Source organism: Thunnus thynnus, chromosome 24 (assembly GCF_963924715.1).
Source record: "Thunnus thynnus chromosome 24, fThuThy2.1, whole genome shotgun sequence".
NCBI classification, from domain to species: domain Eukaryota; kingdom Metazoa; phylum Chordata; class Actinopteri; order Scombriformes; family Scombridae; genus Thunnus; species Thunnus thynnus.
The window spans coordinates 6,968,109-7,112,287 of record NC_089540.1 but is presented as its reverse complement, the minus strand read 5'-3'; the positions used below and the strand labels follow the sequence as shown (position 1 = coordinate 7,112,287).

Below are 144,179 nucleotides of genomic sequence, written 5' to 3'. Positions count from 1 at the left end.
TCTAAATAAATAAAAACAACACACAATAAAATAGCTTGTATCTAATACTAGTGTGCTCACCAGAAAGTTCTTAAGCCTTTTATCATTTACAATCTAGGCCTACCGAGACATCTGAAATGATGCTGTGTGTGTCTCATTAATAAAAAAAAAAAAAGCAGACATAAGAGGGCTGAGCATGCCATAGACAGCTGGGACAATTATTGCACACACATCACTCTGACAATTAGAGGTTATTTGGAGATTTGGTGGGGGATCACTTCCACTGTGGACTATCCACTCTGCAGGATGTCACAGCGCGTCGTTTGCAGCAGCTGTCACGCTGTGATGGGAAACCATTACATTTGTGTTTGGGATCTCTTTAGCCGTGGCGAAGTGTTCAGTGTACACTCTAGCAAAAAAAAAAAAATTGAGGAGTTTCTATTAAAGCGGTTTTGAACCCTAAGAGGCTTTTTTTTTTTTTCGCACAAATGTGTGGATGAGGGAGAGGACAGAGAGTGTCTAAACACCATTATGGGAGAGTCAGCACCTCTAGTGCTTTAGAGGCTTGATACTTTGTAGTGGAATCTCAGCTTTGACACATTCGACCCGACACAGGGTCCTCGCTATACACTTAATATGTGCAATCATCCATCTATCCATCTTTACCTCTCTCATCTGCAAGTTTTCCACCTATCCTTCATCACCTCGCTCTCACCTCTCATCCCCACCTGACTTCTCTTTATCATCCATCCATCCATCCATCCCTCCATACATGGCAGGCTTAGAAAAGTAGGACACACACTTTAAACCGCCAACACTTTACCACCACTGCTTAATAAAGTGGAAAACATGCACCATTGCCTGCTTATCCCAAAATTAATTAGCAGAAAAATACCTGTCATGCGTATTATAATTACCGGTCACTCACTCTGGCAGACACGGCCTCCGGCACGCACCGCTGACTACAATACAAGCTGACTGGAGGATGCCATGAAGTAGAGGGACATGTTGCTTTAGTGACGCATAGTTTCAGTTTTCTTCCTCATGCTTTTTTTTTCTTTCAAAAAGGGAAAACACATAGAATAATTTGTGTTAACAAGGAGGTTGCCATCCTCTTCGCCCTGCATCCTAGCAGGCTTTCCTGTCTTGGGATCTCACCAGAAATCCATTATTCACAGACTTGATGACATTGTGTTACTACAGGATATCTCACTAAACACAGGCCTCTGGAAAGAACTCAAAGACGCTGCGACGCTCGACTCTAATATTGATATATTTACCGTAACATAATGTAGAAACACAGCGATCTGTCGCTACAGAAGTCGAGTCGTTTGCGAGAAAAGATAACACGTCGAGAGAGTTTCATGATCCTAAGTGCAATTCAAACTCATAATTGGCACTATGAATGTCCTCCTGAATAAAACATCGTATCATTATGGATTTAGCTCCCAAAAAACACAGGTTTTTCATCACATTGTGAGGTTTTAGCAGCAATTTGTGGTGTAAATACAGTATGTCACCATGAAATTTCCGCACAGCCCTATAATTATAAGCGCTGGTGAATCTGATCTAAGATGCTATTCATCTTATCACCTTTAATCAACAGATATATGATGTGTTTATCAGTTCAGCCCTGTAACTCGCATACATCCATTCCACATAAGTGTACAAACACACACGCCCCCCCCTACGACAGCACACACACACACACAAACACACGGAAGCTTTTTAATCTCCACTGTTCTCCCAAACACATTCTTCTGGTGAGCAGGGGCCGCTTAAATAGTGTGACACTGATCTGGAATGATTAAAACAGAAGATCGGAGACCCCGTCCTCCCCTCCCTCCATCCTTCTCTTCCTCCCGCCCATCCTTCTCATCTCATCTATGCTCCAGCAGTCACATATTCTTTGAAGGAGAGATTTAATTGGATCTCCTCAGAAGGTGCTGTCGGATTAACCAAGCAGAAAAACAGAGTTTGGCTGGTCATGCTTCTATCTGGGGGCCTTAGATTGCTTCCGACAGACAGTGATCCCAATAATCCCACTGCAACATGATAAAGGGGCAGAGATATTGGATCAAAAGCATATATGCATTTTGACTGGGCTTTGAAGGCACGCATGACGAGGCGATCACAAGATAAGTTTGCGGTAATTATATGTGGCCTTGACATGAAACATGAAATTGAATAGGATGTGGTGGTTAGAGACTTTCCTCTTATTCTTCTACAGTATGTTTGTGTTGTATGGAAATTGCGACAATGCTGAGAGAGAAATCTTCACCACTCAACTATAAATATGGTTTCACAGAAAACACACAGCAGGGATGAACAACAAGTATAGGTTGACGGGAAGCACATGGGTAAAATTTGTATTCATTCTGGGTAAATACATCCCTCTTTGCTTTCTTAGATTGTCTTCCTGGTCTCTAAGAGGTTATCTTCTTTACAGTTACCATTTGATTTCTCAATTTTCTTTATGTATATCCCCTGAAAAATGGCCTGTTGCCATAGGGACAGTGCGGAGGCATTGTATACCCAACAGAAAACTGAGCAATCTTAGCGCCACCATCCATATGAGCCCCAGTTTGGCATTCCCTGTTGAAACAATGCCACTCCGCTAACAGCTTGTTTGCAAATTGAGTTTTTTGGATTGAAGACAATCATTTTCCTCTTGAATTGAGTAGTTGAATTATTATTAGGACAAAAAAATAAATAAATGTGGCAGCTAAGCTGAATTAATCCAAATTGTAAACAGTGAAGAGCTGTTTTTTAGAAGTGGGATGTGAGAAAAAAAAAAAAATCATTCCACTTGTACGGTTTCTAAGTATGTGTAAATGCCAAAAAGGAGACTCAATTGAATGGTTTGTTCAAAGTCCTGCTGGCCTCATTTTTCTGTATTTCTTTTTCTATTTTTGGTCTCAAAGACACCGCCTTTATCAAACTCCTGCACTCAATGATAGCCAACTCTGCTCTGCTCTTATTATAACTGCACACACTGTACTGAATGCTATCATGTGACTGCATCAATAATGCTACAATAGAATCTACAGAGTGCATTCTCTTTAGTCCCATCCCAGCTCTAAATAAAAAATGACCGAGACTGACAATCACCAACCACGTTCTTTTTCCCAATCCAGGCCATCAGTTCTGTTAAAACTTATCGACCCCCCTTGAAAACCCAGAGGTGTTAATTACACGGCTCTCAAGTTTATTACCACAGCCGCCGAGAACAATGAGCAACATTTTAGGCTTTTAAATATCAAAATGGCTTTGATAAAATGCCAGATCACTCACTTACAAAACCCCACTGATCTTATCTTTTTTTTTTTTTTTTTTTTTTCAACATAGATACTGGCAGTTGATTAAGCTTGGGTCCAGAAATTGCATTCTTTCAGCTTTCTTAAACCTCGTGCACATAGCAGAGAAGTCCCTTCTAAATCTGAGGGTGTATTCCTAACAGCGTTTTCTGGTTTCTTTCATTGTACTTATGAAACTTTAGCTTCTCTAAGCTGTCAAACATATAGATTGTTTTTAAAGAAGGGGTTTTTTTTGAAGCTCAAGGATATCTGCAGAACATACAATAACTGTAATGTGTGTGTGTGCTATCCTATTTTTGACATTCTTTTATCTCATGTCTGAAGTTAAAACAACCAGTACTTGTCAACTCCACATGTCATGAATAAAACACATCCCCTGAATTAATTCTGAGATTCAATATTCAAAATAACAAACAGTATAGATGTGATGAGCAGAGAAGGAAGTGCCTGCATAAAAAAAACCCCTGTGATTGCCTGTACTATCATTGAACCGAAGCTTTTCAGCTGTCCCCTCAACTAAATTGAAAACTAAGGGAGATGGATTATTTGGCTCCCATTCATATCAACAACTGAACATGAAGGTAGGATTTATTATATGGCTGTTGATATAGACCGCATGTAGGTGTTCATAATAAGCTGGAGCGTATATCACAATATGTCCTCTTGTCAAACAATATCATTACCCATCTCATTATCATCCAACACTTTGGTTTTCAGTGTATTACAGAGCCTCATAGGGCTTCTTATATGCCTATAGATTTATAGTTTGTTTTTCTTTGTTTTGTTTTTTCCTGGACTTTGCCTTTTTCCTTCCAAGGGTGGATTAATTAAAAAAAAGGCTGTTGTTGGTAGCAGTGAGGGGCCCCATTAACACTTCCCCCTTAGGGTGCCCTTAAGGGCAGGGTCAGCGCTTCATAGTGCAGTAAACACGGGGCGCTGTTCATGCTATTTTGCATCATGACCTCTAGTCAATGCAGCCTTAAATGATCATGACAGCTCTGCCAGGGGCTGCAGAATATCAGTGCACAGGTTGCGGTGGGCTAAGTCTAAATCAAACTCCAGGTCTTTTATTATTTGTCCAGTCCATCCCTGCGTAACGATGATATGATTGTTTCAGCACAATTGTGTTTTTCACGTACAGTTTCAAAACTGTACCTGCGTGTGTGCTTGTTCACACATGATTCTATTAAATGCTTAAGGGTTGTTTGATATGAATAATGCATGGCAGTGATTTCCCCTCAGGATGTTATGGAAATTTTAATCAGGGAAACGTATGAGTAGCATGAAAAAAATATTTGTATCCCCCCTTGTCTCCACTTGTTGTATATGTGGGTTATAATGTGATCATGATTGGGAACGAGGCTATAGATTACCAACGTAGTAGACAAATGTCTGTTGACAGTGATATCTCACCCCACTGCTGTGATTAAGCAGTCCCCTTCTGGCAGAGATTACAAATTGCCTACATAATTGAGATTCAAACAATTATGTATAGTTTACGGCCTGCTTTTCTAAACTGCGGATTGGGACCAACAATAGAATGGAGGGCTGCTTCTGCAGGATACCCACGTATTCTGGATATCAATACTGAAGGAATGGGTTCATCGCATAGAGTCTGTCACAGCGATTAATCAAACCGGCCCTGACTAAACCAAAACAATTGATTGTGTTTGTTAGCTGGCACACCATGCGGCGAGGAATTACATTCTTTAAAGCTGAAACTTTTGCTCGTCGGTGCTTCCAAATGGCAGCGAGAGGTCACAGTTTGAAAAAAAAAGCGACAGATTATGCTACGTGACTATCAGATTGCTGCGCACAGCACTCACATGTTTACCAACCCAGCTGGTCCTTGTTCCCTCAGGACCAAAAGGACACCAAAGAGCCAAAAGATCTAACATTGGTGAGCCCAGATTTCTCCAGATGGATGGCAAGGAAAATATTTTGAACAGCCAGCACTGAGTTGTCTTTAGTGTCAGTTTCCTTTCCGCATAATATCTGATCTCATCCCTATTCATAGTACAATGTAAGAGATATGAACTGGGTAATAAGATACTTTGGGGACAAGGTTTTAGATATGTACAGCTGAAATTGGAATATTAACAGGAAAACTGAAGGCTATCATAAAATCTTGGTTTTTTCTGTAATTAAACCAATGTGGATCACATGAAACATAGCAAAAACAATCTTTGCTTGGGTTTGGGGCATTGGTCACCAATTGGCTATTAGCAATGCTTTTTGGCGCTGATAGATATAGTACAGTATCTACACCTTTTGTATGCTAATGCTTTTATGTAGGGCTGGCTGACAGAAATGCATTACATCACACAAACCTCCTCACATGTATAATACAAAACTTTAGGAGCTTAGTTAAATTTAATTACAATTCAGCTGGAACCATTCATCATGTAAGACAATAACATAATCATGTAATCCCAATATGAGATGATACACAATAATATTAAATTATTGCCCTTAACTTTCCCAAACGGTGAGTAAATGCAATTGAAACTCTAAGGGTGCATAGCTGTTAATATGAACAATTTAAAGGTGCTGGTAGTAGCAAAATGCAATAAAGTAAAAGGAAAACAACTTATTTAAATCAGGTTAATAAGGGTTAATAGTGACAGCTGAGTTTCATTGTTACATTTTGGTGGTTTAGTTCAGCACAAGTTTTATAAAAAAGGTCTAATAAAAAAACAACAACATTCTTTTACACTTGCAGCCCTTTAGCCCTGTAACCTCATGTTTTATTTTATTTATTTTTCTATATTTTATAAGTCAGTAAAGTAGTTCACAAACTGTATGAAAAAGCTGCACAACTTGTTTCACATATGCGTGTGAGTGAGTTTACGTACAATGTGGACATTGTGTCAATAAATATGCTATATCTTTTCACTTACCTTTTCATTTAACCAGCCAAGCACAGCCTTGGTCTCTTTGACTTCAGCTTACACTACACCACATACTGTTCACGTGAATGAATAATGGGCTGAATGGAAGAATGTGTCCCATTATGTGTGTGATGACATAATGGGAGCTGCACACAAGCTGGATACTAATGGAGTATGTGTGTTTCCTGCTCCGGCAGATGTAGTGACAGCGAGGTGGTGTTGTTATTTCATCCTCTAACATCCTACATATGGCAGTGAACATGAGAAGCACTGTCTATTTTTGTGATCGACCCTCTGAGTGAAACCAAAACAGCACGTCATGCAAAAAGACAAAAAAATAGAAGAAAGACATGAGAAGGGAAATGAGTGCTCTCTGATTTTTAGAGTCTAATTAAGGACTGATTTGAGTAATTTTAATATTCATCTTAATATTTGCTCCTTAACATGACACACTTCCAAATGTTGTTATTTGTTGTTAGGTTGTTTCTTTGTTCAGCACTGGCAAAATGGTTTTCTGCCTGGATTGTAACTACATTCTGCATGAGTAAAAACCTAATAATCCAGCATAGAGAATCTTAAATATAGCTTTGTTTCATGTCTGGCCCTTGGTGCTCCTTGTTCTTTTATAGGATGTGATACAGTGAATAGATATGCAATTGCTGAGCTGTACTGTGTTTCAATTTAACTGTAAATCCATTGTTGAACGGATACAGAACAGTAGAAAAATACAAAAAAATACAATGCCATTAATACAAACAAACTAAATGGCGGTTGCGGCATACTGCAGCAAAAACAAATCTTGAGTAAAAGCCATTACATTATTTATCATAGCTTTCAATCACCCACATAATAGCGTACTAATTAACCTTTTCACTGTTGAAGATGTACGGCCAATTACCCCACCGGATTGGCACAGACCGTTGATCACCAAAGATGTAAAAATGGGTTAAAGTGTTAACCACGGCTGGCTGTACTCAAGGGTTTGATGCCGCCCTACACTTATCGTCAACATTAGCCCTCACTCTCCGTGCTTTATATGTTGCAATCTGATCAGACTCTGAGAAATACCATAGACACCAGTGTTAACCAGTGGTCTATTTTGCATGGGGCCCTTGTGGAGTATGATAAACCCCCTCCAATTTTCTGCTGGCTGCTGGTGTAGCACTTCACTGTCACTGTCCAGCTGTCGGTAGGTGGGTTGTTAAAAGGACACAGAGCGAACCTGTAATTGCACCAACATTCATTTATATGCTTTTAAACATATCAAAACCATCCTAAACGCAGTTCTCTTTTTGACAAAGAATACATTAAGTAAAATCATTTTACTGGCAGCTATGCGCTAAATTATTGTAGCAAAAAATGTATCGTTGAACCGGTCATTCCAAAACCATGTGCATTAATCTGCTGCCATAACAGCCTCCACTCTTCTGGGAAAGCTTTCCTTCTTTCCAAGCCAATAGAACATGGCTGCAGGGATTTGCTACCATTCAGCCAAAGGAGCACCGGTGAGGTCGGGCACTGATGTTGGGTGATAAGGCCTGGCTCACAGTCGGCGTTCCAGTTCATCCCAAAGGTGTTGGATGGGGTTGAGGTCAGGGATCTGTGCAGGCTAGACAAGTTTTTCCACACCAAACTCTGAAAACCATTTTTTTTTATGGGCTTGGCTTTGTACACGGGAGGGAATTGTCATGTTGAAACAGGAAAAGACTTTCCCCAAACATCATTTTGTACTTCTGTATCATTAAGATTTAATTGGCAGTGAGACACCTAGCCACATAGGTGTGTGTCTAAATAGTGTAAAAGAATGTTTAAATATTTTAATGTTGAATGTTAAGATTCATGTTTTGCCACAATGCATAACATGTACAATAAATTATATTGCTATAGCACTACTTCAAAGTCATGGAGCCATATCATGTGAAAAATTGGAACCTAATAATGACTTCAAAAAATATTGATCTTACTATAAAGACCCCCCTCTGCTGTCAGTGTCTAGATAACAGTCCAAGCCTCCCTCTGCCTCTGTATTAACCATTCTGGAGTATGGAAGCAGGCCAACATTCAATTCCACGCATACATCTCCTCCCTGTGGACCGGCTGACACTCGGTACTTTGATCTTTGCGGCCATTCCTCATGTCTACAAGGAGCGAGAAATGCACCAGAAGGGTTGACTATCCTTCTGTCATTTGAAAGGAGGGAAAAGCAGACGTGTCCTTTAATGCTACGCAGCGGGTGAGGGCGATTCATTTCTGCCTGTGTCTTGTTTTCTAATCAGCTCATGAAGTCGCAGTGCAACGCGCTATTTGTGAATGGCGGTGACAACAGAGGCTACTTGGCCGACGGTTAACTCCATCTGCTGCGATCGACACCGCCAGATTGGAGACGCTTCCTGGGTCTTCTCCACATGTCCATGCTCTCTCTAGGTGACTGGGTCCACCCCAAATTACTTGTCACTTTGATATCAGAGCAAACATTAGTTCTCTTTTATATTTTACAAGCATTAGAAGATCTTGTGGAAGTTGTACAAATCTGCATTTTGAGACACGTTCTGCATTCTGGATCATATTCCATAAGTGTGATTAAGTCCATGTTCCCTCAGCTTTTTAATCACACTTATGTCTCATCACTAAGCAGGTATCACATAGAAATTCTGAGTGTGATTTATAACACTGTGTCCAAGAACAAAGAAATGCTGCACTATAATTGTCTTCTGTTTTATCGGAGCTGAATGTAAGCTTTGAAGTTCTCACACTATGTAAATAGTACTTGTTAGAAGTACACAGTGATACAGAAATAATTTTGAGTCAACATTGTTTACATTATATTGCAGAGTAAGTGACTTTAAGAGGTTGGAGGAATGTGTGTAATGACATAAATTTCAAACAATCAAACAAGTTTTAAAGAGAATAAACACTATATAGAAAGGGATTTTCTGCAGTAAGATACTGAGGTGGGTGAGTTTTGTCAAAAAAAAATAGATATAGCTTTGAAATCTAGGGCTGTCCTTGATCTCCATTGCTACTTGAACATTTTAGAAAAGTGGAGAGGGGCAGTGAGACATTGGGTTTGGGCACTTTTCTACATAGCTTTCATCAAATGAAATGACTTTGCAGGCTGGGAGTCAAAAATATACAAAGTTAAAATTGTCAAGTCTGTTTTAGCCATGACTGTAATGGAATCTGACTGGCTGGAAAATATAAAAGTCGAGGTAAGAGGGGCAGTAACATTTGGTTTTGAGCTATATTCCATGTGGAATTGAAAGAGATAGCTTTGAATGCAAGGATCATAGTTCTGGGACTTAAAGCTTAGATGTGTTGCATAATGGACATAACCTAAGCAAATATCACTGTAACCTTGAGAATATTTGATTTTTTTTGTAACACAAACTCACTGCTAATATTTTGCATTTTAATAAAACATAATTGATTAACAGGTCCAGAGTTGGATTTCTTCTAAGGGCAAGTTTTCTCTGAAACTTTTACCAACTCTGTGACCTGATTCTACATTATAGATCAATAAGGAACTGGCAGGGTGCATTTACACCTAGCCTGCATGGTTCAGTTAATCTGATCCCTAGAGAATTTAGTGCTCTCTGAGAATGATTCCTTACAATCTAGGAGGTACACACTAAACAACTGCACCAAGACTTGTTTTTGGTGTTTATAAAGCATGAACCCAGCTTCAGGATGTGTGTTATAATGAAAACACATCTGATGTCGGACGGTGTCAGTGGTCCTCCATGCTTGGGTAACATGAGCATGAACACAGCATTAAAGGGGCACTCCACCAATTTTAATAATGACTTTATTTTTATAGCACTTAAAAAAAAAACAGAGTTACAAGGTGCTGTACGTACATTATATAAAGTAAAGCAATGAAACCTTACACAGCAACTCTGGGCTTCAAACAAGCTCCAATGCAAACCAATGGGTGACATCACACCTCACTACATCTATCTTTATACACAGTCTATGGTTAGACTGAAGACTTCAAATGTTTGACAGACAGACAAAGTTACAAAGTTGGGGCAGGGTTAGTATAACAAAAGACGTTACTAAAATGCATTATGGGAAATGTAAGATCCAGGGTTTGGGGGGTGTGGTTAAAAGGAACTGAAAGTCTGTTTTTATTGGTTTCTCAAAAGCCTGTTCAATTTTGTGAATGTGCGATACTAAATCACTAGAATACCTCTTTTTCTATTTTCCTAGCACTTCTGTTATGATGAAATTATTTTTTTTAGTTTTTTTTAGTTTTGTTTTGTTTTATTTTTTCTCCCCTGAAGTGGTGTTTGGAAACTTTGACACTGGGAGGGATATGACTCAGCAACAGAGACAGATTTTCAACAACCAGAGCAACAGATTTTCAAGACTGACATTCACTGAAAAATGAACTGTGTTACTTCTAGTTAAAGTTACACATCAGCGTACTGACTTTAAAAACATCGGGTTAGTTTGGTCTGAAACTATTCTGCCGGTGGGAACGTGTGTTCTGTAACAAATAAAGCTGCTCTGCAGTGCACAGTGCTAAATTAACCTCACCACAAGGTGATTTTGGGAATGAGGAGGAATGAAAACAAACTCGTCTGAACTCTTTGTCAGATTCCCCCTCACTGATGGTAGATCATATTGATTGAGAACACAAGGCTGAAGTTGAACAGCGATTGACACTGTAGCTCGCCTTTGTTCTTGTGACTGTTTTTGTAACACTAGGATATCCAGGCATGAGTAACTGCAGGTAATTAGACGTCAACAACTAATACATCTTCAACACTTTTATTCCTTTCATCCATTTCAGAGCTGGTTCCTGTAGTTGTTTGGATTTTGGTTTCTCTTAATGAACTGCACCCCAGTTTACTTGAAAGAGAACCAAGACTTAGGCAGTCTCAGTGGGACTGTTTGGTGTGCGCCCAAATTTGAATGGCTTTGTTTAACCTAGTGAACCAAACGAAAGAAGCAAAAACACAATCTGAATAAACTGCTGCAGATACGCTTGGAATAATGCACCCTAAGGCAGACTCCAGCGATGCTGACAGCTGTTAGTAGCTCAGTTCCCTGTAAATTACCTTTATTTGTGATAACCTGACAGATACCTGCAGAGTTAATAGGTAATTCACATCTTGGTTAATGAGTTTACCATATGTTGGAGGTAGGGTGATGACACATAAAAAAACGAGATATTTCATCTTCTTATGAACAACAGTTTTCTGGAAAGCAAGCAGGAAGATAAGGCATGATTTAAAATATTTAAACATGAAATCACCCAGGGAGTTAATTGGAATTATAGTCAAAGGTAATTATTGTTGATGCTTGTTGATACTTGATAACTTTCACATTATTCAGCGCATTCAAAGATGCCTTACTTTGATGTTCAGTTGAATGGATACCTTTAAAAACAAGTGTTCCCACCCAAAATGAGGTAATTTAAGATGACACTTATGACCAATCTCTGCAAAATCTGATTGTGATTATAGACTTTTCATATCTACATGCACATTTGAGAACATTGAGAACAACAATATAAATGAGACAGCAGAAGTGGATACAATGTATACCCACCTCTTGTTAATGGGATTTACCAAGTGCATACCCTAAAAATAGCAAGAAATACACATCAGGTGTACCGCCCTAAAATGAGGGCTGTCTACCGGGTAATATAATACAATTGCGAGGCAAACAATAGAATTACCCCTTTCACATTATGAAGTTACCTATCCAGAATGTGAGGTTGCATCGTGATGTAGCAAAAGTTGAGCCAGGTTCAGCTATTTTTGCAGCCAACCCTGAGGCGGTCCTGCTATGCCAGTGCAGAGATTTCATTGAAATGAATGGAGGGGCAGCATTTTTCACATAGTTTTAACACCTGACTGAACAACGCCTTGAGGATAAACTCAGGGAATGAAAGTCGCTTGCCTTCCTGTCATTCCATAACCCATGTCCTTCGTTCCGGGGTGTGAGAAAGAGGAGTAAAGTTGAAATACTAGTAGCCAGCTAATCATGCACAAATACACAACAAAGCCACAGTATGCACCCCAATAAAAACCAATATTGAAACCAAAATGAAGACATGTCCACCCTGAACATCCATAGAATGAAATACATAGATATTGCAGTATGATACAGTATGTAGTATGCATGGTGCTGGTTTCAAAGTATTTCATTTGAAAAACAACACAACCTGGGTCTAATAAATAATATGCAGTATAACAACCTACAGCAAGATCACGAACAGTAAGAGCAACATACGCTTCAATTATAATAAAGGCACCACTCTTTTAAATCAATGTTTGGGACTTCTGTATAATAATGAAAGCAGAATTCAATAATTAGAACATTAACATGTATGACACACAATGTATCATGAGTATACTCCAGGCTTTAGCTGAATTCATAAATCAAAGCTCTCTATGTATGTAAACAAAGACATGTTTCATTACTTTTATGGAAACCACAGCATGCACGCATACTGTATTAGAGATAAGTCCTTGTTTTAAATGACTCAAGACATGCATATTTCAACAGTGAGCAGATTTAAAAGAGTCACTCTCTAAACACAATTGGCTAATTATGGAAATGAGCTTGTCTGATCCAAATTTAACTCATTCGGATTCATTTCATCAGATTTGCATTGTTTTTGCCTCCACAGCAATGAGCTCCAGTTCCTCATTTGTGTTTACCAACGTGGGCAAATGTTGAATATTCTGCAAATAATCATTTACTGGCAGAGAATTGGTTTAATGTTAATCAAGACATACAGTACATTTAGAATAAAACATTATGAAGACATTCATCCGAGGGGACTTGAAATAGACTGTCAAGAACGTTACACTCATTAGGTTTATGAAAAACAAAAGCAAATCCACCCCTCGGCGACTGCCATCTATTCACTAAATGAGCCAGTGTTCGCAGGTCATTCAAGGACTTATCAAAGTGCTCATGACTCAAACAGCTAAATGCAACATTCCCAAAAGCTTAAATTGACACCCCGAATGTCAGTCAGTTATTGGCTCACACCCCTCAGCAAGAATCAAAAAGGCAACGACGGGGATGTGCTACCATCAAGAAACAACGTTTATTTGAGGTGAACAGTGTGCTGCAAGTCAGAGTCAATGTCAACAGAGAAAAAGACCTGGGTTCACAAGTATTACTGGAACAGTTCTGATGTAAAAGGACAGAAAAGGTGGACACAGGAGTTTAAAAATTAATGGGTGAGTAATATTTTTCTATGATACATTTACTTCTGCCTTGAGGAGGTTTAGAAAGTGTTATCATTGGTTTTCACGACTTTTGTCTAAACCCGGTTCAGCCCCATTTAAATCACATGGTCCCAGAAACAGGTGACTTAAATTAACTCTTAATTAAGCACTGATTTTAGAAATGAAGACAGACAGATCATCTAAAGACATAATATGCATTTAATTGCATCATCTCTGTGTAAAACAACAAACTACATAACATTCAACAGACAGTCTTCACAGCGGACATTTTGACATGTCAAAGCAGGAAAAGCACAGGTGCAATGAAGAACATTAACGATGACTTTCTTGGACACTTCAGTGGAAGTGAGCCATCATTAATGTCATCACTTCCACCTGTGCTTTTGTCTGCACGATGTCTGCTGTGAAAAAGGTCTCTTAAATGTACTTAAAGATGACAAAAAATCATCACTTCACATCAATAACAAGACAAGACATATCACAAATGCATGGCTTATACATTTCTTATGCAGAATTGTGTGAGTATGTGACTTGAAAACACACACACAGAAAAAGTCACACATCTAAAAGTATCAATACATGTATCAAATACATGACTTACACTTTTGTTGATATGCTCGGCACGTAAAAGTTGCCCTAAAAGGCCTACAGTAATAACATTTCCACAAACAGCCACAGGCTCATACACAGGCTCATTCACAAATCACACAACAGGTGACAGAACAACCAATAAATCAAAACTGGAGCAATTCCAAATTATTCAAAGCCTCTGCTGGCTCTGTTCCTGCAGACTATGCAGACAGCAGCAATAATACGACAGCTTCAATCTCCAGGCAAACAAGGGACAGAAAAGAATAAGACCAACAAACCCTCCAGAAGAACACAGCGAGAAGTTAAATTCAGACAGAAAGGCAGGGAGAGACATTTAACCATCAGGAAAATAAAGCAGCAAAGCAAAGAGATACAGAGACAGACAGAGAGTGTATCTGACTCACACAATTTGATGTTCAAGTCCATTCTCTTTTCTTCCATGAATGATGATTAAGTATCCAAGTCATATAATGTCCCACTGCACTTGTTGCTGTCATGGTCATCTTATTTGTTGACAGAGCTTGTCTTCTCTCTTCAATGCTGTTATCTAACTCTCAGCTTGTTTTTCTCGGCTAGACTTTCACAGTTCACTTAAGAGTTTCTTTTCTAAAGTCCCTCAGAGTTTCATAATATGATACAACAGTGACTGCAAGTAGTTGCTGACTCTTCTTCAGTACACTCGACGCGGTTGCCTTGATAGTAAAACTGCACCAGCACTTACCTACATTGACCAAATTGACTGACATTTACCAGCTGTTTCACTAATGTCAGGAGATTTCTTGACAGCTGGGGGAGAGTGGGCCAGTATGTTGAAAATGAAACCTTGGTTTAATTGTATTTAAATGACAGTATGCCTATAGCTACTTTGGATAGTAAGGGGAATCTTTCCTTGGTTCCCAAGAGAAAAATCAACTGCATTTTAGGGGGACCATGAGAGGGCTTATGTCAAATTAGAATGCTAATTAATTACCAGTAGCTATTGTTATCTAGCATTAGCTTTCGATAGTCAACACCTCATAAAACAACTACTGAGGCGATTAAAGATTAGGAAAGTGCCATTAAAAATCTGGAATGCACCCAAGTTTGAAGGTGGATTATAAGTAGGTATGTCAATTTAGTGGATATACCTGAACTGGAAAAGTAACCTTGCACGTTACACTATATGTTTGTTGTCGGGCAACCCATCACACAAGTGTCTGATGTAGAGATGCTGCGAGTATGTAATGCTTTAAAAAGGAATAGGTTCATGAAGACACTTGAATAATACATAAGGTCACAAATGATTGAACCCATTCTGAATGCTGCAAAAGTAGTGGGTAAGCAAATTAAAAATGTTCAAATCATATGGAGGGTGGGGGGGGAATTCATAGAATATACCTGGGCACTTGTTTGAACTGTTGTCACGGTAAAGCTGCTGTTAGGGGTCAAATTCAAATCTTAACCCAATCGGAGAGAATGGATTGGTTATTTAGGGTATTGTAATAGTTGAATTTTATCAAGATCACCTTGCTCACACTTTTTTTTTTTTAACTTTCTTAATTTGCATTTATCACTACGTGTCATAAAGCACATTATTCACCTCATCGCAAACAGTTCATTTATGTGTGCTACCAAAGATGCAGCCTTCCTTACTTTCATTTGATTTTTACACCTGGACAAGATAAGAAAGTGTTTAATCAGCACTCAGATTAAGTGCAGCTACACTGCAAAGGCCAGCACTGTAATAAAAATACTGAAGTAACTGTGTAATAAAAGCTTTAAGTAGCCTCATGTCCCTGTCAAAAATTTTAGTTTTTGGTACAGTGGTTAAGTCAGTTGCTCTGCTGCAGCTGCAGACGGGGAAATGGACCCAGACACGCCTGACATATGACAATGGCACTTATTTGTTCAGCTTCTCTTTCAGTCTTTCACATTCACTCTTTTCTCCATCATTCTGCCAAGAGATTCAACACTTTCCTCTGATAAACAGCTCAATTTAGAGTTGAATGAGAATAGGCAGAGCACTTCCTTTATTCACTTTCCCTTTGAACTTTTGAGGTTCTGATTAAGTTGAAGCTGACCAGCTGGTTATCAGAGTTTCCATGCATCCACACATATCCGGAAAACCTGTATCCTATCAGTTCAATTCTATTAAATATCTTTTTTTGGAGTCTAAGAGAAGTCTGTTTGTCCGTTTCACAGCCTGTCACTCATTTTAGTTTGTCTGGCTTTCTGTCAGTAAATCACTTTGATTTTTCTGTCTCCGTTTCTCCATTTCTTTGATTTCTGTCACTATGTCTGTCTGTCTGTCTGTTAGTCAGTCAATAAGCTTGTTTCTCTTAGTTTGTTGGTCACTCTCTTCCTGTTTGTAGCGGTGTACATGTTTGTGTAACAAAAACCATGATAAAAATCACAATATATTCTAGTCAAACCTCATGCAAGTTTGCATGCATACAAAATGTACAATAAGGAAGCAGGTGTGAGTTTCCTAAGCCTCGGATATAACAGTCGTCAGTTGTACTATCCAGGGATATGTGCTCTCCCCACTGCTCTTTTCCTTGTGCACAAACCGTTGCGCTCCTTAAAACCAATCTATTTGTAGTTCAGGACACCAGTGACTCTTGCTGTGTCCCAGTTCAGGGACTGGATACTCCAAGGTCTCCATTTCAAGACCAAATACATCATAACTCTCAAGAAGTCTGTCCCAATTCGTATGCTGCAAGAAATGTAGCCTCCTTTTTTTTCAAAATTTGGAGGACATATGCAGTAAATCATCTGCAGCCCTCTGTATCCCATAATTCAATGAGCGCTGGCCAATTAATTAACAAAATGATCAGGCAAGCCTCCTCAACTTGTAAAGTTGGGAAATATCACATGAACGTATTCTATTTACCAGGTATCTGCACTCAGGTGGTCACTGATCACTGGTTTTATATTGTTTGAACCATACCAATGAAAGAAGCCACAGTGAGGTGTAAATAATGAAAGCAATAAACTCTACAGTTTTGTTCTTGTTAGCTGCCAGGATATGCTGTTAATCATGGGGCATTAGAGGAAAAGAAATTATGGATATGTTTACCAGTCCATTATGTGTTTAAGTGTAATAACATAATGTACATTTTGTACTTTAAAGTCAGGCATCATGCCCTAGTTTCCCAACGGCACTTACACACTTTCTGCTATTTGACCATAAACTTTTACATATTTGACATTATGTGTTTATGAGTGCTGCTGGAATGCATCATTAATTTTAGTCTGTCAGGATAGACAGTGTCAGTCTCCAGGGGGTCAGTCTGGCCTTCAGGACTTATGAAGGACCTACCTCTGTGGGCCACGTCCTTCGGAAGATCCAGCCAATGAATCAAAACAGCTTGTACAGCTTCTGTGTACAGATTGGAAATTGAATGGCTGGGTCTATGGTGTGAACGCATTCAAAGCAGTGGAGGAGGAACCCTCACTACCTCCAGTAGCACTGTGAAAAAACTGTCTTGCAATCACATGGAGGGCTTTGGGCCGTAGGCTGCAGTAGCTAGGAACAGTTGATTGCATTTTATAAATGGCATACATGGCCATTACATAAATCAGTAGATGTAAAATGTATGAGGCGCTGTATTAATGACAGGTAACTAATATGGCCACAGTTAGCTAGAAAATAATTAGCTCAGCAAAGTAATGTGTTTAACATTTTTATTTTGAGACATTCTCATTTAACAAAAGTCCACAGCAAGCTCATATTTTTCATTCATTGAAAAATGGGTAAATCTCAATTTGAGCCATATTCCCATGTTTTTGGCATCATGACTATTGATTATTTTATTATTTACTTCTGTGTTTATATATCAACAGAAACAGTGCTTGCTGCTCTCTAGAATACTAAATCTCCAAATCTCAGACATCATTCAGGAGATCAGATCAGCACACGTAGCACAATGTAATGCATCAACATTAAATACCCTCTCCGATGCACTTCCATGATTATTTTGTCAGGGTCATTTGTGATCATGTAATTACACAGCGTCCTGTGCATCAACTTTTTAAGAATGATTTACAGTGCAGGGATCATGTGGCCACATTAATCATTCTCATGTTAATAGGTTCCAGTGTTGCTTGTCTCTTCCAGGGCCCAGGGTGAACAGAGGAAGATACCAAAGAGCTCTAAATTAATGTTGAACCATTGCATGCCATTACTCATTGAAGACTGTTATTGTCAATGTGAATGTTGATTGTGAGCAGAATGGAAATGGGTATTAGTGATGGAAAGGTTGTCATAGTGTTTGCAGAATTTATATGCAGTGCGCTAACCACAAATGGCCAAAATAATACAAATACCAGCATTAAGATTCTGTTCAGCTTTGAAATGTCTGTTGGTTTTATCTAGTGTTGTTTTGGCTGGCTCAGTCATTTAGTAAAGGAAAAGGTCGCTGCAATTTATTACTAACATACAGTAATGACTGTGACTGCATAAGCCCAGTCCATTTTATTATACCGGAAAGCTGTGTATCAATGTGTTTTCACAATCCTGTATGTTGTGATACAATTTTTACAAAAAAGGGTTCTTGCAAAAACGTCTCTGAACTATACTTGATTTATATTACAGGTTTTAAAATCATTGTCATAGGCCTCAAGGTAATGCATTTTTCCAAGCACCATGATGGACCATGTTCATTTCAGTTCTATTAAAAAATCATGAAACATACGGAAGATTTTTTTTTTTTTTGTCCCACAACTCCAATGTTTGATCCCCCATTGCATTACCGAGCTATTCAAATATGGCAGCATGTATTAGATATGAGGGTCAATCAGTTCTGGTTTACAGTTAAATCCCCAGATTTGGAGATTGCTTTACTTAATGAACACAACTGAGAGCCAGATAGACAAATTCCTACATTTCTCTTTTATGAATCTTATGATATCCCAGTGGCTAGGAGGACTAATCCTTGGTTGAATAAACGATGCAGTCTTTTTTCTTTAAATACCAGTTTCAAAGCTGGGATTTTTTTTGTGTGTGTGTATAAATGAAGACAGAAGAGCATGTCATCTCTACTTAATGAGACCCCATAGATTTTCCGTATTTGCTGAAATGAACTTCTGTTAGAAAGTGTATTTACATTGTCTACCCATGGGGAGTTATTAATTAGCAATTAAAACTTAACTCACTGCTGTTTAGGACAGTTTGTGTTTGAGTACTCTGTCATTCAGTACCCATAATAAACTAGACTCATGTTTACTATGTCTGTCCAAAAGCAGTGACAATCTCTTTTATTCTCAGATACTGTCTGCACATAAAATGAATTTGTCTGGAGTTGCTGACAATGTATCTGCTTTCTTACAAGGGTATGGATGACAGGGTGTGGGAGGGGGACAGATCTTAGTTCATTAGAGAGACAGCTTTGAGGAAGAAGCTGTTCATGTGTCTGTTGGTCCTGGTGTTGACAGTTCTGTAAGCACTTCCCATATCCTGGTGCTCTACAGGTCCTGGAGGGAGGGCAAGTTGCAGCCAATGATTTTCTTCACTGACTAGATGATATGATGCCATCTGGTTCTGTCACACTGGGTAGATGTCTTAGACGGACACAATGATTGCAGAGTAGGAATGCTGGGCTGATGCAACTTCATTCCAGATCTTGAAGGAACTGTGACTCCCAGGAGCTTGAATTAAGGCCACAGTGCTCATTGTAGAGCCCATCACATCCTCATAATTAAACGAACACATAGGTCGTTTGTACCATGCACTCCAGAATGACCCATAGGAGTCTTTTCTAATATGTCGCCTCTATCAGTGCTTTTTAAAATTGTTACAAATCACTGTTAAAAATATGTTCTATGGTGTGACAAGACTGTGGTTAAGGTCTGGTTAGGTTTAGGCACAAAAAACAATTGGTTAGGGTTAGGGACAGCTCATGGTTTGGGTTGAAATGATCACTTGAAACATGGTGTGGGTTTAATTTACTACTTCCTTTAAAGTTAGGCAACCTTCATCATCATGGCAAGAGTAAACACCACAACAGTAGTTACAGTTTTAAAAAAAACAAAACATCATGACTCGCGGTTTGAAGCATGACACTTACGGTTGGAAACGGGAAGCAAACAGTGGTCTCCTGCAGCTAAGCTAAGTCCACTTTTTGCCATCTATCTATCTATCTAGCCATCCACCCAACCTGCCACCTCTGCTTATGGAAATTTGTCGCCTTATATTGATGTCATCTGAACTGCGTCACTTCTCCAGGTCATAATTATGCAAGATGGCGTCTGTCGCTTAAACATAACTATAGGTCATTTTTTGCCTGCTGGATTTTCGACCTGTACTGTTGTTTTCTTTTGAGGACGGGCTGGTAGAACCACTAACGCTGATGGGAAGCACAGAATGGGGGTGGCTCCTCCTGAAGCCTACCCTCATCTTTACAGTTTTTGCAGCATTTAGCCCCAGGTTGTTTTGGATGAACCAGACAGCCAGCTGTTCCACCTCATGTCTGTGCACTGACTCGTCACCATCATGAATAAGGCAATTTGAACAGTTGAACAGTTTTGCTGTCAGCAAACTTTAGGAGCTTCAAAGAGAGGTCTTTGGAGGTGCAGCCACTGATGTAGAATGAGAATAGCACAGGAGAAAGCATACACCCATGTGGCTGACCACTGCTGGGGTTGAGTGTGTCCAACATTTGCTTTTCAAGCTTGACTTGTGTCTTACCAGTTGGGAACGCTGGTGATCCACCAACAGATGGGATTGGGCACAGTCAGCTGGGAGAGCTTGGTTTGTAGCAGCTCTGGGATGACGACATTAAACGCAGAGCTGAAGTCCGCAAACAGTATTCTGGCAGTGATTCGCTTGCTGTCAAGCTGCCATAAGATACAGTGCAGGCCAATGTTAACAACGTCCTCCACTGACGTGTTGGCTGTGTAGGCAAGCTGCAATGAATCCAACAGGGGTCAGTGATGGATATGAGATAAGCAGCACAAGTCTCTAGAAACCCATCATGACCACAGAGGGCAGAGCAACAGGTTCCTCTGCTTCTTGGAAGCAGGGATATGGTGGACTTTTTGAAGTAGACTGTTCTGATGACTTTTGCTCAGTGGGAGACAGAGCTTCAACCACAGTCTTTCTGGTCGCTAATCATCAATTTGAATTTGCTGTATGTGAAGGCTGAGAGTATATATGAAAAACTAAAATGTATATTCATTCAGTGAATAATAAATTTAGCTTTTGCTACATCAACATTTTGCAGTTGACAGGTTTAATTTTTACAACAATTTTTACAAGCCAGAAAAATACTCCATTAGTACTATGCATTTTTACAGCACATGGTTAACCCTAACACCTATAAAAAGCAAATACAGTATGTTACCAGTGCCATATGCCTCTTTCATCATTTAAATTTAATAAGATCCTTTCTTATTCATTTCAACACCTGACATATATAATACATAATTATACACCTTGCCCATTCTAATACATTTCTTAAAAGAGGGATGATTGGGTTAAGCCAGTTCTAGATGTTTCCCAGTGTTAAAGCTGAAGCAATAATGTTGAAAGTAATGGAGCTATCAAAAATAAATCATTATTTTCATCATTCCGTCAGCCTGTAGACACAGGAGCACAGTCTGAATATGTAGTAGTCTATAACAGCAGAGGGATAGATAAGGGTGTTGGGTGGATGTAACTGGAGCCCCATTCAGTTCCAGTATGGGGAAACTGGACATTGATCAATGGTTTTGAAGATCGCACTCTTTTCCCGTTTATGTCCATGGAAGCCCATTGCTTGGTATTGGGAACTGTTGCAATAATGTAATCAGTAACGCCAATGTAGAGCCAGTCTCTCTACAGGCTACTCAAAACACAGTCTATTGAGGTTAATGTGCAGCTGCTTGACAGTTGGCACATACCTGGACACAGATGGAAAAGGTTGCAGTCTGACCTGTAGAGAGTTGAATCAGTGGAGCTTTATGCACCCTTACCATTGGCATATAGCTAGTCCAGTGCGGCACACATCATATAATGGGAAAAGATAATGAGAATGGTGGAATATGAGCCATGGTGGAAATCAAGGGAGATTTCAGTGAGAGTGCAGGGATATTGTATTCGTAATCTTGCAGGATATCAGTGGGTGATGTTGTGCAATGCTAACAGCAACAGCCATGGCAGATAAAAGAAGGTAATATCAGCTCCTGAGACTCACAATATATAGGATCCCTTGAATTATACCATCAAGAAAGAATAAAAATGGCAAGGCCACATCCCCTCTTCTTAGCCCTTTGTTTTCCTCAGTTGACTCACATGGAAAGCTCCCTGTAGAGTCCAGTGCAGGGAGCTCATCCATCTTGTTAGCCAGCACTTCCACATTCCTTATGACAACAGATGGAAGTCAGGACTTTCTTTTTTTTTTCCCCAGGTCTTTATTGTCTTTATCTCTCACCTCCACCCCAACCATCCCTTTGGTAACCCAGCAGCTCAGTCAGTAGATTCATTGTGCTGCAGGTGTCTGATGGCCTCAGAGTTCAACTCCAGAGCACGTCCCGAGTGTATCTCAGTTACAATATATTACAGTTGTGCTGCTAGAATGTGGTACAAATGCAGTTAAAACACATATAGATGCAGCAGTTCTCCTAAGCATGCTTGAGGGCTAATTAGAAAATAAGGAATTGAAAAATAGCAGAATAATTAAAATAAATAGAGAGCCACTGCAGTGGTCTTCAATTAGTTTGGCACCATCCTGGAAGAAATACATGAAATGTTGAGTGTTTGTTAAAGTGATTAGTTTCTAGCTTATGTAAGCAGAATGGGGAGTGACTGTTTTTCTAAAAGACGATGCTCCAAATTTCATTATTTGCGAGTCATGAGGGTGGAAAGCAAGGCTTTGTGGGATTATGTCCAGCTTTACGCATAGTAGGCAGAGCTAAGAAGCACTTGGTATTATAAGGGAAAGGGGAGGTGTGGAGGGCTAGGTGATGGTCTGGAGGCGTTCCCTAGGCCCACAACAGCTTGAATGTTGGTCAAGAGGGCAAAGCTGTTTGTAAGGAGTGGTTGACATTGGGAAATGTGAAAGCCTTGAAGAGCACAGGTAGCAAAAGTAGTTTTGACTTCCGAGCCCCTCCTGGGCTGGAGAGTTGTAGACAGGAGATAATTAGAGATCAGACAAGGAGATCTGTGTCCCAGGTGAGCAAATATTCCACCAGTGTTTTAAGAGCACAAATCTGCAGGAGGGTTTTATGGCTGACTTGAGGGCCCCTTATGACAATTTGCTGCCAGGGATCACACCAGGATGCTTAGTGGTCTGGGCAGGATTCACAATGCCGTTGTCACTGGTGATGAGCTTAAAGCGGCGGGCCAACTTCATATGTCAACTAGTCAAACAGAGATGCAGACCTGTGTGACTGAGGGGGAAAGCTTGATGAAAAAAAGAGACTTTAGTCATTATTGTAAAGATAAGAGAGTATGTGGAATATGTGAGAGAAAAAAGATGTTTTCTGTTGCAGATGGAGAAGAGAAAAGGCACAAGAAGAAACTCAGGGGAATATCAGAGTAGAGACTCAGATGTTCAGAGGTCAGCAAGGGCAGCAACAAGTGTCTGCTGTTCCACTGTTTTGAAGGTGGACTACTAAGTTCTAAAAGGCCAGAATGGAAAGCAGCTGATGCAGTGCAGAGTGCCTCATTGACAGCATACAATGCAGTCTGAGAATGGGCAGCCTAGGGTCTAGAGTCTTTGAAGTGCAACCATTTCAGTGAAGGAGCAGATGCTACATCTGTAGCACAATGTTAATGCTACACAAAGCAACATTGCACATTAGCAGCATAAAAATAACATGAAAGAGCAGCATGTGGTGACTGATTTTCTTGTGTCTGACTTGAAATGTGCCGCAGTCATGCAATTACATGAGCAATATGAGGTCATCAAAGTAAACACAGCACTCTCACAGGTGCTAGCATTATTGAGGAAGTACTTAAAAGTTTTGATTTCATATTTCCTGTTAGAGAACAGGCAAATCCAAGGGATCACAGTTAGGGATATATTTTATACCGCAGGTACACTTTACATTTGATTGGATTAATCATATATTTCAGACTGAATTTTTTTCTCTCCTTTCTTTTCTGCTGAAATTATTCATGCCTACACCATATAACATCTCCATATATTATAAACTGTGATTAATGAGATTGACAGAGAAATGACAGACAAGGTTGTAAGGTATTTGCAACTTTAAAGGCACAGTTCAGTTTAATAATTTGCACCCTCAATTGAAATTTGAATAATAAATGCCACGTGCATTGTGATAGTTCTTATGCACACAGACTGTGTGGGCGTCTCCATGCACACCTACTATTTTGGTTCATGTATGTGCAGCAGTGTAAAGTGCAAAAGGGCTGAGTGAAGGTGAATATAGATTAGTGGGTGTGGTGATTATTAAATAGTCACTCAGTCAGTCACATCACTGCTCTCATAGCTCTGAAACAGCTGAGCCAATCACAGTTACGGGAGATAATGACAGCTCAAGAAACGGAAAGTTTTTCTTCAGGAAATGTCTGGACGGTTCAGAGCATCACGACATAAACACACATCACCACAAATCTGCAGCCAAAGACAGAGAGAGTATTTTTCATCAGTTAGTTACTATAATAATAATAGCAATAAGAATAATGATAATAGAAATACAAAATAAAGAAACTGATTTGGTGAAACCGTTTTAATGATTTTATCAGACCAACCTTATTTCAGCAATAATATCATGTATCTCACCTTGTACACGGTCACATAATTTAGTAATTAACAGCATTTGCATCACAATGTGTTTCAAGGATAAAACAAGAGACGCTACTTTTGCTAAAAAGAAAGTTGGAAAAGAAGCTGATGAGTCCTGCTAGCCCGTCTCCTTCATAAAAAGCAGAATTTTAAGAAAGTTTTAACCGACCAGTCTGATGTGTGTGTGTGTGGTTATTCTTTAGCAGCCTGGTGTGTTTTCAGGTGGTTTAATGACGGTAAACACAGTGAACGGCCATGTGTAATGGCACTGCGCTCTGGTGCAGCACTTCTCAGAGGCTGCTGATTTATCAACATATCAGTCCTGCTGCCTTCAGATGCTGCAGGGATTTAATGAAGTGAAGGAGAAGCTTCTCATACAGTATAAACAGCTTTGAACAAGAGATACTGTAAGAATCACCCACATTCATTTATATATCATTACAGATTGATTTACTGACTTTACTGCTTTAAGCACATTAAACCTTATGTTCTGTGCTGATTTTGGGCGGAGAGCGTTTAATTGAAGTAAATGAATTATATTTTAAGCATTAATCCGATGCAACACGTCTACAGCAAGTGTTTAGTTTGAAACATAGGCACCTGATACTTTATCAGTAGCCTGTGTGAAGCTCATGAAAACAGGGATTTTATGAGGATTAGATATGACTGCAGTGTTCTACTATAGTTATACATCACTGTTTGTCAAAAAAAAAACTGTTTTAGCCAAAAAATATTTGGCAAACAGTGTGGTTAATCAACATTTTCAGGAAATGACTCACAAAAATATGAAATATCTTAAAAATGCCAAAATACACTGGAGGGGGGGTTTAACATATGTACTTTGATAGTGGTTGTATTATGTTCTACACAACATGGCCCTTACATAATGATTAGAAATAACATTTATAGCCAAAGGCAAACTAAGTAGCAGATGATGCACAAAGAAATGATGGGAATGACTTATATTGTGCCTGAACTGTCTGAAGACTTTTGGATCATAGCTGACAAACCATGTACATCTAAAAAACTGCATGAAAATACATCCTTAATGGTATGTGTCATGCTTTACTTATATATTGCTGTAATGTAACAATGTCTTCAATGTAAACAGCATCATTTAATGACAGGACACTGTTACCATATCACTATCACTATAGCTGAATTGTACTATATGGATAGTTTTGCTGGACAGACATGTGTAAGATATACATACATAGACTTATATGTAAAACAGTCATCTATTTAAATCTACAATATGTTCATAAATATCCCTAGAAAGTAGTTAGAATCAATAATTTTGTAAATCTTTTAGTTTTCTTAGCTTTCTTAGTGTACGTCTCAAGTATTTTGTTACATAAAATTGCTGAAAGTCCAAGCTCAGCAAGGAGCCATCAAAGCTGAACCATTACATTCTTTCTAATTACCTTCGGCTGGAGTGGACTGCAAACTGATTATGCCGGCACCATGTTTAAAACACTCTGGAAAGGAGAAGGCCACGGAACAAGCAAGCACTTTTGTTTCCCATAAAAATCAAGGCCAAGGCTGAGAGCTGGTGATTAGGTGTGCAGGTTGATTTTGTGGATGATTGTTAAGTTTCAAGGTTGTCTCAATGAGAATGCGGACTTCTATAGGTTTATTTTTTTTTTACTCTGAGAGAAATGCAAATAAAAGTAATCTATAGTAGTATTGCATCATATATGTCCATTTATAGGTTTTTAAAAAAGCAAAGCTGCATTTATATATATAAAAAAAATCTCCTTTAAATTTAAAACAATCAGTTTAATTCCTCTATTTCAAGTAAGTCAAGGCCAAACTTGTGCACTTGTAAACTCGATTTCCCTGTGATGAATTGAAGCTACAGTAAGTGTTGGAAATGTGTTTTGTTAATGGATTTATACTGACAGAGCCTACAGAGGGAAAAAGAAAAATCTCACACCAAGGCCAAATAATAAGCATATGAAGGAGAAACTTTTTTCTTATTTTCTTTCTCGCTCTGGTTTTCTAACCTCTGTGACACAAATTACACAAATTAGCAAAGACGATAACCCTTCTATAAATGCTTCAAAGATTCTACCTGTACCTGTCACGCTTACATTACATTGTACTTTAGAAATGTCAGATCAAGTCACATCCCCTTATATAAGAGGAGAAGACTTACAGCTGTCAAATATAGCAGCCGTAATTGATCAACTGAACTGCTGCTGGGCATGGCAGCAGTTATCTTCCCTCCCTCTCTCTGGCTTTTACTTGTTTTCTCTCTCTCTCTCTCTTTTTCTCTGCTATTCAGTCTTTGGTCTCTCACTCCTTTTTTTTTTTTTTTTTTTTTTTTTTTTTAAATTGAATTGGGGATGTTTGTCAGGATCCTGTGAATCCAGGCTACACTCTCCACTCACGCTGCTCCGAGGCTGACTATGGAAATAATCGAAAACCATGTCACCAGAGCCGGAAAGGTTAATCTTCGCAGACAGAGAGTGGGCAGTGCAGCTGAAGAGATAGACTTTGGAGTTTACTGCCCTGCTATTTGTCATACTAAGCCTTTGCTTTAGACAAGGCAACTGGACACCTTGATCCGCTTAAATTAACTGTCAACATAAATGCAGCGCTGGGGAAAAAAATAAATAGGAATAAACCCCCACCTTCTACACCCACGACGTCCCATAACAGAAGTGCACTTGGATGGAAAGGTCGAAACTGTGTCGACCGCAGGAGTTAAGACAGCTCACAGAGATAAGTTTGAGATCCATAACAAGCCCTTAAGGGCTAGAAACCTACAGAACTTGACCTGAGCCCCCACAGACTTTCCTCCACTGTATGAGGAACATAATTGGAAGAAAACACATCTATGCCTGCCAGCACACCAACGGAGAGTGGTTAATTCCAAAACAAGAATAGGAATAGGCTTATGAGTGCAGGTTGCTTATGAACATATAAAGCATATGAGAACTTATTGCTGGTGATCCATATTTTCATTAAGAGAGATACAGTCTTATGGACATGAATGTTACAACGTGCCACAGTGTTTGCATCTGTCATTTTAAAGAGGCAATTAAGTGAGCCAAAAACAACTTCTGTGGAGGTAAAAATGTTTTTACAACCAAAAACAAACCACACAAACGAAAGGGGGAAAAAAGATTGTAAACAATATGAAAATATGCAGAATATATTATGTCAAGAAGAGCAAACACCCAATGCTGCTTACTTATATAAAATGCATTTGATAATGTAACATTAAAAGGTAAGCTGTCTCATATTGAAACATTTTTTGCTGCCACTGTCATCCCAATGGACTTCATGATATAATTTCCAATATCACTTTCACAAATCAAACCTTCACAAATCTTTGAGAAACACAATCCAAATAGGTCATTGTGTTTTTTTTTACATGCTGTAACTTCTGCATTCTCAGCCACATATACAGCATCTTTGTTACACTGGAAAAAATCCCTACAGGCCATGCATCATTTTCAGCTTCTGTAGCTGTATTATACAGTGCATATTTTCCTTTCTAAATTTTTCAAAAAGAATGTTTTTTGAGAAATGACAGTGCCAACATACCAGGCAGTTAAGGGTCCAACAACAGCAAGTCATACCTTTCCCCTTTTTGTTTCTCAACCCTCTCTGTCTGGTAATCAAGGATGAAAAACAAAAACATTCAAAACATACTCAACTGTCCTCAGACCTTTGAGTGTGCACTTCTCTTCCACCTAAATGCATCTCCTAGACGATACCTCGGTTCTGATATGTAGATTTTTGGGCTTCTGTTCAGTTCCCTTAAGGCGTTTTGTGCAAGCCTCCTGAACTTCCATGCTGTCAAGAGATTTGAACTCCAGCAGAGACTCTTCTCCATCTGCCTGGCGCTCTCCAGGTGGACTGTTCTGACATTTTGTTCAGTCACTGGCATATAACAGCAGGCAGGCAGACGAAAAAAATGTGTGGACATGTTTTACGGTATCACATAATGTATCTATTTTATGTAACTGTTGCCTTATGTTAACTCTACCTTGTGTTTTGCCTTACATTGCAATAATTCCTGGAGTTTTTACTCCAGTCCAGTCTAGACTTACAACTGCACTGCACATTCAGTAGTCTAAAACAAATACAGTATGCTTTGGAATATGTTCAGTAGTATATGTAAAAAAAAAAATCACAACTCCCAAAGGTCCACTTTCTAGATTCCAATTGCATCTCATGGTCTCAGAAGCTCATAAAAGCTAGTAAGATAACCTATGAGTGCACATAGTGTATACCGTACAACAAATTTCATTTCCAGTGCAGAAAATTGCATCACACTACAACATAATCTTAGCCATACCTTAACCTAGTTGCCATGTGTAGATATAATCAACTGAAAATGTTTGCAAATATGCAGATTTGTGCAACATGGCCATTTTAATGTCAAAATGTTAAAAGTATACAACACTTTTTCAATTCCATAAATTTGGGGCAAGAATAATCTATATTGGTTCAGCAGAGGCTGATAGTCCCTGACTTTCAGTATCTAATATGGGTCAAGGTCCAAAATCCCTGGTTCTTACACTTCCCATAATGCAACTCAATATTGGTAATTTGACTCTCCTTTCCTGCAAAATGCCCACATCTTTCAAACACCACACCTCCAGTTTGTAACAAAGGCTTTCTGTTGTACATTGTGAGTCTCCAAACCCAAGCCAAAAATGAGTGGAGTGCCACTTTTAACAATAACAAACAAACAAACAAAACAAGAAAAAAAACAAAACAAACACATTTAAAAAAAATAAAATAAAACACTCATTCATATAAATGTATTTTGAAGAAGAAATAGTTGATTTTGAAATGACATTGAAAAAAAAAGATACTGTGACTAGGGAAAATGGATGACTTTCACTTAATTATTATTGCATACTTCTGTGAACTGGTGCAGGCACATTGCCATTTCATACATTTCATGTGATTTATCTCTTCAATTAAATTTGTGTAGCAACCTATCAAGAATGGAACAAGTGCAGTAAGGAATCTGCGTGAAAGAAGTTTTTGCTCACAGTGATTTCTCCATTTAAGTCTCTAAAGTTAAACTTAAAACAAGCCCAGCCAGACTGGGCTGACGAAACAGAACACATCTGGAAAACAAACAAACAACTAATTTAGAGTCTTTAGCAACACTTCCTGCTTTGTACTCTTTCACATTGCAATATTATCTGTCAGGATAGTCCAGACTCTAACCTGATTACCTGTGTCTTACAGAAACTTGGTTAACCCCTACAACTCCTTTATCTTTATTTAAAGTCCCAGGTTACAAGGTGTACAGACAAGACAGAAGTAAAGGGAAGGGTGGCGGAGTTTTGATATATGTTAAAGAGAGCAAACTGATATCGATGTAAACACCCTGGAGTGTGCTGGGGTCATCGTTACACTATCCCCCCAGAAATGTATTTGTTGTATTTGCAGTTTATCAACCACATACAAATGTAACACATGTTTTCTTTGACTTTTTTTTACCTGCAATTTGTAAATGATGCACTGGTTAAGAAGTTTTTCTTATAGGAGACTTCAATTTAAACTGGCTAGACAGAGCACTCCAAAAGAGGCTTAAGGATATCAATAAATGTTTCAGATGACACAAATGGTAAAATCTACAAGACTAACATAATCTTCCCAAACTCTACTGGATTTGATTTTCACAAATAAAGCAAATAGGACACCAAAAACATATAACTTGATCCCTGGTTTTTCAGATCATATTCTGATATTAGTTGCTAGAAAGTTGACAAAGACACAGTACAGGTATCAAAAGGAAATGGAAAATAATTCCAATATTTCTCATTCCAAAGAAAGATCTAGAGCTATTTGAGAATGAAATAAAACAAACTAGATGGAATGACATTATTGCTGATAAACCTTGTGAACAGACATTGAACATGAAGGTTCAATGTCAGCTATCAAACAGATTTTATTAAAATATACCCAAACAGTGGCCGGGAAGCCTAATGCAAAACAGAGTTTGTCTTGGTTTAATATCAATCTATGGGAACTAATGAGAAAAAGAGATGCCCCTTTGAAAAATTCTCTAGAATCAGGACTGAATGCTGATCGATTAATTTATAAAAGTTTGAGAAATAAAGTCATGATGCATCTTGGAAAGACTAAAACTTTTTTTTTCTTTCTTTCTTGAAATCATTAGAGAAGCAAAGGGGAACAGTAAAATACTATTGAAAAGCACTGACAAATTAACTGGAAAGGAAAAACCCGAGTGTGGTGGCATACAGCTCAAAATAAATGGTACTATTCAAAACGATAGCTTTGCTGTTACAAATTTTAATCCTGGAACTGGGTCAGAACCTTACAAATACTCGCCTTCCCCAAGTTTCACTTCATGACAGATCTGCTTTAATTCTGACACCAACAAATGAGGCAAAGATCAACAAAATCCTCTCAACCCTATCAAACAGTATAACAAAGGATATATACGGTCTTGATAACACATTTCTAAAAAAACAAAGAAATTATAACTTCCCCTATTACTCAAATATTAAACAAATCTATTAATGAGAGCACTTTCCCCAGTGCCACGAAACCGGCTATCATAACCCCTGCACACAAATCCGGAGACAAACAGGAGGTAAGCAATTATAGATCCATCAGCATACTCCCTGCCATCTCAAAGGTCATTGAAAAGCCTGTAGCAGAACAACTGATTGCACACCTTGATTCCAAGGCCCTTTTACACTCTGTGCAATTTGGTTTCAGATGAAACAGTCAACTGAAACGGCATGCTGCTACTTCCTTTAAGTCATTAAAGCAAACCTAGATAAAGGAGGGGTGGTGGGAGCAGTCTTCCTCGACCTGCATAAGGTTTTTGATACAGTAAACCATCAAACACTACTCAACAAACTGGCTAACTACAACCTTTCCATAACTACACAAAACTGGATTAAACCATACCTAAATGACCAGTGTGTGTAGATAAACAATAAACTGTCACCCCTAAAAGCCTGCATCATTAGAGTGCCATAAGGCTCGATTTTAGGACCACTGCTCTTCAGCATATTCATCAATGATTTCCCATCTGTTTGCAATGATGCTGGAATTGTGATGTATGCAGATGACACTGGGCTGTCTCTTCAACCAAATCATAAACCTGTAAACAAAGATAAACCAAACATATCAACCACTGTATTCAATTATTAAAAAACCCTTTCTGGCAAATTAATGCGAACACTGACTAACAACACTAGGTCAAAACCTTGTATATGGCTGGACCGTGAATGGAACGCTAGAGGGCCATCAGACATGAACATCGCAGCATTTTTAAGATGCTCGTTTTTATGTAAGTTTATTTATTTATTTGTATAGCACTTTTCATAGAGTAGTTGTAACTATGGAAGAAAAACATTAAAAATACATTGCACCAGATTTTGTGTGAAGACTATATGGTGCTGTTGTAAGAAGGATTGAGTTAAGGTTGAGGCTATTTTTCATATTTTATGTATTATTTTACTTGTCCACAACCCACAAAATAGTTTTAATGCAGTAACTATCAAGTTAATCATTAATGCTAAGTGTAAGTGTAAACCCCAATGCAGTGTGTTTTGTGTGTGTAAAGTTTGCATTCATAAATGTATTTGCTTTTTATTTACCATGAACAGGGAAGTGCTTTATTTTGAAAAGACACTAGATGCATGTAACATGCAGAGATTGGCAGTAAGTCACATTGGTGACGGCAAACAGATCCTCTCTTCTCACATAAATGTCACATGACAGTCTCCTTCGGTAGGTAATTGTGGCACTATTCTCACCTGAAAAAAATATTATAACTTAATAAAGTGACATTAACAGTCCTACAGCAAAAATTACAACAGCTTAATCTCTGCCATTGCCGCTTGCTGTCAACTGGTCCGGAATATATTCTGGGATACTTGGTTTTGGTGGCCCTCAGCTGACCAGTGGTGTAACTTCAGTCACCCAGTTAGTCAGTGAGTGACTCAGTGACGGACAGACACGTGTGTAGGGCTGGCCCCGCTGTTGCAGTTCAGCCAAAAATACGGATGATTTAACACACAAAACCATGATGATGTTGGGGAACAGGGCCTAGTGAAAAGGGAGAGGAGTTCTTAAAAAAAGAACTATATGCTGAATAGTTGTTGCTGTCATATTGCAATGCTTTCCCCAATAGACATCTGGGAATTGGAAAGAAGAAGTGTTGATTCCTTCCTTCTACACTGTTAAAGAATATAAAAAAAAGATAGTGAGGGATATAAATCCCTCAGTATCTGCAGGATGAACAAAGAAGTTCTGCATGTGTGTAACTATTTGGAAGAACTGTTGACTTAAGGCTTTGTGTTTGCTTGTATTTTCAAGGAGACAACAATGTCTCGCCTTGCAAATATAAGCAATTATGCATGCTAACCATTAGATCCAGTGTTGGGAAGAACTGGCTAATGAACTGAAAAATCTCACCAAGTCAACTCCTAACAACTAAAGAGGCAAACAAGCAAGTACAAGGGAGCTTGCCTGCTATTAAGATAGTCTTGTTTACACCTCTAGAGAAGAGCAACACAGACACACACACACACACACACACACACACACACATAGACTCATGTGAACAGGTTTGAGGCAGTCCAGAGGAACCCAGACACAAAAGCTCCAGCTTCAAAACCCAAAAGTGTGCATTGTGTTTGTTCTTGTTTTTTTATCTCTTTGTTTTTGAGACAAAGGTTTTGTTAAAAGTGTTTTTTGCATAGTTTGATTCGACTGGATTTGAAGATATCGAGCTGCTCCTCTCAGTTGGTGATTCTTTCTTAAGGCATTCTGGGAGAAAGCTTTTCCATCACTTCACCCAGCTGGTCTGGTGATATTCCAGTCAGAAGTGTACTTTTTTAACCATAAAGCTTCTGCTGATTTTGTTGATTTGCAATAATGTTTGACTTCAAAAAGAAGCGGCCTGGATATGCCACAGTATCACACTCATTCGAAAGAAAATCATTCGCAGGCACTTCTTTATCTTTCCCTCGGGGTTACCATCACGCTCTCTGTATTTATCTATGGATAAAACCACCCTTGTTGATTAAAGCTTTATTCCCGACATCAAACTCAATAATCCAAGAGGTGATTTACTGTATGTCAACAGTTAGCGTTGTTCACATTTGATCATTTATTTATCATGTTTGAGGGCTTTTGGGAAAAGCAGCAGAAAAGGGAACAGATCACAAAACTTGGTGTTGATTGTCAGGAGTGAGAAACAAAAAGGACGAGGACTGCGTTGACAGTGTTCCTTTTTGGGAAAGAAGACGAGGGAGGATGTGCGCTTTCAGATACTGCAAAGAAAATAAATCAAAATCTCACTGGACTAAACTGAGAAACTCAAACTTGTGTCCTATTTTGCAGCTTGACAGTAATGCATTGGTAATGCAAAGAGGGGGGAAAAAATGCATACTGGAATAAGTTTGATATTTGCTTGGAGTGAGTTTGAGTGAAGTCCCAGCATGCATATAGGCAAAGTGATTTTATTCAGCAAGGGTAAGTAGTAAAATAGACCACACAGGTTGAGGAGGTCTCAAATTGTTTGCGGCAACCTCATAAAAGATGGGAAATTGTGTTAGTTTTCCAGCCGATATATAGAGCCAAGGTGAAGGACATGGTTTGGTTGGAGCCACCACACACACACACACACACACACACACACACACTCACACTCACACTCACACTCACAACACTGCCAGAAGCAACTGCCTTTATCATGCTATTGATCTTTCCTACGGCGCTTGCCTTGTGAATTACCATATGTAAAAACAAGGTTATTTTAACAAAACATGTGATTAAAATTCATAGGCTCTTTTTGAACACACTGTACAATATGGATCATAAACTCATATATGCGTATTTAGAGTCTGTCTACCTACATTCCCTCGGCTGTGAGAAATGATTTAAATTGAGCTGAATGCTGCATTAAAATTAATTTGAACGAATGCAGATGTATTTTCTCAGCCATGGAACAAGTTATCATCTTGATTAATTTAGCAACTAAATCACACTGTTTTTCTGTTATAAAACAAAAGAATAATGGAAAGCTACTTATTGATTTATGCTGGATTTGCTCTGGCCGTTGGCTTCCAATCCAAGCAGACAGCAGTGCCAGATAAAGCCATTTTTTACGATAGAATCAGCCCCATGGAAACATAAAACACAACACATAAAAACCACACTGGCAAAGAAATCCCGAAGAGAGCAGCGGACAGTGGCAATAAGTTCAACAGAAAATGTTCAATGGACTATTGAATAGTGTCATTAGGAGTGGATTGCACCATTTGCAGTGCTTCAAAGCCTGAGACTGGCTTTTAGGGTCACAGGATGAGTGTGACAGGGCTCAGAAGTGTTTGGAGGAGAGGAGGAGTGGTGCTATTTAAGCATTATGCTGAGTTATTTTACTGTGAGGAAGGTACTGCATGTGTGTTTCCTTTATTTGAACCCTTTCCCAGCAGGAGAGTTGGAACCACGCTGTGTTGGCATAGTTGTGTTATCGCTCTGGTCACGTTGTCTTGTCTCATCTTTTTTTTTTCCTCTCTCTTTTTATTGTTTCCTATCTTCTCCTGTTTTATATATGTACCCTTCCTTACACTTCCTCCCCCTCCTCCTCTTCTCATTCTCTCTGCTTGCATGAAAAGGGAGAAATTCACAAATGGCGTGACATCATGATTAAACTTGGTCACATAGTATCTGAGGAATACAGTCCGGTCCAATCCGATTGTGATTAAAAATGAGAAAAGACAGACGGATGATAAACAAGCTCCCCAGAGTTCAACTGGAGACGTCAGAGTTGGTGATGTCCATATTGTTTTCCATTTGGCTTAATCAAATGTCAGCGGCAAAGCTCAGGGATTTGTCAAACGTGGCCTCGCTCTTCTGACCTCCAATAGTGAAAGAGTCTAAAGTATAATCCGCTCGAGTCTTGTTTATTATTCAAAAACACCCTCAACTAAGGATTTAGGAAATACTTGATTAACAGACACTTTCTGCTTCCACAACAATCCCCCTTGCACTGAAAAGGACTGTACACAGACAGAAAGCCATTGTTTTAGCAGAGTAATTTTCTTCGTATGTATCTTTTGAAATCTGGATTAAAAAAGATTATTGATAATGTTTTTTTTGTTGTTTTTTTTTTTATCCTTTATATACAAAAAAACCTGAAACCCTTTAAAAGACATCAAATACTCTAAACCCAGTTCCTAGCTTTGTGTTAATGATTTTTAGTAATCAGCTTTGAAACATACCCAATGGAAATTGTAGTTTGCTTCAAACAAAACAAAAAATAATTTCAAACCTTACTTTGTGAGTCCTCCAAAGAAAACCAGAATCATTTTAGCAAGTGGCCCCAAATGACATGTCTAGCAGCCATATAAATGATGTCTTTGTTGGTTCCTTTTAACCATGACCACGATTGTCCCTGAACCTTAACCACGTGATTGTTATTCTCACCAGGACGACAAAAAAGTCTCCTAACCTTAAACCTACATAACTGATTTTTTTGACCCCTTTAGGGCAATGGAAACAAGTTGTATCACTGTCAAGCTATGTTGAACTTGTTAGCAAACAGTTTCTTCTTTACACATCCAGCAGTCACGGAGCAACATTATCATTCATTCGGAGACGTGTTTTTGTCCGCCCGATGAATGTAAATCCAAGCAGCAGATAGTGTACGGTGGGTTTTTAGAGCTTTTTCTCTGAAAACAGCTGCCTGCTGTGGCCAAAAATGACACTATGAGATTGGTGAGAGTGAACCAAAACAGTAACGCTGCAGGCCAGACATGTAAACAATGAGCTCAAAGTAACACCTACATTACACATTGTCATTTAATACATTGATATAAAAAATATAGATTGTAGCCGCTTTAATGGAGTAGTAATTTTAATACAAACCATGGTGTTTCCCTAACCTTCATACCTCAGTGATTTGTAACAGTCTGGGAAGGTACAAACAAATGACGTCTCCCTGCTGAGAGGGGTGTCAGATCAGAAAGAGCTTGTATGTGATGTTCTGGAGTGCGTGAACCAACAATGTATTTGTCAATTAATGTAGAGGACTTGTAGCTTCAGAGAGCCTAATACATAACAAGAAAGCTGATTTTCCATGTGCATTACCATACCACTCAACATCTCCACAGGAAACAAACAGACAGTACACTTTGTTTAGCTGCCAGTTGTTTGGCAGTTGTCCACATAATGCACATCACATTAACTGATTTCCAAATTGTTTGCTATTAGGCTTATAAAATGTCAGCAGCAATGTTTCAGGATTTGGTGAACGTGCCCCGTGTGTGAGGACCTCTAACCGCAGAATAGCTTTATAGTATAATCCGCTGAAGTCTTGTTTACTATACAAAGCAAGCACCCTCCTCTGAGGGCTTTAGAGAATGCTAAGGATAGAATGGAAGCAACGCCTGTGAATATGGCTCTTCACTTGTCACCATAACAGCCTCTCCAGAGAATTGCACAGTTGCAAAGTATGTAATTAGAATAATTGGCGGCAAACAGCAGGGTAAATGTTTGACAATATACATACACTGTTGGGATGTACATTATTTTATCAGCTTGCCTACATGTTGAGGGAAAGGGTGAAGCATGGACTTGCAGATGCCACAACAAACAAGAAAAAGGTCAGGAGACTTGCCAGCACTCTTTACAAGAATCGTGTTTTCTAATGCACCATATGTAATAAACATAAAAGAAATAAAACAAGATAATGGGGACACATAACTTATAAACTTACAGCAGTGTTGTCAGTGTAGAAAAAGATCAATCTTCATCCTCAAATGTCTTTCCTGAATCGGTGAATACTGAATCCTTTGTAGCCCAGTTTAAAATATGCATAAATAGTTGTCGGTGATAAATGGATAGATAAATAAATATATAAATAAATGAATAGGGTTTGTTAAAAGAATATGGTTAAAATACATATTTTTCACTGCGTGGTAAAATGTCAAGTTCATAGAATGTTAATGCATGTATGCATTTTATTTTATTTCTTTTGAGAGTGGTAGCTGTCTTCCTAAGGACGTGTATCTAGTCACATAGGCTTTTGCTTGTTAATTGGCTGACGTGTGTACATGCAGACAGGGCATGAGTGAGACAGGAAGAGAGGTGAGACTGGAGAGGGTTAACGAGTTAACCCTTTTTGCTATTTTCAGACTAGGCTATTTTCACAGTAATTTCATTACCTTTACTTTTAAGCTCTTATCTTGGTCATTATAAGGGCTAGCCATACATGTTGTATGTTGGTTTTTTTCTTCTTCTTCTTTCACAAGTTCTGCTGTTTATTTTGATATGCAGTACATTGTGAAGTGATAGGGACTTTGTAACTTATTCAACCGAGAACGCCTATGCTTATGGACAGAGGTCCATGGACTTGTAGCCTTCTCTGGAGGACCACATAAGAAGTTAGACGGGCTACACTTTATTTGGTCGTTGCCCTCAAAGTAATCCAATTTTGATATACCCAGTATAGAAATACTATTATCAGCCTATTACAATACAGTTATTAAATATAGAGTGCACACTCCCCCAGTCGCCAAAACCCACAAAAATTTAAGACGTGACCTCAGTGTCCTCAATTGTAGCTACAGCCTTGAATAGACAAATTGAATCTTTATTTTACTTAACTGCAGTTGGAGAGGACACATAATTACACTGACAAATAACTCTCAATGTACATATGGCATGTGAGTAATGTTTTAAGATAGACTTGAAAAAGATTCAGGCTTATCCTTTAAGCACATTAATGGCCTGTAATCTGTAAATTGACCAAAAATTGTAACCGGCAAAGAAGACTCAGCCAGGGTAGCAACAAGTGGTAAATGCACTTGTTGCTACCCTGTTCCAATGCAGTTCCAATGTGTAAAACAGCTTTCACTAAAGGTCTCACAAAAATGATCGGCTTTACCACCTGAATTAAAAACCTGATCTGAATTGAAAGGTTTTCATTACACAAATTAATGGCTGAAAAAACAGCAAAGTTATGGATATTGAATGAGTATTGAATGGATCAACTGGACCTATACACTCTGTTAAAGTTATAAAGTGTCATCATGGTAATTAATTTACTGTTAATATTGGTCCCATAAGAAGCGTTATCTGTAATATTTGGTATATCACAAACAACTGGGAAGAAGTTGTTGCCTGCAATGGGTACAAGTTCTCTATTCTTTTCCCTGTCAGTCTGAGATATGCTGCAGTAAGTCGGAGGACCCTTGATGGAGTACAGCTCTTGTGTTCACTTGTGGTAGACTCCATTACTTCTCCATATATAGATGGCAGTGGGGAGAGGATCTCCAGCAAATTTGATCAGCGAGATTACAAACCCCCGCATACTAGATCATTTAAACCTCATCTCTGTTGCCTGCAAGGACCACAATACATTACTCCCTCCGTGCAGTGCATCTATCAGTCCCTTTCGCCTTGCCGCTGCAGGTCTCCCAAGATCAGATGAACGAAGAGGAAAGAATGCACTGACCAAACGGGGGTCCTGACCCGATGGGGTCAAGAGAATGAGAAGCATGGCCAACGGTGTTCAAATGGAGCTTTGAATGGGTGCAGATTCATCACACGGGAATGGCAGTGGGCAGGGAGAGGTGGCCTCGATGGAAGCTATCTGAAATGATAGACGGCCGTCCGAGTGTCTCAGAGCCCTCCGAGAGTGCTCTGCACATTGCAGAAGGACACATAATCTGTTGCTGTAATTGGACGCCAGCAAAGGGGAAATCAACTGTGGATTTGTGGATTGGACCAACCGTACCGTACTGGGAGATATATCACAACTGGCATTGTTTTCTGGAATTATATTGAATCAGTTACATGCGGTAGTTTTGCGTTTGTTACATGCTTTGTAGATATCATGTTAACATTTTTAGAAAAATCTGGCAAGGCAAGAGGGCCCCCTGTGGTCATGGATTGTCACTTAACTCAGCCCTTTTGAAGGACCATATTGATGTCTTTATATGAGTCAACCCATTCATTATACGACATTACTGATCTTCCTGAGCATTCCTAAAGTAGCTTTTTTGCATCAATGCAATCTAATAATGATAATTACGCTTTACAAATGAAGTTACAGTGAATGAACATAAGCGGAGCCAATCATGAACCTCACATACAGTGTGCCAAGAAGAGGGTCCATGCCAGGTGGGAGGACCAGGGCATTGGAGGCACCGCCAGGCAATGTCTTGTGTGCTCAATGTCATCCATGACCGGTCTTCTCATCTGGGTAAGTTCTGAACAGAACTATGTCTGGAAGTGCTAAACTTCAGTGGATGCAGTGATTAGTGATTGCCCTCTTTATGGGGCTCATATTGGCGGGTTCATCTTAGTTTGGCTGGCTAAGCACATATTATGCAAAGTTCTGAGTGTGGACACTAGGATGAGAGGTTAAACCAACTGTAAACATGTGGGAGCCTGTCTGAAATAGAATAAAGAGCGCTACAGTACTGTAAGGTTTGAAAAATATCAAAAGGGAAAGCTTGTAGGTTTTTCCTAATATGCCAAAAAAACACCATTTAAGAGTGCTCTCAAAAATCAAAAGGTCCTCTCAACACACAAGCTTTACTTGCCTTTGTTTCACACCCTGACATTGTCACACATCTACCACCCATTGCCAGGCGCTCATCTCATTTGCATGTTGGCCCTGTTTCAGTTTTAATGCTGCAAAAATGTCCAGGGGACCTAAACAAGGGGGGAATTGGATAACTGCCCTCAATTATTCATTTATTTGCTCAGATGCGTGTCCAGTTTTGTAACCACTTGATCAGCTTGACCTCTCTGTGGAAACACCTGTACTAACAATTTGCCTAAGTGTTAATATTATCCCCCTCTTAAACTCCAACTCTTGACTTGTGTTGTTTTTAATTTAAAAAAGGGAACAACCTTGGCTTATATGGCAGCATTAAAAAAAAAAGAACAAGTCAGCTTTGCTACCCTTAGCCCATCCTCTGGAGAAACAATTATCATTCTTTACTGTGACTTTTAAGAGCTGCTTGAAGGCCAAGCAAAAACAATGACAAGGACGTCTCTCTGTTTATGGAATTGCATGAACATTATATTTGCACCCTGCTGAGATGTTGGACTATCAGTACTGATTTGCCTGCTACACTCAGCTTCTCTATGCCAGCCTTTTGTTCCCTGCATCTCCAAACATTTTCTTTGCAGCTGTTTGAGTTAATGCTGTCATTAGACTATTGGATCCTGTAGCCAAATTATAATGTGATCTCCTGCATCATCTATTCTCCTCTTCCCTCTGAGCTGATGAATAGCTTAAGGTCAGACTATCAAATTAGTGGCTCCCATTACTCCCCAGACACTAATGGCATCTTTATGAAAGGAAAGATATGTAATCTCTCCAAAAGCCTTTTGGAGACCAAACAGTTTGTCTGTAGATGAAATGTGAGTGCAGTACTTGGTGAATTGTAAATGAATAGGGAGGGGGTATGGTGCATGCCTGTAAGTGCCAAACCCAGTTTCACTCTCTTCCACCCCCCGTATTTGTCTGTTAATCTGTGTGTGTCACTGCACTCTCAATTATGGGATATCTCATTCCATAACTAAAAAAAATAAAAATAAAGTCAAATTTGGTGCACAGAAAAACAAATCAACCACAAATTGTGATCAATAAAATGAGTTGGGTCATCCAACCTCCCTCTCAAATGACCACATAATTAATGGTAATTTATTGTCTTGAAATGTAAACTGGCTGTTATTTTGGGGAAAAAATTGCATGTGACAGGCCTGGAGACCAGACAATTATTCAGAAATCCAGATTCATGGATCTGTTGCCAAAAATGCTAACAAGAGCACCAAACCTGTATTAATCTGCAGCTGAAAATAGTCCAACAAATTGTTGGCAGAACATTTTCTAAAAACTACAATGCGCAATTCCTCCAGGAAATTAGTGACCCTTTAAGAGATTTACCTCCTCAGTAGTAACGCAGTGCTACAGGGTAGAGAAGAATGAAAAGGAAGAATGTATTGACTTACACCTTTTTGGTTTTGGTCCTTTCAACAATAAGGAAGACATAACATAATGCCATCACTATCCTCTAAATTGTGCTTGTTTTGTATGTTTGAAGCAGACCTGTCTAAATTAGCTAAAAAAACACAAGATCAAGAACAGAGATTCAACTTGTGTTTTCAATAGTTTTTTTGCAACGTTTTAAACAGCCAATGTCCCAAAATTGAGCTGTCATGTAGGAAGTCCAGACTTTCTTGTAGCATTTGGAATTTGACATCCTGCATTACCCCGATTTTATTTGAATTCCCTGCCACCCGACAGGCCAACATGGGGTGACTTGATCTCGACCAAGACTGAAATCAAACAGCTTGGCTTCAGCAAGAGACCCGCCGGACAGCCGCAATGAAAGTCCATCACTGGGTCACAGCCTCAATCCGTCACTGTCTGCTGCCACTATCAAGAGCAGGTCCAAAGAGAAGACAGGAATGACTCAGGACTGCAGCGCTCCACTTCACAGTTCGGGTCAGACACTTCCAAAGATAATAGATTTGTTGTATTTATTAAATATGTACTATTTTGCTTATTCTTCTCATCAAATCTACACACACATTGTCAGATGTAGTCAGAAACAGCAGATGAGTTGCTTTAAGGCAATCTGGAGTACAACACAACTTCATAACATTTTCTAAAATTTGTATACTGATGTTACTTCTCCTGCAAATATATTGGCCATTGCTGCCCAGGAGGCTGTTAGGAAAAGACTGAAATCAAACAGCTTAGTTCACTTAAAGATCCCTCCTCCCACTTCCACCAGCTGCAGTGGAGGTCCAGGTTATAACCTCAATCCCTCACTCTGAGGTTGGAGATAGACTGTATTCACTTTCCATTCAGCCAGCTGTAATGCGCTATGAATTTAAAACTGAAATTGCATACCAGAAAACTTGATATTTTAGTTAATCCTGACTGAATGTACACCTTAAAATATATTCTTCACCTGACATTTGCTTGATGCTGCTTTTTTACTTATTTATGTATTTTTTTGGGCAGGGTTTTTGAACTTTTTATAAGTTATACATCAATGTTCTGTTTTAACCACCCACCACTGTACACTATTAAGGCTCTCAAATCACAGTGCTGCACTATATTTCACTTTTGGCCATGTCCACTTGTTATTTTGGCTCTTTAATGATACTGTCAGCTCAGGGGATAGGATTAGCTGTGACAGGGGTGAATCCAGTTACTTCCACAGGGGCTGAAAGGCTCCTTTTGGATTTAGCAGCAGACTTTGGTGCGCCCACGGGTTGACTGCCTTTCTCTTGGGCCCAAGTGCCAATTCTGACCTTACATGAGGTGAAAGCCTCACAATGGGATTGTCAGGTATCCTTTTTTATTCCTTATTCTGACAGAATTTACAATCCTGGCTATATTGAATCTCAAGGGCTGCTGTGGAGGGCTCAAAACTGGACATGAGTCTCCTAATAAGTTAGCTTACCTATGCTGCCATGGCTATTTGTTCTCTTTCTCCTCTGCCCTTTGACATAAAAATATGTTCCGCTGCCACTCTTGTTTTTTTCCCAAAGTGACAGAGGAAAGACAACAAGCAGCAGCAACAGTAAAAAAACAAAAAAAACAACAAGAACAGGATCAACAGCAAAATGCTGGTAATAATATTCTCAGCAAATCCTGTAGGCTTGGAACTAGTGACTGTTATTAAATGATAACAGCCAGTTGTAAATACTCAGGGCATCAAATTCTCTGGGAGGCAATAACTTTCTAAAGGCTGTTGGAAGCCTAAATTTAATTTCACACTTTTTTTTCTTCTTCTTTTTTTACCCCCTCCTCTTGTCTTCTTGCCCTGATGTCGTTAAGGTATGATGATCTTTGCCAAAGGGGGGAAAAAAAAATCATTCCAGGCACAGTTGTCTCCCTCAGATCTTCTTTGACGTGAGTAGAGATAGTGGAATGGAAGAAGAGAAAAACACAGGGTTATGATTCACACTGAACGGCATCTGAAAGCAGAACACTTCAGATGTTTGTAATATTAAAAGATAAGTATTTTTGTATCCTTCCCCGTCTCAAAAGTTTCCTCGCCTTTAGATATTATCATTGGCTTGGCTAAGGACACTGCCCTCAAATGTGTGCACCAGTGATATGATAAACATTGCACTTATCCTGGATCCTCAGAGCTGGACGGTTTGCTATTATGAAACTATTTGGAGTTTGTGTTCAAGACCAAATATATGCTTTTGTGATTTAATCAGGGGACTGCAATCGAGGAGGCAGGTCAGCGTTGAGATGGCATGCTCATAACTCACCGCTCCTGTTGCCCCTTGGTCTCCAGTCCCCAAGACAAAGTTCACATCATCATCCTGTGTTATAGAGTTACAGAATCCCCTTTGCAACCACCATCTTGGCTCCATCTATCTGTACCTCATCTGAAATAGGTCACACAGTCTATTCCTGTATTTTCCAGACTGGTTATAGCTGTGCCTGATTGAATTTTACCCCACTGCCACTTCAACCCTAAATAAAAGACCTACAGGATTTCTGATGATCCCAAACGGATTCCAGTAACCTTTATAAGTTAAAAGACTCAATTAGGAAAAGTCTTCTAGTCTGTCATTTTTAATTATGTGAATCTCCAGAGGGACTCATTTACCACATGCTGAGTTAGTACTGGAAGTCCAAAGGCAACAGACGTGTCATATTCCAACAAAAAAACTCTTAATAATTGGCTTAAAATACAGTCAGAAAGATAATTCTTTGGTTTGAAACCTCAGAATATGGTGTCAGTTCCAACATGATTGATTTCTTTGCAATTCTTAAAGGATTTGCCGTCTTTTAAGCTTTCAAACCAGCAAAGTCTGCTAATACTCATTATAGAGACCCCATGTGAGCGGCAAAGCCAGACTGATATCTGCCACTGGAACTTTTTGGGTTTAGTTTAGTATTTTTTTTTTGTGTGTATGAGTTAGTTTTGTATGCAGTGTGAAGGCAGACTCGTAATGCAGCTCCAATTATATGGTTCGCCTAAAGGGGAGAGCAACGAGGCTTACTTGAGCATCTGTTACTTTTTGATGCAGTTGCTGACCTCACACTGTCTCCCCTTCTGGGCAATTATTTATCATTCAAATATACAACAAAATGAATAAAAAAAAGTCCAACTCCATCACAAACACAATGAGAAAATTGTGTCTGTGTTGGACAAGTTACATAACATTACATCATAACATGTATGATGTAATGAAATTAGTTATTTCACTTACTCATTTAGTTATTCAGCGAATCATTTGGGCAAAGCTAAATAAAAATATTAACCATGAAATGATTTGTATCCAAAATATGAGTCTCAGTTTCACTTGGAAACATTGATTTGGAAAATACTGTGTAAAGTACTGTAGTCATGTGACTTGGTGCCAACACTCTACAACTATATAGTTTTTAATTCAATGTCCTGTAAAAAAAAATGCCACTAATCCTAATAATAATCCACTAATATTACTTCAAGACTAAGTTTTTATGTAGATGTGAAAGAATTCTAAATTACATTTACATTCTGGCAATTGACTTGAAATGTCCGTGTCCCCAGGGTATGGTACCCAAATAGGGATAAGGATTCTCAGTATCATTTGAGGCCTTTACAGCCAGATAACCAATAGAAGCTGAAATTGAATTCCAGTTTCACTTCTTTAGTTTAACTGTAAAATCAGTTGAAAATGATGAACCAGTAAGTAATTCATGCTTGAATCTTTTCAAGGAGTCTTTTACATCTTCTATAGTACGAGGACAAGGAATGGGCAAAAAATTGTTTTGTCTACCATGTACCAATGGCTCATTAGAATCAGATGAGGGATCAAGTGAGGAAGAGGGAAAGGGATGAGTATACGTTTTGGATCAGTGTGCAGAACACACACACACATGTTTCATATCCAGTATACATATTTCATTGAGTCTGGCTTGGATATTCTGTGGTTGTGGCCACACCCATAGGAAGGGATTAGGACTATTTATTCAATGATGCACACCTTGAGTCAGTTTGATGCCTCTGTGCTTGATAAAAGCCAATTTGTGCCTGGAAAGTTGTACTTTTTCTAAATGCAATGAGGAAAAATATATTTTAAAAAGAGAGCACTCTACAGTGTTGCGAGTCCTTGGGAAGCATAAAGTATTTACACATTTGGCCACAGTGAGGACAGTATCCATAGCAGCACTCAAGCCACTACTAACTCATGATGAGGCAGAGGATGGAGCTCACCAAAGGGGATATACGGTATAAGATGGGTATATTGGTAGGAAGGATATATATAAAGTTATTGTGAACAAAATGCTAATTGTTATTTTGAGGATAAAATATCTGAAATAGGCTGCACATGTCTAGTATCTACTCTATATGCTTCAATAGAAAGACATCCATCATGCGTAAACAAAGTTCTTAAGTTATGGGTTATTTTAACTTTACTTATTTCTAGATTAATGTTTAAATGATAGTTAAACTAAATGTATTTACTTTGTGCAAACACTTCATAATTTCTTTAAAAAATAGAAAAGCTCTCATTCACAATGGTGCTCTGTAAATACAAAACCAAAAAAGCCATGACAAAAAAAATGTAAAAATTGTAAAATCAACAATCTCAAAACACAATACAAATGCACAAAACACAAAAAAGAAAGAAAAAGAACACAGAAAAGACAGTAATACAAGTGTATTACACAGTGATAGACCAGACACATTAGGAAAAGCAGGAGCATTCATTATATAAAATATTGTTGTTTGTTTAACTTAGTTTAACTTAGAGTTAAAAATGTGTCAAACCTAATGGAGTCCTGAAGCTTATTCACCTATGAGGAGCATAATAGGTGAATGCAGTTTTTCTTAGTTCTGTATTCATATATGGGATATCCAAATAATGCATTATTGTGAATGACTACATTATCCCATATTCCTAAGTCTTAAAAGAGACAATAAGTAAAATGGTAGCTTATTTAGGATGGCTTTATAAATTTAAAAAAAAAGTGTCGTTCCATTCAAGTGGTAAGTGATATCCACCTTACTTTCTCGTAGAGGATACAATGAAGGGTTCTAATACTGTCACCAGTAATAAATCTAAGAGAACTGTGAAACACAGCATCAAGGGGCTTGAGGGTAAGGGCAGCAACATGCATATAAATTACATCTGCACAGTCAAGCACTAATAAAAATGTTACCTTTACAATCTGCAACCTACTGCTAAAAGAGAGGCATTGCTTGTTTCTAAAAAAGAGACCTAATTTAAATGTAAGCTTCTTTGTCAGTTCTTCAACATGGGTTTTAATACCCAGGTACTTATAACATCGGGACGTTTTAAAATTTGAGCCCCAGATATTGTACTAATAATAATAGTATTTGAAGGAAATCATTAGATTGGGTTAATTAACTTTCAAAAAATTAATTTTCTTAACTATTCCTACGTTCTTACCTGTTGAGGGGTAAAAGGGTTAGTTTAACAAAATTACACAAACATTTTTTCACTCACTGCAAATGATATCAAACCATGTTGCTGCTTTCAATTTTATGTTCCATTAAAGTTTGGCGATATCAGCCTCTGAATTTTATTTTCTTCTCCTTCAGTTTTGTGATCTGCCTCTTCTAGCCAAGTGAATACCACTTTGCTAAAAGAGTCCCAAGGTGGGCATTATTTCTGCTATGAGACGAATGCAACTGCTAACAAATGTTAACTTAACTGTCGGTGTAATTGGTATTTATAGGTGGCTCACCAATATTTAATATGTTTCAAACCAGTGATGATTAGTGCACAAATTAATCTCTAAAAATCATTGATTTAAACTAGGATAAGAGGGGCCTACACCTTAAGAGGGAGGAAATTCTCCCATCATCACTTAAACTAGAGTTAAATCAGCGTTTTCTCAATACCCCAAGCTGTCCACCCAACCTTTATGATAAAAAAAAAATGGATGAATGGAGAAGAAAGGAAACTTTCAAGTCACAGTTTCACTTTGTCATTGAATTGTGGACCAAGATAATGATCAGTGAAGTTGGAGAATTTCTCAGTCTCAGTCTGACTGTGTCACGAAAAAGTCAAGGCAGGTATTTCCATGGAATTCACTCAAAAAGAGACACTTGATCCTAGGATGTCAGTGAAGCCATCATATTGCTGAAGATAGCTGAAATTCTTTAATTCTACAGCTGAAATGTGTTAGGTTTCCAACTTTTATTACTTTGTGTGATATCCTCAAGAATGGGTGTCCCAACTGTCTGAAACATTCACAAGTATTCTGACTTGCAACATTCCCAAATCTCATTATTTAAATAGCGCACATGACATGTACAATCCAAATGATGTGGGCTGACAGTAAGCACAATGGTGAATTTTTTTTATTTTTTTTTATGATTCTCGTCTGAATGCTTGAGCTTTAAGAAACAGCACCATGCATGCCTGACCTTATTTCCACTCAGTATACATTATGCAATCAAATCTAGGTTTGCGGACAATGTTAATGAATCCAACTGCATTCCAGCGAGGGTCTCCCACTTGGGCAAACAAACATCTGCTAGTCAGCTAAAAGGGAAAATAGGGGAGCCAAGGAAGATATTCAGGCTTTTCATGTCTCAGGCCTGAATGCTTTTCTTCAGCGCTGTCCTCCTGCTGAATGCATCGTGACTCTGAATCACAAAATAAATCAGTCTTGTATCCAGAGTGGTTATGAGTGTAGATTATTAATGGGTTTGAGACATGCATTGAGGGGAGGGAACTCCATTACAGTGGCTGCAGGGTACGCATTATTCCTTCTGACCTAAATGACCCCATTTACTTAATAGCATATAACATACAGAACAACCTAATTATATACTGCAGCACACACACACACACACACACACACACACCTCGTGTTTCTTTTTTAGTGCAATCTCCAGCCCTAGCTGAATTGGTGATTCTTATGGCCAGAAAGGTAGCACTGATGGTTTAAAAAATGAACAAGATGTTCCTTGGCCATCCTGGAGGCTGCTACTTTGGCACAGCAGTGCTTTGAGCTGAAAGCTAATGCCAGCCATTCTTGCAATGACAATGCTAACATGTTGATGTTTAGCATATATATATATATATATATATATATATACTGCCAAGACTGGCCACTATTTAAGATTGTGAAGAAGCAGCAGCCGTGGAGTGGATAATATGAAAACAAGATATAAATGAATGTACTGTATGGATTGTAAGGTTTATTTTACCAACAGTTTTGGTGTCTTCTTCTGGTTACAAATGGACAGAGGAAATTCAGTATTCAGATTGGTAAAATCACCTTCACTAAATAGCCTGTAGGGGGACAGCTTGGTCTGTCCCTTAGTCATTAGTACACCGAATTGAGAGTCAGACAGTCACTGTTTCGTTTTTCACTTCACTCTTGTGACTCCCCCTAATAAGGAGGATATGGCTGTGGCATCTGTAAGTTATTCAATAGTGGGATTCCTCTGCCCACACCGGCTCATAGGAGGAAGGAAGACATTGCTAATGGAGGATGAGGAACACATGAGAACACAGAGGAAGAGGCACCTCGCTGAAAAAGAGAGGCTCACCCAAATTAACGGCAAAGAAAGTTGACCAAAAGACTGAATACATCTCCCACCTACACCACCCTCAAAGGACTTCAGAGTCAAGAGAAAAAAAAAAACATACGTTGAGGTGGGCCATTAAACGGAGGCAAATACAATAGGGATCGAGTCAATCATAGCAGTGGTTTTCAAAGTGGGGTCCGGGGACCCGGTGGGGTCGTTGAGGGGTCCCAGCAAAAAAGGGAATAGTTTTTCATTATAATTTCATAATAAGTAACACAATGACAGAATGTATGACTATTTTGGTCATCAGTTTCATATACTTTCTGTGTGAAAAATATAAAACCAAAAATATTATCAGATGGGGGACCCTGGGACAAAATCTTATCAAAATCTTATCTGTGGTCTAATTTATGTCAGTTCAGGGGTCCTTGACGTAAAAAAGTTTGAGAACTACTGGCTTTAAGTATTTGGATTTTTGTTTGAACCTACTTGACCCTTGTATATATATTTTCATTTTATTTTATGTTTTGTTTTGTTTGTTTTGTTTGAACATGCAACAATCTTTTTTTTCTCATCTTGAGATTGAAAATTGACCTTGGAAATTGAATCTGGCAAAACAATGTCACCATAAGGCAGTTCAGATCAGCACTGAATGGACATTGTGATAAAGAAGAACAGTTTCAATTGTGTAACTATTTATATTAATAAAACACTTTAATTTATGAAAAACAAGTATAACTTTTTACCTTGTTCCCCATCTTGGTTTAGTGTGTTAGCATGCTAAGTACAACTGAGGCTAATGGGAAAGTCATTAGTTTTGCAGATATTTGGTCATAAACTAAAGTATTGGATAAGGCTAAATGAAAAGTGAAGCAATCACAAAGTAATTACTATTTATCCTGAGGGGGATGTGAATGTGTGCAACATTTTATGTCTGGCAATCCATCCAATAGTTGATGAGATATTTCAGTCTGTACCAAAGTAGTGGACCAATAAACCAACCAACATTGCCTTCCCTAGAGCCACAAGTATAGTACGGCTAAAAACTATGCAGAGAGAGCTGTCTCTTTATTTGTAGATGCTGAAACATTTTAATAGCTTTCTGTGAGATTGCAAGGCCTAGCAGACCCAGGTGGTCTGGGAAAATTGTCCTCTGGTCTTCTGGGTTATTTTTCCCCCTATTTTTATTTTCTTTGATTTAATGTAATTTGGTTTTTCTTTCAAATCAAAAAGGACATCCATTTTGTTTTCTCCCTGAAACATCTTCATCTCTGAAGTAGTTGTGATTACTGCTAGATCAGTTTGAAGAGTTCCTCATTAAATATGTATATAAATCCAACAGCAGCTTCTCAGATTGGAGGGAATGAAATGTCTCTATGACATCAAGCAGGGGATTATGGAAAATACCATCAATTGAATGACACTACAGTGCAGCATGGCTGTTTAGGTGTACTTCCTGTCTTTCCTTTTGTACTGCACATTCATAGGATTTCATTAGTTAAGACTATGTGTGATCAGTGTCGGTTTATTCACAGAATGCTGAGAATTATCCTTTAGCTTCACTGACACTAAAGTAGGATGTCTGAAAGATTAAAGCCGAGTGTACTGTAACTGACAGCAAACATATTCCATATCCTTTTGAGACATCTTTCTTTCTCATCTCACCCAAGAGTGGGTAACCTTGGTTAGCTTATAGCTCAACAACATGCAGGACTTTCAGATATTGCCAAAATAAATAACCTTGCACATCTGCTGGCTCAGTGAAAAGAGCCAAAGACTGCAGTCTGATTAAATCAGTTTTTTTTCTTTCACAGTGTTCTTTGAGGTCTGTACATGAAAGTTCTCCCAGTACTTTATTTTAACATCTTGCTGGCCTCACTGGTGGAAGGAACTTGTGAAGAGAAGGTCGAACTCAAAGCAAAAGATCAACCCAGTGTGGTATTGATTTCAGTGCACTGGTGGCTTTCTCAAAAGTGCTTAAATATTAGAATTAACTTGAGTTGGAGCAAGGTTTTCTGCAACAACTCCGCCTGTGTGTCTAACTCTTTCTTCCTCTCTCTATATAAAAAAGGATAAAAGATAAATAGCAGCACAGAATCAGAACAGAAAGTAAAAACTTTTGATCAAGGAAACAGAATACCCAGTCCACATGCTACAGATCTGCAAACACTGTTTTGACACTGATTGGTTCTGCTGTTATGTAAAATAAATGCACTCACTTAAAAAAAAAAGATGGTGGAAAGTAATTGGGACTGTTATTTCTTCAGATGACTTCACTACTTTTGGAATCTCTTCTCATTTGAAATTTGCATCAGTAATCCCAGTGCCACAATGAAGAAAGGATTAACGTCAGCAAAATAATTGAAGAAATGGATTTTGGGATTGATGTTGCTTAGCAACCCCTTAATTTGAGTTTCTAATGGTAGCTTTAATTTCAGTCAATTAAGTCACTCCAAATATCATAAGCACGGAAGGCACAATATTCTTCCCATCTTGCTGAAGTTAAATTTTTATGAGTCAGGGGTAATAAACACTTGATGTAACAGTTTAAATATCGAATGAATAATTCATACTGTCAACTGATGCACGTGGGCCAATTGCGTTCTTGTGAGCTAATCGCTCTAAACGGTACCAGACTGCTTTTGTATCTGTTAGCATCAAAAAGTTATTAAATTGTAATCATCGTTAACCTGGGCCTTATTTCTCCAATTTTTGCAGACAGATTCATCTGATTTTTATAATTGCTCCACACTTTCACAGCAGAAGACCAGCAGGCAACAGAGTAAAAGGTGGATAAGCACTGACATGATAATGTAGCTGTTTAAGGACACATTTCTGCTGTGTTGCCATTGTGGTGGAGGAGCATGATTTAGTCAGGGGTTTTGGTTTCAAGTGGGAAAACTGTCCTGATGGAGGAACAATAGAAAATCCTCTGCTTAACAGTTGACAAAAGCTACATTGTGATGTGGGAAGTACCCCACCTCCTAAAAACATTCATTTGCAACTAATCTGCATGAGCAATACGTTGTGTTAAATCTATTTGAAATATAAAAAGTATAAGGTTAGGGAAATATTGTTTTTGGTTAAATATAAAATAGCCAATCTTGATGGACGAGACAGGACATGTTGACCTAACATCATGCTAGACACAAGACGCAAACCCAGGTTTTTGGGCTCAGAATTCCAGGTCTATATTTTTAGTCTAGGATTCTACTTGAATATGATTGCATGATTTACAGTTTAAAAAGACTCCTTATTTATCTTATACCGGCCCTTTTTGCAGCCCCTCAGTGCAGCCTCTGTCTGAAACAAGCCGTTTTAGCTCCTGTTTCTTTAAGGCCCCCCTCCCGATGACCCCACTCTGTTAACGTTAACGTTAACAAACAGTAGTAGTAGGATTTCACTTCTTTTTCCTTATTCTTTACTCAAAATGTCAACTTTTCAAATACAGCTGTAAATGTTCGCACTGAAATCCAACCTGAAATATGCAAGTGGAAAATGTGAAAACCTTTGCAACAAGATCTGATGTCAGTTCAATGGGGAACTAGAAGTAACATTGCAAAATTATGTAAATTTCAACCCCATCCCCAAAAAAGAATGTTAAAAGCTGGACAATTCTACAAAATCCTGAATCTACTACATTGGTGCATGGCAACTGCGATATAGTTTGAAAGATAGTAATGGGAAATAAAGTATGGTTGAGGTATGGGGCAACAAAAGTACCTTTATCAATGTTAGGTGAAAACGGTCCAGGTTTCTGATGAGTAGGTGAACTCTGATTTAGACTACACTTAGCCATGCTAAATAAAGAGCACTATACTGCCTGGGTTTGAACTGAATGTTGGCATCGGATGTAAATCGTAAAAAAGGTAGAGATCTTGTTTTATTCCTAGGGATACAGGGCTGGTAAATTTGTCGACTGCTGAATTGATGATCCTTTGGAATCTATGGGCCCAAAAGCCACAACTGTACATGCATTAGAAAAGCAAAAATCAACAGATCACCATTTTGATCTCTATTAACAATGTGTGAAAGTGTACGCATACACCCAAAGTACAGGATTGTACAGAACCATGTGGTTGTCCACATCTGTTTGAATATATCAGGGATCTAAAGCTGTCACACTGCCAGGATTGGGAAAAAAAGCACAGCTTATGAACATTATACAAGCAGCAATTGCTTCTTTCAAGGCAAGTTATATTGTATATATGAACATACAATATTTTTTTAGGAGACTGTATTGACATTGAAACCTGTGAGGACCAAGTCTGTGTTGATATAAGTGTTGTTCAATTTACTTCCCCCTCTGCATCACAGTCTCTAGGCCTATATTATGTTATTGCCAGTACATCACATCCCTCATATTTTAAATTTTTTGATTTGATGGCATGAGAGGCAAATACAAAATTCAAAGCAAAACATTTTCAACGTGGGCGCGCATGTGTGTCCTCCTTTACGGTTAACCAACACTGATATCGGACTTGTTGTTTGCACAGCTTGAGTGATGTGGCACCAAAGTGACCTACAAAACAGCCGTGGTGGGGCCATAAATCACATTGGGTCTGGAATTAATCACTGTGTAGAGGACATCTTCTGCCACCGCTGTCCTCTCACAATCACTCTCTGCAAAACGCTTGCCCCCCCACCTCCCCCTCCTTCCATCCATCCATCCTTCTTTTCCTCCATCGCTCCATCAGCCACCAAAGCGACCACCGATTGGTCTCGAGTGTAAGAAAGAAAGAGAGATGTCCTTTCCACCACTCATTTAAAATGCAGGTGAAAGTTTATAGAGTTGCCTGCGTGCCAGCCATCTGAAATGCTTTTCAGCACAGAGAACAACAGAAGACAATGAGGACCTTGTTTTTGAGATTAACCTCAAGACACTTTATTTCACAGCTCTCACCCCACCATTATGATAACTGCCAGTTTTATTTCAGGATGTTGACTATAGGGACCAGGGTGAGAGCAAGAAAGGGTGAGCAGGAGAGGGGTGCGCTTGATTTATTAGACGACAGACGCAGTGGGGATCCAATCAACGTTACATTGGATGCCAACACCAAGTCGGCGTGAGGCTTAAGGCACTTCACTTCAAGGGCAGCTGTTGTCAGTTCAAAGACAAGCCAACACAGTGGCCATTGTCTTCTCTGTGAAGCTCAATCTGCTACTCTGGAATTCTGTTTCAACACTGGAACCCTGGAAAATTACAGCGCTTACAATAGATGCCATTTTATTTTGGCAGTCTGTCATAATTTGAATAGTTTAATAGTGAAACGCCAACAGATTTTAAAATGCAAACTGTGATACAGTCTCGGTGCTTAGCAACACTTGTGCGACAGCAGTGGAAAAAAAGAAGGCCTTGACATAGTGTATGAATACCACTTGGGATTCAACTTTTTTTTTTCCTTTTCTAAAAGCTGTAATTACACTGGTGAATTTGGATTGGAGTTTATAGAAATTAGAAACCCGTATTTTGTCCTGTTCATGCCAAAAAAAAAAAAAAAAAATCAAAAATATTTCTGTCAAGTTTGGAGCAGGAGTATAACAATAGAATGGATAATTTGTAGAAAAAAGTGATTTTTCTCATGACTAATGAGAGGGCTTTTAATTCCCTGCAGTCACAACACCTCACCAAATTGAAAGCTGGAAGACATTTGATCCACAGGTTATTTCACAGCTGTCTGTATTGGTATACCGTTGCACATGTGAGGCATCACAAGAGAGCGCTGCTGCCTTTTGACTGCATCTGTTTCTTTTTTTTTCCCTCTGCATATTACCCTCAGTCACTTCACTGATGTCAGTGACACTGAACTCCCATGCATCCAAATTACTTCAAAACTAGTACAAAAATGGTTCAAAATGGAGAAAAAAGGACACTGATGATCTTTTTTTCTCACTAGTCTTTTTCCAGCTCCACTTAGTATCAGGTTGGTGACTTCTTGAATGGAGTCTGGTCATCATCCATCACCTGCCAAGTAAGCTGTCCTTGTTCTCTCAGTTTTTCTGTTTCTCTATTGCAAAATCTCACTTCAGTTTTGAAATCTAGTTATGTTTTATGTGACAGGGTTGCTCAACCTTTCATCATTTCTGGTTCAGAGAATTTTGCTTTTGGGTCTGTTTTTCCTACCTCCAGTCGTTTGTCCCCCAGGTGGACTAATGGATCACAGTCTCACACTACAGCAGACTGGACGGGTTCAGGGTGTAAAAGTGGTCCGTTGTATGTCAAGCCAAATTTGCGACTGCGGCTGCGGGGCTGAGAGGCATCACTCACCTTTCACCCCGGTGGGTTGAGGGAGATTTGATAGCTGATGATTATAGCTGACAGCTGTCCAACATATTTTTCAGAGGTCAGTCAAAGGCCTCTATGTGTGAATAATGTCCAATTTTCCCTGAACCAGCCGTTATTTTGGAATCATACTACTTCATATAGTCACTCAGCTAGGCAGTCTGCCAGAAAAAAGTGGGGCCACTAGTGCGGGTCAGAAGTGGATTTCCCAATTTCCCAAAAGATTATAATAGGATTCCTGATATATGAACACTTGGGGAATACACTCATCCAAGACGAATGTGTTGGTGGCAACTCAATCACAGGACAACAAGGTATCATCACCTCATGTCCATGTTCTCTGACCTTGAACACAGTGTTCCTTAACACAACCCTCCCACACCCACACTCACACACCCTACTTCACTGCATAAACAGTCCAAAAGCAATGTGACAATAAATTGAACTGAAATGTCTTTCACCAAACATACTGCAGCTGGATGATTGCATCAATTTTTGACCCTCTGTCAGATATCTGGTCTTTTACTGCTGAATGGATTCATATTTTGCGAAAGTGGCTAACTTAAGTGGCTGCTGTGAGCAATGTGTGTTTCAAAAGCAACCACTACCGACCCTGTTGGTACACAAGTGGCTCCAGACTCCTAACTAAATGAAACATCACTGTGCAAGACTAGCACAAACAAGTCTGGATGAAAAGCAGTACTGAAGCATACTTGATTAAAGAAGTGGCATCAGGTGTGAAGTTTGCAAACTTTGTTAACTAATATAGGTCAACTCAGACTTCGGTCCATTGCACAGAAATGCTTGATTTTAGAGCCAATCAAGGTTCTGGTGAATTTTCATCTTGATTTATGTGTAGTATAGGTTGATTCCCAAGAACACTAGAATTTTACTCAAAATATTGTGTTTGTCAGCACAACAATCACAAGGAAGCAAACTTCGACTTTCAATGTTTTTATTACTTTACAGGCACTTTTTTTTTTTACTAAAATGAGTAAACATTTAAAGACAGTAGAAAATGGGAAGAGCTGACTGCTACTCACATTTTTAAATCTATTTTGGCTGAGGCAATGTCATTTCAAAGAGAGAAAAGGCTTAAACAAGAGAGCCAGTGCCCCAGCACTATGGCAATATTGTGATACTGTTTGGATCTTAATCAGGGCAAACAGGTGTGCTGCATTAAGCCCTCCTCATAAGGGCGTTAAGTAGACCTCCAAGCCAACCAGCACAGGTGAAAACAATTAAGATGTTCACATTTACTGACATTGTGCATTTTCAAATACAAATAGAAAATGAATCATTATCAGCTATATGATAGAGCATATAACCATGCCCACTGAGTCTATAATTTAGACTTTAGATGAAAACAGAAAATAAATCATTCTTTCTTACGCTATTCACCATACAAAATCTGTATTTTAGATGTGTTAATCCTAGTCAAGGACTTTTTTAAATATCTGCTCAAAACTCATGTATATGGAAGCCTCTTCATATTTTATCCTTCCTTTCTTTTATTCAGTCTTTATTCTAACCTTGTTAATTTTTTAATAACATCTTGTTTATATGCCCTCGTGTTTTATCATATCATGGCCTTTTGTGCATTGTGGAGCAACTAACTAAAAAGTAAACTGAAAAAAATAATAATCAAATGAAAAAGAATCATGTATTTTTTTTTTTAGCATGAAATGAGATATAAATAAAGCATGCCAATGTTCTATTTTTTATATTCCTTCAGAAGCGATTCATTTGAAAAAAAAATATTGTGTTCTGTTTTTTTGATGTATAGTTGTGGTTAGGGTTGTTTTTTTCTCATGATGTAAATATGTGATAGTGACTAATCATGTGACAACTGAATGCCTATATATGGATGAGGAAATGCAGCATATCTGTTTGATCTAACTAACATCTAAACAGAATCACAAAGCTATGTCAAAGAAGTGCTTTTTTGTGTGGGTTTCTCTCTTTATACTGGCATTATTTTAACAGGAAACAAAATCATAATGCTGTTGCATGAAAATTGTGGGAGTGAAAAAAAAAAAAAAAAAAGCACTCACCAGGGATCAGATGCATCTTATCGACTACTGTTTTCTTACTGATTTGCCCCAGTCAATCAATCCCCCCCACACAAAAAAACAGTTTCCCTGTTGTCAGAGCAATTAATCGGAAACAGCTAATCAAGATCTATGAAGAAGAATCCTCACCAGGACACAGGAACTGTCCTCTGATTGGTGGCTGACGAGTAGCAAATGGCTGTTAGAAAATCAATACTTTCCAATTAAGTGACATTTGCTCCGTAGGGACAGTGATGTCCCATGGTATGCCTCATCATTTGTTGTTTTTAGTTGCACTTATTAAATGCATGGCTTGCTTGACTTTCTTTTTATTATCCCACAGTTCTCACATTCAATTTCTATCAAGCTAAAGAAGCAAAGACATGCAAATAAAGAGGCATTTGGAGACGTGCACACTACTGTAGAAAGCTTGCTAAAAGCCAACATTTCCAAGGTCATTATCCTCAGTTGTAATGGGAAACAGCAGAAGTGAGTCAGCCCACAAAAGCCAATATGCAAAACTCAGAGGAGTGCGATGAATTTGAGGCAAATGAAAACAACCTCTGAAATAATGCACAACAACCTGCCAAAAATGCTGTCAGCTACATTATGAGCTCTGCAAAACAACGATGCTATGAGGACAAAATCTGTTTCAAGGGCTTGGTTCAATTGGAGTTGACAGTGTTGGTATTTCATCCAGTCAGCTGCATACACACACAACCATGAGCAGCCACCCACCAACCCCCACCACCATCTCCACCTCCAAGGAAATTGCTAGCGGCTAGCTGCACTCCCTGAAGCCCAGTACGCAGAGTCAATTACGTTATTGGGTTAGCAGCCATAATGGCCTCAGACGGGCAATAGAAATTAGGCGCTGCACTTACACCGAGGTGGGCTGGGGCGATCGGTAAATGATTGCAGCATTAGCTTACCCGCCGCTTTCCTCCACCTTTTGGTGCAGACTAATAAAACACACAGAAAAATGCAATCCAATGAATCAGACTCCACTATTGTTCAGTAAATGAATGAATGAACTGTGCTTGGTGTCTATTAATGTCAAACCATGACATACATGTCTGAGGCTGGCCTATATAGCCTGCCCTACAAAAGGCCTTTGTAGCATTAAGTGGATAGTGCAATATTTATGAACAGGAGAATTTTTTGAACACCCATAGATCATTGGTAACAGAATTTAATGATGCATTTTTTATCAACTAACCTACTAAATCACTATCATCGCTGGTGCTTTGTTATGCAGCAATCAACTGAAAAGTACATGCTAGTAAAATGCATTTCTATTTTCAAAAGAACCAAATCGAAACTGATTCTGAGTTACAGAGAAGAAAAGCATTAAATCAGAGATTGAAGGGGAAGCTTCCTGCAGAGTGCATGACAATGTTTGATATCTGAACGTCTTCAATTTGTCATCTTTGTGAAAACAGTGATTGTGCTCATCTCTGCCTTCAACTCTTCAGCTCAGTAATTCAGAGACAGTCGGATGTATGTGAGTATGCTGATTTATTTTTAGTTTGTTCATTTCATCAGGGATATAAAATAAAACAAAAAGAAAAGTGCCTGTCCGGTGTGCCTGAGGACGTTTGACAATTCGTAAAAGCTACATCCATCTTCAAGACAAAGTATTGGACCTCGATGTTAGGGGAAATCAGCAAACACATTTATTTCTGTCAAGCAAAACCACTGTGGACAGGATAGGTACATTGTTTCTATTTGCCAATGATCCATTTTTGATGAGAGCAAAGAGATCAGGGTTTTTTTGATGGAAACAAAACTGAATCTTTTTAGAACTCAATAGTGCTGCGTGTTGGGAAATAGTTTATGCACGTATGGTATCAAAGTCAAGTACATACTTTAGTACTCGCTTATTTTTTATTCTGGTTGCTGTGCACTGCAAAATGGGAACATTTGAGTTATGTAGTTAGATAACAAGCCTCAATTTTTAAAGATATGTTAAACCATTTCTGCTCTGTCTGAAGGGCATGCAGCAGACAGTGACAGGAAAGCAAGAAGAGTCAGTTTTTATGGAAGCCCATTGGGGACTTTATTAAAATGATAACGTAAACTTGAAAATGAAATTTAATTCCACAATAGTATTATAATTTCCCACATATGTATGTTATTTGAGGAAAAAGTAAAATGAAAATGCAATAATCCAATTTGCTTTTTCATTTTCACATACTCGTATGGGTGTTCTATGACTATATTAAAATGAAAATGGAAAAGCCATTTGACATTTAATTTCAGTGTCGTACCCCGCTGTACAGTGGACAGTTGCAATTTTCTAACAATTTGAAAATGAAAATGAAAACGGCATTTAACATTTAATTTTCGCAGACTTAACCTGCTTTACATTGGACAATATTTAAATGCAATAAGCGAAACAGTGCTCCCAATCTATTGCATTTACATTTACATGTCACTATGCTCTTTGGGGTCAAATTGAAAATGAAAACTCAATTTTTTAACAATTTGAAAATGAAAATGGCATTTAACATTTCATTTTCAAAGACTTAACCTGCTTTACAGTGGACAATATTTAAATGGAATAAGTGAAACAGAACCCCTCAGTCTGTTGCATTTACATTTACATGTCACCACACTCTTTTGCAGTCACAATGAAAATGAAAATGCAATCTGTCCTCTCATCAAGGTGGGTCTTCAGTTTGGACATCAGTCATTCTCTGTGGGTGGGACACCATCCTGCTTCTCCAAACGGCGTGCAGCCCTGGGGAAGGGTCCAAATGCAGTCAACTGCATAAACTTTCACTTATTGCACCTTAGCAGTCCACCAAAATCTGTTTCTGGACAAATCTGAGGTAAGAAATAAGTAAACACTCATATTGGATATACAAGTCCTAATTTAAATGTTTGTTCCGACTTTCGTAAGGCAAGAGCACTACTGTCAAGCTGCACAGAGCAGATCAAGCTGGAGGGTCAGACACAGGAACATTTTCATTTTCAAATTGTTGGGAAATTGCATTTTAATTTTAACTGTGACTTAAATATTGCTTGCATGAATGGAAAATGAGGTTACATTGTTTGATATTACATTTTAATTTTCAAATTTGAATTAACATTTGAATATTGTCCACTGTACAGTGGGGTATGACTTTGAAAACTGTCAAACAGCTTTTCCATTTTCATTTTAATATAGTCCTAGAATGCCCATACGAGTATGTGAAAATGAAAATGCAAATTGGATTATTGCATTTTCATTTTAATTTTTACTAATATAACACATATATATGTGGAAAATGATAATGCTATTGTGGAATTACATTTTCATTTTCAAGTTTGCATTATCATTTTAATAAAGTCCCATATGGGCTTCCACAGATTTAGGACTCAAATTAAAAATGAATACAGGGCATGAGCCTGCAGAGTCCTCAGATGTCCCTTTAACTTCCTGACTCTTCAAAAGAGCTCCAATGTGAGCAAGGGCACTACTGTCATTTACATCTTGCTCATTTTGATTGATTATACATTTCCATTAATACAGTAGAGTTTCTTTGTGTTAAGGTCAGGCAGTCAGTTTTATGAAGCTCAGTAGAGTAGGACTACTGCTTTATCACTGCTTTCTCCTTTCAAGATTTTTTATGAGATCATGACCAAGTGTTCTGACTAGATTAGCACCAAGGCTTTAAGCATCATACAGGTACTAATTGTCCTTTGACAACAATTGTGCATTTGCATAAGAGTCACCCTCTGGGGTTGGCACCACAGTGCACAACAGCCCAGCGTCATCTAATGCACTCGTTGCTTTGAAAAGACTAAAGGCTCTGTTTTCATGCTGGTGGAGATCAAGCATACTGACCTCGTGCTGGTGAAGTGGTAATTTCATTGCGCGCAAGTGAATTCTTTCTCACCTTTCACAGCTTGCCATGACATCACTCAAGTCAAAATCAGAGTGGAGCACACTAGAATGGAGTGACAATATTAAGTCAGGGGTGAGGTGCAATTTTTGTGCAAACAAGTTCTGAGCATTGATGCACGTGTTCAGGGCTGTATTTTGGAGGAGCAATCAAATAGACCCTATGAAATCATTTTATGCTACCTATATTTTACCATTGTATTCTTATATAATCCCATTTCAAGTGAACAATACCAGTTCTCAGTCTTTTAATACCGTCTTCTTCTGTCATTCGCTTTTCTGAATTTCTCAATTGATTACACTCTCTACATGCAGCCATTTAAAAGACAGGACATATGTTCCATTTGAGATACAGTTTGTGGAGTGTGGTGCATATTGTTAAAGTGCTGAGCAACTACAGAACAATACTATGTTTTTCATCTCATTCCATATATTTTCATTAACCAATGAATGGATTACAGTGCTTTCTGGTTTTGTAGACGTCACATTGGTCCCCCAAACTAAGAAGCCATAAGTGCATTAAGGTTCATGTCCATTATGTGTCCCAAATGGAGTAAAGAAAGGTCCGGGACTGTGATTAAAAGACCACAGTCACGGCTGTTTTGTTTTAGGAAATGTTCTGGAAAACAGAAATAAGGACTTTTGTGACATTAACAGAATTAAGAATTAAGATGTTCTGCCATTCCTATCACACCCTCCAGTTCAATGTATTTACATGTGGATAAGAAGGGGTTAGCCCATTGAGCTCATAGGACTTGGTTTTACAATCCCATATTGTAATCAGCAATCATTCCTTGAGTGGGGGTAGGAGGTAGATCAGATGGGCACCCTCTTTCCTTGATATTTTGTTGATAGGCCCACACAGGCCTTACAGGATTTACAGTCCTGTTTATGCAGACTGTAAATCATTAACCAGCAGCAACAGAACTTCAGGAGGATCCATCAAGTCCAGGTTTCTTCTGCCAATGATTCAATCCTGTTTATGTGGACTGTAAATCATAACCAGCAGCAACAGAACTTCAGGAGGATCAGTCGAGTCCAGGTTTCTTCTACCAATGATTCAGTCCTTTTTATACAGACAATATATCATAACCAGCATTGGAGATAGGAGTAGAAGCTTCACTGGGGTTATCAGATGGGCACCCTCCTTCCTTGGTGTTTTGTTGATAGGCCCAGACACCTCCAGAGGGCTCAAGAGTGACACTTGGTGTCTCAGGTGTACCCCCCTCCGCCTCTACCCCTCCTGCTGGCTGATGGTCATTTTGCCGCCCAGTTCTAGTCCTCTCTTATTAGCCAGAGCCAGTTGCTGCTTTTTTTTCGGCAGCCTCTGCCAGTGACATGATAGCCTGTTGAAGGGCCTTTCCTCAGATTCCTATCCCTTTCAGCAGCCTGGTGGTTGACATGGCCTGCAACTGAGTTCCACAGGGAGCACTTGTATTCTCCAGCCCTTTTGTTCTGCTTCAGTTGCTAAATCAGAGTACTTCAACTTTGTGTTTGTGCTTTTCACCACCTGCATGCTCCCATCAGATGTAGGATGAACAAGGCCTTTTGTGAAGCTGACCACAGGATCAGATATAGCCTGAGACTGATTGCAGTGAAATCCAGTGGGAAGGTGAGCTTCTGGTCTAGATCAACTTTCATTTTCCAATCCCAAGCTGTATCCAGTAGGCTTGATTCTTTTCCTGGTTCTTGGGACTGGGAAGAACATTGTAGATGACTCTGATGATACACTAAATCTGCCTCCCTCCATTTCCCAAAGATCTCTTCAGGCAAGCTTCCAGCATTCAATGATTTACCATCTTGTCCATTGGCCCTGTTTTGCCTGTGAGACAGCCTTTGCATTTTGCTCTGCCTCCTCCTGCCATTGTATCTCTTTTACCACTATCCCTCTCTTCTGGGAAGGTGTTGCTCTGTGCCATGTGAGTCTATTTGTATTTGCCCAAAACCAGCTCTTCCATGCTGCACTTGGCCCACAATATCTCCAAGCCTTAGAGCAAATTTCACCTACTGCGCTGCTTCGCCACTCTGGGCGCTGCTGCCCATATCGTGGCTTCCTGAGTTTCTGTCAGGGTCATGTCCAGCCTTACTTTGAAGCATTTGTATTCTTCTGTAAGGCTAATGATTGGCAGTTCCAGAGCCCCATTCCCATACAAGCCGATATTGCTGAGGCACTGTGGGAGTACGAGCCATTTCTTGATGTATGTACAACTGACTGTTCTCTCCACCTTCTCAACTTTGGTGATGGGAACCTCATAGATCGTCAGAGGCCACATCATACAAGGGAGCAATCCAAACTACAGGCACCAAAGTTTCAACTTACCTGGGGGTAGGGTCTTGTCTATGTTAGCAAGGCCTTTGATGGTTTGTTCCTTCAGTTGCTTACTCTGGTCTGACTCCTCAAGGTTTGCATTGTACCACAGCCCTAAGCTCTTGACTGGCATTTCTGATACCATTGGTATGGGTGTTCCATCAGTGTGGAATCTCTGGTCTTTGAGCTTTCCTTTGATAATGGAGATGGTCCTGGACTTGCTGGGCTTAAACTTCATCCATGTCCATTATGTTGGAATGAAGCTTTTCCTGGAGTTGCTTTGTACATGCGATCGTTATGGTCATGTCATCCATATAAGCGCTGAGGGGAGGTAGTCATTGTCTGGACTGCAGGTGCTCTCCCACCACCCATTTTGATTCTCTGACGATCAGTTCCATGGCCATGGTAAAGGCTAGTGGGGAGATGGTGCGTCCTGGCACTGTTCCTATTTCCAGGGATTGCCAAGACATGGTGTAATCTGATGTTGTGAAAAACTGAGTTTACACTACAGCAGATGGGTTGGTAAGGCTGAAATATTTGACCCAACACTAGTCAGGGCTGTTGTCTCTGACACAAAACTTTCTGATCATCATGGCATGAATTGTACAGCCTTTTGAGATGAAAGCAGTTAATCTGATTGGCTTAAATCAATGTCAGGCCTTGCAACACCTGCTGATAATGTTTTCCACCTAATCAAAACCCTTTCACAACTGTGCCGCTGGTGCACCCCTGCATGGCCCAGTGCCTCTGGTCAAAATTACCCAAAAATTTGTTGGTCACACTCAAATGAGCTTTCAACACCTGTGTCTGCCTGTGTGCCTTGTTTCATGAAAAGAAGGGCATTGCATAGGTTTGCATGGGAGCATCAAATGACAATGTGAAATGTGTAATACAGTGGAAACCACTTATAGTGTTACAATGATCAACCGCTTATATGAGTCAAAAAGCTTGGGACAGAATCATTCCTATACAAATGCTGTTTAAATAATTTGCTTATATTAATCAATTAGTCCACTTACAGTGTTCATTTTGGGTCTTTTCGTACATTAAAACATATGGAAAAAACATTTTAAACTACGGTAATTCTATTGTCTTTTTACCTTACTAATAGTACAAGTATGATGTGTATTTAGTGGCTGTGGTACCATTATCAGGTGTTGCAGTGCACCTCTGCAGGGTTGTGTGGAGGTGTGGGGTGTGGCTGTGGACATGTTTATTTGTAACCGCCGTGAAACAATCAGAAAATAACATTTTCTTCCTCTCATACACTGGCTTTCTCGCTACCACCGCTCGCTCTCCTCATCCACTTTCTAGCTTGCTCAACCACTGCCTCTCTCTCTCTCTCTCTGTCTCGTCTTTATTAAAATGAGTCGGGAAGCCGTCAGCAAAGCCTAACTTTACTTTTGACGTTATCAAATAAAGAGAAATGTCCTCACCTCTTCCTAGTAATGTTTTTATCTTCCCTCATGGCAGGATTGTACAAAATTACAGGTTGCGTTTCTCCAAAAGTTGATTCTGGTTCAACTTTCTCACTGCGGCCCCTACCCCCGCAGCCCAAACGCACAACCTGTCTGCCGCCAACTGGTGACCTGAGGCTACTGCTGCGTGCACATTGAAATCACGACGGGAAAAAGAAAAGGAGAAAGTAATTTTCTCTTAATGAAAAACATAGTCTCCTTGAAGCTTATGACAAACTGCAGAAAACAAGCCAACAAAATGCAGCAGCGAAACAAGTGTTTGAATCAGCTGTACTGTATTTTGAAACAGTCAATAAAATTCAGTAAATAGCGAAGCTGTCTGTTTCATTACTTTATATTCATGTAATAATTATATAAATGTCAATTAGATGATAATTTGTATGAGAAATTAAGAAAAAGAAGAAAAAAATCGGTTATAATAATCATTGGCTTATAGCGATCAATTTGACCTGGACGGAACTGATCACTATAAGCGGTTTCCACTGTATTTAGAAAGTAGAACTGATTAGATCCTGAGCAATGTACTCTTGTTTGTGAGTAAGGCTAAATTTCAATCACATTTCATATTGACTTACACTCTTGCCAGAAATCATTTTGGTGTTACATTTGACTGCTGAAGTGAGGCAGTGATCTACAGTCACAGAGGAGAGGCCCCCCTTACCAATCTAAACTATCAGTATCCCACAGAGAAAAACTAAGTATTTCAGCACTGCCATTTTAAAACAAATATCACCTCTGACACAAAATCATCACTGGTACAGCAGAGAATGCTTTTATCAACACACAAACACTCATTTTTCACAGAGGAGAATATTGGACGTTTTTGAAATCTGTTATTTGTGTTTGTGTATATGAGCATATCTATATACGTAAAATAATATGTTCCTAGTTCTGCAGTATTTGCAGCTCTGTGAATATGACCAAGACTAACAAATGTCTGGTCACACAAACATAAAACCCATGCTTGGCCGGTTTGTTTTCGAAAGGATTGATCCCTTAGGAACCATGCAAGCAAACAGTCTCTCTCTTACACACGCACATGCACACAAATTACTGTGGACACATGCTCATGATTGATATTCCCATGGAGATTTCGAAAGCAGCTGATCCGGAAACACACATGGGCAGGTTAATGACACGACCCCACTGTGACCTCATCCTCTGGGGTGTTTATGCGTACCATCAGCACAGTCAAAAGTAGCTGAGTCAGGCTGTGTGTGTGTGTGTGCAAAATTCCATTTGGCATTTTTGCATGTGCATTTATGTTTTTCTGGCATGTTTATGTGTATGCATGTACTAGGGATGTTCTGGATGACACATTCAGCAAGGCAGAAATGATGCATTTTGAACCGCTTGTTTGCAGTGGGGATATGACAGTTTGTTTCATTATTAATTCAGAAAAAATCAGGCCAGTTTTTTGTCTTTTTGTTGCTTTAGTAGGATTGACTTATAGTGGATGAAGATGAAAACAAATTGGATAAAATACAAAAAGAACTGCTATTCCTCTCAGAGATGCTTCTGGTTCATTTTGATTTATACATGAATATGAACATTAAACAAAATGCAAAAACTGTAAAATGCGTGTGAATGTGTGTTTATTATAAAGTCACTGAGCTTTGGCAGAAGGCCTGATGCGCCATTCCGCTCCTCCTTGTTGGACAGGGGAGTGTGTAACATTTGCATGCACTCTTGGTCACTAGAGGCCTAAGCACTGAGCATTGCATGCCGTCGGTATTACCAGCTGAATTTAAATGTCCATTTTCATTTCAGCTGTCCACAGTCATGGAGAATGTCCAGACAATAAACTATATTGATTTCTTCAAGTCTTCTTGTTGTTCGCGCTCCCTCCAAGTGTCACTTTGTATCATTTCAGACAACCGTACCATCTCCTCAATTACCACCTCCTTTTTTTCCAGCACTTTGATTTTGCATTGAATTAGATGGTAACTTCCTCTCCTTAGCTATCAGGTTTATCAATTTTACTTTGATTGACGCAATTGTAACCTGAAGTAGGCATGAAATGGCAGTATGACAGAAAGCAACACAAAGTAGATAAGAGAGGAAAGGCAACACTCAATTTGTCCTTTGATATTATGAACTTGAAGGTACAAAATGCATCCATGCACTTAAACTCACCCTTTAAAATCACTTTCACTGGGCCATTTAGCAACCCAGCAAGCTGAGGTTTATCCCATCCATTCATGCACTTGAACCATCAGTGAAATCTTATTTCTTAAGAACTGATTCACATTCCCGCTGTGCTCTTTTTTTGGTAGAAACCCTCCAGAGTGTTTCCCTACTGGCCACACCCCTAACAGAGCAGGTATTTTGCCTTTGACTACTTACAATATTACAGAATTGTAACTATAGACACATTGAGGCCAGTACTCTGATCTTTGATTTGGTTAGATTTCATTATCTCTTTCCAGTCATTCACTTTTGTATTCAAATAAATAATGAAAAAAGAGAAAGAAAAATACAACTTTTTAACCTGTATGAAGTGAAAATGATAATGGAGATTGTTCCTTCAGTGACACACAGTTTCAAATTTGGTTACACTCAGAGCTGCTTACTGTTGGCCACTGAGCAGCTCCAGTGGAGTAATTTAGGACTGAGAGTTTTGCCCAAGGGCATCCCAATTGGAGTTGTTGATGGAAGGCAAGGCAGTATTAGTGTCTTTCCCTAACATCCCCAACTACTGTGGGGATTCACTGAAATTGATTGCAGCCTTTGGGTGGCAGTAGTAGTAGTAGTATACAAAAATGAAAAATACAAGGTGAATATAGGTGAATTTCTGTTCTTTTAAGGTTTAAGGTCTAGAGTATCAGAAAACACAATAGACTTTCTCTTACTTGGAGGTAAAACAAATCAATTTCAGAGTGATACCACGTTCCAATCTTGTGATTTGAATTTTTGCTACCCTTCTGTTTACTGTTGAATTATGCCTTTTCAGTGTTCATCAATAAAACTGTCTGTCTGGTTTAGTAAATTTTCAAAGCAGGCCTACATATCCCAGAACTACATTTGCGATGAAACCTGTATTGTCAACTTTCAGAGACAGCAGTGTTCCCTACATCGTTCTAGTCCTTTAAAAATGCATTAGAGGGAAGAGTAGGTACCTGCACCCACAAACCACAGTTTCTGTGGTTCAGCCAGCGGCAACTCTACTCTTTCTTTTTTCTGACTTAAAAATATGCCACAGCTGTTGCTCTGAGATGACCTATGTTGCTGTTGTTCCAATGGGGAGCTGTAATTGAACCATATTTCAGGATAGGAGGGCACAAGCATTCTCAAACAACAGAGCACTAAATATTTCATCTACCACTAGATTATCTGCAACAAATCATTTGATGCAGTGTTGTTTGAAACTCTCGTTACTGAGCTAAGACAAACCCAGGTGTTGAAGAAGCCAACTTAAATGATCTAAATAAATGTCTGTCTATCATAATGAATGCCTTTTTTTTTCTTAAACTAATCTAACGGCATGGCTCTAGTGATGGGACAGTTGGTCGGTCCACCACTTTGATCCAGACTGACATCACAGCAACACTGGGTGGATTTATGGTCCCTTGCAGATGAATCCTCCTGACTTTTCTCACCAACACCACCATGAGGCTGAGTGAAATGTCTCAACCACTATTGGATGGATTGCCATGCAATTTACTACAGACATTCAAGATGAATATTAGTAACTCTGATGATACTTAACTTTTCTTCTAGCGCCATTGTATGGTTAACATTTGATTGATTTGTTGAGTTCTATATGACAAAATACCTTTTCAAACTTATGCCTTTCCCATCACCCTAAGATGTAATTTGCAGTTAGTGCTAAATATGAAATGTTAGCATGGTAAAATGTTAAACTAAAGATGGTAATCATGGTTGACATAATACCATAATCAGCATGTTAGCATTGTCACTGTGCATTTTAACATTACAGCCATAGGGGCACTAGTGTGGCTGTAGACTTAGTTTTGTTAACATATGGTCATCTGTCCTCTCTGAAGGAGAAAACTCTTGTGGAGTCAAGCATGCATAGACATGTGACATTAATAATACATTAATACAATTCAACATTAAAAGCATACAGAATAAATGCAAACCTCTTACATAAAACAAGTTACTGCACTAATCTTTTAAAAAGTACACTGAAGCAGCAACTCTACTTAAGTTCAGAGTCCAGTACGGCTATGTCATATTCATCTGTTTTTGAGAGCAGACAAATGTGACTTTGCCTGAATCTGACACTAAAAGCCACAATGCATGTGCAGAGTGTCTAAACACATACTTACGCGTTGTCTATATCTGTCCCCAACACACTCATGCACCATGTCTCTTGCATTTTCTCCACAGAAGACCACTCTCTGCTCTGATTGGTGTGCTGCAGCAGAAGCTCGAAGCAGGCTGTCAGGTACTACGAGCTCTTCATTAGACACAGCACTTTCACAGCCATAGCCAGCGCCATGTAATAGAATTTATAGAGTGGTAGTTGAATTACGCTTTCCCCACCAAGAGACCCAGCTAAATGAGTGGGGAGAGATACTGGGACCTCCAAAGCCATCGACTGCGTGCTCTAAATTGATTTTAGGCTTTTCGAATTAGCAGACGGGGAGGTGCTGATATTTGGTTTGGAATCTTAAGTTGGAAAACTCATTGAGATTGTCATACACTATTAGCGAATAGCTTGGTGAGTGAACTGAAACCATTCTTGACAGGTAGCTCCTGGGCTGACATTGATTAACTTTGCATACTGTTTTGTACTTTATGTTCTTGTCAATGGGACTGGGCCAGAAATAGACCTATTTTTAGCTTGTTTACCCAATGGGCAACAAGATTGGAGTTAAAGGAAATCTGTCTTGGTGAAAGTGCTGCTCTATGGGCAGAAACAGTATCATTGGTTGAGTAAATGCGTGGACCTGTGACTAATAAAAATTTTAGATTGGTCCAATTAAATTTTAGACAATTCCATTTTTGGCATTCAAGTTTGCAAGTTTGCTAAGTCATACCCAGAAAAATTGGCCATTTTGCTCTGTCGAGATTTAACTCAAAGAATAAGATTATTTTCTTCATTAGTCCTCCTGAGGACTCTCAGTCTTACTTTTTTGTACATTACATATAAACATGTAATATGTTATATAATATGGCAGCACAAGCTATATTATATGTCTTTAAATGGCTATCTTTGTAATTCTAACAGATGTAACCTTTCAAGTGAAGTACTTTAACAACAGACACTCTTATTCATAGTCCGTGAATTTTACATGAGGTCAGGGGTCGAAGTTGTTCACAACGTTAGAAAAAAACCTTCATACATTCTACAGCTTATCATACAATTGAACCACAACTACAGAAGTTCAACAAGACAGCATGTTGGCTTGACTCACAAGTGGAGAAATGGTGCAGTTTGCCTGTAACTAGTTCTTTGAACTTGGAGTCAAAAGGTATCATTGTGAGATTAGAGGCTCTTATTCCAGATGATCAATGGTCAAGTAGTTGTGGTGTGGGCATTCAAGTTTAGTTGTGGACTGCGGGAGAATGAATGCATATTTCTGCATTCCTTTGTGAATTATTTTCCTTTCATCAACTTTCCTTCTCTTTGAAAACTTTGAGAACAAAATTTGCCGCTAGCGTTAGCGATAATGTTGGTACTTGTTATAGTAAATGCTTAAACCTGAGAAACTCAAAGGATTATTTCACAAGTATTAATCACACAGCAGGCAATGGAGAAAAAGGGCACCTTTTCCAAATCATAAACCTATTCTTCTACCTACTTGCAGAAACCACTCGGCAAATTTGCTTGAAAGCATAATCTTTAATTGTTAAGGCAAATTGGTGGGTCTCGGATTCAGCACTGGGTGGGGATTAGGAGCAAGTGTTCTGCATATTAGGCAGCCACTCTGTGCCAATCTAAAGTTAACATGACTTTCATTATATGCCCCTTCCTCTGTGAAGGTGGGACATCCCTGCCCGATGAAGATTTATCTCTTCACATCTCTTGGAAATGTAAGAATCTAATAGATATTTATGGTTGGGCTCTTTTTAATCTAAGAGGAGTAGAAACATCTGTGGCAAATTTTGGTTGAATAAGACTTTCAATTTGTCTTACACATGAGCACAGGCAGTAAAAAGATCTATTGCTTGGAATAACTAGGATGTAAAGATATTCTTAAGATATTTGTAAGATTTTGTACTGAGTAGTACAAAACAATAGCGATTGTAAAGTATTTCTCATCACAAATTGGCTTAATTTAATAAAAGAGTGAAAGAAGTTTTGGCTAAGGTTTAACTTGGCTTTTCTAGCCAGCTAGCAGGAGTTAGTTCATTGCCATTGCTGTCATGACATACAGAGTATATACAGCATCATTCAGGCTAAGACATATAATATTACAAAGTGGTCATAAACTTTTTCATGCCATAATCTGAGAAGAAAAGTTTCTGTACAAGGTTGATGACCATTCCCAATAAAGAATCATCTGACTACATTATACTGTAATATGTTAGCCTGTAATAGTTGTAAATAAATGTGAATATGTCTGCACATATGACACAAAAGACACAACACAAATATCCAAAAGGTCTATCTTATATACCCCAGTCTTTACTGAAAACAGTTGTTGCATTAAATTCTACAAGAAGTCACATAAGGTGCAGCCAGACTCTCAAAGAAAGGAAGGCCAAGGTCTATCAGGCCCATTATTAAAATACAGATTGCTTCCTTCCCATAATAGGAATCTTACACATCTTTCACTAGTGAAGCATATAAATGTGTATTAGGCTTGGCACTAGGTCGGGAAGAATTAGTTTCATTTGCATTATTCATCGACCTAGCAGGCAGACACATCTATCAAGGCTTGGGTGACTTGCCGTTGCAGAATTTTAAATATTAACTGTTAAGATATACACAGGGTATTTACTGAGACAATTTGCTCTGAGAGCATTTTGTGGAGTGGTCGCAACAGTATATACTGTATGTATACACCTGGGACCTGGGGCTGCGGACAACAACCTGATGGGCTAATAATTGTTTGATTTCAGAACAGTGTAAAGTTTGTTTGGTGAGGGGGGAAAAGGGCTGAGTCCATTAAAAGAAAGCTTATTGTGCTCTGCTGTAGGACAACAGAATAAACCTCTCGAGTAAGAATGGCACTCTGCCAATGAATGGACTGGTATGCTGTATCAAATGCAGCATAGATGGCTAATCAATTGAGCACAGTTTACTTTCCGATAAGCCCATCAGTTAGGGTTGATTACTGTCATCAGCACTAATTAAGCAAACTGAGTACCTGCATCCATATGCAGTTGGGTTGTGTGTCAACAAACACATACTGTGGTTGGTCATCAATAAGCTCAAGCCACTGTGGGAATGTAGATTGGCATACGTATAATTTACCTTTTACTCACTTCAATACTTTTATTTATTTAACCTTTATTTTTACCATTTTAGTCTCTTGAGATTGAGATCTGCTTTTCAAGAATCCCCTGGCGTAAAATGGCAACACACACACGCACACACACACTAGAGGGAAAATTGAAAACATCCTTCTGAATGAATCTTTAAGCTCAATCCTCACTGAAGTTATACTTTTAAATCTCATATCATATCATATTTCAGATTTATTTTTTCTTGGCAAACAAATGGTGTTATCAGCTGATAGTATAATAATATATAAAATGTATATATGAATGTATATATCATTTACTAACCAAAGAGGTGACTTTAGTGTTAAGTTACTATTTAATTTCAAAAGGTTTATTTATTTGAAGTTTTTTTTTAGAAGTAGATAGAACTGCCAACATCACTGCTCTACGCCAACCCTGAGCACAGATAGGAGCAGGCAGAGCTGAGAGCCTGAGCTGTACTTTGACGATGTTCACATGAATAAATATGAAGCAAGATACTGTATGCTGGAATCTGCTGAAGAGTACTCCTCTAAATCAAAGAGCAGTGTAGAATTTGTCTATGGGTGGTTACACATGGCCTGAAGACATTCTCGTGTAAAACAATGTTGGATGTAAGATTTGCAGAAATCCAGATAATGCAGTGGAGTGGCAGCGGCATTCATGTGCTGTGAAGTACATCTGTCATCTAAAACTAGTGAGGAGGTGGAAGCTACTAACTTTTTTTTTTTTTTTTTTTGTCTCCATCTTCAAATGAGATAAGAGTCTTGTCTCTGGAACAAAAAGTTACATTCTCTCTGTTCAAAGGACAGTCGGAAGTTGAAGATGGTGACTATTTTAATAGAGGTGACATCAACTGGAACATCAGTGAGTTAAATCTGTGAATCTATGTAACTGGTGCATTTTTGCAAGGACTTAGGGAACTTTGAAATGAAAAATCCAACTTTGTCAGAGTTTTAATTGTTCCTTCCTCTAACAAATCTCAACATCTGGAACTTCCTCTTCTTTTATCCTCCTTTGTCAGTTTTCAGCTCGAAACCATACTGCACCTCAAGACAGATTGCATCAGGGCCTCCATATTAGCAGGAAGAACAATAGTGTATAGGGGAAGGTGGGATGGTAATGAGTTCTGGATCACCAACCACATAAACAATACCCTTAACAGATGGGCGCCAACAAGTACCAGCTGCAGAGGCAGTGGAGTGAGGAAGGGACTTGTCGTTGGAGAGGACTAAATAAAACCCACTTCTGTAGGGCTTGGTCTTGCAGGGGACAGCAACAGCGGTGACATCCTTCGAGGGAAGCCAACCTGCGGTCGCTGACGCAGGGCGGCAGGTGGAATGAGGACGACAGCAGACAATGTTGTGCCCCCCTGAGGATGGCAGCTCCACTTTGATCCGATGCATGATTCATCACGGGCTGACTTGACCAAGGACAGCCAAGGAGCTTCCATACAAAAAAGTTTTCATCACAATCTGAGATGGTTTTGTCAACATTATGGACCCTGAATATTGACACCACAGCGTTTAATAGGAACGACACATAATGACAAAGTTGTCGGTTATGGTGGCATCAATTGAATTTAATTCGCTTTTACATTCTCTGTCAGTGGCGGATTCCAAAGATATTGTGTATTTCTGACGTTTTATTGGAGATTAGATGAATAAAAACAAAACATGCACAATGACAGTGCTGGACCCTCACTGCATACCAATTTCTATACAAAGCTGTACAATGTGTCTTATTACACTGCGGCAGTGTATTTATGAGTCACCCTGAGGTTCACAAATAAATGATAGATCTCCTCCTGATTCACTCGTTTGTTCAAAGTAAAAGTTACAATTTTGTGATGTCTTTTCAAATCTATCCAAGTGAAAAACCTGCTCTGTCACACCTTTCCTCACTTTCCTTTCTCTTTGCTTTATTTGGTTGATTGTGTCCCATTATCTCAGTCACGACATAAACAGCCAGCAGCATAAACAGAAAAAAAGTGCCAGACGCACAGATTGCAAAGGTCCCTTTGATTATGGTGGCAGATTAGTCTCAATAAACAATCATTAAAAATAATACCCACTGGCTTTTTAACGCCTCAAAGAAAAAGCCTGTGCAGAAAACACGAACCGCTGGGGCATAGCCTTGTTTTGATATGTTGCCGATTTGTTATCTGTGCCCATGCCCACCTGCGAGATGAAGCATTTGGACAGAGACAAGTATCTTGTGAAACACTTAAAGGTGCAATGTGTTGAATTTGGTGGCATCTAGCAGAAAGGACTTGGCAGAAATGGAATATAATATTCATAAGTATGTTTTAATTAGTGTAGAATCACCTGAAACTAAGAATTATTGTGTTTTTGTCACCTTAGAATGAGCCCTTTATATCCACACAGGAAGTGGGTCATCTCCCACAGAGCCCAGAATGAACAAACTATACACTGGCTCTAGAGAGGGCCTTTTGCAATTTTCCTGAGTTTCACAGTCACTGTAAGTTCTCCTACACGCTTGGAAACAGAGGGGGAAGGGGAGGAGTGTTCAGTTGGTTGCAATCTGCAACCTCACCGACCACTACACACCGGTCCTTTAAGTGTGTTGTGTGCAAGTGTTGTGCCCTTTGTGTCGTGTGTGTATGTGTGTGTGTGTTTGCAGCTCCATAGAGTATTGTTGCTGGGTGTGACTTGGCAGTTTTCAGCCTGTGACCCTCAAGATCTGAAGCAGTTCACTCTCCACAGCACCTGGTGAGAATCCAGCAGGAACAAAGCAAAAAATAATTATTTTAGAGGAATTACTGGATTTTTTTTGCAGATAACAGCACAGTGGTGGATCTTGAAAATTAATTTTACATGGGGTGGCAAAAGGATAGCAAGAGGTTTTGGCAGGGTGACATGGAAGGGCACAGTATGTGGTTATACCCAGATAAAAAAACAACTGTAGGAAAATGGGTTCAACACAAGATCCACAAATACACTGTGTTTTATATCTATTTTTACATTATGTTATTCTTAATGATGGACAACAGGGACAAGACACCAGCATTCATACAAAAAAAACTGCAGCTCTTACTGGTTCTGCACCAACCATCAGGTCATGTTCGACCACAGTTTTTTTTTAAAGACAGCTGAAGGTGACAGTTGTTATGCTGTGCAGCAAAAACGTTTCACAAACATATCTCAAATCAACACTGAACTTTCTTGCTGAAAAAGCTGGAAATATCACCACATTTGCCCTTCCTTTTCATTTTCAGTCTGCACTGCATGACCTACAGTAGTCAAGATGTTTGGTTAAAAGCCATGTATTACATTACACTGTAGGAGTATGTGGTTACTAAATTACCATCAAACAATCAAATCAATCAGGTTTAACACAGAGTGATATTCAGACTAATTAATCCCCTCATGGCTAATATATTCAGCCTGACAGTCAAGAAGGCAGCAGCCTGTTTGTGTGTCGACTCTGTGCTGTACCTTACTATGCTAGAAGGGCAGTTATGTATTTGCTAATCAAACAAAAATAATAGATCTCCTAGTGCTGACGTGCAGTTATTAGCTACAGTCCCAACAACCCACTCCCTTAAACGTGATGTATTCAAACATAATCTAACAGCGTTTGTTTAACACTGCAGCTGTGCACCTGCAGCTTTTAATATCTACTAAAATTGAAGCTCAGGATGATAAAGGCTCTGAAATCATGTCTTGTGATGAATTCTGTTTTAGCAACTTAACCTTTGGCTAATTTTATGATTACAGACATGCTCTCATTATTGAATCAAGTTCAGCATACAGTAATTACATTCATTACTGACTTCACTTTATTCGAGTGAAATTGGTTTGGCTGGTTAAACTTCACATAGTGAACCTCTGACTTGACTTAGACCTCCAGACTCCAGATGCAGCAGCTCTCGGTTGCTCTGTGTGTTGTGTTGTTCTGACTCACTGCGACTGTGTGTCTTTGCACGTTTGGCGAGGTGCCATACTTACAGTTTTCAGGGACCAAAGTGAGCATTATGAATTATGGATTTTCTTTCTATTTCTTGCTTATTTCAGTTCTTTGGACACATTAAGAGCTGAAAAATACATTTTTTTTTACAATTACAGTTTAAGGAGCTGGAAAACCGGGGTGACAGCTGGGGGGCTAATCTTTTCTATAAGATTATGTGTGTTAGATTTTTACTATTAGTGGTAGCACTAGCAGCATTTTGCTGAGAATTATAATACAGCAAATACATCTCACTGAAACAAATTGTTTGATTAAAATGTTTGGTTTTCTGAAATCAATTCAAGTGTTGGGCCAATCCATGTTTCCATAGAAACACATGCACCCATCAAAAAAGACATGTGTATGTTAGGGTTAATACTAAATGTCAGTGTGCCTGACCAAGGCACTGGCAAAAAGAACTGGAGTTGGTCCCTGTGCACTGCACTGCAGCTGCCCACTGCTCCTAGTGTGTGTGTGTGTGTATGTGTGAATAGGATGGGTCAAATGCAGAGGATCAGTTTCAATTCAATGTACGTGGGTGCTGAGAAATGACAATAAAGAAATCTCAATCTAAACATTGAAAAATAAAGAGCTTAGTCTAATTAGCAAAGGCTTTTAGTTGTGTATACAATATCACAATTATTTTCTAAAACTGCACAGAGTGACAGAACTTTTTCTTTTTTTCTTTTTTCTTTCTTTTAAATAGCTGCATATTTTATTCACAGCAAGACAGGAGGGTTGGATACATCACAGTCTCACACCTGGGAGCTACAGAGAACACCTACAACCTTTGGCCACTTACCAGCTCCAATGGAGAAGTTGAGGAGGTGTATTTGTGTGTGTGTGTGTGGGCATGCGAGGGAGTCCTGTTAATGTTTCCAGCATGCATCCAAGCTTGCTTCTCCTACCAGAGAGAGTAGCATAATGTTAATAATTTAAAGTAGAATTTAATTAAAGTCAATTATTTATTCACTTCAATATTTAAGGTGGTATGTGAATCTTTTTTAGTGAAGATAAGTAGATTTATGGGTCACTTTTCCAAATTAAGATATACATAAAATCAACCCTGTTTCTAACAACTAGACCAAAAAGCTGATAATTGCTTATATACATCCAGTTGAGATAATATTACTGCAATATGCTGGCTGCGGCCTTTTTTTCATAAAGCAACAGACTTTCTGCTAAATCTGAACTGACAACACAGTGTGCACTAAAACGCATTGCCAAAGCATTTACCAGGGTAGTCCGTGGCCCCCTCTGTGTATTCCCCCCCCCTGCATCTACCATGCATTACCACTGTAGACAGTTCTAGCATATTATAACATAAACTGTCTGAACAAACTAGTTATACGACTTTCCTTTGTAACTTCTAACAGCTGAGCAATATTTTGATTCTGCTCCAGGGAGTGAAGCCAAGATGCTGCAGTAGTTCAGCAAACAAGCAGTAAAAAGTGGAAATGCCATATCTGTACACACACACACACACACACAAACACACATATTCAAACAGAAATTTACACCTGGGAGTTGATGTGTTGCCATAATGCATTACCACAGAGCTCCAACATACTTGCTAAATGGAATTCAGCCAGCATCCTCTCAATGTCAAACTCTCTCTATAGCTACAGCATGCCCCGAATATTTTAAGATTAGCCATGAATTTTTTTTTTTTCCAAGGTAAAGGTATATGACAATTTTTGCATAGTTCAAAATTTCACCATCTCCTCTCCAATATGAACTCTGTCCAAGGAGCATTTGCACCGGACACAAGTGTGAGTTACGTTTGATTTAGTGGTCAGGGCAGCCTGGTCATTTCACCTGAGCCGGTGTTGTAATCCGGCTTTGGGTGAATTAAGGTACAGGCAGGGGTACAAATTGAGCGACCCGTCCACGCTTGGTGTGTTTGGTGGAGAGTTCCTGCCAATCTCTGTGATGTAGTGTAGTTGGAGTACAACTAATTGGTCAGTGCTGGTTCTGGGTCAGAGGACTGCTGGTATAGAGCCAGAAAACACAATGTTAGCACACATGGGTTTTCTTACTTTTTCCAGAGTAGGAACAAAAGTAGATAAATGTGGTATTAACACAGGTTAATATTATACATATGGGAAGATATAAGACTGAGCAGCAGTGTACTAGTGTGCTGATTTGCAGCCAGATTACCTGTTAGCTTTGCCTCTTGACTCATACTAAATTGCTACAAGCTACAGTTAAAGTATCCATTGTTTCCATATGCAAAACTGATTTTCAAATGCTTTATTTCCAACAGAGAATAATACATTTACTTGAGTTTGTTCACTGTAAACACAAAATACATCTGCTATCCTGTTACTCAGTTGTATATTTAAGCAGTCCCAAACAAATAGGGTAAACCTGACAAGACTTAACAATCATTTCATAAAAAGAATAAAGCACTTATCCTCACAGCTTCCTTTTAAATATGTGTTAAACAAGTGTAACTTCATTTGTGATTGTCTGTATTTTACTAGTGCATATAAACCCCCCCCCAGCCATTCAAAATGCATTATGTTTCCCCACTGTATATTGATTTTTGTTACTGCAGTTATGATGTAGCATGGGATAATATTAGCTTTCTAACAGGGACAAAAAAAAATAGACGTAAAATCATTTGCTCATTTAAAAAAAAAAGAGCAGAGCAGACAAGGGGGAGCGAGAGAAGAATTCAATTCAGAGGAGGGATAAGGAGATAGATGCCAACACACTATATTACATCACTGCAGGCATGGACAGACTGTTCTAATCGTGTTTACTATGCTTCTTTGTTTAGGTTCGTGTGCTTCAAGATGCACCAGACTGATGTAATTTGCTGTTGAAATTTTAAAAAGCCCCATCTCGTAACTTTCTTTCAGCTGAGTTCTAAGGGTCCTAAAACTGAGCAACACCCCTGATACAACCATAAACTCAGTTATCTCAAAGATATCAGTGTATGGGCTCACTGCAGTTACAGCAATTACAAACTTTGTTCCCTCACTCCCATCAGTCGGAGGGGATGTGCAAACATTGCACCGCACCGCAGGCGCCGGGGGTGCAGGGTCATCCACAAGCAGCGTGTCAGTGTTTAGTTTCGGGGCATTTCAACAGTGATGAACTCATTGGTCATCGGAGGCATAAAACCCGTGCTCTCTCTAATTACCAGAGCATACTGCTCAGCTGAAAACACCAGTGTGACCCTCGGTATCACTTCAGCTGTCTATCGTCATCACAACGCGAGCGATAAGGTCAGATAACTTCGCTGTCTCCTTTTAAGGGCAGGACAGGATTCACTTCAGGGACTGATTGTTGCTGCATGAAATTGGAAGTACGCATCACCCAAAACCATTCAGGGATTTTCCGGGACTATTTGATGAATAATAATTTCGACAACATACTGTAGATGATACTACGTCAATGATATGCTTGAATTGTAGCCGTGGGCAATGCCACTTCTTATTTATTTTTCAATTAAAAATGACATTCAGAATGACGTCCCCACTTGTACTCTGATGTATTTTGGCTTGATGACAGATTCAACAAGGTACGGTACCCCTGACGATAACAACAACCTTCCCCCTGTGTCTCCTCAATTCCAGATTTTGGAACGCCGCCAAACTACAACAGCCGCAACCCTGATATAACAGATAATACAGGAGTCACTCCCTTAACTCCTGCCATCAAAAGTGTCTCCGTATCACCTTTACCCATCAACTCATGTTACAATGCATTGCTTACCCGTGCTATCTGATATCTAGTTAAGTCATGAAGGATGCATATCAACTCAATTTGGTATCGATTGCTCTGGTAATTAGGCATAATTTAATTTTGCCCACAACCCCCACCTCCCTTGGTTCCATCTTACTCTTGTTTTTTTCAAGACCCTGAGGAAATCAAGAAGGCATCGCCTGTGGAATATGCAATTTCTCTGAATATGTATTCCCCAGATCAGCTCACTCTGATAGAACACAGCTTCATTTTTTAGGGAGGATTGCTGAGAAGGCATACAGCTTTATAAGTGAGGAGTTGTGATGAGCACATGCTGTGAGCAAGTGTCTGTTGTAAGTTTTGTTGGCTGCAGGCGTCTGTCTGACCTGTAAATGAACTTATGTAGTACAACCGGGCAGTAGAATAACACTATGTGTGATAAGCAAGACTAATTAAAGTTTATAGTGGTTTCATGGGGTAACCCGTATTTTACCTTTTAATGAAAGAGAGAAAAAAAACTTAGTTATAAAACATTTAATTGATTAAAATATTGTCCGGGCCACTGAAAGGTTCTGTTTATGTGCAGACATGCTTGGAACCCATTTTATACAGAACTTCTAGTTTTTCATAAGTATGTCATTAGTCTGTGCCCTCCAGAACGACACACACAAGTGTTTTCTGATTGGATGCTGCTAATTCTCCAAATCCACGATTTTGTTTGACTTTCGATTTTAAGGTCACGATTCGATTTTCAATTTAAATGTTTCTTTTAGTTTAAATGTTTTTTGGCACTGACAGCTATGCCATTGTTAGACTATCCATTCTTGCTTTGTAAAGGTCAGCAGATCATTGGTTTTATGCCCTGACAACTGTCATTTACCTTGTCAAAGTCTTCTTTAAAAAGATAGGCGACATGGTATCAAGTGTGATTTATTTAAAATGTAATAACAATAACTTATTTCACCAGTCAGTTGGGAACAAACTGTTGAAGTACAAGAAGCAGAAGGATTTTCCAGTTCTGTTTCTCCATCATATCCGACTCTGGCAGTTATCATAGTGCCTTGAAAAGTAATGCAGCTGCAGGCTACCAGTAAGCTACACTGTGTCATCTTTGAATTCTTTTTTCTTTCTTTTTTTTCCTTCAGACGGCAAGTAGACTCTAACTGTCTCACAATGGCATAGCCGTCAGTGCTGAAGAAAAAAAAAAAAGTGTAAATCGAAAATCGAATTGAATCGCGACCTTAAAATCAAAAGTCAAATTGAATCAAGTGGAGAATCCTGACACCCCTAGTGTTTACATGCACTTGAGTAACGTGGACACTGTTAGTTTTTCTCCAGGAAGCTGATTTCTTAACTGTCATGTAAAGGAGAAGCCTGCTTTCTGTAATCAGAGTATGGGATCACAAAAACCTGGTTTTCACAGGTAGATTTCACTCCCTGGAGAACACTCCATTTTCTCTGCCATGTAGATGCGTAACCAGGTTTCTAATCAGATTTTTACAAGTAAGCATGTGCACAATAACAGACTGCAGACAGAGAAAGCATGGCAGCATGAAAGGAGAGATCATTACATGGAGCGAAGCATCCTCTCAAATAATAGCATCCAAAGTCTGACTGAAACTAAAACAAAGTAGCCTGTAGATGTCTAAATAACTCCAAAAAAAGACTAATTATGATTGTTTCACTTACCAATTGTTGTCCCTGCTGTAGTTTAGTATAGTCCATTTGCATATTCCACATAGAACAAAACAATCTTAACAGGCTAACAAACTTTGTACATATCATATGACCTTTTCAAAAATTCATCCTCCTCTCCTTCATGATGGCAAACCTGCCAACCACTTTGTCTATGTCACTGTTTATGTCCTGATAAACACACAGCAAAGTGAGGTTGGATAGTCTGGCCTCATCCATGCACAAAGGCAAATAACTATTAATGAGCCTCAGACAGCTGAAACATCGCTCGGCACTGGAGCTGCTGATGAGAATCCTATAGGGAACGGTTAGATGCGGGTATGCTCGATCCATGTCGTTGGCAATTAGGAATGGTAGGACTGCATCAATATTAAGATCCATGGTTGAATCAGAATACAGTGTAAGAAAAGAGTGGAACTTATCCACAACTTCTTTTGGCTTAGAGATGTCTTTTCTGTCTGAGTATAAATGTGCGAACTCTAGCATTTTCTCTTCAGCATCAGGGTGCTCTAAGTGCTTTAGGCTGAGTACTGTGAACAGCTTGGTCATTTCTTTGAAGTCAGAAAAAAAGATTCTCAAACTGAAATAATTTGACCGCTTAGGTGGAAGTACAAAGCAAGAATTCACAGATAAAACAACATTGTCTCTTAACGTTCATCTGGTACCACAACGGAGAAACAGCTGAATAAATGTCAGGAACAAACTTACTGAAAAGATATCTCATATTTTGTCTCAAGTTCTCAGCGAAGTTAGTGGTAAACTTTGAATCGCTGCTTCTGCAGTCTTCACTTCCTGCAGAGTCAACGAGCGGATATACGGACACTCTGCCAGTACAACCCACGTCGTGGTTGGAGGGGGGATTATACATGTAGTGATAAGAACTACCATATAGAACGAATTGAGAAAGTTAAGAGGTTAAGAAGTTCAACTACTTGGGAAAACAGTCTCGTAATGATGCATGTATGTAATTCAGTTTTTAATTTTATCTCATTGATATTAGCCTCACTGTTGACAGTTCATTCTCCTAACGCTGTATCAGAGCTGCATTCAGTTACCGCTAATCCAAACCCAATATTTCCTACTGCTGCTGCTTCACATTAAAAGCGGTCATGTGGTGGAACATGGGGTAGGATTGTGAAGTCCAGTGAACTCAGTGTATTTATTAGCACTGACCAAGATCCTTCATCAAACAACAGCAAATCAGTTTTAAATACAATAAAAAAACTAGTATCTACATTTGCTGCTCTGTTTTTATATGTGTGAAATGACATAAAACTTGGCCCGATTAATCCCTGTAATATTTCCACATAATATTTATCTTTTAATTATAGTATATTTATGTATTATGTTTTCTGGGGCAGTGCTCTGCATGTATTTCCAAATCCTGTCCATTCATGCACATACAGTATGGCTATTCTAAGAGGCCAAGGCCTGCTGAACATTTGTGAAGCATATTGTGAGTGGGAGTATTGGTCTGAGATCAGTGCCTGGTTCCTCCTCACCATATGATATAATTCAGCATGACTATCAATCATCCTGTGAGATTTAAACTTTAGGGTTTCGTCTGTTTATTTCCGAGTCATGCAGATTTTAAAATTACTTCTTAAAACCAGCCACGGTAAAACAAACAACTGAAATCCGAGGATTTACATTTACCACTCTGTGAATCGATCCAAAATGCCTCACAGCTCTGCTTGCTTTGTTAGCTCTTATACATCAGCTCAAAATGATAGCAATGTCTGCATCATCACTGTGTGAGAGAATGATGCAAATAAGGAACAGCATTTGCATACCCTTTCAATCAAATCTTCAAGCACATAATATCAGTCTGGATCTCTGACAGAGACCAAAATGTTGTCAGTATTTGGTGTATTCATGGAGTTCTTAGTGTTTGGGCTTTACGCATTCTCTCGTCTGACTTTCGGGGGCCCAGCACTTGATTTAAGCATAAGTCAAAAACATATTTTCACTATCCCCCTGGTGGCTGTTTCACAAATGATGAGCTTCATAGCGTTATTCCTTTGTTAAGGATAGTTAAGCCTCTTCAAGAGAGAGGTTTTTGTGGTATGAGAGGAGGATAAAAATGCAGACAGTTCCACAAGCATTAATAATAACAAGCATGTGTTGGTGGTCATGTTGTATTCATATTTTTTCTCTGAAACTCAACATGGGAAAATATATACTAATTTGTGCTTCACAAAAAAATGCATCTACCTGTTACATAGGCGATGGTCACACCTGGCATTACAATGTGTCTTAAGTGATCCGATCAAAAGTGGACGCATTGAGACCTGATCACTCAGACCACATTTGGAGGTGGTCTGGACCGCATATGGCCACATTCTTTTAGCAATGTGTACATGAATGTGGCCTGGGCCACTTTGAAGGACCACTTACTCAACTGACGTCCTCTACGTGAGCAGAAGTACGTACTCTTTCACGCGCCAATGGTATCAAGCAACAAGAAGAAGCCACAACAATAGGGCAAGATGGATTCTCATGGATGGAGAGCACGCAAAACATGCTGTCTGATTTCCATTTGGGCCAAAAGAGTTCAGATTCTGCCGCAAGCCAAGGTCTTGCAGACTAGGCACGAGAAGTGCATTGCTACCTCCCGCAAGTTAAAAACAATAATGCATTTGGTCTTTGCAAAACATAAATAATGTACATGTTTATTTGCATATTATTATTTATTTGCAAGACCCAATATGCAAGCTTTTTTTTCTTTTTCTTTTTAATATTCTCCCTTTTTTAAAGTATACTCCACACGTGTTAACATATGTGACATAGACCAAAGCAAGCTGGCAAACAACTCAACCAACAAAAGATACAACCACATTTCGGATCACTTAATTTACCCAATATTAAATTAAAAATTAGTCATGATAGCTGTATAGCAGAGATTTGATATGGAACAAATTAACTGCAGCACCACTTTTCTTTCCTAAAGCACAGCCTGAAGCCAGTTTTCATCCCTACTTCCGTATTCTCGCAGCCATTGTGCTCTACCCCGTTCCTGCCACATCACTGACATTTTTGAATATATGAGTCAAAGAGCCTGTAGTCAGCTCTGGCAGTCAGAAGTCATGGAAGTAATGGCAAGCCTGAATCAGATATAATGTAAGTGAGTCAATCTGGGCTCAGCTTTCCAGGTTGAAGTAGGTGGCACGCTACCAGAACCCATGAATGGCTTTGATCCATTAGATCACTGAAGTAATTGTGTAAAACCTAAAAAAAAAAAAAAAATTCAGAGCGTTGCGACATTCACATTCAAAGCTCAGAGTTTATAAGGGGGGCATGAGCAGTGGCTGCATGAGCCAGTTTTCAACCTTTTTTTCACACCGACTGAATCAGACTGCATGACAATTCCTACTGATATACTGCATGACTGAGGAATAACTAGAGCATAAACCTTCATTGTTGACCTTTTAGTCTCAACTCAAGGTTCACTAAATGGCCTTTTCTGAGCTTTCTGAACTCCACAGTCTTCATCTGCAAATGCATCACTCAACAGGGGCCACCAGGAGCCTCCCAGTGGAAGTCAAGTCAAGTCAAAGTCAGCACTTACCACAACTATTCAACTGTCAATCAAACGTCACGGTCCCTGGACAAGAGGCTGAAGGAGGACCGGAAACAGATGACATCAGCATTAACTTGGATGGTTGTTGCTGACAATATCCAGGATTGATATTGACATTTCAGATAGCAAATGAGAAAGTTACACCACATGCCCACCATTTCACAGATATGGAGGGAATTCTCCTGGGAGAAAGGCTTTTTACACTCAAGGTTAAAAGTAAGCTGTTACATGTGTTACATGTGTGGAAGTGTGGATCATTTGATGTAGATCATTCTTTTTTATTTTTGGAAAATGGCATGACAAATACTAGTACATGAGGTCCCTTGAGTTGTATGGTACTTCTATCTCAATGGTTCTGGATCTGTGTAATTTTTCAGAAGAAATTGAACTAGGAAGTAATATACTATCAATGGCAAGTAAAAAAGGTACTGGGTAAAAATAGCTCCCCTGACACAGGACTAATAGCTAGCTAATTGTTGAAGGAATTGTCCTAAGGAAGAAAAAAAAAAAACCCAAACACACACACACACACACAAAACCAACCAAAAAGAAAAAAACACAAAAAACAAAACTGACATATATCTTGAGAGGTAAAACTGGAACAAAAATGGACTCACCATTGGGGGGGAGCTACAATACATCCACCAAAATGACTGCATGGATGATGGAAATATTGGGAATGTATGTAGCCATGCTAACAGCATGGCTCTAGGGATGGCAGTATTGATCTGTCAGTCCTACTGTAGAGGATGTATCCTACTGATTTTACTGATTTTCCTCCAGCACCATTAGCAGGTTGCCATTTGTGGTTTTTAGTGAAACACCATGCAACACTACCATTACCATGTTCATGGTAAACATTACACCTGGCTGGCATCAGGTGCTCAAATTACTACTGGGCCTGAGTACAGCCTCACAGAGCTGACTGTTTTGTAAACAGGAATTTGCACCTTTAATTTGAGTTCACCATTCATAATGGCCACAAGGCCATTTGAAGCACAGTGAGTTGCATCTTACCAGTGAATGAGTGTATGTCAATACAATGCACTCAGGAAACATATTTGACAAACCTGATTATCAGAATATAATGATCATGTACACTGATCTGGAATGAAAGGCTCCATATGAACAGGCTTTCAGCACCTCTAGAGAAAATATTTGTGCGACTGAAATCCCATTCTGTAGCATATTCAGCAGCCAGTATGTGTGTGCTGTGAAGCAGTGTGACAGTCAGTGACCTCCTGTCGTCGTCGTCCCCCTCCCCCCCTCCCTTTCCTTGATAGTGTGGCCATGTTTCCTGCAGTAGTACAACTCGTAGAGATGATTGCCTTGGCATCACCAGCCCCTCACTGCCACTTTAGCCCATAAGCCTTCAAAGAGCAGCTAGCCATGGAGAGGGCCTTCTAAGTGTAAAAAGCACTCTAAGCCCTGCTTTTCCTTAGCACTTAACCGCATCGTTATTAGCATGGCTGTATCTGTGAGACCCACTCTCTCCATCCCAGACTTCCATAAAGGGAGCAGGGAGCAGTGGCAGTGATGTGTGACCTGCCTCGTGGAGAATGGCATGAATAAGGAAGCAGAGAAAATAAAAGTTCATGATTATCTTCTCTTTAGTCTGTCCATAATTAACTTCTGGGCCACTAATGTACATTGCATGTTGAATCGTAGCTCATGCATACTAGATGCATCCTTTGCATTCTGCAATGCACAAGGGCAAGCACCTACTTTCAGTCACAAACACACATCCTGTTCATCAGACCCCTCATGGAATATTTGCAAATACACAACTTTAAATACAGCCGTATTAGTTGTGTGTAGGTTTTCATTTAAAAGAAGGGGTGTATATGAAGGAACATGTTCCTCTGATGTGAAGAACAGAGCAAAAACACAGCATGTTAGTGATTAGGATATACTGATATGTTCAAAGATTTTCATCTCTCTGAACTCCTCAGCAACGGTGTGGCTAAATTATACAGCAAGTTTGACGTGACAGGGCTTTTTTTTTTTCCTTCCTTCTTTCAGCTTTGATGTTGATGGCAGTTAATTACTGTGACATCTCGGGAAAAGAAGTTATTACACAAGAAGCTACTGATTTGCTTTTGTTGTTGTTGTTTTGGTTTTTTTTTTCTCCCCAGATTTTGCTCCTATTTCCACTCTCACACTCCTTTCTATATCTCTCACTCCTTTACAGCGGGCATTTTGTTTTTGTCCACATCGTGAGATATGGATCTCGTTAATTCTTGCCTCGCAGCATCTTTTGAGACATGCAGTCGTTTGTGTTTATATAATTTTTTTTTTTTTTTTTTTTGTCCCTTTGCTTTCGTGGTTCATTATTTTTTATTTAGAAGGCAGCAACAAAAATGAAGGGAGCCAAAAATACCAGGCGAGAAAAACAGAGTCCATAAGTATACCAATTAATCTCCAAAGTACTACTACTGATAATATTACCATTCTGGTAGTAAAAATTACATTAGATTTGTTGTTTTTCAACAAACAATTGCATTTCATGAACATGTGATCATGGTCAAAATTACAATTGTAGATCTCATTATTTTTACTTTATTATTTTTAAAGAAAAATATTACTTTTATTAATGTACACTGGAGAAAAGGTGGTGTTCATCCCTCCAGAAGAGTTCCAGAGACTTGTAGAATCAATGCCAAGACTGAGGAACATCATTCTTCAAAAAGATATTCCTTCATTTGATGTTTTGATGAAGGCGGTGTAGAGCGCTGTCTAACACGTCAGTCCAAAATCTCCCATAGGTGTTCAGCTGGGTTGAGATCTGGTGACTGTGAAGGCCATAGCATATGATTCACATCATTTTCATACTCATCAAACCATCCAGTGACCCCTTGTGCCCGGTGAATTGAAGCGTTGTCATCCTGGAAGAGACCACTCCCATCAGGATAGAAATGTTTCATCATAGGATAAAGGTGATGACTCAGAACAACTTTGTATTGATTTGCAGTGAGCCTTCCCTCTAAGGGACAACATAACAGAGCCACCAGATCCCCTCACTGTAGGGGTCAAGCATTCAGACCTGTACAAGTTTTTCCTTTAATAATGTATATACATCCATCCATCCATCCATCCATCCATCCATACATACATACATACATATGTGTGTGTGTATATATATATATATATATATATGTGTATATATATATATATATATATATATATGGAAAATGCAGTTCACAATATTAGTTTCCATGTCCAAATACATCGGTTGAGTTTGCGTAGCTTCCTATAACAAAACCTGGGGGATAATTCAAATAGAATGCAATCAGGAAATCAAATGACAAGGGAGGAAACATTGCACATATTCTATAATACTGTCATGGACTCATGTTTCCAGCATACATGAAACTGTATGCATGTATGTATGCATGTACATGTAAACTGTAATAGAACTGGGTTCTATTTTGAGTATTGTGTTTTTTGGGTTTGGGTTTTCTGTTTGCGGTTTCCCTCCTGTGTTCCTGCACTCCTCCCCAGCCTGTTTTTCCCTCCACACCTGCCCTGCATCATGTTCGTTAGCCCTGCCCTGGTCTCAGTGTTCTTCCCAGCCTATCAGCTCCCAGCTTGCCCCCTGTGTCTTGCCACCTCTTCCTTGTTGTCTGATTAGTTTAGTTTGTATTTAAGTCCTGGTTTTCAGTTCAGTCTTGTTGGATCATTTGTTCAGTTTAGTTGCCTGCCTGCACTTCTGTGTCCTGTTGAGTGCCTGCTGAGTCTCTGCATTTCATGACAAATACAAGTGCAGTACCTACAACCACCAAAACACATAATTAAACTGCAACTACAGCACGCTGATCATATCAAAAATCCTCCAAATCAAAATCCAAGTGATTCTTTTAGGTACAGTACAATAAATTAATGTACAGTAGACCTGTTTTGTTTTTTTAAAATTCAAGTTAGCTATTACTTAATTTTCACTCTGTAAAAACAAAAACAATCAGAAAGGTCTTTGCTCTCTACAGTCAGTGTAAATAACAATAAATAACTCAAGTGTGCGTGGCAAATGGAAGACTTTTTCCATGCTGATGTGTTCAGAGGAAGCGTGCCATAGATCATGTTTCTGCATATTCCACTCTCATAAACAATATGGATGCATTTGCTGGCCTGCCACATGTCCAATCTCCCACATCAGTGTATCAACACTAATCCAGTTACCACTGCTCATTATCCCCGTCTACCAATACACGTTGATTGAAATATGATAGTCATCTGAGATTGAATTAGCGACAAGGTCACTGCGGTAACCTTCCAACAAATTAGTACAGGAATGCTTTAAATATCACGGGCACGGCTTAAAAGTAAGCCTGGTTAGTCGTGTAATTGCATGTGTGTTGCTTGGAAATGAACGGTGTGCAAAGTCTCTTGTGTTTTGTTGTCTACTTCAAATATCGATCTGGTGATGATTCATATATGCAGAAGCATTCATGGTTAATTGCTAACGGGTACTGAGGTTGCTTTCAAATATCAAAAACATACCACGGTGTCCTTGTATATGTTCATTGTAATCATGCACGTTGGTCTACTGTTCTGTGCCATTATAAAGTTCTTTCATCCAGTTAAGAGATACTCGCATACCATACAGCAGTACATGCCCTTGTTGGGTGTACTAACGCACTAAAACTGTCTTTGAAGTTGATGATTAATGGAGAGGATTAAAAAGAAGGAGCAACATGGGACATGAACATCATACAGAAATAGTTCAATAACTGCAGATAACTCATGTTCCTCAGGTTGTAAATGTACATCACATTAAAGCAGTGGTATTGTATTGACTAATCCAGGTGGAGATAAATAAACCGCCATTACTCTGCAGTGGCATCTCACTTGTAAACCAACCAATGCTGTAGTGTAGTGTAAATGGGTTTTTTTTAGTTATTGGAAGATATAATCCAATAGAATGTCTAAAACTCGCTACATGTTGAAATATAGTCATTGAAACAAAAGATATACCAGTATTTCACGCATTGAAATCCTTATAATATATAAATCCTTATGATATATAATATCCTCTTTTATATAAAAAAAAAAAAATGGAGCCAAGGCTGGGCTGTTACCATATTGGCTCAAATATAAGATGTGTCTTAATGTTGCTATGCTATCCAGGTTCTTCAAGTCCATTTTAGAGTGTGTCTGTCAGTTAGTCATCCCTTTTTAAAGCAGTGGTGTACTGGCCATCGGGCATACCGGGACTAATCCCGGTGGGCTGCTGCATCGGTGGGCTGGTGGGCCGTCAAAAAAATCCATTTTTGGGCCGGCAGACCGTCAAAAAATCAGTTTTTACCGTCTCTGTCTGTCTATTTACCAGCCTTCTCTGGGGTTGGGGTTTGGGGCGCACATGAGAGTGTGCTGCTGCGTGCCTGTGCGTCACTGGCCAATCACGACCGAGCACCCCCTCCTTCCAGGCCGGTCCCAGTGGATAACTCAATTTCTTTCCCAGTACACCCCTGCCTTAGAGTATTTTGGAAGCCCACTTTAACCTGTGAGAGTTTCTGATGTGCTTGTGTAACATATTTCGCTGCCACAAAGGAAATAAAGTCCAACTGAATGAAAATAAGTTGAAAGCATCTCACAACACAAACGAACCAAGGACACACTCATCCGTCAATCAGCCAACAATGACTACTAACACTAAGTGATATGATGAGGAGTTCAAAAAGAGTCTGAAAAATGCTAACCGACAGGCAAAAAAAAAATATTCTGACTGCTCCAAGAGCCTGACAGGGGAATTTGTGATTTTATGACTGATAAACAAATTACACAAAGGGAGGGATTTACTTTGTGCTTTAATGAAAGTATTTCATGTTTAAACTTTTTTATGAGAGAAAATGCTTCAAGGATAATCTGTTCTCATTGGACTAACATTCCCAACAGGACTGGTCTGAAAGAGTTTCTCATCTTATATTCGGGCCAATACAATATTAGTTGCTTCAACAATAAATTCCAGCTTTAGAGAACTGACGGCAAAATCCACAATCTGATATTGTATGCAGTCATTTTTGTCATCAAATGATGTATAATGCAATAAATCATGGATTGCAAGCTTGTCGATTTCATAATCAGAAGCTAGCAAGTTGTAAGACTCATGCAAGCTAGAGCTTAATTACTTCACAAGACTTTCACACCCAACTTGGATGTTAATGTTACATTTTGTCCCAAAGCTGAAGTCACAAACAGTTTTAAGATTTTATGTTATAAACTTGATGCGGTTTCACTGTTTTGGAAAAAAAAAAAGTGTTTTTTGGGGGATAAAATTTGTAAAAACAAAAGAAAATGAGGGTTGTAAAGTACAGAGAAGTGTCTTTGGTGCAGCCTTGGCAGCGGAACAACAAAAGGCAAATTAAAGCTAATTAACATCTGTTTCTGGCTCTTCAGTGTGATTTAGGCTGTCAGGTTTCCTTCAGACCAACCAGACTCGCAGGCACCCAGAGGAGGCAGGAAGGAAGCTGTCGTAAATGCATCACACACATAAACACCCACAAATACAAATGCTCCCAAATCAACTCTGCACACATGCACGTACGCAAGCCGGGCCACACAAAGCAGACTAGTATCGGAGCGAGCGCACGAACGTGCTCGACAAAGACACGCACAGTCGTCACACAGGAACCCGCCGTACAACTGCACATTAGCACACATTCACAGACACACGCCGTACTAATAAAGGAGGTATTCATTTCCCTCTGCCAGACTGTTACAGTGTGTGTTGTGTGGGTGCGTAAAGACAGCAGCTCCTGCTTTCACATCAGTATATCGTTTCTCAGCAAAAAAAAAAAGCTTCCAAAAGTCAAATTCCAAATTTAACCTTGTCAGATAAGAAATGTTCTGTGGGTGTTCGAGAATTTTGAATGGGCTGAAAGAAATAAAAAATCCATGAACCACCAAGGCGAAGACATCCTTAAATAAGAGAATGAAGAGAAATCTCTAAGAAAATAACACACATTGTGTTTTCATACAAGTCTGTCTGACCCCTAATTTAACAGGTGATGCCATATTATAATAATAATTGATTTTATTGACATGTACATGAGAACAAACTGTTGTTAGTTTGCAGTCAAATAAGAAGCAACAGTGTCTATTGAGCATCTTTCTTTTTCACCTTGAGAGTGTTTCAGCTCCACTTTGAAACACATTTTAAACCTTCACTTTTTCTGCTTTTGAAGATTTTGACTTGTAGAAGAATATTCTAGACCATGAATAGAAATCTAATGCCATTAAGGATAATTATGTAAACTGTGACATACTGCCCCTGTTGGTTCAAAAGCTCAATTACATATAAATCATTACATGTCAAAAACAGCTAAAACTGCTTTCTATCCAAATTCGACAGTACTGTGTACTATAAGGGGCTTGTTCTATATGACTGAAACAACAATTGCAGCAGTTTTATGCTTTTTTTTTTGCATGAAATCTCTTTAAAGATGCATCACCACACATAGTGTATTAACCATCCCTATAGCCTTTCAAGCCAAAAGCATGTGACAGATACCAAATTTCCATGGAGACGCATCATGCCACATAGGATGCATCTGTTAAGAGGCAGATGGACAAGGTACATAAGGTTCAAAGAGGCCAAAACAACAACAAATAAATATATAAAATCCAGAAAATGGAGATGAAAATGTTTGTTTGTTTTTTTCTTGCATGCTCTCTTTTTATCATGCACATACTGTATGCACACATACAAATCAGCAGAGGAATAAAGGATCATATATATTTGTGTGAATTTGTCATGAGTCATGGTCCTCTTAAGGGAACATCCAACTTTTTTTTTTTTTTTCCTTTTGTTTAGCGATGCAGGGCCAGGCCTCCACGTGGAGTGACTCACCTCTCTTAGTAACATCAAGCCCTCCGACAGAAGCGTACAACACAATACAAGAGGCTTTGGGTTTCAGTGGGTGGGGTGAGGACAGAGAGGGAGAGAGAGAGAGACACACGTTCCTATTCTGGTCCGGCATGCAAAACACACATGTGGGGATGCTAATGTAACTACACAGGCTTGCAATCGTGAACGCAGACAGGTGCACACACTTGCTTGCACATACCCTCTCCGACTCCACTGGCTTATCAGCGAGGCAGACAATACCATCCCACATGTAGTGCGATCTATCATTGTGGGCCAGGGACTGCATTACAAGGCCTTAGATTGTGGACTAGATGGGCCTCTCAAGGGGAAGGAGTGGAGTTTGCCAGAACCGTGGAAGCGGGGCAAAGCTGCATAGCCAAGCAGCGGAAATGAAAGGCGGCTCGGGCCTCTTGGATCTCTCTCTTTTTTTTTTTTTTTTTTTTTTTTTCCCTGTCACTCTCTTTCCATCCCTCCTCCCCTCTCCGTTTCTCTCCTGCTCTCTCTGCCATAAAGGAAAGATCATGCTTGACTGAAGAGGCGGTGTTGGAGGGGAAAGTGGATGGGCTCTGTGGATAGAATGATTGAGGGGAGATTTCTGATAAGGATGAAAAAGGGGTGGGGTGGTGGTGGGGGGGGTATATAAAAGAAGGCAGTGTTTGTTGTCGTCGCTGATGGCGGCGGCGATGGGCTTGCGTCTAATTAAAAGTTTGCCCTTGGCGGAAGCTGAATTTCAAAAATGTTGTCAAGTGAATACTCAAAGGAGAACATCAGAGGCATTGCATGGTGGACAAAATAACAATCAAATGCATTTGTAGCATATAAAAGCAATGGAGTGCATTCACATAGCGGCTGATTGCAATATAGATGAAAGACATGAATGAAGGAAAATCAACTCCTCAGATGAGGAGATGCTCTAAAATATATAACTCCCCTGTTTTAATTACACTTATAGGTAAAGCTATAAATTTACTATGTATACAAACACTTCTGGGTGAGTAAGAAATAAGATATGACTGATTTCCACCAAATTATGACAGTGACTTACTGTGACAGCTCCCCATTCTGAGAGCTAAAACACATTTGCATTGAATTGTTCCAATGGCTTATTCCTCATAACCTTAACCCTTAACCGTTTCGTTCAGCCCCCCGTTCAACATGCTGATACTTTAATGTGATGTGACAGTGAGACTCTGCATCTAACTGCTGTGTTTTATTCAGCGTCCGGATGTAGAGCCATTCCAATCGTTTCCAGACTCTAATTTGAAAATAAATCTATATTATAAGGAGGGTGCTATGACAGTTTAATTGCGAAAAGAGAGAGAGAGAGAGAGTACATTAAGTCATCTTCATATATTTTAATTCTAACCTATTTCTAAATGCTGAGTAATGCAGCTAGGCATCGTCTTCGGAGCTCTAAAGACATGCATAAGCAATATCTGCTGGTGAATAATTGAAGATGGCCTAACGGTCGAAACAATATCAGCCCACTTAGGATGCGAGCTTACCTGGTATTATTACAGACAACATATTGGATCACTGAAGGGAAAAAAGGCCTGGACTGGATCGATTGGCAGTGCTCTTTGTGGCAAGACAAGTGCAGTGATGGAAAATTGACTCAATGGCTGTGAGTGGATGGATAAGAGCAGGGGGGAAAGTTTGTTTGACTGTGATTTCCAATGTTTGAACTACTTAGGCGGGATCTATTCTCTCCTATTAGAGTTTAACATCTCAGAAGTTGGCAGCTCATGTTCTTAAATGCTATATCGGAATAATCCTCGTGAGTGTTTGAAGACGTATTGAGAATGATCACTGACGTCTGAGACGCATCAAAGTTATTGATGTATCCACATTTGCGGGCTAATGTCGTTTTCTTCTTCTTGTGATCCATCTTGTGAAGAATCGTAACCTTTGGAAGTTGATTGATTCAGTGTGCGTCACAAAATGCACTTCTTTTCAATCATAATCAGTCAAACTAGAACACCCAGACATCATACACATACTACTGGAATCAATGCTACTTATGCTATCAATTGGGCGTAATTGTTAATGAATCCTCATAGAAATATACAAAAAAAGCACTTAAAACTCCAGATCTTGCCTCATAATTGTCAATAATTGACTTTCTTCTGTGCATCCATTGGCTAATATCAGGCGCTCAGGTACTGGGACAATTTTGGCATTATGGCCACAGTTGGAATTGCAGGTCACATGACACCCACATGGCAACCTCCCCCCACCACCATACACAATCATTATGAATAAAAAAACAGCTGTAAAATGATGAATTTTACTTATTTAATGAATTTTTTTTGTCTTTATATGATCTAGAGCTGCAAACATTAGTCAATTGACAGAAAATTAATCACCAATGACTTTGATATCAATTAATCATTTTGAATATTATTTTTTAAGAAGAAATGTAAAATATTCAGTGGTTCCTACTTCTTAAATGTAAATATTTCTTATGGTTTATTTAATCCTCTATGATAGTAGAATATATATCTTTGGGTTTTGGACTATTAGTTGGGACACAATAAGACATTTTATGTATCATAATGGGATTTTGGAAACAGTGATTGACATTTTTCACCGCTTTCTGACATTTTTAGGACCAAAGAACTATCTGATTAACCAAGAGTCTCAAAGTGCTGAATCTATAAAGTATTCTTGTGTCATTCATGTGTCCAGTGAGTCAGCGGGAAGTCAGTTTGCTCTATGGGCCCAAGAAGAAGCCTTGAAAAATGGTTTGGGTATATGTGCCCACTGAGAATTTGAATGGATGGGGCCCCATCTTGGGAATATGTATTCACTACTTTGAATACATCTATTTTAGCCCACAGTTAACTAATTCCATGGCTACTCTGCATTCCCAGTTGGTTCACTTCTTAAGGAGGGATCCAGATCATGGCATCATTTAACAAAACTAGTTGACATGAAGTAAGACACCACCTCCTAGATAAAATAATCCTTTTAAGGATTCCTACTGAAAGGGAATAAAGGGGGGAAAAAGACTGTCTTTGGTGGTTTTTGTCATTCAAATGTGCATGCTGCAGTTTTTAAATCATTTAGCTCAGAGATGGATTTAAAGATGGAGAAAAAAAAGAGCTTAGCAATTTAGGGAAACTAGATTTTTCCATGAGGTCACTCACCCCTCATCATTTTGCTATTAGAAAGCTGAGTGGATTTGATTTGAAATTGTTAACAGATAAAGAGAGATGATTGCCTGTTGCATATGCCGTTAAGTGCATATATAGAAATGTGTGTTCTTCTCTTTGTGAATCTCAGTGTGCTCGTGTGTGTTGAGTAAAACGTTCCCATTTTCCGATTTAGCTCGACTGTACCATGACTTGCCCTTTTGATCTTTCCATGTTACGGTTTCTGCTGCCGAGCCAGTTTAAAAATAGAAAGAAAGAAAGAAAAAACCTCTAAAACTACCTCTATTCCATATGGGCTTTTCACACCTTCATCCTCTCATCTGTACAAATGCATACTGATTCAATAAACCACTCTGCTAATTATAACTGTATTTCTTTGGTTTTAACAGAAACTGACAGCAAGGTCATCATATACTTTAAATAATGTTTTCTGCTCACACATTAGGTTTTTCATTTATCCTTGCACTGCTATACTACATCTGCTTTACACTGAAGGAAATGTGCACTAACTGCTAACTGAACTACTAACCGCTTCACATCTAAACCCTTTTGTTCCGTTCATGTTCCCGCCGACCTTGAGCCCACTTTAACAGCCCAAAAGGCGTACTTAATATTGTTTTAACAACTTGATAGTCAATTACTTTTTTCTAATTTGCATTAAATTGCTTTTAAACATGCTTTTGAATTGATTGATGGTTTTTAAAAGTTTGGAACAGATAATTACGCACTAGTTCTGCTTGGGTTTCTCATGGGAACAGATCAATTTTATGAAGGACTGTTGCTGATGACTATAAACTTTAACACGAGTTGTCTGAAAATGAGCTATAAATGCAAACCTTACAGTGAAGGCTTGTCTGCAAGAGACATTTCAGGCACGATTTTCTTCTGTCTCACAAACATAAGATGGAACAGATAAACGCTACAGGCTCTATTTTAATAGACACACCGCTTATTTCACTTGCGTTTCACTTCACTTTACATGCATAGACACAACCTGTATTTTACATTTTTGATGTCTATTTTCTTTCGTTTTACACAAATAACTTATTATGTGTTGTGCTCTCAGTGCTGCTAAATCGCAGGTGACCTACACTCAGCACTGGACCTGAATGCATCATATGTAGACACTGATGGAGGACTTAAGCTGCTGCACTACTGATGTGCTGCTTTCACGATGCCACCTGATTAGACACCGTGAAGTTGAAACGGCGAAAGTTGCACTAGACTGAGGCATAACCTGCCACGAATAATAATATATTATTTTTCATAGTTCTAGACAAACTTTATTGGTGGAAACGCCTCACTAAGAGTGACACGGACAGCCATCGATCTCATACACATGCCCATAACAGTACATGGAAATTAAAAATAGTCAAACTGACAACCTGCTGTGTGAAAGAACAGAAAGTCTGCTTCTTGGAGTATGATTCATGTTTAATTCAGAGACACACACACACACATTCTCTCTCAATGAGTCATGCTTAAGCACAAGTGTGGGTGACAAAAAAGAGAAGAAAAAAAAAAAGAGATGATTTTAATCTTGTTATTGATTTCAACACCAACCTGCTTGTCGTGTAACAGAGCACCATTTAAAGAGGCGGCGCTAGGGCAATTGTTTGTTCCCACTCCTCCGCAAAGTGAGGATGACTACATCTTGAAAAAGGCTCCTTTGTGGCAGACTGGGGGAATTTCCAGATCTGTAGGCAACTTTCCTCAGATGTAATGAGGCAGAATGACGAGCAGGTAAATCACCCACATCTTGTTTCATGATGCCATAACGACAGGAATGCCTCCTCCCCTACGTCCGTGGCTTTCAACTGGACCCTGTTGATTATCATCACATGTTCTTAAAGCAGAAAACAGAAATCGCAACCTCCCACTGTGGCAGCCTGTCACCGCACACTTAGAACTGTGAGGCTTTGAATTCAGCCATCTGGTACAAGCACTGATGGCAAGTTCACTGCCTCGTTTCTATTATCCACCAAGCATAACAAACTGTTAAACCTTTGGCCTGTGTGTCATGGTGAGCTGATTCTGGAATCTTTAACCGCTGAGCTCTTTTGCTTTTTTCTTTACTTCTTTTTAAATAAAGGTTATGGCGTTTTTTTACACGATTGATTTCAAGTGCTAAAATCAATCAGCTCTTTCTGATTAACATTTGCACCATGCAGTTAGAAGAAAGTGTGTCAGGTGTCAATTTTGAGATCATCTTTTTTTTTTTTCCATGCATGCCATTTTGAAAAATGTGTTTCAGCGACGGAAATGAAGGTTAAGATATTGTTACGTTAGTTCTATAAGCACAGGTGGAGCCCTCCACTGCGACGCTGAGTTTCATACTGTGTGAGGCACACATAATCAGTAGGCGCATCCTGATTGGCTGGCTACGGACATGCAAATTTCAGTGGGCATGTGATTGGAGTCCAGCGGAAGGAAGAGCCTGTGTGAGATAGATTTTTAAATGCCTATCACACCAAATATGTCCCACCAGTTTAACATGTGCAATCCATGATTACAGAGCAGTTTATTCTTAAGATATTGATGTTTTTTGACCCATCCGTCCAACCCAAACTCCTCCTTCTGCAGACTTGTAGGGTGTCGTCTGCCTCACATATGACCAGTCCAGTGTGTAGATGGCATCTAGTGGAACGGACTTGGCAGAAGTGTAATATAATATTTATAAGTATGTTTTAATTAGTGTATAATCACCTGAAAATAAGAATCGCTGTGTTTTCATTACCTTAGAATGAGCCCTTTATATCCACATAGGGAGCGGGTCCTCTTCCATGGAGCCCACCATGTTGCACCGCTATTCAGTTGGTTGCAATCTGCAACCTCACCGCTAGATGCCGCTAAATCTAACACACTGCTCCTTTAACTGAACCATAGGCTGTTTTTTGTAATGAGGCAACTTCCAACTTGAGGTTTTGAATTCTGTTATTTATCACTCGTAGGATAAAAAGCCGTCTTTGCAAATCCATCCTGTGAATCACATTAGATTCTTTTCTTCTTCATGAAGCTAGTGATAGAATCGGGGAGGGGGAAGAAAAAGGGTTATTTCTCTATTTTTCAACTTTGAGAATGATGGCTCTAAAATTTCTTTCTTCGAAGGTTATTTTTATGGCCTTCCCACTGCTGCACAGCAAATAGACTTGTGACATGACATATGTGTTTGTCTGTTGAACCATGCCCCGACTTCCAGCAAGGCTGTGTGAGACCCATGCACTGAATCCCAATGCCCCTCGCCCATCCTTCTACATTAATCCCCCAATAGAGCCGAGGTAAAGCTGAATTAAATGATTGACTTGCTTGATTGATGAGAATAATCAAAGTCCAATCATCATTTACTTGGCTGTCATTTTGACCAACTTCATTTACCAATAAGATAATACCACTAAAATAATAATGATGATGGACTAGATATGCACTGCTCATACTTTTTTTTTCTTTTTTTTTTTTTTTTTTTTGAAAAGGAGAAAAAGAACACATTAATATTACATTTAGGCATTTGGCTGACACTTTTATCCAGATCGACTTTCAATGACAGTGAGAGCAGAAAAGAAATGAGGACATTTAATCCCTCCACAAGTTTGGAGGATATGAAATGTAGTTTTGATGAAAGAAGATTTTGGTAAAATACTTTCCCATGCCTTCATAAAGACAGAACTGAGGAGACCTTTAATACATCATGCAACGTAAGTTTCTCCAGGGATATTTTTAAATGGAAGAAAGCAATATGGGCGAAGAAATGAGTGCCAGAGTGTTACTTTAACAGGTAAAATGGGGGGAAAAAAGTTTTTGTGCATTAGGTGCACACTGTATTATGCTGAAATGTACTTTTTTAAAGTAATCTAACAGACAAATTAGGGTTCTGAGAGAAGCGAAGCCTCCACCTAACTAGATGTGGAAATGTCAGTTTTGTTTAGTGATGGCTAATTAAATTAGTTTTAAGAAGTGCAACTTTCTGGTTGATAATATCATTTAACTAATCTAGCTAGCTGTTTGTCAGGTGTGGATTTTGAGTGTACTGTGCTTTTTTTAAAATTTTATTGTTCTAACTGCAGATGGCAATAGATAATCTATCTTTGCATGTACGTTATATTTGAGGAGAAACTGACAAACTGTACTGTACCTAGTACTGTAATTACACAGATACACTCATAATTAACATGGTGGAGGATGAGGACACTTAAAAACAATTTTCATGTATTTTTTACAAGCTGCACAGTGGATTATTATGTAAAAAAAAACCTGTTACAAAGCATTTGAGTGATCATACTCACAAAGGCTGATGATTACACCTTGGAAGAAAGAGCTGGTGTCTTATTTAGCAGCTTCTTTTTCATCCACACATAATACAATCTGAGGGGCCCTTGTTACATAAATAGCTTAATGATATGATCTGAAGAGCTTTAAATGATAATTATCACATATAATTGCTGTTCCTGGGTCCAACTATCATAGCTATAGTTAACAATAGTTAGTCTGATTAATCTGAGGTTTTGATCTTAACACTAGAACTACTTTTTCAGTCGTACATTACTGTTTTAATAAAATATTCATGTCTTCCAGTCTTTGACTTTTCCTAAAATAATGTTGTGAAGCGTCCCCTATTTTTAAAAAAATAGTGAAGATGAATCCAGAATAAAAACATGAGCATTTATACCTATAACTGCCACCGAGTAAAATTTACCTGTATAAGAAATGCATTTATTTCGATGCGGTTTATTTTTAAATATTTCAAGTTGCTAGGCAGTGCCATTCATTGGAGTGTGTGTGATCCGACAACTACGTCAAGTCATAATTAAATTATAATGAAGTCAGAGGAGAATGACCTGCAAAAAAAACCTTCGCCAAGTGCCTGAAGTGCAGAAAAGCTGTGAAAATACACAGTCAAGGTGCAAGGTGCACACTCAAAGTGTGTTTGAGGGACACGTATAATCAGATCAGTTCAAATGTTCATTTTTGCCATTTTCAGTGTCATTTTAGACTGAATTATACCGACGGTCATACAAAGCAATTAATGTTCCTTAAGATATTTATATTATAAAACAAGTGGACCAACAGCTGATGATTAAACAAACTCATTTCATGACTTTAGACATTCCTTTGTTAAGACAATGCCTGAATACAATGATAGAGCACATTTTTTTAGTATTAGAAATGCGGTAGTTAGGTGTACGGGTAAATTTAACCCATTGGTGGTTTTAGGTATATAGTGACCCCTGGCAGTTCTAGTGTTAAAAGCAGCAGACTGGCTCATTTCTGCCTAATAATAGACTAGCATTATAATGTTAGATAAGTCATATTGTATTGTCTCCTGTCTTCATTTTGAAGTTACACAAAAGAGTCAAACTGACCTTTTTCAGAAAAAAAGGCAACAAAAGAAGGAAACAGCACAGTTCATCAAATCGACATGCAACTCTCCTCTTCTCTCTTAAGCTTTTTTTTTTTTTTTTTAAACCTTTGGTGTAATCAAGAGGCAACGCTATCAGAAAGAAACCCAGCAGCATAACAGGCTATCATCACTTCCGGAAGGTGCGAATCAGGGGACTGTCTACATACAGAGGGCCCTTGATTCCCATTAACATTCATTAAGCAGGAGTGATCTTCTACCGGAAACCATTAAAAGCTCTGATGCCTTTTGTTAAAGAAACATTTAGGTACCTGCAGGTAAATAGGGAAGTAATTCCAGAAAGAACATCCAGGGGAGGAGGCAATCTCTTGTTTGTTGTTGCTGATGTGTGTGTGCCTGTCAATGTAGGGAGGTGTGTTTACTGTGCTTGCATGCTTGGGGGTTCAAGTAATCCACTAATAAAAGCCAATCTGGATACATGCTCCTGTAAAGATATATGGTTAGCAGGCACTGGGCTCTAAAAAATGAAGGGATCATGGTAAGTGTGACTGCCTCAAAACAACACAGAGATACTGTACTCATTACAAGGTATCTAAAAAGGACTTTAAAACACAGAAGGTCAGATTTATATACTCATGATGATCTGATTTAAGTCAACAGCTACGTCATTTTAAAAAAACACATGTCTATAAAGCTTTAAACACATGTGGTTAATGCAGACCACTGCAGACGGAACAACAGGTCCCACACACACTCAGACTGGAGCAGGTGGGGGATGCAGATAGCGCCGATACTGCTGACTCCTTCGAATCCTTCGAATCCTACCGTAACCGGAGACAAATGCACTCAGTAAATGTCTGATCAAAAGAGTGCATTACCAGCTCAGTGAACTTCAAGTTCACGTTTCCCTCTAATGAGCATGAAACCACACAACTCTCTGTCCCCGCTTCAGATACTCTGGTCAGAGTTTCTTTTTTTTTATTATTTTTCTTAGCAAAAATATTTGTGGTTCTTTTTTTTGTGTGTTCGTTCTTCACCTGCTAACATATTACATATGATACATGTGGAATACAGGTTCATTAAAATATCTACATGCTGCCCAGCTTGTGCTTTTTGTACTTTCTCTTTAGAGGAAGAGAATTATCCATTAAATGACTCTTGAAAATTGCACAAACTTCAGCAAATCCAGGAGAACGAGCACAAAGGAGACACAAACCCTGCATACGAGTTGTAGCTCACACAACAGACTACTGTGTTTCCAAGCCAACACACCTGTTTGATACAAAATATCCATGTGTCCAAGTACAGATAACGTGGTGCAAACAGCTTTGTAAACCACAGCTTGATTCGCAAAGCGTTTTGCTCGATTATGTTAGCTGCATGATGCTGGCGAGGCGATCTCGATGATGATGACAACGGATTCATGTATGTTACACAAAGAGTGGGAACGAGAACAGTGATGTTATGTCTAGAATGATGATTAAAAAATGCAAATACGGAGACAAACATTACGTAGTGCTTTGTTACATTGCATTTTGATACATTTTTGTGTTTTAAAGTCACCTACTTGTCACTTTATCACTACTTGTAAAAGTATAAATCCACTTTTTAACACCTTTTCAAATGTCTTTCAGTACAACATTGTAGCAAGTAGAGCAGTATCCAGAGTATCCTCAGCGTTCTTTCTTCTCTCCGCTCAGGGGAGCATCTCAGGCGCCGCTGCACTGGAACCCTTATCCAGAGGGCAGAATGTCAAACAGGTGGTTGAGCGGATGGGCAGGGATGGCAGCGCTCTACTCTGCCCTTTTCCTTGCTCTGGTGTTAGGCAGGTCTTTAGAAGGAGAGCAGCTGGTGTCCAACTATTGTACTCTCTGAGCCGTAGATATATACAATGCTGGCCTTACTCGCAGCGGCAGCAGGGGCAAGAGAGGCACAGTCTGTGATAAATTCTCTGCGATGCTTCTGTCAAATTGATCGAGACCGAATGTGACACAATGAGCTGCCCGAATTTGGTGACATCTTGTGTTCGGGACTTTAGATACCAAAAAAAGGTGAAGTCATGCACTTCTGAGGGTGCTGCACACTCAATAGAATAAAGAAATAAACTGTATATTGCACAAATGGTTTCTATTCTTTTAACATTGCAACTGCACTAAAAAAAAGTAAAAGAAAGCGTTCAATCTGCATTATGATGGCATCATTACACAAATTGTGCAGCATAATCAAAAAAGTCTTTGTAGAACAATCCTCAGCATACAGACAGGACATAAGCAACCATTTTTGTCTGTTAAGAAATACCCAGTCACTGTTTTTGTTTACAGTACATCGATACAGTAACATGAATGGAACGTCGCCGAGAGCGAGCATCAGGTATGTTTAAAGTGTTAAAAAAACTTCATAGAATTTTGATGTTTTTTTTTCCTTTCTTACCTCAGAAGACTTACTCTTGGGATTTTGTTCTCAAATCTGAGCCCTTTGAAGCTATTTTTGACTTGCTCAACCTACTTTTGAAATGACATTCACATTTTTGCTCTCTTTTCCCTTTTTGAGCCAGGAATAATCTCACTTGACACAACCTTTGGTCCATTTTTTTTCCAGGGGGTTAGGAGGCTCAAAAATCCACTACGAAGGGTTATTGAGGCTTGTACCGCTGCCATACAGACAGGAAGTATAGAGACGTGTGTGTGTGTGTATCTTTCAAGGGTTTTTTATGGGCTGTTTTTTTTGATTGTGGCTAATCTGCTTAAAGGGTCTTGTCTGCCATGATCACGCGAAAAGCTAATTAAATCAGTGGAGATAAAATGAATTTACTGCAACCCCTAGCTGCAAAAATAAGCATTCTTGGATACACAATAAAGACTGTGGTCAGCATTGAGGAATTAGAGGGACAAACACAGTATAAAAAAGTCAGTGAAAAAGCATTTCAGCTGTGCCAGACGGTAAGTAGCGTTTGGTGCTGAGACAAAACTGAAAAGCAAGAAGTGTGTAAAAACAGAATGCTACAGTAGTTCCAGTCTATCTCGGTGTAACAGCCATGGCGAACACGGCATCAGCAAACATGATCAGCTTTACGTCGCCGCCACAATACTCAGGCGTATGATGTAATAAAGTATTTTAATAACGCCATCCGTGCTGACTTTCAGATAAAGCGGCTCCACTGGTTCATTTAAACTGAAAATATGACAGCTGCTGTCATTATATATTCATTGGGAGTCAATTAAGTCAGTGAATCAATTAGCAGAATGAACACTATGTATGTGATGTCTTCTTAATTACTTGCTAACATTGTATGTCCTCACGCCATGTGGTCCCTCTGACTGTTTTTGTCTGGCTTTGACTCCGGCCATCAGAGGAGGGAGGGGGGGGTATCGATGCCGGCGGAATAACCCCAGCTATAGGGTCTCTGTTGAGGGGGGATCTGACAGAAAGCGTGAGACAGAGAGAGAGAAAGAGAGCTCCACTCTGAACCTTGCACTCCTCTTTTTTTACAGTAGCTCCACTCTTCTCTCCATCTCCCTCCCTCTCCTCCCTCCCCGTCTTTCTGTTTCATCCCTGCCGAGTCTCCTTTTCCAGTGTGTTAGCTCTGCCTCACGGAGTGCTGCAACGTGCTGCGGCCACGTGCTGGCGGCCACCTCACACCACAGACTGGAACCTTGACTTCGCAACACCCCCTTCGAGCCCCCCCCCCACCCCCACCCCCACCCCACCCTCAGCGCTCCCTTTTCCTCCTCCGTCATCCATCCAATTTCATCCAATTTCTCCTCCTCCTCTTAAACTCTCTCATTCCAAAATATCCCTTCTCCATCCCACTGCCACCCTCCTAAACTGTCCTGCTTATTCCTCCCTGCCTCCTTCTCTCTTTCCCTCTTTTTTTTTTTTTTCCCCCCTAGTCTGAGTGCATCCTGCTCTCGCCGGCAGTGAGAAGCCGGCTGCCTGTGACTGGAATCCCTCATTACACTGCAGAATGTGACAAATCAACAAAGTCGTCCCTGCACCTCCTTCCCCCTCCCCGCGCTTCAAGGTATAACTTGTTGTAGCTTCAGAATTGATTTATCTGCAGTTTCCCTTACTGTCTTCTATAGTATTTCCCCCACAGAGAGCACACACAGGGATAGGAACATAGGGGGGGGTGAGTGGAGAGGGGAAGGGGAAAAAAAAGTGCATGTGAATGAGCAATGCAAATTAGCACGTAGTGTTGCTTTCTGCTCTGCCTGGTGACTCATACGCTGTATTTTCTTTGCTTTAATTAACACTAGTGAAAATCTGGACTAATTATTTTAACGGCTCACTCTCATTACCTCATCTCCACACTGATCTCTGTCACCGGTAATGGTGCACGTGTAGCACAATTAACATGCTGCATTCACCATGCGTGTAGGAGTAATTTGCTCGCTTTTTGTGATTCTGACCACGGTTTATAGAAAAAAAAAACAAAAACATGCAGCCCGGCTTGTGACTACATATGTCATGACCAAAGAGTAACATGAGAGGCTGTTTCACCTCACTTGCTTCCTTTATTGTTATTTAGCAATAACAGCTGCTGAGAGAAATAACACGAGGTACGGATGCTCTGAATGATTGAATTTAAGTAATAATTTTGCCCAATTCAAACTTCTGTGGATGTTTTCCCTTTTGGATATTTTTTTTCTTTCTTTTTGATATCTGCAAAATGTCCTTGAACGCTCGTCAGTGGAAGCCAGCCGTGCTGCTGATTAGATCTCTCTCCTCACTTGATGAGTCAAGTGTGAAAGTGTGTGTGCGCTACCCTCCCAACAAACCTACCTGGCCTAGTTTCATCCCAGTAAATGCCTCACCTTAACTCAACAATCCTACAACACCCGAACCGCCTGTCATGTCATTTGAGCATATTTCCCTGATTGCTCTGTGAGATATCTATAGGCTCAAAGCCCCCCCCCTTTTTTTTTACCCTTCTCTTGCAGCTTAAGCTGGCTGGCAGTCAGCCCGCACACATTAACACTCGCAAACACACTCAAACACAGACATACAGCCGCATGCACGCACACACTTCTAAAGAGCTGCAGGAAGGCAGAGGCCGATCACATCATGCAAATCGCTGTCGCTTGTTGGGACGTGCGCAGCATCAGAAAAGAAATGAAAAGAGGGGACGGAAGCGAGCAGGAGGAAAAAAAAAAAAAAAAAGGCAGGGGTGAGACGGAGCAAAGGCACAGAACTTAGAGGCGGCAACCATGTTTTTCAAAAGCTTTTGTGTTCTTGACCCCCACCGGTTGCTCTTCACGCTTGCCTGATCGTGGTGACAGAGTGTGTGACATGCCGTCGGACACCGCGCGGGTCAACAAGATAAGCATATGGCCTCTGGGATAACAGAAACAGAAGCAAATATGTATGTCGACCCTTGTATGCTTGTATCGCCTTAAATCCCTCCCCCCTCCCTCCCTCGGCTGGTCATCGGCTACAGGTGGCTAGCAAGGTGACACGGCATCTTGTTGTCGAAACAGGAGCCGGCCATATGCCTAAGCTTCTGTGAAAAGCTGTTTTCCCTGTTAGGCAAGCATATGTCTGTGCCAAAAAGTTGCTGCTACATCATCGGACTTGTTTACTTTGTTGTCGTCAGTGTTTGCTCTCTTCATTCATGGACATCTGGCGGGGTGACGGTGCAAAACTACAGGACGGAGCAAAGTTTTTTGCCATCTTTATTAATGTGGGATTAGGAAAGTTTTCAAATAAACTGGATAAAAAAGCAGAATGAAAAGCATTCATTTAGAAAAAAGAGCCCCATCTGAAAGAATAATTTAGATTTAAATACAAACAATACTCCCCCAGTGGTAAAACAGTTAATTATAAAACAGATAGTTCAGGTCCTTAACTGTGATTGGCTGAACCGCGTTCAAAATACGCTATAAACACAAACCTGTGACCGCATGACAAATTACTGCGCCAATTGCCACCTATACAAATTGCTTCAAAATGTCAGATTTTGTTGTGAATTTTGATTCTCTGGGTGGGCTAAGCGTGGATGAATGGTGGAAAGAGATGGACAGAATAGAGGAGGAAGATAAAAAAAAAAAAAGAAAGGAGACAACGAGAGAAGATGCTGGAGCAATATCCTTACTTCTGGCACCGCACAGTTAAAACCTACCTGTCCAGAGTCAAACACTCGTGTACCAGCAAAGAGGAGCGCTGACATAACTGAACACTATTTCAACAATTGCACAATAAATGGCAATATCCAGATACATGTTGGTAATCACCCCAGTTTCTTAAGCATGCTTGACTAGCCTGATTAGCATAGTTTCCACTGTGTCTGTTTGTTGCTTGGCAACTGTTCTGCTAAATGTCGCTGAAGAACTACATTGCTCGGCGGAAGAATGATTATTTGATTGTATTATTTCAAATTTTTTGTTTTGTGAAACCTTAACATGTATACGTAGTTACCGTTTTATAAAATCAATAAGGGGCCGCGAGGCTGTGGTGATTTTAGAACAGCTAAGAGGCTTTTAGTCACTCTGCTCCACGTCGTGCCTAACAACGCCCCTTAGCTGTTCTAAAATCACTGTAAACCATGGCCTCTTGTGACTTATTGCTTAAATATGCCATCTGTTCCTACATTACCAAAATACAAAAGCAGTGAAGCTTAGGCGGCTAATTTATCCAAAATGTTGCTCTTGCAGTCTGGGAATTATATTCAGAGCCAAATTATTCCTCCTGCATTGCAGCACTTTCTCCAGTGAGTGATGGCCCTTTAACAAGCTCCTCTAAATAGCACGAAGACTCCCAGAGCTTAATGATGTCTGCCATCACACCCCCTGCTTCAACAGGTGGGGTCCCGATCGCAGTTTTGTCTCAGCGTGGGCGAAAGTCGCTTTTTTTGATGGTGAATAATTTGTTGTGTTTAAATAAGGAGTTTTGTTCCAGGATGATTGTTACCAGTGTCACCTCAGATCTAAGCTGGTGAACATGTTCTCCTCACAAATAGCATTAAAGGAACCATATTCAGGTATTTAAATATAGGTATTGTGGATACGGGAATCACATGTAGCCTGTGTGAGCACTTGAGTTCCCCTCCTGTTCTTATCTTGTTTTAATTTTAAATTAGCATAATGCATAATTAGCATAATTAGCATAATGTCCTGCAATTAATTTACATACATCAAGAAACACGTCATACGAAAAACATATTCAAACCAAACAGAGCCACTTTTTGTAACTGAAGAAAGACTTTCACAGGAAAAGCCTAAAAGTATGGGATTACAAATAATTGGCTTTGAAAGACTCCAATCAGTCTGAGCAAAGTTAAGATGCCAAAAGCACAACTGGTTCTATTTCAGGGCTGTAAGGAGGATTTAAGAAATGCTGAGGTCATGAGTCCAAACACACCAACCCTCTGTAAAAACATTTTTGACTAGCCACCAAAAAAAGTTAGGTTTTTTCAAATTCTTATTTTAAATTTTAACATTTTCTTTATTCATTTAACTGTGTAATTACATTGTGTGTACATTTGATGTCCTTAATTGATCTAAAGGTTTCTGGACACTCTCCACATTGTCAGGCATATAACTGTGGTAGTAGAGTTAAACATACATATTTACACATATATTTCCTAGAATTTATTTTCTAAATTGCTTAAAAACTCAACTTGAGATAAATTTAGTGCAATTAATTGAGTCTAATAAACAAAAGCTTTAAAAAGAAAAAAAAACAAACACTCTAGAATGAAAAAAATCAGATCGTTGTGTGCAAGTGACCTTTACATTAACACTAGCGTGTCGCTAACAGAATAAATTTATCAGCTACTGTAAAATATTCTAATACCTACACCAGCAAAGGATAATCATTGTACTCTCTGCAGTTGAGGAAAGATTTTGAATCAGAATCTAAAACTTTAAGGAGTTGAAAATCAGTTTGGTTGATTGCTGATATCATAAGTTTAATTGGAAAGGTTAAAAAATACAGTTCTGTGCAAGTTTCAATGTATTAATGCGATGTTTACGTTGTTGCTCTGCTGCCTGGACTCCTCAGAATCAGCCCTGCTTTTGCTATCACTTTAAAAAAAACAAGTTAAAATGCTCACAATGCAAAGTTGTTGCAGAATCACTGACATCATGTGTTTCAGCCCAGGAGGCCGACCACCGGCTCCAGGCTTGTTGTTAAGAGATACAAGGTACATTTGGACACACTCCAGGGTCCCCTTTTCGCTCACCGAGGAGAATCTCCTTCAGGTGTGCACACACCTTGTGATGTGGCATGAATCCACCACGGAGATTTCACATGTGCTGCCATCAGACCTGCAGAACAAGTTGAGAGCGAAAAGGGCCCTGCTAAATATTAATCTCCCTCTTTTTTTTTTTTTTTTTTGTCTTATCATTTCAGCTGCACGCGTGTAACATTTGGCAGGATGCTGGCAATGCTCTGGATCAGCCCAGGGGAAGCTGGGAGAGGGAGAAACTTGGAACGTACCTCATCACAGGACCCCACCAGATGCTGGAGTTGTTCACCCATCAAGCATGAAATTTTGTCTGCGGGGAGATGATTTATAATTTTACTCTTACTGCTGGGGGAAAGCAGGGAGAGACAGACACTGAAAAAGGGTGGAAGTACAAATCTAGTTTGCTTCTTTTTTTTTTTTCTTCTTCTCTTTTTTTCTCAGCCAGCAAATTCCTGAATGGTTTCCAGACTTTGATTATTTTTCATTTTGTGATTGCAATAACTTGGAGGAGGGGGAAAAAAAACAAAAAAAACAGGAGTGATGTAGAGTACTTGGCATTTAGTTGGGTTATGAGGTTGGGGGCAATGGTCCTTGCTGATGTTGTGTTTACACGATTGCACAAAATCATTACTGCACATTAAAATGCATCTACCGCTGCATGGCAGACAGCAGCTATCACCTGTACATCTATTCTTATTTTGAGAAACCCCAAATCTAAAATTGATGTTTTGTGTTCTCTTACAGTCAGTGGAAAGTTCCTGTGGTGGCCCAGGTATTGCAAAAACCTGTTTTTCTTAATTAGAACAATTAGTTTCAAGGTCCTGCGGTGGAATGTTTTGTCAATAACAGAGCAGTCAGGAACATTTCTTAATTTTAATGACAGTAAAATGTGAATAGAACTAGCTGCATTTGGGGGCTGAAGTTGGCACTGAACTCAAACTCCTTCTGGGAGCAGTAGAAATATATTTATCCAAAACCTCAGTCTAAACCTTGTTCATTCCATCCAAAATGGGTCAAATCTTCTATGATTTACACTTTGCCATAAGCATTTACAACTTTACCCTGAAGATTTCCTTATACCAAACTAAATACTGATGGCATTTAAAGTATTTCAAATGCTAATTTCAGATCATGAAATGGGTGTTTGCTTGCTGAACCTACAGCGTTGGTTAGACCAAACCTCTTTCTCTCTTTCTCTGCTAATTCTATTTATAATTAGGCAGGCGCCCACCCACCGGCCAAACCTACAGCACTGATATGAAAGTCAATAAGAGGCTTGGATCAGCCACTCGGAATGAAATCACAACAGGTTCCGACTGCATACTGTGCTTTGTATGAGCTTTGTGCGTATGAAAGACAGAGAGGGATGGTGATATAACCTTCGTCATCTCTCTGATGGTGGTGATATGCAGCATTTGCTTTATAAATAATTCGTAAATGATGAGGGAATGGAATTAAGTATGATTTAACAGAGGTTAACAGAGGTTACAGTCTTTTTTTTTTTTCCAGTTCCAATACTTTAAAGGAGCAATGAGTAGGATGTGAATGCCTCATAGTACAAAATGACCATAATACAGTATGGCTGTTAATAGGTTTTCTGATCAATACCTGTGTCTTGGAGTGAAAAATCCCCTTCCACTAGTAAGTCAATCACCAACACTGATATATTACATTTTAATGTTTTTGTTGGTTATGTGCTCTAACACATCTAAGAAGTATAACAAATATTTTTGGCACTTGTACTGGATTTTCCACCTTTTCTTATTCATTACATCTCTAAATGCAAGTACATTGTAATGTAAGTGCAAGTAAATGTAGTTAAAAATGTTAAGTTGAAGCACATTGCAGCCAACACGTATGTTTCACAATGGCTGCTGTTAAACTGTGTCATCTCTTTACCCTCTGGCTTTTCTAATTCACTCCTGCGTCACTCCAAATTACAACGTGTGTCATTCTGATACCCTTTTGCTTCTTCCCTTTTGAATGAACGGCTGCAGTGGCAGTGCCTGAGTGTAATTGACCTTGTGAAAGCTGAATAAAAAAAAAAAAAAACCCACAAAGACGCAACTGAATGAGTTTAACTTTGGTGTAAAAGTGCAAACCATCAGAATTCGCCTCTTAAAATAACCCATGACTTCTGATAGACCTTGATGTTTGTTTGAAATGACACCTTCTGTGGATGTTGAACATATATAGAAATCTCAAATGGCAGAATTCAGCTGCGTGGGCTTTTCTGTTCCAGTGGCAAACTCTGATCAATCCCCTCAAACTTCGGTTCTGCTCACCGCCTCGTCAAAAACCTTAAATAGATTTTTCTAACCTTCACTTATTCCGAAAAGGTTCGCTGAGCATGTATGCTGTGTTTTTTTGAGAATGGGCCCACTTTACATTTAAACACTTACACACTTTCACACCTGGGAGCTGCCCGGCACGACCAGTCTTCCACTATTAGCCTCAGAGGAGTTCCTCTTGAGCTTGTGGGGATTAATTGTCTTGCTCAAGGACATTTCAATGGGAATTGTGGAGAAAGGCAAGCATGTTTCTCATTAACTTCCCTGTCCAGATTTTCCCAGCCATATGGGGAAACTGAACTGGCCACCTCTTGTCATCTTTTTTTTTTTTTTTAGTCTGCATGAGTTATTTTGTCTGCCTAAGTAACTGATGCCCTCAATCTTCTGTTGTATAATTATATCCAGAGCTGCAGATCTTGATTCTGGTCTCTAGGCTGCATCTCAAACCTCTTCAACTTGGTCTACTTTAGCTGTGTCCCATTTCAGGGGCCTCTTTCTAAAAGTCTTCACCAGAGCATCATCACAAGTCTTTTTCCTTGCTCACAACATATTTTGTGACACTATAGACTGCGAAAAAATACTTCAGCTGTGTTCTCTGAACTTAGCCGAGAGAAGCATAGTTTTTGCCTCCACTTTCAGTCTTGTCAGTCCTGATGTACTTGATCTTGAAGTACTGACTTTGTAGACAGCAATTCAGACTACTCCTTGGTCTCAGCTGCAGTTGAATGTTGACATTTTCCTGCCCATCAAATGTGTTTTCTTCGCAGTGGAAAGAAGTCAGTTGTGAACCCTTTGTATACAGATGTCTGGAGAGAATCTCTAAATCCAACTATTAATACTTCAGTATTAGATTAAAAATGATTTTATTTAAATGTAAAAGAAAACACATTTAAAGATGTCAAAGGTTAGATACATTCAATACTCAGGCTGCAAGAATGCAATCATCCTCCCACATATCCTGTTTGACCAGCTGCTCTCACGCTAGAGATGCAACACAGAGATCAAATTCAGTCTGTATAAATCTGGCTCCAATGTTGTTAGATAAGACGCACAAAACCCACTGTACCTATGATATATATATATATATAATGTATATGTACAAAACTGAGCTTCCTGACCTGGAAGAACCTTAAATTCAATGATACTTGACTGAAATATAAAGTTTTTCATGCCCTTGGACTTTCATTATACAGAAAACCTGAGGTAATGGCTTCACACTCCGCCATACGAGGGGATGTCATTGTCTTGTGGAAGAAAAGCTCCTTTAGTCAGTCAGCCTTAGAGCCTCTATCATTAAACATACATTTTAACACCAAATTATAAGGTTCTGTCTGGGTGGAGTGCAGTTCTAAGACATTGAGCACCTGACACACCGTTTGGTCCATGCACTTCTGCTTTGGGCTGTTATTTTTAGTATGGATGGTCTGCTGGGCTAAACGTTTCTCTGGTAGACAAACTGAAGAGCTTTAGCTCACTTTGTATGGCAGGAGCCCAGGGTGCAACCTTTGGCAAAGGTTTACATTAATTTCCCCATTAATCATTGTCTACTTCGCAGTGCATGGCACTGTTCCTGTGTGTGCACTGCATTGTTTTACTGCCAATGTCATTTATATTGTGTTTTATTAGAGATATCAGTATGTTTTTACCCAGAATCCAGACCTCTGAAATGCTATCAACATCTTTTTTTTCAGTAATTCACTTACATCTAGTGTCATGCTCATTGATGGCAAATCCCTCCAATCAGAGCTTTGTAGGTGGCATTAAGAATGGTCATCATCCTCAGGTCTGAGCCATGAAAACACCTGGACGCATGGATGAGATCGATACAGCCGCATGTTTCTGTGATCAACATTAAAAACACGTTCATAGCAACCATTACTGTAGCCTATGTGTCGACTGAAAGCTACACCAGTGCTATACATCGCTACAGATTGCTCAGGGCAAAATAACCACCTCTGCCAAACAGAAAACAAATAAGATGAACATGATTTCAGACTGAACAATGAACTGAAATGAAATGTTAATTCATGCTTATGTTCTATATCTACCATTTTTATGTTAAGTGCATGACACCGTATTGCTGCCGTGAAACATAAATGTCTTCTAAATCTGTCAGTTTTATTGATTTTAATTGCTGTTTAACGCTACACCATGCACTGCCACGGAACATAGCCGGTTGGTAAACATTGTCTCTTAGATGCTGATTAGATTAACATTGAAATGTCAATGTTTTATATCTTTTTCCTCCCTGAAGACATTCTGTAATTAATGTTCTTTTTTTTTACTTTAAATAAATATTCCCAGTAACCCCAATTGTCTGGATGGATGTGTAGTAGCTGACAAGGCTCATTAGTGATGAATTTCCAAAGCTTTATGTTACAAGCGCAACTGATATGTAACTGTACATTTCCTGGAAAGACACATACAATTTGGTGCTTATTCTAGGGAACATGGAGATAGTCTTCAATTGGTACACACCAAATTAATTGCTGAAAATCATTTAGTCAGTGCACAACCTGTCAGCGAAACATGCAAAAATGTGATATTTTGTCAGCATCCAATTCATCATCCGTAAAGCAGAAAGTTTCCAAAAATTAATGATTAATAAATTCATATTTACTTGGGTTTAAAGAGAGGAGTTCATCTGCTAAAATTGCTAACTAACGGTCTCTAACTTTTTTATTTTCTCTATATTTTGTACCAGATTACATAGTTCTCTTTCCTTTCCAAATTTAATCAGAAACTCACGCTGCACTAATTGCATTACCGCCTTTATCTAGTCAGGATCAGGTTCTTATTGTACACATCCACGCACTGATTGAGACAGACTTGTGCTACCACCCTGGACAGATCAGTGAAAAGTGTGGGTACCCCAGCTCCTGACCGATGTGATCCTGCTGAACAGTAATGATGACAAAAGTATCTGTGTGACAGAGTGCCCACGCAGACACAAACTGGAGAATCTTGAAGGTTCTTTCATCTTGTGTGGAGGTCAGCAGAAGCCGAGAGAGAAGCACAATTTATTGTCCAAACACTGACTTGTAAATAACGGGCAGAGATGGTAAACAGCAGGACGTCATCTCAGGCAAAAAAAAAAAAAAAAAAAAAGATGAGATCAGGCTGCAAAACAGGGGCTGCAGAAACGCTTTACAGTACTTCATTAGTTAAAAGAAATAGCTCCATCTAACCCTCAGCAGCCTGATATCTTATCTGGAAAACAATAAAGAGACTTGTTTTACATTGATAATCATGAACAATACACACTGTGACTCAGCTATGTGATAAATTATAAATCATTAAGGCAACTGATGATGTTTGAAATTTATCATATACTGGATTGAAGAAACACTTGAATTCAATAATTCATGTGCATTCAGGGAAACTGGAAATCTATTAGTGTCTCCATCATATCTCGACAGCCCATTTGTATGGAAGATAGTGACAACTTCCTACGGTCCAAACCATTCTTCATGCATTGGCAAACACAATCTATTTTATGATTTTATTGAGTTTACAAGGTTGCAAAAGGCATTATTGCAGAAGCAGCCTCGATGAGGAGTATAAATTTGTAATTTGCATATCACTTTCTCTACATGTTGGCATATTAGCTGATAACTAGTAACCATCTCATTTAAAAAAAAGATGTGTAACATTTTTTATCCTCTTCTTCTTCTCCTCATTATTTCTCCACTTCCCTCCACTCTCTGCTCTGCTTCATCTTCTTTCTCTTGTCTACTGTTTATTCTTAATCATTTTGTTCAGCTTATTTTATTGATCTTTTGCTTCTCCTTCTTCTTCTTTTTTGACAAAATTATGTCAACTCAAAAGTGTTTTCATCAGTGAATGGAGCTTAGCCAGGTGTAACCAAAGTGAGATGTGGTTGAAAGCTCGGAGAAAACAAAACAAACCCCCCCCCCCCCCCCCCCCCCCCCCCCCCCCCCCCAAAAAAAAACAAAGCTACTAAGTGATGACTTTGAGTTAAAATTCGTCTTCTTTTTCTCCCTGTCAAATCTCATTAGATTTGATTTCACCAATAAAGAAGCTGTGAAGTACTTCCCAGAGAAAAAAAAACAAAAAATGACAGTTTTTTGTTCAAACAGCTTCATAACATAGTGTGAGATTCTGATTGTGGAGCAGAGAACTACATTAATGGGCACACACACAACGGCTGCCTTTGATTGGACACCAGGGTTCACATCCTGTCCCAAACTGTCACTCAGCACTTTAACCACCGCACCCAAAATCCTAAAATATATATTTCACTTGGGATTCAGATAAAACAATCTATTTTGTCCTTTACATACTTGTTGAATACATAACCCTAGATCTTTAGCACTTTGCAGATAAAATCTTTTGCTCTGAGTCACTTTCCTCTCCTCATTACATTTCAAAAGACTTTTGATTATCTGTTGTGGAAGCATGCACATCCTGATTTCTTGGTAATTTCTCTCTAATTACATAAGATGGGAGAGCATGCAAAATGACAGATGGGTCATTCTAGTGATCCGAAAGATGGAGAGAATCATTTCCCAAATGATTGTGACACACACACACACACATACACACAAAAAAAGAAAAAAAACCCAGACGACAAAAAAAAAAACAAAAAAAAAAAAAACCCAGACAACAAAGTGCATCATCTGGACCACATTAGCAGTCTGACTCATTATTTTGAGGAGAGAAAAACATCCAATATCTGGATCTGTATTTGGAGCAGAATTCACGACTGAAGATTTGTGGAGAGTAAACAGATTTTAATGATGAGAACAACCAGATTAGACTCTCAAATGTAATGTTGCTGCATTCCTTAACTACAAAACTAGACTTTTATATAACTAGACTGAGTCATTTGTAGTAAGAATTGTGGATATCAAGTGGAGAAGCACCTCAACCTCGATCCACCTTCAAGCAATTAAGAATGTATAAAAAAAATGAGCAAAACCTTTCAAACTGAGCATGTAGCCCCAATCAGCCTGTATTTGCAATAGCTTTATCTGAATCCCAAAACTCTTGCTTCATTGTTTAACTTACTTTACAAGAGCAAATGAAACTTCATCTTTATTCTATGCAAAAAGGGCGCATTGTCCCCCGAGTCATCCTCATGCACGACATCTATCCTGGGACAAAGTCAGCGGGTGGTTGACGTCTGCAGAAGTGTGGGGGAGTGGCAGGGGCAGCAACCTCTCAACAGGTGCATATGATTAGCATGAAACCAGCTCTGGAAAAACTGAAAGTAAAGAGAGGGCAGAGACGTCAAAAGCGCGGTTCAACTCATGTTTATGTATACGCCAAGTAAGCGGATGTTAAGCAACTCTGGTTCAACAGACATTCAAAGGCGTGCAAAAAGGTGGACAAGGTGACGGGATGTTTAAAGTCACATCACTTTTGATGCTTTTGTTTCTTTATTCATTTCTATGATCATCCATATTTTATGCAAGAATCCCTAAAAGACAGCAACTTTCAGGTCTTTGTTAACATGCCACCACCTTTTTTGATAAGCACAAAGAGCTGACAAGCAGCTGTTGAACAAGCAAACCTGCTGCAACATCACACACTTACAAATAATGCATCTTCAAACTACGTTCCCTTTTTTTTTCTAACAGACTAAGCCTTGATCGTGCAGACTTCAACCATGTCCGTTCTCCTGTTCCCAACCCTGCTTGAGTTCACGCTTCTTGCAGAGTTCATTCGCACAAAAGAAAGGAACAGCATGCACAACGGTGGCGGACAAACAAGGGGAATAATTTATCATAGGTGTGCAAGCTGGTGCTGGGTGAACTAATCTGCTGGCTGCTACAATACTGGGTGTGGACATTATGCATACACACACCCACACACACTCTCGCGCAGTCTCACGTACGAGGGGTGCGTGTACCGGGCATCAGCCGGCAATTCCTGAGGATCAGAAACCAGCAGCTATTTGATTCATCAGAGCTGGAGAGCCTGTTCTTTATTCCCTAATGTTAGGGAAAACGGGCACCTGCTGTGACTAATCTGCAGGACGAGAAAAATAAGACAGAGTGGATTTCAATGGCAAACGAAGTGCAGGAAATAGCTATTTCAAGAGTGAGATGGTTCAAAGATATTTTTTTTTTCCCCCACTGTTACTAAGTGTAGATGTTTTGGTGACAATTATTTGGATTAAACCAGCGTGATTGGAGAGCTCTTGGTTCGCTTACAGGTCTCATATAGTTCTAGGTGGATGTTCAAAAATATCAAGTGATAAATTAGGTCTGGTGGAGGTGGACTTGCAGGTATATTGCTTCTTTTTACACCTTAACACTGATGATTTTGCTGTGGCTTTCGATATCATTGGAAAGGAGAGTATAGCAGAGGATAATGTTAGATAATGCAATAATGTAACATCTCTTTCAGGGCAAAACAGCAGCTTTTACCTTAATTAGGTTAATTAGGAGACATACCTTCAACATGTATGATTTTTTTTTTTTTGGTTCAACCATTAGTGGGATATGTGAAATACATCAAACATGAAGAACACACCAACAAACTCTGCCTTAGACAAACTTAGAATGTTTTGATATTCTCAAACATTTTCCTCAAGGGGAAGGACAAAAAAAAATTCTCTCGCATGCACTTCATCATGCTTTCTAAACTTTAGGCAGAGAGGTTTTGATGTGTTGCAAGCCCAGCCCACCCAAACAAGAAATACAACAGTAAAATTCAGCCGGCAAAAATGATACATAGTTACATTTATGCCATCTAGCAGCCGTAGTAATTATGACCGGGGGAATTTGCCTTATTAGGAGAAGACGGGTTGGGTGGATGGCTAGATAGTTGATGGCAAAAAGAGTGCTGTTTGCCTCCTGTTGTCAACCACGAATGTCATGTTTCCAACCGTGAGTCGGGACAATGATTGTCATGTTGTTTACTGTTGCCATGACAACCAAGGTTGGGTAACTTTAAGGAAGGAGAAACCACGTTTAAAGTGATAATTTTATCCCAAACTATGATCTTTCCCTAACCCTAACCAAGTGTATTTTGTGTCTACACCTAATAATAATCATAATCATAATCATAATAATAAATAATCTATGCAGGTAGATGCTGAGGTTGTGGGAGGGAGCAAGGAAAAAGCGTAGACGTAGCTAGAGGCAGTGGCATCAGCAGACTGAGCAAGTAAACACAAGAGAGGAGCTTTCTGGGGCACAAGAATGTGCCATCAGTTTCACCCCAATAGTTTTCTTCTGTACTGAAATGACACTTCAGTGCACACAAATTTGGGATTAGACTTTCGAGATGAATCTTTGTACCACTGTTAGGAAGACTAATAAACAACCTCCAATGCTCATCTAAACACCATGCATATGAAACATTTCCAAAGCTGCGGGACAATCTACAAACTAAACACTCTTGTTCTGTGGCTTAGATTTTTTAGAAAGGTCACCTTCAGAAAGGTCAGTGCATGATTCAGATTCACCGCTCAGAAATAACGAGTGATTTTTACCTCTGCGCTCCTCTACAGGAAAGAGAGCACACAGCAGAACCCATTCTCGCTCGACAATTCTTTTATTTAATCCAAAAAATATCCAGTAATGGGTTCACACATTGCTTTTATCCAGCTCACATCATAGGCTTACACACTGTATGGGCCATGTAGCACTGGGAATGATTTCTCCTTTATTTCTTTCTGCATTTTGCATGAATTTTTGAGCGAGTACTGGATCCATTTGCACTGACAATTTGAAGTATAGCTGCAGCAAAATTACTTTACCCTTGAGAGATGATGAGACATGACTTCAAATGAAATACATACTCAAATCCATAGAGGACGGTGCATGTCAAATCAGAAACTATACCATTAAGAAATAAGGAAAAACAAAACAATCCAAACAAAACAATGGTCAAGGAGGTGACAAGAACTTCTGACAGAACTATAGAGCTCCTTGTCTGTGGTGGAAGATTTTTGCCGGAAGTCAAACTTTAAAAGGCCGGGCTGTGAGGGCAGATAGCGACGAAAGGTAAGCTGCTCTTAAATAAAAAGCGCTATAGCAGCCCAGACTTTGCAATAATGCAGTGGCAGACCTTGAGAGCATGCACAAAAGATCCTGTTGTCTGATAAACTGAAATATGAAACTCTTAGAAGGCAAAATGTTGTGCCTGGAGGGAGCCGGGCACAGGCGCAATAACTTCATGGTGGTGGCAGAATCAGGCTGTGGAGGTGCTTCTCATGGAGCCAACATCAGATAAATCCTTAAGTCTTTTTCAGAGTATCAATAACCTTGCAGACTTTTCACTTTTGACCTAAAGACTTCAGCTTGTAACCTAAAACAGCCAAAATCAATACTGCAGTGATTTCAGAACAATGTGGAGGTTCTTGAAAGGGGTAAGGTAGTTGATTATGGGTTGAGCAAATCTGCAAACAATGATGGGAACAAACCCAAAACTGTAAATGTGCCAAGCGCATACAGAGATATCCAAAAATACTGGAAGCTGTAGTTGCTGGCAAAGAGGCTTATGAAGCATCAATTTGAGGTGTTACTAAATTTTATATTCATATAATAAATGTATGTATTTCTTAACAATGAAAAACAGAAGTAAAACATAGTCTATATTTGTAGTTGTAGTATTTTGTTTAGATTGTTAACTGCAAAAAATCAAAAAAAAAAAAAAAGAATGCTTCAGAACATTTCAGAGAGGTTAAATATTTTCTGAAGACACAACATATAAAAGATTTTCAATGCCATAGCAGGAGCATTTCAATTTTTCAGTGCTGCATGTAATCGTTGAATATGATAAGGTCAAGTACTACACTATGCCTCATATTAGATTCCACTCAGTGCAACAGCTGAGACATGATGTGTGTATAACCACTCGGATTTCAGTGTTCCACTTGCATAACCAGGCAGTCGGTGGTAGTAAGACAGCAACACTCAAAGACACACGCACAAGGTTAACCTTATCCTCTGAAGATTAATAAGAGTGACGCTGAAAAATACTCACATGGGCGAGCAGAGCAGAACCTAGTCCTTGGCCCAGTGCCTCTGCAGTGAACAACTGCAACTGTATTTATGTTTATGCAGCATATAATTAACTATTGATTTACGCTTTTGAAGTCATTGTTTTCTGATGAAAAGTATAAGGAGGCTGTAAGCTGATAAGCTGCAACATTGTTGGCGTCTTTGATGTTAAGGGCCCATCTCTGCTGTATTCTACAGAGGTCTGAAGGGCAATTGATTATCTAAGCATTTTCTGAGCACCTACTAGATTCCACTGACCCTGACTGACCTCAATGTACAGCTTGTCTCAGCCCTAATTCAACCCCATAACCGCCCCTCTCACTGCAATTTTAATAAAGTTCAAATGAGTTTGGCATGTTGGCAAAGTTTTCTCCCTTCAATTGGTTTTGAGTCAGTGATGGACGCCCTCTATTTCATCCTGGCGTGTTGACATGTAGAAGATGGGGCACCACAATTTAAAAGTCAATATCACAGAGACAGATTGGCAATTTAAGGAGAAGAAGTGACACTGTGAGTATTCAGGGGGGACGTGTCAGACCCTAATTTGCACCAAACTATGACAATATGAGTGTAACAACATTCAGAACAAAGAGTATTTGGCATTTGTTAAAAGAAGCGTTGCACTGGCTATGTTAACTAAAAGTAATTGGCTGCTATATTTTATGACTGACACAGTCAACATGTACTTTGAAAGTTACCCAAAAGATACTCTCTCTAAAACAGGCGAATTATTTCAAAATTAAAACTCAAGAGGTGAAGCAGGGTAGCATAGCAATTAGGAGAGAATCATTCAGTCCTCTGCAAAAACAAATCATCTACCTTTATAAAATGCCTTTGAGCAGGGCAAAGAATCACTATCATTTCCTTACCTTTGACCCCCTTGACAGACAGTCAGTGAAAAAAACAGTTTTTTTTTCCTCTGGGACTATTATCACAACAAAACTGAAAATGCAAAGCCTAGCTAGTGGCCCCTAGAGGCTGCAATAATCTTTATACCCCACACTGCGAAAGACATTTGATAGCACAAACAACATAATTAGTAGTCTGCTGTTCTGAGGGCCTTTCCAGCAGTGGGGATACATATTAAACCTTTGGGTGACCTTAGGGGAAGAACCATGGGGTCATTAATAAAATTCAAAAGGGTCTATCCTCCCGGGAGCATGAATGTGCATTTTGCTCTGAGTGGAACTATAAAATATATAAAGAGATCTTCTGGAAGGCATGGATGTGCTCAGTGAATTTAAAAGAAATATTTTTATGTAAACATTTTGGCCTTGTAGTTGAGAGAGAGGAAGGCCATGTTAACGCATAAACATGTTATTCCTCACTGTATCACAGCTTTTTCATGAGATTAACATATTAAAACAAGCCATTGTGAACTGCTCCTTGGTCTGATGTCACATCAGGGGAAAAAATAATTATATTCACTATCAAACTTCTTTACCTTTTGGTGTGGCTTGGGTCTCTGCACTGCTATGTATGGTATGTCAAGAGAGGGAAATGTGCAAGTCTTATGTTAATGAAACGCCAAACCTCTACTAAAACAACATGACTTATGGAAACTGAATGAAATTGGTCAAGATGTCAAGAAGAAGAACACAAAAATCATACCAAAGAATTTGTCTTTTTCAAATCCCCTGATACTCTGACCTATTGTTCCAGTCTGCCTGGAGCACAGGATTGACAGGATCTTCTTTTTTATCTGCTTTCCTATTTGTTCAGATTATGTGCCACTAAAAATCGAACATTGCTTTCCCTGTCCTATGAAAAAAAAAATGTTTGAAACAAGATCCTGTTTTCCAAAAGTTATTGGTCATCTCTGTTCATAGTCTTTGCATTATGGTGCTGACTGTGATGAACTTGCTTTTGCCTTTTTTGGCACCAGCACTTTGGCTTAGTAGGATAATGTTTAGCCTGTAAGCGTGACCTGTCATACTGAAAGAATAAACAGATTTTAAAGTGTGCATGACAGAAAAGCACAGCTGGCAGAAAGGAAGAAATAAACCAAAATGGGCTTTTAGGTATTTGGCTGCTGTAGCTTGGTATTGTGCAAAGAGGACAAGAGCAAGCTAAATAATGCATTGATGTAATAAAGAAGAATATAACCACAGCAAGATTTTAAATATTATATAGAATTTAGATATTTTACAGCTTTCTCAATGTTCCCATCAGTGAAATCATCCACATATCATATCCATACAGAATAGCTCGGGACAGAATTTCAAAAAATTGTTCTTTTCATCTGTCTGACTCACTGTGCTCACTGTGTTCAGAGACGCCCTTGTCCTTCAGCCAAGCTTTCACCTGAGAAGCAAAAGCCATTCCTGCTGTCAGATGGCTGTGAGGTAAAACAGCAATTCCCTGGTTTAATTTAAAATCCGGAGTACATTAGAAAGCTGCTCTGGGATCAAGTCTGTTCTTCTTAAAAACTCATGTATGCCTTTGTTTATAACCTCAGCTTAGCCTTCAAATATGGAGAATGAGCAAATCTTACTGCTATCGACAGATTTCTTGCTTTTAAGGGTTTGAAATATATGTTTCTGGATTACCAATTTTGGTGGGATTATTGGGGATAATTTGATATGTCATTCTTGGACAGGGGTCTGGGGAAGCTTTCTGTTTACCTCTGTAAAGGGGCAGAATCACTGAACCCTCATACACTTTAAATGATGTCACATGCATGATTAGTGAAGGTATTTGAATGATTTTGATCATCAAAATAATTATGCCTTCATATAGTAAATATGTACACACTATGCTTGCTGGTATGTGCAAGCAAACTTGTTCTTGGCAGCTTTGTTTTTGAGTTTGGATCTCCCCTGCTACTATTTCAACATTTAACCACCAAGAACACTGAGTATTCTCCCAAGAAAGTCTGCAGGATTGAAGACTTACAGAAAGTGTGCAATAAGGGCTCAATAAATCCATGAGAGAAGCCTCAACCACACTTCAATTTCACAACGGGGCAGCCCTGAGCCCTTGCAGACTTAATCTTCCTGGGTCCTAGTCTCCATTGGGTCTTCAATGGATCAAGTTGTATCATTATTCAAAATGGCATACTTATTGAAATTTTGTCGTGATAGAAAATATGTAATTCTTAGGCAAAAAATAAGATCAATTACTTTGAAAAATACTGAAGTTAAAGTGCAGACTTGTACCCAGAAAACTGAGTTAAATCTCTGCAAATGTTGGAAAATAGAGCTATTGGACAATAATTTCCCACCTCTGCTGAGAACAACATGTCAAGGTTGTGGCTGAGGAGAAAAACGCCTTATCTACTTAAGGAAGCTCACTTGGTTCATGAGATGCCTGTTGTTTGGTTTGGTTTGTGTCTCCATTTTGTTCCGGAGTGGTCAAATAATAGGAGGATTTTGGAAATGATGACCAGATCTTGCACACCAGAAACAAACATTTATATTCATATTTATCTGTCTCCCTGTTGCTCCCTCTGTGAAATAGATACCAAATCAACTCAGCTGCAATTTTTTTTTTTACCAACATTAAACAGATATATTTATTAGAATCTATTTCTGTCAAAAAAAATACAGCTGATATGATAAAATTTATATCACAGCCACATCCAACTCTAAAGCCGATGGATCTATAGATGACAGCACTCACTGTGAAGCAGCCAGGGCAGAGGATGACTACATCCTGGCCGAGGCACTAGATCTAATCTCAAACTCTAACTTGCTGTAAAATGGCTTCCATAATCCTGCTTGATCATTTCCGCCTGTGATGATCTGCCGTTATAACATTACAGCACCAAATGCTGACTTTACTCAAAGCTCTTTACATTGTACTATTGTAATCAGTTTAATTTCCCCCCTTCCATCTCTCATGTGTCACCCTCTTTGCGTGCCTGTTCATGCCAAAATTCACCAACTAATCTGTCAGCTGTAACCTCTTGATCCTTAACTACACCTGGGGCTTTGATTTGTGCGGCTTTCTTAATTAGAAAGGCTTAACAGAGAATGCAGTGGGATCACTAAATCATACATTCTGACAAATGTGAGGATATTCTATTCATTAATCTTACTTCATACTGTATTCAAACACAGCACACACAAATACATGCTAAATCCTTATGTTCATCCTTTCCTGCACCTTAAATTTACTACACAACCCTTTCTGCAAGTCATACATAGGAAAAAAACCCATCATAAAAGTCCTCGTTTTGAAGTTGCAAAACTTGCACTGGACCTATTAAGTATGATATAAGCACACAGACTGCACAATAGCAACTACTCCAATTAGCTGGGGTACTTTCAAGCTATTGTCTGAACTATAAAGTCAGCTTGGCAACATTCCCTCTGATGGCCATGAAAAGGACTGATTGCCAGTAAACTGAGCGCCACCGCCGCCACCCGTTAGTCGGGGGCGGCTTTCTCTGGAGTTTTAAGAGAGCCAATTTGCAAATAATTTTCACTATAAACAAACATGAGAAGAGCTAAGGGTCATATCCATCGATAACAAATAAATCTGAGATAAGACTCTCAAGGTGCATTCACATCAAGCACATTTGTAGCAGTGTGTTTGGGCTACATGACTGGTCTATATGAGAATAATGTCATTCAAACTTGTTTCATTCAAATTCACTGAGCATCTGAAATGGTTGAAAACACAAGCCTCTGAACCTTTCAAGCAAAGTGCAGCGCAACTTAAGCGAGCCTTTAATCTGACGTAATTGCAGGAAATGACCCGAAAATTGCTTGATATTATGGGAATAAAGGGGCAGATGTTGACGTCTGATAGCCATCAGGTACTTATACTCAGGAACCATTAATAAAATGAACTGAGGGTAACTTCTTAATTACATCAAAGACCGCAGCTATGTCCATCACACTTAAGTAACTTCACAAAGACAGGAGCTGGATTCTTTTTCACACTTACTGACAGCATTACTTGTTGACTGAAATATTGAACCTTGAAATGAATTTAAAGAAAAAAACACATGAAAATATAAACGAATTTTGTCACTAGGCAGAATGGTTGTCAGATTATGTAAAAGACCAACATGTGAAGACTTTTCTTCCTTCAAGTGCACGCTGGGATATGCTCTAACCCTGCCGTGACCCTAAAGGGATTAAGTGGGAAGAGAAAAAAAAGAATGAATGACAACAGATGCACGTACGCCATCTGACTGTCTCATTGATGTGTATAAAAGCCGATACACAGTCAGTGGAATGAGCATCTCAAAGGTGAGCCCTGACCTGACGAAAGAGCACTGACAAGTGAGTTTCTCGTTACTCTTTGATGAGAATAAACAACAGATCCAGCCAAAGTGCATGCATGTTTATGGGTGTGAAACAGAGGGTGAGAAGAGAGAGAAAAACAGAATCTTCTAGTTTATGCCAATTAAATAAATGAATCATTGCAGAGCAATAGCTGAGTAGATCAGAACAACACTGCCAACGGGTCTCCTACTGTTCCAGCCAGCAGGCCTCGGCCACCCTCGGAGATTAATCAAATTCATGGAATGTTTGATTTGCATTTCATTAAAGATTTGGGCGGAAAATTAATGGGGAGGCACTTTGTTTTCAGGGTACAGACTTTGTTAAATTTCAAACCCATCTTCGTTTGTGTCTTGTCTTCACTTTGCTGTGTCACTCAAGTTACTTTTTTATCATCGCCGACACGTCTTTGGGTTTCTCTCCGCTTGCTCTCTTGGGATTGGGAAGGAATCAGCGCAGTCAGATGTTTTTTTTTCTGGCCCCAGCTTTCTGATTTTTTTTTTTTTTGATTTTTTTTTTTTTTTATGCGGACTCTGTTTTACTGTGTGTTATACTTTCTTCTGTTCTACCTTCTTTGTAGAAATTGGCACATTTCTAAAGCTGTATGTTTCAGTCTTTGCCTGGCCTCAAATTCTACCAGATGATTGAAAAGAAAATGAGTTGTGTTAGTTGACATGTTTCCATCATGCCATGTGCTATGTCACAGTGCTTCCTATGCATGACAGATGCATAAATGAATAGATATGTGGTCATATGATACTGTGAAGCCTGTGTGTTTGTATGACTATTTTTCTAGGAATGGCATCCACAAGGTTACCCATCAGTGCTGCAGTCTTCCCTACTGAAACTGTTTTTATCAGCTGCACACATGCATTGTCCCATATACCTAAATAGCTGCCAGTTGTGATGTGCACTATGTGCACAGATGGGTAGAATCCTGATCTCTTTTACTGTTCAAATGCATCCCATGTTTCAGTGGCTGTGCAAACTCTGGAACATCTGGGTCACGTCAAATCTGTGACATCTGTGTCCTTTTGGATGTATGCCCTGGATAACTAAAACAGTCACAGACAAGATATACATTCTCTTAATAAGGGCTCTGTTTTATTCTACTGGTATACCACCTTACTGTAGGTATATACAGTGGATGCACTTTATAATATTTTAAAATTCTGTGTTGATTTTATATTTGGTTTAATTCTCTTATAGCTTGATACTGTTAAGATACTATTTTACAACACAGACAACATAATACATCTTCCCTCCGAGAGCAAATTTCTTTAAATTACAATCAGTGAGAAGACACAATAGTGCAGAATCATCTGAATTAAAAGCAATAATTATTCCTGAGCTGACTTCATGAACATTGCCTGCCTGCCATCCACTTTTCAGCTGCACATTTGGGAACGTTTCAGCACTATTTTGTGCCAAGCTGCATTAGTTCAACCACTCACTGATCAAACAGTTAAAGAGGGTTTTCAACTCAGGCCTCCATCAGAGATGCCAGTCTGGTTACCCATCTGTGTAAACAACATCAACATGACTGGCATGTCAGGATTTAAAACACTGATCCAGATCATATCAATGGCACAGGTATTGATAATCAATTTAAATGAACCTGCACTGTGTTGTAAACCCATTCACTTTTACACACTTGCAATCAATATTATGGAACTGCTTACTGGCCTACAGCAGTGACATGTCAGAAGGTTGGCAAATTTGCATCTACAGCCCCTTCTCCAACGACAATCAACTGATGACAGAATAAAATGTGCAGAACTGAAGTTACAAATATAACTGCTTCCTGCTTCCTAATAATATTATATTCAGCCGAGAGAAGAGAAAGACTTGGAAATCATTTAACACATGAGAATTAGAGCTCCGCGGTGTTGGATAAGTACAACCATCAGTTGTGGTAGAGACAGATAGAAACATGCAAACACAATCCACCCTGCCAATACTAATATTTTGGCATCGGAGAGTATTTGCTTCCACACTCGAGCAAATCATCCAGATAAAACCAAGAGTTTTGTTTTAATAGTATCTGCAGCTCAGCGCCGAATCAGCCTCATGTAATGCCAATGTGGGATTACATGAGGAATGACAAGATTGGAATCAAGCCCATTTGAGTAGAGGTGGTAAGAAAATATGATGTAGTCAGTGTCCATATGTGAATCTGCAGCTGTTTAGCAGAACATATCTGACAAACATGTGTATCACCATATGATTTCATTAACAGATAAACATCCCCAGTGCCTCAGTGACAATGCATTTTTTATCTGTAAATCCAACACATTTGCAACTGAACTTACTGAACTTCCATAGAACCGATCTGAACCACTGCAGTGCAGAGGGTGATAATGTTTTTGCATTGATTTTTTATAACTTAACTAATTTTGCCTGTTTGTAATTTCTGATGAGAAGAGCCCGAACATTAATGACTATGGATTTCCATAGTGGAACTTGTCAGGGGTTGACTGTTCATTAACATACTGTATATGGGGGCACTCATGCTACAGATTGAAAATGCACTAACAAAGTGAAATATCACTTTTAAAGGCAAACTTAGGCACAGGCCATTGCTCATGGCCTAATATATTTTATGCAAATGAGCTCTGCATATCTTTATCGATCTTAGAAGGAAATTATCATAGATTTGCAAGGCACTCACTGCATGCAGCTCATTTTTTAGACCGGTTGGCTCAAGGAAACAAGGCTTTCATGCAATGACAGTTCATAGCTTTAGATAATAGAATATCATGCATGTACATATTAGTCCATCTCTAAAGCCAGTCAACGACTCATCTTGGGTGTATGAAATGTACTGTACATAAGGTTAACCCTCATCCTACCAATGTATTTAACTTACAAGGACTACCAGCTGGGGTCCCTGGGAGGAAACTAGTGTAAGAAAAAACCATCAGAGCAAAATGTTTATGAAACTTATTTCTTCTCAAACATTATTAGTTATGTAATTAATGTCATCTGAAAAAAAAAGATTATTATTTTAGGAAAGTTAATTTGCATATTGTGTAAAACGAAAATAAATACTTTTGTTTAATACAAATTTGCAGCTTCTATTGCAAGTACAATCTTTCCACAAAGCCTTCAAAATGACTGACAGAGAGCCCCTACCCCCCTGATAGTGTGTGATACTTTAAATTAGGACAAACATGACAACAAACATGGCAGATATGAACTCATTAAATAGCTCCATCTATTAAAACTGCATAGGCAGAATTGGATGCTTTTGACTGGAGTCCCCCAGGACTCCAATACATTGGTATTTTTAAAAAGCTCTAATTAAAACAGAAACAGAAAAAAATGATATGAAGTCATTAGGAACAAATTGATTGACAAAGTCATGAAAAATTGGAATGACAGAATAAAGCACCTGTGAGATATGACAAAAAGTATACCTCTGGGGGTCTGTGAGTACCCCAGTCAGTAGGATTAAGGTTAAAGGGTGTTAGATACAATGCTTTTAAAGATTTTTCTTGGATAGGATAGTCACGATTTAAAAATACAGTGAATGTGGAAAGTATTGGGAGTCTAACTTCTCATTAAATACACGGATGAGTTGAATTAAAGTAAAAGCCATTGTCCCTTATTGATTTAACTTTTTTCAAAGCTACCAATTACAAGGTAGAGACAGATGAGGAGTCTAAAGCTTTGAGCTAATCAGGCTGTGTATTGTGCAAAAAGGGCTGCGACTCAATATCTAGATCTCCCTAATATTTCATACTCTACGTTTAGTGTAATAACCGAAGCCAAAAGCAGTATATAAGATAAATATGCAGGTATACAATGAAATAGCATAATTTTAAGATGTTTTTGAGCAACATCTTCCTTTATAAAACACCATATAATGGCTGTATCGCTTAGCAGCAGCATCCTCTCTGGTAATAAATATCCACTTCCCTCTGCCTTTCATCTCATCCTAAAAGGCTGCTTGAAATCTGCAGCAAACACTTGAAGCCACTACACTATCCTTACCCCTCTCTACTTAAACAGCAAACCCCCTCGCCGCGCAATTATGTAACATTTGGGGTTAGAAGTTCACAAAGTCATTAAATGCTTTTCTAATTATTATTGATTGAGCGCCAACGAATCGATGCAAATCTGGAGCAGCGGAGAGAAGCCGAGACAGGAGTGACATATGGCGCTTTCAAACCTGCCAGGAGAGAAACCTCTTCCCAAACTGACATGTGGTAAAAGCCAACACCCATCACCAAAACCTGGTGAGTAAACAAAGGGGAATAGTCTGTGGTACACCTTTTTCATTTTCAGATTATCATATCTGGCTGTCTCCAAGGGAATAGGACATAATATAAATTTTCTGCATCAGGACAGAAAAACATATTGGATAAAAAAAAAAAATAAAAAAAAATATCACTCAGACAATTTGTAGCTGTCAGAGACGGAGCTAAAGTAAGCTGTACAAATTCTATCATGGGAAAGTTTTCTTCCTTTATGCGACCTTTACGGTCATCATACCATCCAGGACTTTTAATAACTGTGGAAGGTTTCTCCAAATTAGCGCCATTCCTACAATTAGACCTGCCCATGATGTGACACTGGGCAAAGAGCATAATAAGCAATTTGTGAATCAAGTTATCCTTTTTATAAAAAAAACTGTTCCACACAATGATGATACGCTTCTGCGTGCTATGGGAGGAAAAATACAAAATTGTAATAAATTGAATAATATACTGGATTATTAGATTTAATTAACTGAAGATAGCCTTGATTAATTAAAATGGCTTTTGGCTTCTTGTAATAAAAAAAGAAGAAGAAATTCCATCAACTATCCACAATGTTTTTTTTTTTTTTGTCTTTATACCTCACAATTTTGTATTCTGCTCAGTTCCAGCATTGTGATGTAATTCCCTCTAGATTTTGCCTGTATGCAGCATCTTTTCTTTCTCTGCTAGTCTCAATCTGTCAATCAATCAGAGGTATTGTTTGGGCCTAATAACAAACAGAGGATGTGTAGGCTCTTCCTTTCATGACCCATCACTCTGTGAGTTGCCTTTGCTCCAGTTTTGTCTGTGTTTGGTTGCAGATACCAACCCCAACTCTTCCTTTGCACCTCCCTTATTTTTTATTTTTTTTTTTTAGCATTGCATAAAATTACAGCAAATGGAGCATATCTATCTATCAGAGCCTGTCACAAAGAGTCGATGAAAACTCATTAGTCGAATGCATCGGAGGTGAAACTCATTTGAGATTCCAACAAAAGGTGGGCATGCGTGCATGTGCAAGTCTATATTTATTTTTGACTTTTCATCTGTCTTTTTGCTAGGCAGACTGTCCATGCATCTGTTTGTGTTCTCAAACACTTGATAAAAAGCTAAAGAGCTTATTAAACCGTTATGATAAGATCGTGTTTTCTTGTTTAAATGCTAATTCATGTGGGCACGCAGTCTCTCTTTGTCTCCAGGTTCTTTGATTCTACCTGTCTGTCTCTCTTTCTCTCTGTCTCTCACACACAGTGATTACAGTAGTCTCTCTCAGAGCTGTGATTTTTTTTTTTTTGTTTTTTTTTTTTTCTCCACAGAGCTCATTTGCTACAACATCAGAGCTATTGAAAATTGTTGCAGCATTCATGGCATGTGAAGATTGTCTCATATTCTCACAAGAGAGAAGAAAGACAATAACTCTCAGAAAAAGATGAATGGACAGCAATAACTTGTGGCAAATTTATGGTGATTTTCTGCACGACAAGTACCTCACATCCACAAATAAGGCGTTTTTGCTCACATCTCATATGTTACAGATGATGCCAAGGCAATATGCAGCTCAGTATCAATGCTACATGTGGCTGCAGGCTGCCATCAAGATCACAGACAAAGCCACATTATCATAAGAGGCTTATACTGTCGTCTGAGGTTTTTGCTCTTTGTTTTGGTGCTAAGTGCTCACTGATATGCTCTTTTTGCATTGCACAACCCAGAGCTCAAATGTCAAAAAGTGGATTGAATTTTGAAATCTAAATTCTATTTGGCACAGAGTTTGTCCTCTTATAGGGCTTTATGGGTTCAACCTGTGGTCTCAGTGTGCATAATACAAACTCAGAGCCAGCCAACATGGGCATGCATATTTGAACCCTAGCTTAAAAAGCAAACTTTCCATACAACAGGGCATATTTGCCAAACATCTTCTTTTCAGAGCTCCTATCTTCTTATAAAAAGTGGTCTATGATATATTTGTTCATGGGAAATGTGGCACAGCATCTGGTCTCCTGGTTAAGTCAGATCTCCAACAGATGGAGGCTGCAGCCACCTCATTGATTCACCTACTGGTGATGAGAGGGCATGGCCAAGACGGTGCTATACCATTATCCCAATAGGTATGCAGAGACCATTTGTTAACTTGTTTGGCAAATGAAGTTTGGCATACTAACTGGTTAATTTTAGAGAGGAAACTGCCATGAATGCACAGTAGTGGTGTTAGGAATGCATCAATCTGATACCCAGGATCGCTATGGACCCCATTACTGACCCCATTACCCATTAAGCTAAACGGGTATCAGTCATGATACATCGGATCGACATTAAATACTGTTTTTATGTCTGTATCATTATAAAATTCAATGTTCTGGCTATCAGTTACAATTATTATGTCAGGGCCTGCTGCAAACTCAGTTTTTAGCACCACAATAATTCTTATTTGCCTTACATAAAAATGATTCCAATCATTACCAATCATGCAGTGAGGAATACAGATTTTAACTTTAGGAAAAAGGCAGCATTAGTATCAGATTGGCACTCACTATTGGTGGTATACTTCAATTTAGGGATTGGTGTATCCCCAGCTGGTGTCAATGCCAAGGGTGCATGCATTGGGCTATGATCACAGAACTAAAACTCTTCCCAGAATCTCATACCAAGTAGGAGTTTAATAGAAGTAAATGTAAAAACTCTTCACTCATTCACATAGACAAACATATTACCCCAATACTCACATCAATTCAGCTTCAGTCAACTTCAAAATCTTACTTATAGTCTTAATCCTGTGGATTTTTTCAGTGGATTTTTCTTTTAATATTTTGTTTGATATTCTTTAATATGTTAATAATTACTGTATGCATTTTAATGTGAAGCACATTCTGTTTTTATGTAATGAAATGTGGTATATAATGTAAATAAATGTCCTTGCCTTTTGATCTGGCTATAGGCTGACTTGTTCAACCAGTAGAAAAAAAGAAAAAAAAAGTTATTTATTATTTAAAAAACAAGCAAAAAAAAAAAAAAAAACATTGCATATGAGTCTGTTTCAAGTACTGTGAGTATCTGACACCTTTCAGTTCCACACTGCACATTTTTATAATGCAACATCAAAGGCTTGGCTTTGTTCGACATGGACGTTTGTGGTGTAGTCCAATGGGATATTTTCTCCAAATGGGAGTCTGGTGTCCGGTGTCAGTAACAATAAAACATAGTTTCCCTCAGGATGATTGTGCAGTAAAGCAGCAATACTTTATCCATGATCCTGATAGAGGCCTTCCTGAGAGACTGCAGTGGCCTTTCTTCTTTTGCACCACTTAGTCCATTGCAGCATGCCAGGGGAATATGTTTCCTCTCAGTCCCAGAAGCACATGAACACAGATAGTGGGTCGTAATCCACTTGCTATCACCAGTGATTGATTGTTTGTACAGCTGTGAGACGCCCAGTGGCTCGCTCTTCCTTCAAGGCCTGCAGGACACTAGGCATGAGACATTTCAGACACATCAAAACACACTCTAGCAAAATCTGCAAAATATTATGTCTGGTCAAGTTCATATTTTAAATGTTTCTTTCTAAAATGCCACAGGAATTTTATTTGAAGCTCACTCCTTGATCTTCAAAGGATGTTTCAAGGCTGCTGGAATCTTTTTTTTGCAATTACTTTGATATAAAGAGGTTTACTGTCATACCTCTAATTTTGTGCCCTGTGGGCTGTTTTTTTCTCTTTTTTTGTATGTAATTAGAGAAGTTGCCAAAATTTCCAAATTATTTGATAGTGGCATGAGTTAATTCATATGTTTGTTCTGAAAGATGTTTTAATAATTACATTTTTTTTGAATAAGTTAACTTTCATGGTCAAATGTTTATTCTCCTTCTTTTAATAACATATGACAGGCAAGATCAAATTCACAAGCAGATGCCCTCATAAAATAATATGACAATGCAAACTGCTGTGTGATCATTTCTACCTGAACAGCTTTTGCTTAGATTTACCAATTTCCTTAATGAATATGGAAGGAGTCAGTGGTATCCTTGTTTTCATTGGTGGCCTTTTCCTGACCCATAATGCATCCTGCTGATGTTCAGAAAACCTGAACAAGGGGTCACATTGCACAGACGCAGACACACACTCCCCTGTGGGTTATATCACACTACACCTGTATGTTCAAAAATGACATTGATTTTACAAGCAGGTCTGTGATATAAGCAGACTCCCGTGTTGTGAAGAGAATTTTAAGAATTTTACTTCAATGAATTTCACTCTATTTGAAAAACAAGGCAAATATTCATTATGATTGTAGGCAGAACACACAAAAAAAAACATGATTAAAGGTCTGATTACACCTTGTTCACTGTGTCCTTGCAGTAAGAAAATGCAGAAAACTAAAAATAAAGGCTTTCAAGAAAAAAGAATTAGGTTTTCAATCTCAAACAAGTCACGACATGCTCAACTTCCTGATAACACTGGCTGAAGGCGATGCAAAACCAAATCCTTCTGATGATAAAATATAATTTCCATATATCCATGATGTGTTTGCCTTGGCATATATACCTAATCCCTAAGATCTTTACTATAGGATCACCCAAACAAAACAGAGGCTGCAGTGCAGTTTCACTGTTTATCATGCATGCAGCAGTAACTGTTTTTGAAAGCAGTTAAAAGCAGAATTATTGGAGTATGTATAACGTGTGCTCACCAGTAACATATTAATAGTGGTCAGTTCCTCTCCCAAGTAGAGTTTTCTGATTCTCTGTCTGTCCATGTTTATTAGTTTTTGACCCAAAAACCAATGGCCAGATTGGAAGGAAATTTGGTGTGAATGTTAATGCTCAGAAAAGGAAGTAATATCTTGATTTTGGTGATCCTTTGTCATCCATTTAGTGACACCATCAGGCCAAAGTCTGGCCACTTTTATGTATAAAATGAATTTATCATCTACCACAACTAACTCAGACTCTATATTAAAATAACTTAATATGTGACCATACAGTATGAATATCTGACCTATGGCCATATCAGCTTTATAAGTGTATGGTCAAAAGACTTCAGTCAGGACTTGCAAATTCCAATTATGATTGTACAGACTGAAATAACAGATTGCAACTGACTTATATAATAAACAGGGATATTTCAGAGAGAAATATGAATGTAGTTTTTATTTAGGAGGAGCACATTTTACATGACCATGTACATTATTCAGGTTTAATAGTGCTATTAACTAATTTTAGATGGATTTGGCTTAATTTATGGAACATCACTCCTTTGAAAAACTGACTTAATTCTGGTCTGATAACTTTTTTTCCCGCAAAATTGATGATTAACTCCTTTCAGTTATATTGAAACTTTTATCTGTAGCATGAAATAATGGATTAATACAGAGGAAATAAATTAATCCACTGAATGACTGCAGGGGAAAAATGATTGGATGTACTCAGACTGGATGTAGACTGTTATCATGCAAGGCCAAAGCTATTATTACCTGAATATTTCAGCTTATGTAGTTGGAGAATAATAATGCCTGATTGTTTTGAATGCATTTATTAGTAGTAACATCATCATCATATTTCATTGACAATGCACTTCAAACCTTTGAGTGAACACTTAATGTATGACACCTTCTCTGATCCACTTAGTGTAATATTTCTTTGCTTACTGCATCAGTTTTGTCAAGCTATACAGATGTGACTCATACCTGCTTGGGACTAGATCTGAAGCGTATCTTCAGTTGTCAGTGATACATCCTATTCTCTGAATGTACAGTGATGTACAGTTGATATTAATTACAGAAAATGAATAGGTTTTAACGTGTCAAGTTGTAGGCTAAAAATTTACTGAATCCCTGTAAGGCAGTCAACCCTCATTTTGCATTCCAGTCGCTTAACATGTTGCTTCACTACTACTGTACTCATTAATTCCACTCCCTGCTGCGTCCGACGTTGCCTCTGAACAAATCCTCAAAATAAACGACAAAATACGTCATTTGTCATTGTCATCCAAAATGACCAATTTGTTTGCCTTCCAGAAGTATTTCTAGTAAGTGTTACAAACATTATTCATATGACTTTTTTTCTGACCCGTGTAGGCAACTGAAAGTATATTGTTAAGGTTATATTTTAGGCCATTGCAATAGCTACCAATGAGGGCAGTAAAGTCATGTGTTTTCATGGGATACTGGGGGCTTTAGCAATCTGAGGTCAGCTATGAATGGTGGGTATTTTTCAGGCTGCTTCCTGTATACCGTATATACAGGGGGTGGCTATGGCTCATGAGGTAAAACGGGTCAACCACTAATTGAAAAATCAGCAGTTCCATCCCTGGATCCTCCAGTCCGCATATCGAAGTGTCCTTGGGCAAGATACTGAACCCCAACAACCGATGGCTGTGCCAGCGGTGTGTGAGTGTGTGTGTGAATGTGCATTAGATTAGATCCTGATGAGCAAGTTGGCACCTTGCATGGCAGCCTCTGCCATTAGTGTATGAATGTGTGTGTGAATGGATGAATGGTGAAATGTATTATAAAGCGCTTTTAGTGGCTGGAAGACTAGAAAGGCAATATATAAATACATTTAAATACCATATTTAAATTTGACAATTTTAGGGCCACCAAAATAAGTAACTGAACAAATAAAAGGATTCAGTATTTCTCCAACAAAAAAATGTATTTATGTTGGATAGAGAGGACTTTGAAACAGTATTTAGACCTTCATGTTGAGAAATAAAGGCTTATTGGGTCTGTAATTACCTATTAATTACTAGGAAATTTCCAAGAAAGAACGAGTTTATGAGTAATTGTTGATATCCAGAGGAATGCTCAGTCCAAATGTTTAGAAGACATGACTGAATTAACTGAATAATTAGAATACAAAAAAGACTTTTTTAGAGTTTAATGGGTTCAGGGGGATTTGACTCATAACCTCAGTATTGCTAAAACCCTTAAAACCCCAAAACTACTTGGTTCAGGTTAGGTAAAGTTCACACTCATGGTTATCAGTCCAAAATCCAGTGTTTACTGTCACCAGGAAATGAGAAACAAACCAAAGTCTTCCCTGTCCAAGTCAGCAATGTACTGACCCACCCTGACCTCCTCCCTACTCGGCTTTGCAGATCTAAAAAAGGTCATGCCTTTATTTCTGACCAACAACAGTAAAACTTAAAATCGCTGTTAGAGGTCAAGTAAATATTTTGTTTTGTCATTTTTCTTGTGAGTCTTTTGCCTCCACACCTCTTCTTATCTAATGCTGGTTCACATGGAAAATCAAGCACAGGAATCAAACTGAAGCACAAAACAGATAATTGCTATCGCTTATGGAAGTGAAAGACGGCCTGTTTTCGTTAGCATGTAGCATGTGCTATTGTACCATGATATATTAATGAGAAAACACTGCATATCAAAGCATTTCAAATAAGCATTTTGTAATTTTACCTCAGTTGTGAAAACTGTAAAGTGCAACAATGAAACATGACTGATCAAGCTCCCAGAGACAGGCTTCTCTTTGTGAATAAATCATACACCGTAATTACAACCCGCAGCTGATGTATAATTTGATATCAAGTCTATAATGATAGTGAGTATAAGCAATCCTCTATAATAGCAGTGCCACATCAATATCTGTAAATGATTTCTATTGTCTCTCTCCCCTGTGGTGTAATTCAAGCCATGCTGTAGTCTTTGTCTCATCTGTGAACCCAGCAGTGGAAATCAATAGTTTTTCACATGATAACAAAGGATGTTGTACGTCAGTGCTGCTGTATTTCTCAAGATGAATTTAATCAACAGCTGCGTGTCTTTCATTATACTGTAGCAATGCTGGTATTCGTGTTAGTTTAATCATCTCAACTGACATGTGTCATAATTTTTTGTAAAAAAAAAAAAAAAATCTTCAAAAAGAATCTAAGTGTGTTTTCAGATATGAGAGAAACAGGGACAGCTTTGGTATAAATGTTAGAGAGGCTGGCTCGTTCCTGGAAGGTCACCTGTTTGAATTCACGGATGTGCCGGGGTACTTGTGGGCTGAATGAGCAACACCCTCCAGAGAGAAAGAAGGGGAGACAAGAGACAGAGAGAGAGATAGATAGATATAAACGACCTCGGCCTCTGGAACTAAATGTCCCCGTCCATCTAAGAGCCTATTAGAAGTTTATTCCTCTTTTTTTTCTCTCGGCTGCATATCCACCTCATCCTCCCCAGCTGTGTCTATCAAGAAAAGAATGCAGGGAGGAGTGGACAGCCCTGTCTCTCTCCTCAGGGAAATAAACAAAGCATTTGTGACTGGAGTGTATCTTTTTTTGCCTCAATGCTAGATGACAGGTTTCTCACAAGAGATCAGAGATTTGACTCCTGTCCGTTATTGGAGACAATATATAGATCTGTGATGCCTTAGTAGATGGAGCCATTGGTGGAAATAAAGCTTCAGGGAATTGGCAGGGTCACAGGATCCAATTTTATCTCCTACTATTAAATGTCCAAGCTGGTGCTTCATCAATCAGTATTGGTAGGCGTAATTTCAGTGTGTTATGTGTTGGCAATTTATTTCGGGACTAAAGTTCAAATGTGCAGTAGTGCTAAGAGACTGCATTAGAACACTGGTGAAAACAACATATATTTTGTGTTTAAGAAAAGCCCCATAAAACTGTAGTTTCCTGTTTCAACATACAATAAACTAAGATGCAGTGTAAAGACCAAAACACAGGACAGGCTGGCTTGCTTGTTAAGAGAGCTTGAAATCGCAGCACCTGTTGAGGTAACGGTGGCATTGATCAACAACACTTGTGAAACCCTGTGGCGCTGTGTCTGCCGGTGTAGCATTGTCAACTAACATTACGTCAGACTCATTGTCTCCTTCTGGGGATGCTTCTCCCTCTATAGCCTTTGACTGCTGTCTGTGTTCTTTTAGAAGAAGTTTAAAGTGGCTATTATGCATGTTTTTTGGGTTTTTTTTGTATTAACAATGCATCAGCTGACAGCGTGTAATACTAGAGCTGTTGCTTGTAGTGATGAACCTACAGATAATTATCAGCAACTCCCAGGCCTTACATAGCTTTATAGAGAGTTTCAGCTCTTTTTTTATCTGTCTAGTTAATGCAGGTTTAATATTTCATATTTTTAGTTAGCTACCTGCACAAAATTCATCCTTTATACAGCAGTTCTCCAGTATGCTGCCTAGAAGGCTTGTCAAGGGACAAAAGTCTCTTGTGCACTGTTAACGCCATGGATTACACGAAAGATTGTAACATGATTGGTTGCAGCCATTCCCTGCAAGATGACAGTGTCGGTGAAAAGGTGTCTGTGGTTATTTTTAGGTAGGTATGTGTTAAATCCCCTTACATGGAGGTGGTACGCCATACACCTACTCTATACGCACTACTACACTCAACATAATTGAACATCTATGGAATTTTGGTGTGACATTTAGTGATGTTAGACGGTGCTCTCATCACTATCATCAAAACACCAAATGAGGGAATATCTTTTGGAAAAATGATGTTCATTAATTCAGTAGAGTTCCAGAGACTCTATGCCAAGGAGCAAGATTGGATTATCACCTTACTAAGACACTTTATGTTGGCTTTTTCTCTGATTTATCACCCATTTATATACCTTCTCCTGATTTCCAATGCAGTCAACGTAACTTTCACTTAATATACCTCTGAAGCACTTGTGTTTTATTACTGTTTATGTTAAATTTCACTGCATTTTCCTTTTAAAGACAATACACACAGTATCCCACACTAAGCAGCTCCAAACATTGCTGCCTCCAGTAATATCTGAGCTTCAATTGTCAGAAATTATAAAATGGGGAGTCAGTAAATAGTACAGAACAAACTCATGCTTTGTGAGAGAGGTGATAGATTTAGGTGGGCCAAGCTTTCTCGCCTTTCTGCTGTTGCTTAGGAGACAGTTTGTAATTCACCATGATTTTACTATTTATTTCTTCAACATTATTTCTTTAACTCTCTCCCAAGTACAACATCTTGGCAAATTGGCCTGTTTACACAATGCAGAGGCAGTAAACGGTGTCCATCGACTACATGTTTACATTCTCTCCGCTGTATAACTCCACCACGGTTCACAGTTCAAGAAATCCCCTCGTGCCTTGTTCTTGAGTGCACTTGTCACGCTATGTCATACACCTTGGTGCTGTCAAAGCGTGATGCACATGTTCATCAAAAATGCAGACAAGGCACTTTGATCACAAACTAGCGGGGCCTGGAGAGCCCAGTGCACAGGTGTTCGCTACCTTGACAATGTCACTGCCTCCGTCCCATCTGGTTGTACTGTAACATCCATATGCATGGTGTTTTCAAGCCTGCCTGCCATCTCGCTACACTTCACCCCTTCATCTCCCCCCCGCTTCCTCCTCTCTCTCCCCTCTTGTCACAGACATAGGCATCACTGAGGCTTGCTTCTGTCTCAAGAGCACCTTCATATACCCTTGCAGCATCTTTCACAGCTCCAATGCTCTTGGTTTTCATTCATTCAAGAGTGCAAACCTAAGCGGTGTAGGAAACTTTGCAGCGAGAGGTAACTTTTATATGCAGATATCATGTTATAGTGGTGTCAATTCACTGGGCTCAGTTTTTACTAATCCAGCTTAAATTTCACTCTTAGAGGGTCAAAATTATCCAAAAATAGAATTTGTGTTATTACTGTAATATCATACAGCTCAGTTGTGATTTGTGTATTTGAACAAGTCTCCTCAAGCTGAACAGCAGAGTAACAGACTGTAGTGATGATGTCATCCAGAGACAAACCCCGGAGCTGCTTCACAGTGAATAATGGAACAACTTCCAAGACTCTGACAGCAGACATGGTGATTTTACTGGTGTATGGGCACATATTCTGATACACAGCTGGAAGCGCAACAGTCACATAAAACTGATTCTGTGAGCAGCCGGAGCGGGTCAATCATTCACTCTCAATGGACCGTCTCCAGGAAGTATCCCCCTGATGACATCATCAGCTGAGGTTTTAATGCTTTGACTTCCAGCATAGGGAGACATCTGTTAGTTTGTTGGTATCAACTTTATAGTCCAAAGTCCTTACAATGGTGCCATAAATTTGTGTTTTAGGGTGGATTTTTCTGTTGAGTTTTAACACATAATTTATTGTTAGTGATGAAATATTCTTGCCTTAATGGAAATAACCTAATTGTTTACAGATTTCTGTAAAATGTCAATGGTACTACACATAATATAAAGTCATTTTTAAGCATTTCTAGCCAAGTGTAGTAAAACAAATGAGCCGAGTATATATCACCATGCACAGTATGGTCATGATTTTGTCGTACATAATGAAATATCTTGTCTAGAAAGACAAATAGCCCCCCAAGAAACCCAGGTACTGTAGTTTGTTAATCCTTATTGAGTTGTTTTCTTTATGGGAAACTAAAATAAGCCGTACTTGAATAAAATAAATCGCTCTGACACATGGCTGCATCACCAAACACTAGGGCCCAGAATTGTTGGGCTTTTCAGTGCCTCACTGGGTAGGAATGTGAACAATAAGCAGGATGTAGTTTTTTTTTTTTTTTGATTTATTTATTTATTTTTTGTGGACCAGAGCTACAGCACAAGTGGGAGAAAGCAATATAACTTTCCAGAGACATAATACATCAAGGTTGGTTTTTTAAAACTGCAATTGTTGTGCCTTGGGTACAGCGCCAAGTGGATACAAGTACAATTATGTCAAAAACAATGTATGCTCAGTAGCGACCTTAAGGTTCATTGTGTCGCAATCATAACTTAGATATTAGTCCAAGTAATTAATTTTGTATTTTTGTGCCTCTGGTGAAAACAAAATTACAGAGCGAAGATAGTTTGGCTCTGTTTGGCTACAGCATGATCTAATTTTCTTATTGTTAGTCTTAGTTATTTATTTCTAATGTTTATTAGTTTTAATGTTGAAGTCATTAAATCAAGCTGAGAACTAAAAGAGCTGCTCTTTTAATACGTTTCAATCTTTTGGCATCAAAACTGAAGTAACTGTGATTCTGTCATTATACACTACTCTCACATTTGAGTCATATAGACCCAACAAGTTGTGAAAATGTAATTAGAACACCTAGCTATTAATATGAAGCAGTTGGAGGCTGGTGGCTGATTATTCATTACCTCTTGTCTACACACTCGCACAGCTGCCCGAGCAGTGTGTCGCTGTCACAGTCGCCCCATCTGTTTGGTGCTGGTGGTTAAAGTAAACCAATAAATGAATGAGAGTGGAGAAATGACAAAGAGCTTTTTTAGAAAGGGGGATGTAAAGAGAAAATAGGAGAAACTGTGTCATGAAATTAAAAAATATTAGAATGATTTCAAGAATAAAACACACAAGAAAGGAATAAATAAGCTGAACTTGTGCGTCGAAGTCTCAGCTCTCTAATTATTTCAACCAACATTTTTTTGAAATTGTGGGTTGGGGCTTAAAATGTATAGCTTGAGTCTTTTTGGGGGGAGATAACTGCATGACATGAATGCTAAACGGAGCAGGACAAAGATAATTCAATGCTTGTCCACAGCAAAAAGAAGAAAAATGTTTAAAAAGCGAAGAAATAAAAAAAGAGCACCATTCAGCCTTTAAAAGATGCTGTTTTGAGTGCCCTATCACTCAATTAATCAGTCTGAATTTTGCTTTTCAGAAATTAATGAGATTCCATCATTAGGTTTTGATTGAGTAATTAATTTCATTGAGTATATGTGACATCTTTATGTCATGCATAGTAAAACTTGAAATTACATGTTAATGCCTACGGAGACGTACAGAATAAAAAAGATAAGAGTGATGACTCTGAGTTAATGGGACACTATCAGAGGCGAGGAAAGGTGCACTAGGCATTTTCAAGATAAACATGAGGTCAATTTAGAAATTTGCCCTGTAAGCGGAGAGCTTGGTGCTGCTGCTTCACTAAACCAGTGATGAAATGTCATGTGCTGTGCCAGCAGTGTTGCTCACTAGTTTGGTGGGTTGCCCAGCAGATTGGCATGATAAACAGAAATGGATCTAAATGGATGGGTGGGACTGAGAAAAATACAAAACAATGCAGATTTAAACATGTTTTACCTTTCATTTGGTCTCATATGATGCTGAATGTGCCAACCTTTAAATTTTTTTTATTATCAGCAGAGACGAATGAAGGGATGTCTCAGTCTCAGTGGAAAATATGTTTATTTACACTGCATGCAACAATTTATTTTACAGACTGGCAAGCTGGTGTTAATCCGTATTTTTCTTATTGTCAACAAATCTCTGACTTTTCAAAGGCTTTTACATCTTTCCCCATCAGGTTGGCAGTGATGTGTCCCAATCCTATCATTTTCTATCA

The 144,179-nt window shown here is 39.0% G+C and overlaps 1 long non-coding RNA gene across 1 annotated transcript; it reads left to right on the top strand.

Moving 5' to 3' along the window:
* The first annotated feature begins 40,257 nt into the window (after positions 1–40,257).
* LOC137177202 (uncharacterized) lies at positions 40,258–111,906 on the top strand. The gene is made up of 4 exons (XR_010926007.1): positions 40,258–42,195; positions 69,588–69,645; positions 77,308–77,428; positions 110,294–111,906. It is a non-coding gene; the product is annotated as an uncharacterized lncRNA (long non-coding RNA).
* Positions 111,907–144,179: the final 32,273 nt, after the last annotated feature.